The 126,813-nt window shown below is 41.3% G+C and overlaps 1 protein-coding gene across 1 annotated transcript; it reads right to left on the reverse strand.

The window, feature by feature from the left end:
* Window positions 1-22,590: 22,590 nt before the first annotated feature.
* On the reverse strand, window positions 22,591-90,048 carry LOC126484172 (2',5'-phosphodiesterase 12). The gene is made up of 8 exons (XM_050107580.1): window positions 89,154-90,048; window positions 49,010-49,149; window positions 40,309-40,471; window positions 27,229-27,361; window positions 26,993-27,145; window positions 24,845-24,965; window positions 24,504-24,655; window positions 22,591-22,741 (listed from the first exon to the last, which is right to left on the reverse strand). Exons 1-8 carry the CDS (start codon window positions 89,921-89,923, stop codon window positions 22,628-22,630), a joined length of 1,746 nt encoding a protein of 581 aa, XP_049963537.1. The 5' UTR covers window positions 89,924-90,048; the 3' UTR covers window positions 22,591-22,627.
* Window positions 90,049-126,813: the final 36,765 nt, after the last annotated feature.

Genomic DNA, 126,813 nt, shown 5'->3' on the forward strand with positions numbered 1-126,813 from the left:
ATTTCTAAAGCTGGTGGTGGAGAGGAGGATCCAGATGGCTCAGGTAGCAGAGCAGCTATTTAAATCCAGAATGTTATTCCATAGGGTTGGTAGACATTTGGTTGGTAGCCCTACCGATATAAAAAGCTGTGCATTGATTGCAGCAGTGCTAGTATTTGATATGGCTGCTTTCACAGGTGGCCCGACCTCTTGTGGGGTAGAATTAGCCTGTGATAGGACTGGAATCGGAAGTGCTGGGGGGAGTGGGATTAGGCAGGTCTTGCACCTGGCTCTTCCGACAGGGACATGATCCCCGTAGCAACAGGTGGGATTGGAAAGTGGCGTAGGGATGGACTAGGATGTTGTGAAGTTTGGGTGGACGATGGAAGCCCACTTTAGGAGGGGCAGGAAGGACCTTGAGAAGGATGGACCTCTTTTCAAAGCACAATGATAGGTAATCATAGCCCTGGCGAAGAACATGGTTCAGTTGTTGGCAGTCTGGGTTGGTATTGGCTGACAAAGGGGCACTCCTTTATAGCTGTTATTTGGGGGTTGTAGGATGACTGGGGGGGAGGGGGGGTGAAGGGAAATGGCATGGGAGATCTATTTGTGGTATAGCGCCTGTCTGTGAAGGCTTTGGTGAGACCCACAGCATACTGTGGCAAGGGAGTTCTCGTCACTGCAAATATGCCATCCCTGGGTGGTCAGGCTGAATGGGAGGGAATTTTTGGTGTGGAAAGGATGACAGTTGTTGAAATGCATGTGCTGTTGGTGGTTGGTGGATTTAATGTTGACATAGGTGTGGACGGGGCCATCAGAGGAGAGGGTCAACGTCCAGGGTAGCGCACACTGGTAGGAGGACCAGATGAAGTGGATGGGAGAGAATGTGTTGAGGTTGTGTAGGAATGAAGATAGTGTTTCTTGGCCCTGAGTCCTGATCATGAAGATATCATCAATGAACCAGAACCAGACTAGGATTTTGGTAGGCTAGGAAGGTCTCCTCTAGACAGCCTGTAAATGGGTTGGCAGACGAGGGTGCCATGCGAGTGCCAATGGAGGAGAGGTTCTACGAATGGTCAATTACATTACAGTCTACTTTTGACCTAGTGTATGTTGCCACTACCTGAAGGGCAACTGGTCATGTACAACAAATTAATGTAAATTATGCCTCCCCCCTCCCCTCCCCCAGATATAATGATTTCCATAAAAGATCCACTTCTGTTCAGAGTAGACATTAAACATAGCTCAGTTACCTCTCTCAATAGTTCAGAATAAACCATCTCAGTGATTTTTGTGTGTATGTGTGGGGGGGGGGGGGGGGTTTCTGATATGATAGCCAGTAAAGAGAAAGTAAGAAAGTACTTCCACGAAATAAATTTATCACATACTAGCTGTGCCCCTTGGTGTTACCCACAGATAAACATATATAACAAACCATCCACACATATGTACCATCACAAAAGTTATCTTTTGAAGGTATTGAGGTACAAACCATTTGCAGCCCGGCACACGACACGACATTGGGAGGGAAGGTGGTACCATACACCGAGACGAGACGAGACGAGACGAGACAATGGGAGAAGCTGACAGAATACGTCGTTCACAAGTCACTCATTTACTTACGGAAAAATTCTTTATGCGGCAAAATAGCAGATTAAAAAAAGAGTCAGGAAAGGGAGTCAATAATTTTATGACATTTTCCAACATGCCTACCACGGAAAAAATAGTAACTGTCTTGGCGTGTGTGTGTGTGTGTGTGTGTGTGTGTGTGTGTGTGATAATAATAGCAAGCCTTATTAAAAGCCTACCACATTCTCCATTTACAGATTTGATGTGTCTCTGGCATACAGCATTTAAATGAAAATAGTAACTGTCTTGGCGTGTGTGTGTGTGTGTGTGTGTGTGTGTGTGTGTGAGTGTGTGTGTGTCATAATAATAGCAAGCCTTATTAAAAGCCTACCACGTTCTCCATTTACAGATTTGATGTGTCTCTGGCATACAGCATTTAAATGACACTGTCATTGGGTGTCTTTAAGCATCTCAGAAGCTATAAGATACGCCCGAGGCTCAGCAGCTCATTTGCAATGGCCTTGTATGGAAGTATTGTGTAATATAGAACATATTAAACGTTAAAAGCATTTTCACAAATAAGATGCAGTTTAAAAGTCAAAGAGGAAATAGCGTTTTCTAAGAGTACTTGTTGTTCCACATTTCACATCAGTATTGTTCAGATATAGCTAACACTTGGTTCAAGAATCATGAAAGAAGGTTGTATACCTGGAAGAATCCTGGAGATACTAAAAGGTATCAGATAGATTACATAATGGTAAGACAGAGATTTAGGAACCAGGTTTTAAATTGTAAGACATTTCCAGGGGCAGATGTGGATTCTGACCACAATCTATTGGTTATGAACTGCAGATTGAAACTGAAGAAACTGCATAAAGGCGGGAATTTAAGGAGATGGGACCTGGATAAACTGAAAGAACCAGAGGTTGTACAGAGTTTCAGGGACAGCATAAGGGAACAATTGACAGGAATGGGGGAAAGAAATACAGTAGAAGAAGAATGGGTAGCTCTGAGGGATGAAGTAGTAAAGGCAGCAGAGGATCAAGTAGGTAAAAAGACGAGGGCTAATAGAAATCCTTGGGTAACAGAAGAAATATTGAATTTAATTGATGAAAGGAATACAAACGTCTCAAAATTGAGATCGACAGGAAGTGCAAAATGGCTAAGCAGGGATGGCTAGAGGACAAATGTAAGGATGTAGAGGCTTGTCTCACTAGGGGTAAGATAGATACTGCCTACAGGAAAATTAAAGAGACCTTTGGAGAGAAAATAACCACTTGCATGAATATCAAGTGCTCAGATGGCAACCCAGTTCTAAGCAAAGAAGGGAAGGCAGAAAGGTGGAAGGAGTATATAGAGGGTTTATACAAGGGCCATGTACTTGAGGACAATATTATGGAAATGGAAGAGGATGTAGATGAAGATGAAATGGGAGATAAGATACTGCGTGAAGAGTTTGACAGAGCACTGAAAGACCTGAGGCGAAACAAGGCCCCGGGAGTAGACAACATTCCATTAGAACTACTCATGGGCTTGGGAGAGCCAGTCATGACAAAACTCTACCATCTGGTGAGCAAGATGTATGAGACAGGCGAAATACCCACAGACTTCAAGAAGAATATAATAATTCCAATCCCAAAGAAAGCAGGTGTTGACAGATGTGAAAATTACCGAACTATCAGTTTAATAAGTCACAGCTGCAAAATACTAACGCGAATTCTTTACAGACGAATGGAAAAACTGGTAGAAGCGGACCTCGGGGAAGATCAGTTTGGATTCCGTAGAAATTTGGAACACATGAGGCAATACTAACCTTACGACTTATCTTAGAAGAAAGATTAAGAAAAGGCAAACCTACGTTTCTAGCATTTGTAGACTTAGAGAAAGCTTTTGACAACGTTAACTGGAATACTCTCTTTCAAATTCTGAAGGTGGCAGGGGTAAAATACAGGGAGCGAAAGGCTATTTACAATTTGTACAGAAACCAGATGGCAGTTATAAGAGTCGAGGGGCATGAAAGGGAAGCAGTGGTTGGGAAAGGAGTGAGACAGGGTTGTAGCCTCTCCCCGGTGTTATTCAATCTGTATATTGAGCAAGCAGTAAAGGAAACAAAAGAAAAATTCGGAGTAGGTATTAAAATTCATGGAGAAGAAGTAAAAACTTTGAGGTTCGCCGATGACATTGTAATTCTGTCAGAGACAGCAAAGGACTTGGAAGAGCAGTTGAACGGAATGGACAGTGTCTTGAAAGGAGGATATAAGATGAACATCAACAAAAGCAAAACGAGGATAATGGAATGTAGTCAAATTAAATCGGGTGATGCTGAGGGGATTAGATTAGGAAATGAGACACTTAAAGTAGTAAAGGAGTTTTGCTATTTAGGGAGTAAAATAACTGATGATGGTCGAGGTAGAGAGGATATAAAATGTAGACTGGCAATGACAAGCAAATCGTTTCTGAAGGAGAGAAATTTGTTAACATCGAGTATAGATTTAAGTGTCAGGAAGTCGTTTCTGAAAGTATTTGTATGGATTGTAGCCATGTATGGAAGTGAAACATGGACGATAACCAGTTTGGACAAGAAGAGAATAGAAGCTTTCGAAATGTGGTGCTACAGAAGAATGCTGAAGATAAGGTGGGTAGATCACGTAACTAATGAGGAGGTATTGAATAGGATTGGGGAGAAGAGAAGTTTGTGGCACAACTTGACTAGAAGAAGGGATCGGTTGGTAGGACATGTTTTGAGGCATCAAGGGATCACAAATTTAGCATTGGAGGGCAGTGTGGAGGGTAAAAATCGTAGAGGGAGACCAAGAGATCAATACACTAAGCAGATTCAGAAGGATGTAGGTTGCAGTAGGTACTGGGAGATGAAGAAGCTTGCACAGGATAGAGTAGCATGGAGAGCTGCATCAAACCAGTCTCAGGACTGAAGACCACAACAACAACATTGTTCAGATAAATAAATGTTTTATAGTGCACAATTTTTTAAAAAAAGAAGAAGAAGAGCTAATTCTGTTCAAAAAATTTTCCAAATCCAATTAGCAATTTCAGCGTGAAGGAGTAACAAACATACTCACACATAAACTTTCGTATTTATAGTATATACGGGATTCCTTGCAGACGTGGATAACGGGGCCAATATAGACCATGCCAAATGTGTAAAGAGGTTCCATTCTGGAAGCTCCCAAGCCACTTTTTCAAATTCCTTGATTACAAAATGGCAACTGACTAGCACAAGAAACAAACCAAACCAAGTTTGTTGCTTGATGAAATTGTTCAGGTAAACATTGCTTTTACAATGATGCTGCATGACAGGACAGTCTCTCCAGAAGAAAAATTAATTATATGTGTTGTGCATCGAGATTTAAAATGCCCATCCTTCTTGGCTGAAAAAGAGAGTACCTGTCAGCTCGTTCCTCAAGATCAGTGTGAATGAGCTTTCTGTAGGCATACTCTGCTAATGCTATGTTCATTACCCATTCGACAGCCTAGTGACAAAATGATTCCATCACCCTCCATTTTCATGGTAAATTGAATATTTGGATAAAGAGAGTTTAAAAGATGAATCAAAAAATTACTAACACTCGATGCCTTGGAGAGATACATCAAAGGTTTTACATACATCCAAAAAGTGGAGAGTATCTGTGATTGATAGTTCACCATCCTGTACCCATAGCATTGCACTCTGTCTGTTTGTAAAATGTTGGCGACAAATGAGCTGTGAGTAATTAATAAGTACTGTTATTATAGACACTGTAAATAACGGTGATACATTTTGTCTTCCTCCACACAGTGAACTGCAAGTAATGGAAATTGACTATGAAAATCCTACATTTGTGATAGGAGTAGCTTTACTGCATGAAATGCTCAACAGAATTTTACACCTTACTATGGTATTTATAACTATCCAAACTCTATAGAGAACCTGTCTTCTGCAGTGGGCTTTTTTGAAATTTGGTTTGCCACATCAATGTGGGTTCCAAAACATTTTTGATTATTTGTGTTTCCCCCTTCATACTACTGTTCCATTCTTCGCATGAATAGATGACTGTGATATTATTTGCTTTTCAGTGGTCACAGATCTTAAATTTCAGTTATGTAGTTTATTTTTCTACATGTAGATTTGATATAATATAGGAAGTTAATGAATGTCATTATGTTTGAGGAATAACTTCAGTATAAAAAAGGCAAGTAACTTTGTAAAAACAGTTAACTTGTAAGCAGTCAGGATGGCTGGCCAGTACTTACCTTCAGCACTGCCCAGACATGCACTGAATGAATGCTAAGTAGAATAATCATTAATATTAAAAAGTCCTTCATTTACAAATTGACATGCAGGTTGTTTGTGTATTAAATAATTTATAATCAACTTTAAATAAAGTTCTGTTATAAATGTGTATTGTTACCATGAATTTATTGAAATTCTAACAGATCTTAAATTCCACACATGAAAACAATGGAAAATCCAGGATGGAATGTAACAGTATTCTGAAAAGGAAAGTTGCTACTCACCATATAGAGGAGATGCTTAGTCACAGATAGGCACCACAAAAAGACTGTCACAAATATAGCTTTTGGTCAGTAAGGCCTTCATCAAAACTAGATGACGCAGGCACACACACACACACACACACACACACACACACACACACATACAAACTCAACTCTCATACACGACTGTAGTCTCAGGCAAACTCCAGCCCCGAAAGTGAACCTAATGATGTTAGGAATTGTGTAGTAAAAAGTGTGATGGTCTTACAGCATCATAATGCAGCATTGTCCAATTCCACAAGAACTTATGTCCAAAAATCTTTTGCCAGGCTGAAAAGGCCTTGGATCATTTTATCTTTCTATTAAAACAAGTCTTGTGTGTATCACTGTATGAGACAAATAGGTCCCATCTGTTGCTACTTGCACAATGTATTGGCTATTGAACAATGTGCCTTCTGAGTACACTGCACAATGTTTTCGTATTGCTATGTGCACTTTTTGTATCGTGTGTCCTCATTCTACTTATCCTGCTTTTGTAAATCATACTCATTGAAATGAGATGAGTTTGGTATTCCCATACTTTCTTCCATATGTACCTCTACCTGCAGAATAGAGCAGCATTTTAAAGAAAGCCTGGGTGTGGGTGTTCTGCAATCAAAAGGCTGTCCACAAACACTGAGGAATGAGTCAGGAATGTGTCGTTCAGACCAAGGAGTAATTCATTACGCTGCTGATGTGTTCACTCCAGAATCTTCAGACCAACTTCAAATGCAGCGTATTCCTTTGTGGAATGAAAAATGTAGTAAAGGAAATCATTGCAGAAGTTCCTCAATTTTGTGAACAGTCTCAATATACAAATACACACAAGCACATATTGTACCAACCAAATTCAAATACAGATATGAAGTCCACATACTTGAGCTGGCAGTTACTACAGCATGTAAACCATGTTGGCAGACCTCAATACACCACAAAACTAACTTCCTCCAAATTTCCCCCATTTGCCTGGATGCAGTGCTGAAGGCATTGTGGGAAGGCTTCTATGATCCATGATATCCTGCGGAATGGTGGTTATTTCACAGTGAATGGTAGTTTATTTTTGTCAGTTGTCTGCAAACAATTGGCAAAAGTCCTTGTCTTCTCATAAACCCAGAGGAAATAATCTGGAGCTGTTAAATCAGATTTCCATCACATCACTGAAGCAGGATACCACATGGTTTGAAAATATTTATTAGAGTATAGCTATACTTTGGCATGTTGTGTAAGCCATTGTACCATCCTGCTGAAACCATATTTTGTTCAGCAACCCTCTAGTGTGCCATTTTAAAATGAGGAACCTGCACACCATAATACAACTGTGGATTTTCCTGAGATTAATAGCAGAAGTATTGCTTACTAACATGTCCAGTCATGAAAACGTCTGTTGGATCAGACATTAGCAGTTGTTGGCGAAATAGTGGTTCTCCGTTAAGCATTGCAAGAAAGTCAGTGCAGTTGATAAGTCTGCTTTGCCTATCCATGTCTCAATTCTTGAACCATCTCTAGTTTATTTCACCAGCAAGTGCTGCAGTGGACAGTGCAAATTTTGTGAATGTCTAGGATTGTGTTCCAGTGACAAACGCACTCGTTTCAGGTTCTCATAAGTTCAAACATTTCTTCCCCACCGTGGTGACTGTTAGTTGAAGAAACTTACAATTGTTTCTCCACTGTCTAACTCACCTGAGAGTACTGTGCCTCTTGGGTACAGCCAAATGGCAAGATATAGCCAAACTGCAATTATTATTATGTCACAGTGTCTGCTGAGATTTCGTCATGGAACCAGTTCAGATAAAGGCTTTTACCACTGAATTCCCAACAGCAGACTACTACTCAATGGCATACTACTTACATCAGGCTGTTCCAGCTCGTCGGCTCCGTTGTGAGCCGCGGAGCGCTCCCTGCTCCAGGGAGCTGTGTCGCTCGCTGTGACCATTCAAGTGGGACGGCACGTGGCTCGGCTGGCTGAGGCAGGCGGCAAGGTGAGCGTTTTGATGTGCCAGCCGCATCTTACAACATCGACAACCTCATACTCTGAGCTGCTAAGACGTGGTGACATGCTACACCAGGAAATTTCCCATGTCCAGGAAATAAATAAGAAACAACTGTTTTACAAGAAATTGCATACTAAATTTATTGGGCCTCTGTAGCTTGACATTTTCTTTTCATTACAAGATCGGAAATATCAGGCGTCAAAGTGTTCCCAGCGTTAATGAGGAGAATGGCCTTCAGTGTTGCATCCTGAAGAAACGATCGTTCCTTACTTTTTGCTCTTTTCGTTGCTCAGAAAAGCTGCTCACAACAATACGTAGATCCAAACAAGCACATGATCTGAGCAGCATTGTTGTGAAGCTTGGGAAACGTTTTTTTCCTGTAATGAACGATACCATCGTGACAAGTCCAACGTGTTGCAGTACCTCTCTTTCAACAAAGTTGAATTTTGCAAATCAATAATCTGCAACTGAAGTGATGATGAAAAGTCATCGGGGAATCTGCAAAAGGAGTGCTGAACACTTCAAGTTCCATTTCCAAACTAGTGAGGTCTCGGAAACGTCATTCAAACGACCTGATGAGCTGCTTTAACTTTGCTTGGTAATCGCCGAAAGTAGTAGCTTCAGGTAGTTTAAAGAAGCAAGACGATTGAAGAACGTTAAATGTCCATTATTCATCTGCCTCTCAAATAAACGTAACTTTTCCATGAACGCTTTTATCTGGTCGTGCATGTCAACGATTAGCTGCCCTTTGCCCTTCAATGACAGATTTAAATTATTCAAATGCATAGTTATGTCAGCTAGGAACGCCAGGTCTGTTATCCATTTTATCTTTCAGACAATGCATTTCTTCCCCTTTCATTTCGAGAAAAAGGGATATTTCCTCACGAATGGCAGAGAAAACATCAAGAACTTTTCCCCGACTCAGCCAACAAACTGTACTGTGGTAAGGTATATCCCGACACTCCGCTTCCATATCTTTCAGGAATCCTTTGAATTGGCGATGATTCATACCGTGACGCCGCACAAAATTCACTCACTTCACGACATTTTTCATTACGCCACCTAGCTCTACTGTTTCAGCACACAGTGCCTCTTGGTGAATAAAACATTCAAGAGTCAAAATGTCTTTTCCGAATTCGTCCCTGAGTTTATTTTTCAAACGAGAAGCAAAACCTTGGTGACCCCCGATCATTTGTGGTGCACGGTCTGTCGCTACAGAATGGAGCTTATCCCACGGCAAATTCATATTGTCCACTGATTCACAAACAGCTTCAAAAATGTCACGTCCTGTTGCGATGTAATCGAGTGGTAACACCTCCAAGAGTTCTTCACTTACTTGCAGCTCCATGTCGACACCACGCACAAAGACTGCAAGCTGAGCACAGTCCGATATGTCGGTGCTTTCGTCATGCGCTAGCGAAACTGCAACAAAGCTCTCCGTCTTTTTGCTGAGTTGTGTCTCTAAATCCGCTGCCATGTCCAGGATTGGACGAGACATTGTTTGCTTCGACAGGCAAACCCCTTCAATTGCCTGCACCTCACTTGGAAACAAACATTCTGCAACTGCTACCATGCACGATTTTACGAGTGACCCCATCGAAAACGGCTTGCCACTCGTTGCAATGATGTGAGCCACCCTGTAGCTTGCTCGAATTTCAGATTCAGTAGTGTTTTCTCCGCTCCAATTCACCTGAAAATTATAAATGCATTACAGAAAACGAACTATGTTGTATGTTTTGATACCCTCCGTATCACGAAACCGTTCTTAAACTTTGTCTCCTGGTATGTCGTTCTTAAGCCTGGCTACCAGTTCTCTGCGTGCAAGGCCTTCTACCTGATCGTAGTGCGCTGGGTGAAGACGTGTATAATGTCGTCGTATATTGTACCTCTTTGCAGAATTAAATACTTTATGACATGCAAGGCCCAGCGGACGACCATCCTTCTCAATGAATAGAAAGGTATCCTGCTATAGAGGTACAGGGCTCCCGCGGCTAGTCATAGCTGTCATTGGATTATTGCGTCAGTTGCGGCTGCATGCGGCCAGGGGGCAGTGAGTTCGCTTTCCCCCTCCACGCGGGCTCCGAGCTGCCGCAGTGAGTGCTCCGGCTCCCTGGAGCTCAGTTGGAACAGCCTGACTTACATAATTCCCTCCTTCCTCCTATTCAGTGGCATACGCATGAACAGCATACAGTACACATTCTGCCAGGTTTACCAACTGAAATTGGTAGATACAATATGTACCATCTTGTATTAGTGGAACAAAAATTGTTTGTTTGCTTTTCCCCTCCAACCAAGAAGTGGCAAGAATCCAGGATCATGAAGCCTACATTAGATTGGGACATCACGAGATAGAATTTCAAATTCCAAAGAGTTATGAAGCATGATAGATGGAATAAAACAATTCAGAGTTTTACTTCTTGAAGAGGAATATGTCCAATGAAGTGCGTGATTGCATTCTATGTCACAAGCATAACTTAGGAGAAGGCATATTGTTATTACGTTGTTTGCAGCAGAAACCCATTTTTGGTGGAATTTTTTTTATATGAATGCTCACTGAAAACTCAAAAGATTTTTAAATAAAACAAATGTTATTAACATTCTATATCTTTATTCTTCGTGTTTACACATTTGCAGCCCTCTGCTGCTAGAAGGCTCTGAATTGCAGCACATAACATTACTGTGTTGGTGCATGAGAAACAGTGTGCTGTAATCGAGTTTCCAATTTGAAGCATTTGTGCATACATGGAGCATGCCAATGCCAAATCCCATGAGTGCTCTGACATTGGCAACAATTCGATGACATAGGTTCACTGTCGCTGATCATCTCCTTACAGTCCCAACTTGGCCCCGTACAATTTTCATCTGTTTCCAAAACTTAAAGAACACCTTCGAGGACTACTTTAATTTGATAGTGATGAAGTGGTGCAAGCAGAGGTGACATGGCTCAGTCAACAAATTCAAAAATTCTACAGTGACTGTGTCAACAAACTGGTCTCTTGTTAGGACAGATGTGTTTATCACAAGGGTGACTGTTATTGTTGTGGTTTTCAGTCCAAAGACTGTTTTGGTGCAGCTCTCTGTGCTACTTTATTGTGTGCAAACCTCTTCATCAGGGTGACTATGTTGAGAAATAAATATGTAGACATGAAGATGTAGAATGTTAATAATAGTTCTTTTTTATGTGCTCTAAGAGTTTTCACATGAAGAATTCAGTTACATTACTTTTCAGCACCTGATATATTGGTAGTCAAAAAGTTTTTGCATTTGGTCATTTTCATGTAACTTGTATGCTATAAAAGTATACCTTACAAGTCAACATCAAATTGAATATTTATCAAAAATATGTCTTTCTTGGTACAATTTGTTATAATTAGATGTCACTTAATAACATAGCAGCAATTAAAATCTCCTGGAAATGCTAATATCAAAGACAGTCTTTAATAGAACAATCCACTGTACTGAAATACTTTAATGGATAGAGGTATGAAATAGTGAACTCAATATCAAGATATAATAGGTTTGGATCCCACTTACTGTAATTTTTTTAACGCACCTGCAAATTTTCTGAAAGATTTTGAGACTTTCTTATTAATTTAATACAAATATGTCTTTTCATATTCGATGTTATGTACATGCAAAAGTACTTTCTGTCAGGAATGAGTTCGTTTGTTTTCATAAACATACCAAGCAATTGCACACTGCGTTTTATACCCCTGCCTGATTCAATCATAACTCAGTATTTATTTATTCATTCATTCAAAAAACTTTCCAGGTTGTGAAGTATACAATTCTTTGTGGATTAGATTGTGATGGGGGTTATGTTAAGCTGGGTTGGATGGGTAGAGGGGGAGAGGGATTGGGGGTGGGTGGCAGTGACTTGTAAGGATGCACCCTGTTCGCCAGCAAGGAATGCAGTGAGGGAGGGGTGGCAGATTCATGGGACAGCCCACATGAAGTATCTTTTACCTTGCAGTTACAAACAGGCCAGATGTTATCGAAGGCAACAGTATAGAGATGGAGATTAGTGGTTATGGAAGTTAATCAGTCAGGAGGACAAAGAGAATGTTTCTGCTAGAAGAGCAGTTGTTAACATCTCCCTTAGACAATGAACTGCAATCATTTAGTTCCAGAATGATGAACATAGAGGAATTGTCGGCAAAGTTTAAACAGATCGTAAATCATGCTCTGGACAAGTGTGTCTCTAGTAAGTGAATTAAGGAAGGAAAAGACCCACCATGATTTAATAATAAAATCTGGAAAATCCTGAGAAAGCAAAGGCTGTTGCACTCTCAATTCAAAAGAGGACGAGCAAGTGACAACTAACAAAGATAGTAGAGATTCATGAGTCTGTGAGAAGACTTATGCGCGAAGCATAAAAAACTACCACCGTCATTACCTTGGCTAAAGATCTGGTGGAGAACCAGAAAAAATTCTGGTTCTATCTAAAATAGTTAAGCTTGTCTAATGGTTCCATCCTGTCACTAGTTGACCAGTCTGGTTTGGCAGTAGAAGATAGCAAAAAAGGAAGGCTGAAGTTTTAAATTCCATATTTAAGGAGAATCGTACAAATATACCATTGTTTGACTATCACATAGAATCCTGTTTAGATGACATAGTAATGAGCATGCCTGGCATACAGAAATAACTGAAAGAGTTGAAAAAAATAAGTTGCCAGGTACCGATGGAATCCCATTTGGGTTTTACAGAGAGTACTCTATGTCATTGGCCCTTTACTTAGTTCGCACTTACCGCAAATCTCTCAACCAGTGCAAAGTGGCAAGCAAATGGAAAAAAGTGCCAGTGACTCTTGAGTATGAGAAGGGTGAAACAACAGACCAACAAAATTACTGACTAATATATGATATATATATATCGTATATGTCTGGTTATCAAGGTTGAATATGTTAGTGTAAGAATAATGATGATGAGACTGAAAGGGAAAAAGAAAGACTTAGTTATCATCCAGGTCTATATGCCGACAAGTAATCATTCAGATGAAGAGGTAGAAGAATGTTATGATACAATAGAAAACTTAGCAGAGAGAGAGAAAAGAAATGCATGTATTGTTATAATGGGTGATTGGAATGCCGTAGTTGGCGAAGGACATAAGGAAAAGTTCTGGGAAAATTTGGACTGGGAGAAAGAAGTGAGAGAGGGCAAAGATTGTTGGAATACTGCAATGAAAATTTCATGGTAGTTGGAAATACTCTATTTGATAACCACAAAAGACAATGATATACTTGGATATCTCAATTTGACAACAAAGGATATCAAATTGATTACATAATGATACAACAAAGATACTGAAATTGCCTAAAGAGTGTCAAAAGCTATCCAGGGGCAGATATTCATTCAGTTCATATATTGGTAATATCTGAGGTTCTAGTTAAATTGAAAATAACCTGGAAAGGACAGAAGAGGGAGCACATTAACTTTGAGAAACTGAAAGACAAAGGCAATTGTGAAAAATTAAAAATCATGATGAAGGTACAGGAAACGGAATGCACAGAAGGAAGATGTGATCGTTTTAAAAATGGGATCAAAAAGGCAGCTAAGGAAATGCTTGGAGTCAAGGAGAGGAAAAAAGTAAAGAAAGTATGGGTAACAGCAGATATGATAACTAAGATGGACGATCACAAGAAATGGAAAACTGTAAACACAGAAGAAGGGAAGTGAAACTACAGGAGGTTAAAAAGGGAGACAGAAAAAGCAAAGGAGAAATGGCTGACAGAAAAGTGACAAGATAGAGAAATTAGAGAAAGAAGGAAAGTATGGTTTGATGTACAAAGAAGCAATGGATTTGATTCAGGGAAAAAGAGAAACAACAATGGACTAAAGGAAGTAGAGGCAGCAGATAGTAAAATGGTGAGTGAACCCCAAGAAATATTGAGAAGATGGGAAGAATATATAGGATGACTATACGCTGCAGACAGCCGACCAAGTGATGAAGATCGTGGGATAGAAGAAGAAGATAAAGTTGCAGATAATGACAAAGGAGATGCAATAATAACTAGTGAGATTGAAGACTCTATGAAGGAGATGAAAAACAGAAAGAGGACACTCAACAGAAGGCTACATGGAAAGCTGAATTGCATAATAGGTGACAAACAATTTTGTTTCAGGTGAGGACTGGGAACTAGGGATGCCATTGGGCTACTGAGAGTGATAGGGGAGAGATATATGGAGAAGAAAAGGAAGGTGTATGTTGTGTTGATTGATCTTGAGAAGGTTTTTGACTGTGTCAGATGGGACAAACTGATGCAAATCTTAAGGAAACATGGAGTAGACAGCTAATTAGAATTTTATATTTGAAGCAGGGAGGAAGAGTAAGAATAGGAGGTGTGATGAGTGAAGAAATTGAACTGGGAAGATGTGTAAGACAAGGTTGTTGTTTATCACCAACACTGTTCAATATACACTCCTGGAAATTGAAATAAGAACACCGTGAATTCATTGTCCCAGGAAGGGGAAACTTTATTGACACATTCCTGGGGTCAGATACATCACATGATCACACTGACAGAACCACAGGCACATAGACACAGGCAACAGAGCATGCACAATGTCGGCACTAGTACAGTGTATATCCACCTTTCGCAGCAATGCAGGCTGCTATTCTCCCATGGAGACGATCGTAGAGATGCTGGATGTAGTCCTGTGGAACGGCTTGCCATGCCATTTCCACCTGGCACCTCAGTTGGATCAGCGTTCGTGCTGGACGTGCAGACCGCGTGAGACGACGCTTCATCCAGTCCCAAACATGCTCAATGGGGGACAGATCCGGAGATCTTGCTGGCCAGGGTAGTTGACTTACACCTTCTAGAGCACGTTGGGTGGCACGGGATACATGCGGACGTGCATTGTCCTGTTGGAACAGCAAGTTCCCTTGCCGGTCTAGGAACGGTAGAACGATGGGTTCGATGACGGTTTGGATGTACCGTGCACTATTCAGTGTCCCCTCGACGATCACCAGTGGTGTACGGCCAGTGTAGGAGATCGCTCCCCACACCATGATGCCGGGTGTTGGCCCTGTGTGCCTCGGTCGTATGCAGTCCTGATTGTGGCGCTCACCTGCACGGCGCCAAACACGCATACGACCATCATTGGCACCAAGGCAGAAGCGACTCTCATCGCTGAAGACGACACGTCCCCATTCGTCCCTCCATTCACGCCTGTCGCGACACCACTGTAGGCGGGCTGCACGATGTTGGGGCGTGAGCGGAAGACGGCCTAACGGTGTGCGGGACCGTAGCCCAGCTTCATGGAGACGGTTGCGAATGGTCCTCGCCGATACCCCAGGAGCAACAGTGTCCCTAATTTGCTGGGGAGTGGCGGTGCGGTCCCCTACGGCACTGCGTAGGATCCTACGGTCTTGGCGTGCATCCGTGCGTTGCTGCGGTCCGGTCCCAGGTCGACGGGCACGTGCACCTTCCGCCGACCACTGGCGACAACATCGATGTACTGTGGAGGCCTCACGCCCCACGTGTTGAGCAATTCGGCGGTACGTCCACCCGGCCTCCCGCATGCCCACTATACGCCCTCGCTCAAAGTCCGTCAACTGCACATACGGTTCACGTCCACGCTGTCGCGGCATGCTACCAGCGTTAAAGACTGCGATGGAGCTCCGTATGCCACGGCAAACTGGCTGACACTGACGGCGGCGGTGCACAAATGCTGCGCAGCTAGCGCCATTCGACGACCAACACCGCGGTTCCTGGTGTGTCCGCTGTGCCGTGCATGTGATCATTGCTTGTACAGCCCTCTCGCAGTGTCCGGAGCAAGTATGGTGGGTCTGACACACCGGTGTCAATGTGTTCTTTTTTCCATTTCCAGGAGTGTATATCTGGAGGAAATTATTAGTGAAAGTTTTGACGGAAGGAGAGGAGTTTGTATAGGGGGCCAGAGAGTGACATGGTTGTGATGGCAGAGAGTGCAAGAGAGATGGAACAAATGTTAGATGATCTAAACACAAAATTAGAAGAATATGGAATGAAGATTAACAAGAAGAAAATGAAAAGCATGGTAATTGGAGGAAAGGGGAGAAAATTCCATATGAAAATAGGGGAAGAGGAAATAGAGCAAGTAAATAACTTCAATTACTTGGGAAGTGCAATAATGGATTATATGTATTGCTCAACAGAAATTATGAAAAGAATTGCAATGGCAAAAGAAGGATTCAAGAGGAGACAGAAATTACTGTGTGGACCACTAAACAAAGATCTGAGGAAAAGACTTGCCAAATGCTACATCTGGAGCGTTGCACTATATGGTGCGGAGACCTGGACATTGAGGAAGGAAGATTAAAGAAGATTGGAGGCACTAGAGATGTGGATATGGAGAAGAATGGAAAAAGTGAAGTGGGAAGACTGAGTAAGGAATGAAGAAGTATTAAGAAGAGTTGGAGAAGACAGAAACATTCTGAAAGTCATCAAAAAGAGGAAACGGAACTGGATTGGACATTGTTTGAGGAGGGACTGTTTATTGAAGGAAGAAATAGAAGGAATGGTGGAGGGAAAGAGAAAAAAGAAGATGTCAAATGCTGGACAATATCAAAGGAGGCAAATGTTCAGAAATGAAAAGACTGGCTATGGACTGACAAAAGTGGAAGAGGCTTAACCCATGACAAGACCTGTCGTAAGGCAGAATACCATACACATGCAATATGCTTAACATCAGTTTGCTGCAGAATTCTAGAGCATATCCTGAGTTAGAATATAATAAATTTCCTACAGACTGAAATCCTCAAGTCCACGAATCAGCATGGCTTTAGAAAGCATCGCTCGAGTGAAACCCAGCTTGCTCTTTTCTCACATGATGCACTGTGAACTATGATGGGCAACAGGCAGATTCCATATTTCTAGATTTCCGAAACGCATTCAACATGGTACCCCACAGCAGATTGTTAACAAGGTACGTGCATATGAAATAGCCTCCCAGATGTGTGACTGGCTCGAAGACTTCTTAAGTAAAGAACCCAGTACATTGTCCTCAACAGCAAGTGTTCATTGGAGACAGGGGTAACATCAGGAGCGCCCCAGGGAAGTGTGATAGGACTGTTGCTATTTTCTTATACTTAAATGATCTGGTAGACAGGGTGGGCAGCAATCTGTAGTTGCTGGCTGATGATGCTGTGGTGTACAGGAAGGTGCCAAAGATAAGTGACCTAGACAAAATTTCTAGTTGGTGTGATTAATGGCAGCTGGCTCTTAATGTAGAAAAATGTTGAGTTAATGCAGACTAGTATGAAAAACAAACCCATGACATTTGCATACAGCATTGGTAATGTGCTAAATGGTCAACTAGTTCATTTGTAGAGGCGACCACATATAGGATGCTAGTGTGACCTATTCTTTAATACCATTTGAGTGTTTGGGATCTGCATCAGGTCGGATTGAAAGAAGACATCAAAGCAATTCAGAGGCAAGCTGCTAGATTTTTTTGTTGGTAGGTTCAATCAGCATGCAAGTATTACAGATATACTTCGGGAGCAGAGAAGAAGACATTCATTTCGAAGAACACTACTCATAAAGTTTAGAGAACCGGCATTTGAACCCGACTGCAGAATGATCTTACTGCCGCCAACATACATTTCGTGTAGAAACCATGAAGATAAGATACAGGAAATTACGGCTCACAGGGAGGCATATAAACAGTCTTTTTTCCCCTCACTCTGTCTGCCACCGGAACAGGAAAGGAAACAACTATTTGTGGTACAGGTCACCCTCCGCCACACACTGTATGATGGCTTGCAGAGGATGTATGTAGATGTAGAGGCATGTGATGCACATGTCAGAGACGATGTGGAGTGATGCATGCTGAAGATGACATGAGGTAGTGAATTGAGAGAGGACAGGATAGAGGAAGGGGAAACTGTGGTGAAAGGTGTGTGGACAGTGGGTTACCAGAGATTGAGGCCTGGATTACTATGGAGTGGAAGGTGTGTTGTAAGGATAACTCTCATCTGCACAGTTCAGAGAAACGGATGGTGGTGAAGTAGCCACTTAAATTGAATATGTTGTGCTCAGATGAGTGTTTTGCCACCAGTTTGTCAGTTTTGTTCTTTGCAACAGTTTGATGGTGGCCATTCATCCTGGTGGGCAGCTGGTTGGTAGTCTTACGTAAATAGCTGTGCATTGTTTGCAGCTATACGACAAGGCTGCTTTCACTGGTGGCCAGTCCTCTGATAAGAGTAGGATATAGGCTGAAGTAGAAAGAGCTGTGTGGATTGTTTTTAATGAGCACTCATTTTTGTTTACTATGATTTGCAAGACAGATCTAGGCAACAACTTCCGTTGGAAAGAGCTGCAGTAGCAAACCATGATGGGAAGCACGTTCCATTTGATACACCAATTTGTTTCTAAGTGTGCACCAACCATGAATGAAACTAATTTTGGTATGCTTTGTGAGAAGAAACTATGTCGATGCCTTTTATCAGTGAATAAACTTGTCTCAGGCTTGTGGAAAAAAAGGTTTTAGATTTTCAACAAAAAATCTGTGCACTCATATTAAACATTTAACTCCAGTATGCATGTTGTTGAAAAAACACCTGAATGCATATGCAGGGCCTGCAAGGCCCTGTCCTTATTTTAAATAGTTATCTTTATATACCCATCTTTTGGAGTTGAACAATTTGTTTGAAATTTACTGGCGTATTGAAATGTTACTACATTATATTAAAAGAATCTGATGGACCCGAGTAATATTTTGTTAATCCATTGATGCCCAATTTATTTTTAATTAACATATATTCTTAATTTTTGGAAAACTCTATCCTGACAAACTAATTTATGGAGTTATGAGGAAATTTTGTTCACTTAGGACCTAAATGTGAAATTTTGGGTCAACATTACACTTCCCACAATATGCTCTAGGCTTTCCTTTACAGGTCTCAAACTGATATCTTCTTTACTTTTCACACTTCTGGATGATGTGCCATTTCTGGTCATATCATATGTCTGGTTCATTAGTTCTGGGAAACGAGATGAGTTTTGTTGGTCTTCCTGTAGTTGATGTCATTTCACGACTTTTCTTCTGGTATGTTCTGGCAGTCTGTCTTCTGAATTCTTTCACTTCAGAAGAAGTTCCTTCATTGCACCTCTTGAAAGCCATGTATGTGTTTACAACAGTCACATCTTACATCCTCGTAAAAAGACACCATTACCACTTTTTTACCATGCTCTGCGACTCTGTGTTTCTCTGTTAGCCAGTTGTGAAGTACAACATATCCAATGAAATTCTTGTGTGTGTTCAATGCATATGGTTGTGGAACACTGAGCTTTTCTTTTTGAAGTGAATTCCAGTGTTGCACTTTGACAGAAGGGAGCACAAGGTCAAAATTAATTGCTAGTGCAACACACTTGTCCTCCAATTTTGTGACTAAAATTTCCTTCTCTCTATCAAATCTGAACTCAAAATGACCCTTCCCTTTCTTTTTCTTTACATTATGAGGTAATAACGGCACTTTGTTCAGTTTTCCTCTTATTAAGACTAGTAAACTAATTGTTAAAAAATACTTTGTAATGGCATCATCCTGGTCTTCCCACAATGTAGAAAGAAGTTGTAACGGTAACCATCAGTATCACATAAGGCCCATAGTTTATATCCAAAGTGTGTGGGCTTGATTCAAACTGCTTTATAAGGTGATGTCCTTAACATATCACAATCATTTCATCAGCTGCTAGATTTTCCTGAAAGACACCCCGTCTCTGACAATGTTGTACCAGAGCCTCTGCGAATGACTTTCAAGATTTGTGTCACTTTTATTTTTGGCCTTTTAATTATCATTGAAATGTAATGCAGATTTCCATTCAAGGTACCTGTTACAACACATTGAATCTTTCACCATTTGGCCACTAAGATCATCATTCTCAGACCAATAATCTCTTCCACTGGACAATTTACGATATCCAGCAAAGATCAAAAATCCAACAACAAATACACGAATTTCAACAGGTACAACTGATGCAAAACTAAACAAGACGTGATGGCAGCAATAACCGCATTGGGGAGGGGGGAAACTAACTTTTAAACCAACCATGTACATGGTGAAAGACCCGCAGATATGGTAAGGTTAAAATTTATTAAAAAATGAAACAGTGATAACGATATAATAAAAGACCGACTATAAGCGTCAGCAAAGACATGAGTTATGAATATGCAGTAAAGCGCAGACAATTTACCATACAACAGCATTCACTTTTTTTGTAGATGATTTTGTTTCACACTCTCGTATGTAGAAGTTTTGTTATGCTGTACTGCTGGGAGTACAACAGCCTACGAGTCTTTTGCATTGTATGTGTTTCTGAATAAGATGACTTAATAACAGTATTAAACAATGGAAAATCCAGGATGGAATGTAACAAAACCAGAGACAGAAAGTTGCTACTCACCATATAGCGGAGATGGGTGAGTCGCAATAGGCACAACAAAAAGATTCACACAATTTGAGTGAGGTCTCAGTTCTCTGAGACTGCAAATGTGTGAGTGTGTGTGTGTGTGTGTGTGTGTGTGTGTGTGTGTGTGTGTGTGTGTACTGCTGACAAAGGCCTTAATGGCCGAAAGCTATGATTGTGTGAATCTTTTTGTTGTGTATCGCGACTCAGCATCTCCGCTATATGGTGAGTAGCAACTTCCCTTCTCTGGTATTAAAATAACAGTATTAAATATTTTAACTAAAGTGAAATAGAAAAAAATTAAGAAGAATTCCTTCATATTTTATATCATCTTGAGAGGACTGGTGCTCCCTGGAGTCGGCTGCCTGCATCTACAATTGAAGTTGAGGAAAAGAACTCAACGGTCATTTTTTTGTAAACTTAACAGAACGAGAAGCTTTCAGAAGATGAGAAATATAATTAAATTATGCATAGTGATTGACACAGCATAAGAAACGACACAAGGCAAAGTAAATGAACAATAATACAATTTCATACACGCAGAACATTTCATAACAATGCAATTTTACTAATATTCTCTTTTCATTGCAAGCGAAAAGACAATTCCCAATCAATTTCTTTCATTCTTTCCTTTAATTTTTGTTTATTGTAATACAACATGACAATAGAACACAGAACCACAATACCATGCAAGAATAAAGCATGTGATTGCAAAAAGCTCAAAAGTATACAGACATCTCTAATAAGCAAAGGACAGGTCTATTCTCTTTACTCTTGTACTACTTGCTGCTGCTGCTGCTGCTGCTGCTAATACTTCCACATCCTCTACTACAGTTACTGTTTAATTAATAACTGCTCCTAAAAAATGTAAAAGTCAATATGTAATAGAGAAGCACTGACAGTTTTTCGGTAAATATTTTGAATTATTCAAAAACAATTTAGCTCATACCTGATAAGAGGGGTGCTATAGGGAGAGTGGGAGACTACTGGAAAGGAGTTTGAAATCAAATCATGAATTACAGGAAAATTTAAAAAGTAAGAATTTCAAGCACCTCTGGGGTCCTGTATATGCACTGTAGAATTAAGTATCACTTCTATTATGATAAAGGAGATTCTGTGTGGAAACAACATGACTGCAAGCCGCTATTGCTGACCTATCACCATACCATCTTGAAATTTTCCACATTGTGCCATTTGAGCACAGGATCTCCCATCTGTGTGAGTACTGTTAACAACCAGATGCAGGGAGAACAAATTTACTGTCTGCTGTAGCAGGAAACGCCACAATCTTACTTTAAAATTTTACTTCTAAAATTGTTTAATGCTAAAAGGAATGTACAGGATAACAAGTGGGCTAGTTATGAAAGCAAATATAAAGCTTTCTACGTCTTCCATAAATATTCCCGACCACATAAGCAATTACATATCATTTTGTTTGAGGTCATACTTATTTTAGAATGTGACTGCAACATTGTACTTGTAACCAGAAAGTACTCAGCAGATCTATTAAAGTACTCAGTAAGTGTTTAAGAGTGTGTTCACTTGAAGCCATTCCCATTACTACACATACCAAGCAATGCCAGAGAACTCTTAAGAGAGCTTAGCATCAACATTTAAAAAGACTTGCTGGTTGCAGCAAGACATAGTACTGGAATTATTTTCTTGCTGTGTCACTCACATATGGTATAGAACTGGTAAAGGTATAGATCAGATCTTGACAAATGAAGTTAATAAAAGTGTAAACTGACGCATTCCATGCTCTCTGTGTGATCCACAGAACATAAGACTAATTAATTTGTCCCCAGTCACATCAATTAATATAATAAGTGAAGGTTTCCACTTCATGTGTAATGTAGGCATGCTCGTTCCCAAGTGCCGACCCCTAACAATCTGCCCTTTGTTAAAGTCACTTGTGTCAATGGTTTTGCCAATTTGAATCTCTCATAGCCAGTAGAATAATTACCCACTTGTCTCTGCTCTGCTTATATACTTTTCTTGCTGCATCATGTGCCTGAATGTGTTGCCATTCAGTCTTGTGATGGCCAGTGGTTGTAACATTTTCTCTACATTATTATCTGTGAGAAAATGGTCATGTTTCAGAGAATGAAATAAGAATACAGTACTCCTTATAATAATTCATTGTGTGCTTTATTTTCTCATTAATCAACTCTCTTTCCATTTCAAATCAGCTACTAGTGCCAAGTGATCTGAAGGAAAGACAACGTTTGGTAAAGCAGTGTGCTGTTTTAGTTCCTCTTCAGTAGGTAAAGGAACAACCTGGAAACAGAAAATAAACCATATTGAATATAAAATTTTAGATTTTTGATACATATCTGCTTACATACAGAAGAAAAACACACAAAAAATTATGATTGGACATCTCACCACAAGATAAATGATGGGTGAGGATGAGCATAATCTTGTCCACTGCCAGCACACGCGCACACACACACACACACACACACACACACAGACACACAGAGAGAGAGAGAGAGAGAGAGAGAGAGAGAGAGAGAGAGAGAAAGAAATCCTTGAGAACCAGGAATTACCCATGTATCGTATATAACCTTGAAAAACTGGGAAATTCAAACGAAGTACTGGAATTTAAAACATTCTACTCTACTGTAATAAACAATAAAGTCAATATTTTTGTATGCTGTTTGAATTCATTTTGTTTAAAAATGTGCAATGAAGAGCAGAAAAGTTTGGAGCAAATCATTTACAAAGCCTTGATGAGTCTGATAGAGACAATAACAAACACAAACACACACACAAATTTCAAGCTTTCACAAGCCACGGTTGCTTCAACAGGAAAGAGGGAAGGAGAGGGAAAGACGAAAGGATGTGGGTTTAGGGGAGAGGGTAAGGAGTAATTCCAATCCCGGGAGCGGAAAGACTTACCTTAAGGGGAAAAAGGGACAGGTATACACTCGCGCACACACATACACACATCCATCCGCACATATACAGACACAAGCAGACATATGTAAAGGCAAACTCTTTGCCTTTACATATTTAAATCAATTAGGTAACTGACAGGTTTGGAATACAAGTGCTGAAAATCACACTGTGGTGCACCCTTACCACAAAAAGCAATAACCCTCTTATGAGGCGTCAGCATTCAATTCATGTGTATTTCCTCACACAACTTTTGTAGTAATTCATCACAATTAACCCAGTTTTGACAGAAAGTTTAAAATACTTTACTTCTGTCTTGCAATGTGTAACACATCACAGTGTCAACTCTCTCATTGTCTTGTGTTTTAATGTAAAATCAATATCTATTATTGCCCACCTCATCATTATTCTGTAAGTAAAACATCAATGCTACTCTCAAGTCACTGCTTTACATCAAAAGGTTACTGCTGTATATAGTTTTAATGAAAGCCAGCTCAAGTCATGCACAAATACATTCCACTAAGAACAAAATGAAACTTATTGTAACTTTAGTGCAAAATATCTTATGGACTTTATACTTTAAAATTTTCAAAAAAGTTTTTATTGTTTTAATGACATCTTCTACCAGATCCTTTAACTGTTTTAAATTTTTCAGTTAAACTTCCTAAAATTAACTGATTAACAACAATACATGCAACTTTTCACAACATCTCTTTAAAACGTGTGGTTTAAGTCAACAACAACTAACAAAATAGTAACTCTTCTTCTTCTTCTTCTTCTTCTTCTTCTGTCATAATGTAACCCTTCCTTCCTCTGCTGGTAGCATACGTAATTGAAAATGTGTTGGTATTGCTATGACAGTGCCGAAAGATATTTTCAGGTTCTGGACCCTAGTTGCACATCAGTAAACCTTTAAAAATACGTTGTTACTGAAAGTAAAAAAAGATTATCAAAATTTTATTTTATTTTAAGTTCATTTGTTGTGGTCATAAAGAATGCTGACACCTCCCTCCCTCCCCCCCCCCCCCTTCCCCCAAACCCTCTCCATTGATACTGCTACAGTTCGTTAATAAATAAAAGTAACATCAAATTATATCCATTAGTTTAAGTTACATACCTGTGTCACCTGTAAGTTACATACCTGTGTCACCTGTAAGTTATCTGTCTGGAAGAATATATAATCTAAACATCCAGCGAATCCTTCAGTGTAGTTTGTGAAATCTGGTGTCCCACATGCACTTGCAATATTGAATTTGTGCGATAAACAAACACCTTTCACAGTCTCTGCTTCATCTGTACAAATGAGTGGAATAGCTAACAATACAAGAGTGCACTGTATAGATGAAAGCACTCAGCACACACAAGTTCATTTAAGTCTCAAGGCAATTGTCTTTAAAGATATTACATATTTTCTTATTACAAAAGAGATTCATTAACCACTTAAGTTAAAATTACAAGATACGTCAAAGAAATATCACTTACTGCTTGACCAGTCGAGAGCATCTTCCGTAACCACCTGCTGCGTCATAAGTTGATAGACTCCACATTCTGGTGTGCTGTTGAAGTCGCCACACAAGAGAAGTGTCGCCTCTTTGTCTGGAAGCTACAAGAATAATTTAATCTACAGCATTTTTGGACCAGATTCACAGTTTTGAAACATTATTTTGTGTGACAGACAATGAGGCATACTAGGACTGTACATTAAATTTCTTTGCTCTACATATATTTGGGTAACATTATTCTATACACAGTACGCAAAAGAACTTGCCCCCCTTCTAACAGTCGTGTACCGCAAGTCTCTAGAGGAACGGAAGGTTCCAAATGATTGGAAAAGAGCACAGGTAGTTCCAGTTTTCAAGAAGGGTCGTCGAGCAGATGCGCAAAACAATAGGCCTATATCTTTGGCATCGATCTGTTGTAGAATTTTAGAACATATTTTTTGCTCACGTATCATGTCATTTCTGGAAAACCAGAATCTACTCTGTGGAATCAACATGGATTCCGGAAACAGCGATCGTGTGAGACCTAACTCGCTTTATTTATTCACGAGACCCAGAAAATATTAGATACAGGCTCCCAGGTAGAGGTCAGTTTCCTTGACTTCCGGAAGGCGTTCGATACAGTTCCGCACTGTCGCCTGATAAACAAAGTAAGAGCCTACGGAATATCAAACCGGCTGTGTGACAGGATTGAAGAGTTTTTAGCAAACAGAACACAGCATGTTGTTTCAATGGAGAGATGTCTACAGATATTAAAGTAACCTCTGGTGTGCCACAGGGGAGTGTTATGGGACCATTGCTTTTCACAACATATATAAATGACCTAGTAGATAGTGTCGTGAGGTTCCATGCGGCTTTTCACGGACGGTGCAGTAGTATACAGAGAAGTTGCAGCATTAGAAAATTGCAGCAAAATGCAGGAAGATCTGCAGCGGATAGGCATTTGGCGCAAGGAGTGGCAACTGGCCCTTAACATACACAAATGTATCGCGAATACATAGAAGAAGGATCCTTTATTGTATGATTATATGATAGCAGAACAAACACTGGTAGCAGTTACTTCTGTAAAATATCTGGGAGTATGCGTACGGAACAATTTGAAGTGGAATGATCATATAAAATTAATTGTTGGTAAGGTGGGTGCCAGGTTGAGATTCACTGGGAGAGTCCTTAGAAAATGTAGTACATCAACAAAGGAGGTGGCTTACAGAACACTTGTTCGACCTATACTTGAGTATTGCTCATCAGTGTGGGATCCGTACCAGGTCACGTTGACAGAGGATATAGAGAAGATCCAAAGAAGAGCGGCACATTTCGTCACAGGGTTATTTGGTAAGCCTGATAGCGTTACGGATATATGTAGCAAACTCAAGTGGCAAACTCTGCAAGAGAGGAGCTCTGCATCGCGGTGTAGCTTGCTGACCAGGTTTCGAGAGGGTGCATTTCTGGATGAGGTATCGAATATATTGCTTCCCCCTACTTATACCTCCCGAGGAGATCACGAATGTAAAATTAGAGAGATTCAAGCACGCACAGAGGCTTTCCGGCAATCGTTCTTCCCACGAACCATACGCGACTGGAACAGGAAAGGGAGGTAATGACAGTGCCACGTAAAGTGCCCTCCGCCACACCCCGTTGGGTGGCTTGCAGAGTATAAATGTAGCTGTAGATACTATTCCACAGAAGTAGAGAATGGGATTCACAATAGCCAGATTTCTGGTTTTACTGTCCTCAACTCACCTCCACCCAGTAATGCAGCCAATGGCTCATGACTGCCACAGCACTACAGGGTGTGCATGCGGTATATTGTATGACCATATAGTCTCTGTACATTTTCACGTCTGTATCAGTTCCAGTTTCGTAGATTGTTACACAACCAAATACTGGGAATATTATAATATTCATATAATTCATCTTTTCAGTGGTGCAATAATTAAACTGGGGTAGTAATCCTGGCTTATCTTTTTTATACACTGAAATGTGTACAAATGTTTGCTGAACTCCCTACGACTGACTTACAATGGAAAACCGCTCTCAACCTGTACAGTATAATTTTTCTTTTTTTACTAATTGATTTACAGTGAAAAACCACTCTCGGCCTATACAGTATAATTTTTCTTTTTTTACTTACCGATCTTCCTACACTTAGTAAAATATCTTGAAGATATAGAATTATCATTCCAGCCTGCAGAAGTCGTATGTGATCAGCATCTGGATGGAAATATAGATGGGTGTTGCCAACAACTAAACATCTTTGTGAATTAACACAATCCAGCACAGTCACCTTAAATAGTAAAGAATGCAGGTTACACTTCAACATAAAATCAAAATCCAGAAAAAGCAATAAAACAGGTGTGAGATTTTTACCTGCAATGAAGTTGTTCTTGCCTGTAGCCTAGTAATCAGAGGTTCATTTGTTCTAATTTTTTGCCACAAATCCGAAAATAAAGGATTTTCAGGCAGTTCTTCAGAAAGAATCAAATTATGAGTATCTAATAACCTGTAACGAGACAAAATGATAGCACAATAAATACCCATTATACCTAGAATGGTTAACACTGAATGTTAACTTTCAAAACTGTCGGTAAACAATACTAATAATTGATGGAGGCTCTGAGTGTTGTCTCTACTATTACTCTTCTAGATTAATGTGGTGAAATGTTATCATGCCAGACTCTTGAATCTCACTTTTGTAAATCAAGTACAGCCTTTAATGAACTTATCATTCTTACACTTTAACACCAGAATGTTTTGTTACGGATATTGATAATTACACAAGTTTATTTTTGAAAGAGAGCGTAGATAAGCAGAACGAATTAATGCCAGTCATTCAATTGCAAATTACAGGTGTCAATACACAGGTAGATAATGTAGAAAGAAATTTCAAAGAGAAAATAGCGAACTCTCATATTATAAGCGTAATTAGATTGGAGGAACAATTTAGAGTAATTATAGATCGAAAGGTTACCGAGAAAATAACATCCGGAAACGTATCACCTATTCCTTCTTCCAAACTTAGTGATACCAGGAAGGGTATGGATGACCTGTGGAGAGAATTTAAGCTTATCCAAGATAAAGAAGAAAAAAGGGTAACTTCACTTAATGTTGTATTAACTAGTGAAGTGGTGACCCATTTGCAATGCAGAGCTAATTCAGGGTTATCTAGACAATTCCCTAAATTTAAGCGGACGGAGATGTACATATGACCCATTTCTTAAAAAGATTTAACCAAGCTTTACCAAAAAACTGGGAAGATTCCAAGAAGATGGAATTTGCTTTGGGGTATCTTCTAGGGGAAGCCTCAGAATAGGGAACAGTAAATACTGAGAATTTTTCCTCTTGGGGAGACTTTCAAAAGAAATTTAAAGAGAAGTACTGGTCAGCCAGTGCTCAAGAAAAGTTAATATCAGGTCTATAGGAACCAAAATATTATAATAATACTTGGCGTACTATAAGGAAATATTTCAATTGGCATTTAACACAAGCAAAGTATTTGATAAGCCAATGGAAGAAGAAGGCTTCCTCTTTCATTCCTTAACCCCATTCCATATTAACCTACTAGATTTCCTTCTCTTCCTTTTCCTACTATCAAATTCCAGTCACCCATGACTATTAAATTTTCATCTCCCTTCACTATCTGAATTATTTCTTTTATCTCACCATGCATTTCATCAAACTCTTCGTCATCTGCGGAGCTAGTTGGCATATAAACTTGAAGTACTGTGGTAGGCATGGACTTCGTATCTATCTTGGTCACAATACTGTGCTACTACAGTAGTACAAGTGTATACGCCATGTAGCTCTGCAGATGATGAAGAAATTGATGAAATGTATGATGAGATAAAAGAAATTATTCAGGTAGTGAAGGGAGATGAAAATTTAATAGTCATGGGTGACTGGAATTCGATAGTAGGAAAAGGGAGAGAAGGAAATGTAGTAGGTGAATAAGGATTGGGGGTAAGAAATAAAAGAGGAAGCCGTCTGGTAGAATTTTGCGCAGAGCATAACTTAATCATAGCTAACACTTGGTTCAAGAATCATGAAAGAAGGTTGTATACATGGAAGAATCCTGGAGATACTAGAAGGTATCAGATAGATTATATAATGGTAAGACAGAGATTCAGGAACCAGGTTTTAAATTTTAAGACATTTCCGGGGGCAGATGTGGACTCTGACCACAATCTATTGGTTATGAACTGTACATTAAAACTGAAGAAACTGCAAAAAGGTGGGAATTTAAGAAGATGGGACCTGGATAAACTGACTAAACCAGAGGTTGTACAGAGCTTCAGGGAGAGCATAAGGGAACAATTGCCAGGAATGGGGGAAATAAATACAGTAGAAGAAGAATGGGTAGCTCTGAGGGATGAAGTAGTGAAGGCAGCAGAGGATCAAGTAGGTAAAAAGACGAGGGCTAGTAGAAATCCTTGGATAACAGAAGAGATACTGAATTTAATTGATGAAAGGAAGAAATACAAAAACGCAGTAAATGAAGCAGGCAAAAAGGAATACAAACGTCTCAAAAATGAGATCGACAGGAAGTGCAAAATGGCTAAGCAGGGTTGGCTAGAGGGCAAATGTAAGGATGTAGAGGCGCATATCACTAGGGGTAAGAAAGATACTGCCTACAGGAAAATTAAAGAGACCTTTGGAGAAAAAAGAACTACTTGCATGAATATCAAGAGCTCAGATGGAAACCCAGTTCCAAGCAAAGAAGGGAAAGCAGAAAGGTGGAAGGAGCATATAGAGGGTCTATACAAGGGCGATGTTCTTGAGGACAATATTATGGAAATGGAAGAGGAGGTAGATGAAGATGAAATGGATGATATGATACTGCGTGAAGAGTTTGACAGAGCACTGAAAGACCTAAGACGAAACGAGGCCCCGGGAGTAAACAACATTCCAATAGAACTACTGACGGCCTTGGGAGATCCAGTCCTGACAAAACTCTACCATCTGGTGAGCAAGATGTATAAGACAGGCAAAATACCCTCATATTTCAACAAGAATATAATAAATCCAATCCCAAAGAAAGCAGGTGTTGCCAGATGTGAAAATTACGGAACTATCAGTTTAATAAGTAACAGCTGCAAAATACTAACACGAATTCTTTACAGACAAATGGAAAAACTGGTAGAAGCCGACCTCGGGGAAGATCAGTTTGGATTCTGTAGAAATATTGGAACTTGTGAGACAATACTGACCTTACAACTTATCCTAGAAGAAAGATTAAGGAAAGGCAAACCTACGTTTCTAGCATTTGTAGACTTAGAGAAGCTTTTGACAATGTTGACTGGAATACTCTCTTTCAAATTCTAAAGGTGGCAGGGGTAAAATACAGAGCGAAAGGCTATTTACAATTTGTACAGGAACCAGATGGCAGTTATAAGAGTCGAGGGGCATGAAAGGGAAGCAGTAGTTGGGAAGGGAGTGAGACAGGGTTGTAGCCTCTCCTCGATGTTATTCAATCTGTATATTGAGCAAACAGGAAAGGAAACAAAAGAAAAATTCGGAGTAGGTATTAAAATCCATGGAGAAAAAATAAAAACTTTGAGGTTAGGGGATGACATTGTAATTCTGTCAGAGACAGCAAAGGACTTGGAAGAGCAGTAGAACAGAATGAACAGTGTCTTGAAAGGAGTATATCAGATGAACATCAAAAAAAGCAAAAACGAGGGTAATGGAATGTAGTCGAATTAAGTCGGGTGATGCTGAGGGAATTACATTAGGAAATGAGATGCTTAAAGTAGTAAAGGAGTTTTGCTATTTGGGGAGCAAAATAACTGATGATGATCAAAGTATAGACGATATAAAATGTAGACTGGCAATGGCAAGGAAAGTGTTTCTGAAGAAGAGAAATTTGTTAACATCGAGTATGGATTTGTGTCAGGAAGTCGTTTCTGAAAGCATTTGTATGGAGTGTAGCCATGTATGGAAGTGAAACATGGACGATAAATAGTTTAGACAAGAAGAGAATAGAAGCTTTCGAAATGTGGTGCTACAGAAGAATGCTGAAGATTAGATGGGTAGACTAATGAGGGGGGTATTGAATAGAATTGGGGAAAAGAGGAGTTTGTGGCACACCTTGACAAGAAGAAGGGACCGGGTGGTAGGACATGTTTTGAGGCATCAAGGGATCACAAATTTAGCATTGGAGGGCAGCGTGGAGGGAGACCAACAGATGAATACACTAAGCAGATTCAGAAGGATGTAGGTTGCAGTAAGTACTGGGACATGAAGAAGCTTGCACAGGATAGGGTAGCATGGAGAGCTGCATCAAACCAGTCTCACGACTGAAGACCACAACAACAACAGCAACATGCTGTTTGTAGTAGCTTACGTGCATTCCTACTTTTTTATTCATTAACAGGGTGTATACGGCCCGGGAGATCCGGGAAAAACCCGGGAAATTTTTCATCCGGGACAAATCCGGGAATTTTTTAGAATTCCAGGATTTTTCATTGTTTTTGATTTTAGTTAAAGTTTTGTAGGTTTGACGTGTAAGATCTGATACGCTGACAAAGAACTTTGGTCCACTACTGCTGAATAATACTGCAGCAATGAAACATAAATCAGAGAATAGTACCAAAATAAAAGTTTAGTTGCATAGAAAATTTACACAATGCACAGACCAGAGTGCCGGCACCGAAAAGTGTAAGAGGCTTTAGATCGAAGATTATGCAGTACGTCTGTAACAACTAACGTGCATTTGATGTGTGTGACGTCACAATTGTTTACATTGCTAACAGACCATCAGAAAATATTACAAATAGTGGCTTGAGATGCATTACTTTCAAAGTAAATTTCCACGCAAGATGATTTATGTTACGTATGAGAATGTGCAGTGAATTTCTTAAATCACAGGGCATTATAACTCTCATTCAAAACTTAACACTTTGAGGCTCAGCCACTTGAAAAATGTCGGGCCCAGAAGATAAGTCATTTATGCCACTATTTAAAATTTTACCGGCACATTTGTATTTGATATGATTCAAGTTAGTTTTCATATTTAATGTTGTTCTTTCATAGATAAAAAATTATGCAATCGGTGGCAAAAAGTGTAATTGACCTTCAAAAAAATGTGCATAATGTGTTACTGAGCAATGTCGCAAATCTCTTCATGCCAGAACACTTCGACTTTTCTACGCAACTGATAATCATTTTGGCACGATTTTAATTGCCAAATTAGAGCCTGTTAGTAGGCCTAAGGACTTCCTTTCATTGTAGGACTAATAATAGTGGATGCCAATAGACGATGCAATTCTCGTTCGTACATACACTTCTACTTATGAGTTAACCGGTGTAGAAACGCACTTTGCCAAGTTGAGCGAGCTCAGCCTACCTTCGTAACGTACACGCCGCGGCCTGTCTTTCTCGTAGGCCTCGTGCTCCGAATAACTGCCGTCATTCGCTAGCGAGATCACGTGCCATGAGCTATGACCGGCTGACGAAAGTGCATTGCTCAACGCAATCTCAATACAGTTTCAGAAGCTATCGTGCTGTAATTTGTGGAATTTATGTATATACTTTCGCAATATGAAAATAAACTCTGTGCATATTGTCTCGCATCAAACAACTTTCCAGACGCATTGTTTTTCCTGGATTTCGTTTCCTAAAGTGCTGGGACGTCCTCCGCCGGTATAAGACCTTTACGATTCAAAGGACTGATAGGTTTTTCAGCTCCGAGGGAAAGTATACTGCTACTTAACATGGATGTATTTTCACCCGCTTTATACGTAATTTCATCCGGGAGAAAGTGTGTTTTTAACCGTGAAATCCGGGAAAAATACGGGAAATTTTTTTTCTTGTCCATGTAGACACCCTGATTAATAAACCTACCCCTATTTGATTTTGTATTTATAACTCTGTATTCACCTGACCAGAAGTCTTGTTCATCCTGCCACCAAACTTCACTAATTCCCATTATATCTAACTTTAACCTATCCATTTCCCTTTTTAAATTTTCTAACCTACCTGCCCGATTAACGGATCTGACATTCCACGCTCCGATCCGTGAAATGCCAGTTTTCTTTCTCCTGATACCGATGTCCTCTTGAGTAGTCCCCACCCGGAGATCTGAATGGGGGACTATTTTACCTCCAGAATATTTTACCCAAGAGGACGCCATCGTCTTTTAACCATACAGTAAAGCTGCACGCCCTCGGGAAAAATTACGGCTATAGTTTCCCCTTGCTTTCAGCCGTTCGCAGTACCAGCACAGCAAGGCCGTTTTGGTTAGTGTTACAAGGCCAGATCAGTCAATCATCCAGACGGTTGCCCCTGCAACTACTGAAAAGGCTGCTGCCCCTCTTCAGGAACCACACGTTTGTCTGGCCTCTCAACAGATACCCCTCCGTTGTGGTTGCACCTACGGTACGGCTATCTGTATCGCTGAGGCACGCAAGCCTCCCCACTAACGAAAGGGGGGGAAGACATAGTATCTTTTGAAAATAAAGAAGTTGATAAGTCAAGGAGGACTCTAGGGAGTAAATGATATATTAAAGAATGAATGCGAAGTTTAAGATATAAATCTATCTTTACCAGAAGATACTTAATGGTATACATATAAATGTATACTACGCTAATGAACCGTGAGCCCTACTCAGAAAGGGCAAGAGGCGGGGGGGGGGGGGGGGGGGGGGGGGGGCGTAACTGGCATTCACTAAGTATAAAGGGCAGGCGTATCTACGTGGAGATGGGACGATCTGTGGCCTAAACAACTGGGATGTTTTGTAAGGGGCATACCCACCAGAATGGGAAGAGGAAGTGCTCTCAAAAGGTCAATCCACAAGCAATAAATAGGTGCTGATCCTAGGAGAAGGGAACAGTATCGTGACAAACAGTCACAAATTTTATACGGATTATTCTGGGAAGTGTGAATTCTATGGACGACTAGCATTATTATGTTTCGTGGAAATAAATGAGTGTCAAAAGAACACTTTCATTTCATTCAGAGTTCCTCCAAGCTACAAATAATCAAAATAGTACATACTAGGAAAAAAGGTAATACAAAAGATAGGAATAGAAAATAGATTACTCATGTGTCATAAACACCTGAAGTTTACGATTGGGGGAAAAAAAGGGGGCGGGAATAAAGGAAATAAAGAAAAGAAAGAGTGTCCTCACAATTCCTAAGTATTAGTAATGCTAACTAAAACCACGAGTAAATGCTTATGTCTTATTAACTAAGTAAAATAAGAAAATAGTAGATGAACAATAAGCAAAAGATCGTTCAAGAGAGAACAGAGAATTGTTATTGAAAGGAAAGATATGTATATAAACATATGTAAGAAATGTATACTGTTAAGATATGAAATATTACGAGTGATATTATGTCCATAACGATTATGTATAAAAAAATTGCATGTTCAATCTGGGGGCGGGGGAGATATGTAGTGATTTGAGAATTTCTGTGTAAATTCTAGAAACACTCAGCTTGCTACCTTCTCGAACACACGATATTCTGGATATGAGTGTGGGATGGTAGAATCCTACCTACTGCGTGTCACATGTTTGTGTGTGCAGGTTTAAAATCAGTCGCGGGCAGAAAGTAGACGTGGCAGACGAACGGCACCGAGTACCTGTCGAGCAATCCATAGATGTTTTAGTAAGTATGTAAGGAAGAACCACGGAGTTTACATGCAGCTCTGTGCTTATTGGGTCATTGACTATTGTTATTAAAACAAAAACAGATTAAAAAGAAATCTTTAAAACTCTTGACATAACCTTGCTATAGGCCAGACTTATTTTCTGATTTATGTTAAGAAGTTTTGGTATCAAAGCCAATTTTCTTTTAACTGTAATTTAATTTGTTTCTGACGTTCGACTGTACGAGGGACTTACCAGAAGTTATATATTTATGTTGAAAGTGAGAGTTTTATTGTGTATGGAAGTCAAATACATCGTTAATTGAAGAAAAGCAATGTATGTATGTCTACTTTGAAATAAGTAGAAAGAGTTTAAAAATTCTTGTACCTAGCGTTATTCGACGGAGAAGAAGTCAAGAGGGTTTCCAGCAGCCGGCTATCCAGTAAAGAAGAGTGGCTGCAAATTCCAGGTAAGTCACCTCGTAAAGAAGTGAAAGATGGTTTGGGGGAATAAACTGAAATGACCCAGATCCACACTTTAAGTCAGAAATGTTAGAGTGTCTGCAACTCAGCACTTCCTCTATTGGTTAATAGCAATCTATCCTTTTCATAATATTGTTGAGCACAATGGGGTGGTCATAAACAGTCTGAAAAGTTTGCAAGGGTTGCAGGGTAGGTTGTGCTGAGAAATAATTGTTAAGAAATAAATTCTGTATGTTGTGCTGTTGGAGTCATCAGCTTAGAAATCAACCAAGCAGGCCATTGCACATGCAAATTCAAATTCAAGCACTCCATCAGATACAACTAGTGTCGGTTGTTCTCATAGCGTAGGTGATAGCACCTGAGATTACTCAGCCTTTGGCTCAGTTTTAATCCTTACTACCATCCCACATCCAATTTTTGTATTGCTCTTTTGTTCGGTTTTAGGAAACCGAACGGAGAACACATTTGCTTGGCCACAGAGTCTCTGCTGGGTCGCTTGAATTTGAGCATGCAACAGCCTGATTGGCTAACTTCAATGCTAGTTTGCTCAGAAATAGCAGTACAGCCTGCCCTGTAACCCCCATGCAAGCTTCTCAGACTGTTTCTGACCACCCTGTACACAGGGTAACAAAAATTTACAGCACACATTGCAGGACACATTCCTCACATGCAGATGAAGAAACAATTTTATATGAATATGGGTCTGGAAATGCTTTGTTTCCACATTACAACTTATTTTCTCCAACTCACTGATCGTGGGAAACACACAAGAACAGAATGTTAGAATCACGGGGGAACAGAATGTTAGAATCATGGGGAACATGCATTCTTCATGACATCTGGTTACGTTGTGCATCACCACTGTTTTGTCCTACATGTCGCTGTTGCCATGCGACATACATCATTGCTTGTTTACAGGTAAAATCAATTCTTCCAGTAATCAGTATGACCATTGCAAGCACACAGATTACTATGCAGAGTTAATCACACACCTGGCTCGTGCAATGGCAGTGCACATAAATGCAGAGATGGCAGATGCCCATTTGATGTATGGATTAGCTGATGGCAATGGTGCTCACACTCAACATTTTTTCCAGGATAGATTTCCAGAATGAAGGTGCCCTAACAGACAAATGTTTGAAGCCATTGACCATCAACTTAGGGTACATGGGGCATTTAAACCTGATACTCGCACCTGGGGCAGGCCTAGATGTACAAGGGCACCACAATGGGAGACTGCAATTCTTCATGCAGTTGACAATGACCCTAGTGTCAGTATAAGTCACACAGCTGCAACACTGAATGTTGACGACATGACTGACTGGCGAGTGTTACACGAGAACCAGCCGTACCCATATCATTTACAGTGTGTGTGGGCACTATGAGCAGCTGATTTTCCTGCACAAATACTCTTCTGCAAATGGTTTAATCAACCAACAAAGTGTCAACCATAATTTTAGTGCAACGGTGTTGTTCAAAGATGAGGCATAGTTTTAATGAGATCAGATTGTAAATTTTCAGAATGGGCATGTGTGAGCAAAGTTATCATAATTTTGTAGAGAATGTTCTACCTGACGTGTTACCAGATGTACCTTTAGATGTGCAACAAAACACATACTTCATCCACGATGGAGCACCTCCTCATTTTAGTGTTAATGTCCGTTGGTTTCTAAATGACAGTTTTGGTGACAGATGGATAAGTAAACTGCTTGGTCTCCACGCTCTCTGGATCTAGACTCATTGAAATTTTATTTGTGGGGGCATTTGAAAGCTCTCGTGTATGGAATCCCAGTACAAGATGTTCAGAGTCTCCGTGCTTGTATAATGCATGGCTGCGAAACCATACACAATACTTCAGGGATACATAAGCGAATCTGAGTTGCATTACAACGGGTGGCTGATGCATGTATCAATGCCCAAGGAGGGCATATTGAACACCTCCTGTGAGAATGAGTTATGTGGTATGCTGGTACATTTTGTTTGTGTGTTTTTCCCATGATTGATGAGTTGCAGAAAATGATTTGTCACATAGAAACAAAGCATTTCCAGACCCATATTCACATAACATAATTTGTTCATCTACCTATACATTTATATTATTATCTATGTGTGAGGAATGTACCTTGCAATTTGTACCATACCTTTTTGTTACACCCAGTATAGTTTTAGTTAGTTTAGTTTTAGTTATGTCATGTTCTGTAGATCATTTTCCCGATAATTTTATCGATATGATGTGGACCAAGTCAGATTACAAGATATTATATATATATATATATATATATATATATATATATATATATATATATATATATATATATATGAATAGTGTTAATATTAATATTACTGAAATTTTTAGTTCTACAAATGCAACTACATTTAGAGGTACTTTTTTTTTACCAGTTCTGAAACAGAAACTCATCCATAGAATAGAAGGAGGTGTCCAAAACATATGATTTTAAGCAGATTAAGATATTAACATATCATTTAAAGGGGAACACTACAACATATATCTATGTCTGTGAATAACTGAAAAATACATGGCAGTGGACAACTTTCATGGAACCCTACATAAAGGCGTCTTCCCATTTCATTTCCAGGTGGAGAAGAGGCAGAAATAATGCTTGTATGTCTCTGTGTGCGCATACCTGCACAAGTGAGCCTCAACTAATATGTAATAGGTCCTCCAGCACGTCTACATTAATGAGTGTTTCATTTTAATGAATATTTTCCCCCAGAGTGTTTCAAGGTTTTTCTTCTGCAAGATAAGGTCCCACATCCTCAAAATCCAAACAATGAAGACCCTGGAAAGTTCCACTGTTGCTGAAAAATATAGGACTGGTAGTGCTGACCACTCCATGGCTTAGGAATTTTGTGTTCACTAAAGATGCTTGTTACAGCTGGGTGCACGTAAAAGGCAGCAGCATGATATATTCTGCACAGCAACAGACAGAATATCTTGCGGAGTTGCCAGTGTACTTCCTATTTCTGTCCCACACCTCACAATCCACCATTGCCTGCCTAGGTAACTACGAGGGTCACTCCAAAAGAAATGCACACTATTTTTTTTTTTAATCCATCTTTTATTCTACATGTTTGAAAGTTTTATAGTGTGTAGATACATCCTTTAGGAACAATATTTTCATTTCTCCGCATAATTTCCATCCCTCTCAACTGCCTTACACCATCTTGGAACCAGCGCCTGTATACCCGCACGGTAAAATTCTGGACCAACCTGTTGGAGCCACTGTTTGGCAACGTGCACAAGGGAGTCATTATCTTCAAACCTTGTTCCACGAAGAGAGTCTTTCACTTTCCCAAAGCGATGATAGTCACATGGAGCCAGGTCAGGACGGTAAGGCGAGTGTTTCAGTGTTGTCCATCAGAGTTTTGTGATCGCTTCCATGGTTTTTTGACTGACATGTGGCCACGCATTATCATACAACAGCAAAACATCCTGCTTTTGCCGATGTGGTCGAACACGACTCAGTCGAGCTTGAAGTTTCTTCAGTGTTGTCACATGTGGTGGTTCCACTTGGCATGATGTCCACAAGCAAGAGTCCTTCGGAATCGAAAAACAAAGTAGCCATAACTCCCCCCCCCCCCCCCAGGTGAATTTGCATGATGCCACTCCACTGATTGCCTCTTCGTCTCTGCTGAAAAATGATGGAGCCATGTTTCATCACCTGTCACAATTCATCCAAGAAATTCATCTCCACCATTCTCGTACTGTTCCAAAAGTTCGCTGCATACTGTTTTCTTGTTTCTTTGTGAGCCACTGTCAACATCCTGGGAACCCACCTGGCACAAACCTTTTTTTAACACCAACACTTTCAGTATTCTGCGAACACTCCCTTCCCCTATCCCAACGTAGTGTGACAATTCGTTCACTGTGATGCGTCTGTCAGCAGTCACCAATTTGTTAACTCTCTGCACATTGTCCGGAGTGTGTACAGTACAAGGCCTGCTGCTGCGAGGACAATCCTCAATATTGCCTTGCCCACCGACTAACTGTACTGCGATCGACAGCAGCATCTCCATACACCTTTTTTCAACCTCTGGTGGATGTTCCCCACTGTCTCGTTTTCACAGCACAGGAATTCTATGACAGCATTTTGCTTCTGACGAACGTCAAGTGTAGCAGTAATCTTGAAGACATGCTGTGACGGTGCTACTCACGGGAACAGGTTGAACTAAGTTTGAAATCAAGTGGGAAGGATGTATCTACACACTCTAAAACTTTCACACATCCAGAATGAAAACTGTATTCTTTCAAAAATAGTGTGCATTTCTTTTGGAGTGACCCTCGTAGCAATACACAGGTGACCGCTACAATCAGCCACTGTTCCTGCTGCTGATTCTGCTTAGGAGAATATATAAGCTCAGAAAACTGTCACAGTCACTTCTTAATGTAATATTTGTCATGTATGTTCTATATCACCTGTAATGAACATTATAATGGCTGGCTATATAACCTTACAATACCTAAAATAACATGAAAATCAATGCTAAACGTGTTGCACGCACCCTGAAGCACAGGCTACAAACGGACATGGCGGAATGACATTACTGGTTGAAGCGTCATGAGGTACACTGCTCCTTGCCACTGCACACATGTGCGCACTGTTTTAAGGCTGGTCATGATACTCTAGTTACCTATGACTTGGCACCACCTACAGTGAACATGTAACCTACGGAATGTTGCTTCTGTGTAAGTTAAGGAAAGCAAACAAATAACTCCTAGTGTTTTCATCCAATATGAATGGAATGAGATATTACATACCAAAATCATGCTAATCAGCAGCCAAATAGGGAATGAACTGAGGTGTAATGTTAATGGGCAAAATCAAGATCAAACCAAAAATTTAGTCAATACAGATGCATCCACATGGATCTTGAAGCTACTGTCAATCTAATGATATGTGGTACAGTTTCAAGTGCAATTTGTTGTGTAACTATGTTAGTAAGAACTTTGAATGTTAAACAAGAAGATAAATTCACCTAATAAGTGAAACAGTAGTGGTATTTTTGAACTATGAAAATCAAATAACTGTGCATATAATCACTAAACATGAGAAATATTATTTCTAGTTTTATGAACTATGCATTCTTCTTTCCAGGAGGAAGGAGGGTTTCACTGCAGAATGTTGAAAATAGAGAGAAGGTTACCTAGACCAAGTTAAATACTGGTCAAAATGTCAATATGTCTCCCTGCAATTTTAACCATTTTTCTGTTGCAGAGAACAGTATTTACAAGATATAAAATATTTTCTATATACACGATAAAACATTATGATGCTGCCCATCATGAGAACTACCTCTAAAGATGTTGACAATCTTTAATATTAGCTATGAAATCACGAATTAAATGAAGACTTACTTGTATTTGGAAGAATGAAAGAAGCATGCAAGACCTTCAGACACAGTTTTTCCTTTTTTCTCAAACACCCCATCATATCCTTCAGAAGAAAGAACTGGGAGAAGGTCATAATTGAAGACCTTCGAATCAACCTCCTGAAGGCAGATTAAATCTGCATTATAACCTTCAACCCAAAACAAATATACGTTAATTGAATAAATTACTCAAAGCTTGAAAAAACAACAATGCATAAACAACATTATTTATTCTGGCATTCTGAATGCACGTTCCACTGATTCTACCATGAGGGAAAACCTCGGGGATGAAGAGTAAGTAAAGGCACACGTTATGATAGAGATGCACCTATGGCCAACTGTTTCTGTTAACTATCTGACTTTACTGACAGGTAACTTAATGGTATTCATCAAGGGTACAAGTCATGCTATTTTGCAACATATAAAACTTAAAAAGTTATCTCCGTCCCTTGTGGCTGAACAAGTGGTCCAGCACAACAATGGATCCATTTATATTCCCTCCCATCACCCACCCATGGTTCTCAAAGCTGGACAGGAGTTTATTGCACACCAGAATATCTTAAAACCTCACAAGCCCTGGTCTATATCTCTCACACATCTGTGTTCTAGACCTGGCCTCTTCAACTCTACTGTTTCTTTCCCTTGCAGTATTCTGCAATACACTTTGTAAGTAAGAAATACACATTCAGACAATCAGAACATACCGTAACTACTTAGAGCTTAAAGTTTAGTACTGAAAACTAGGAAATTAAATAGAAAGACGACTACCACAAAACATCTTGTTGATGACAAAATCATCAGAGGTGGAGCAAAGGCTCAGATAGGGTAAAGATAGAGAAGGAAATTAGTTGTGTCTTTCAAGTAACCATCCAGGAATTTGTGTTAAGTGATTTAGGGAAACCACAGAAGACTTACACCTTAATGGCTGAATAGCAATTTGAGCTGCTATCCTCCAGAATGCAAGTCTAACATCTTAATAAAATGCCCCTTCACTCAACAGAAAATAAATAGTTCTGTGTGCAGTTGTGTATGTATTCATAATAAACTGACACAAAAATTTTGGTAAACATTTTTGGAATACAGTGATCAATTGTTATATTTAGATTAAAGTTCAGTCTTGATCACGTTATGTCTGTTTTAATGGGTAACCGGTTTCGGTTTTATCTATAAAACCATCATCAGACCTGTGAATAAATTTAAGAAATACTAGATACCAATCTTTAAATGAATGAAAAAGTCTAATGAGGTCAAAATTTTTAACAAAATAAAATAAAATTAGTTATACCCATTGGCTCCCTTGGGTTGGTAGGTGGAGCTCTCCTTGCTGCTGTGCAGTCAACTGATGGTTATGAGTGCTGAGCACGAGCTTAAATATGCAGAGGCTCCGCCTACTTCCTGTCACACTACTTCATAACTGCCAATCAGCGTTCATAATATGACGCCATCGTCAAAGTATAAAAGTAGGAAATACACTAATAACATAAAATTGATTCATTTAAATATCTGATTAACAGATAATAATTGTGTCTACAACTTATTTATATTTTAGATAAAAACAGTAAATTATGATGTGTGGTAGCTGTGCCCTCTATGGACAACCTTAATATTATTACACTGCCAGTTATATCAAAGATGTAAAATCCTTGGCGTTGTGGTATGTATCGATTATCACAATTGCATCTTTGTTGGATGCTGCAGAATCGTCTTGTTTAATTGTAGTTTTTATGGCAATGTTCTTTATAGCATTAAGTTAGCAGCCAATGGTACGTTCCACATTCTGAATAACTGATGAGACTGCTGATGCAGCATATTTTACATATATTGCTTTTGCCATGGGTATAACTAATCTTATATTTTTTAAAAAACAAAAGAGTAGATGCTTTTATTATAAAATTTCGTCAAAAAGGTCGTAATAATATTTTTCGCGAAAATCTAATTGTTCATTGAGCAGCATTGATGATTTGGTTTTCAAATGAGCATATATCTCGATTTCTTCTAGGATATTCATAAGTAAGCCTTTATTTGCATAATGAAGAACTTGTAAATTCTGTTGTACTGTCCCCTCAGCATGATTATTGAATGTTATATGATGACCAAAAACAGACTTTGTTCGTGAGGTACCTGACGTATGTTCTTTATACCTTACTGCAAAATTTCGACCTGTTTGGCCGATATATATTTTCTCACAGTCTCTACATTGGATCTTGTACACTCCTGATCTGGTAGATTTTCCATTATCTTTATTTACGGTATGTCTTAATTTTTGTTGTAAAGTATTGTCAGTTGTAAATGCTATTGTTATTCCAGAATTTTTGAATAAGTTAGTGATTCTATCGGATATGTTTCCCATATATGTCATCTTCGTATATTTTGGATTACTTATTAGTGGAGTACTTTGTGATTGTTGTACTTTATTAAAAATGATATCTACCTGTCGTGTGTCGAAAGAGTTGGTTTTTGCAATTTGTTTTAAGATGGTCATTTCCTTTTTGATCTCATTAGCTTCTAGCGGTAATTTTAGTATTCGGTGTATCATAGACTTAAAGAATGCTTTTTTATACTTGTCAGGATGACATGATGTAGCATTAATAATAACATCAGTGGTTGTAGGTTTCCTGTATATGGTGAATAAATGTTTCCCGTTGTTATTAGTTATAGTGAGATCTAGGTAGTTAATAGATTTTCGATTTTCATGCTCAACTGTAAATTGTAACTTCGGATGCATAGAGTTTAATTTTATAGCAAGTTTCTCAATTTCGTCTTTTGAACCATTATAAAGTAATAATGTATCGTCTACATATCGCTTGTAATATATGATTTTATTTGCGATATCAGGGTTATTTTTCAGGAATTGCGTCTCAATGTGGTTTACGAAAATGTCTGCTACTGTCCCAGCCAAAGAATTTCCCATTGCTAAGCCATCTTTCTGACAATAGATTTTAGTATTAAATGAGAAATAATTGTAATCTAAAGTGCATTCAAGTAGTTCTATAAGTTCGATTATTTCGTCTTTAGTCATATTTTTGTATTGTATTAAGTTATCCCTAATTATATTAATCGTCTCAGTAATTGGTATATTTGTATATAAATTTTTAATATCTAATGAGGCGAAATTTGCACTAGTTGGAATGTCTATATTGTGGATTTGTTGTGTTAGTTCATAACTGTTTTGATACTGAAGTTGCTGTCATATGTATAGAATGCTTTCAAAATTGTATTAAGTTTCATATTTAGTTTATATGAAGGACTACTTCTGTAGTTGACAATAGGTCGTATAGATTTCTCTTTTTTATGCAGTTTAATTTGTGATCTTAATTTAGGTATTTGGGGATTCATATTTTTCATCATATTTTTTTCCTCAGGGGTCAAGAGGTGATTATTTTCATCGACTAGTTTCTTAATCTTTAATTGGAACTTTGGAGTGGGGTCTTTAGTTACTTCAACGATCCCATTTTCATTAAAAAATGAGAGTGTTTTAAATATATAATCGTCTTCTTTAATAATTACAAGGGTATTTCCTTTATCGGCCTTTACCACAATTGCTTTCTCTGCTAGTAGTTTATTATTGATATTTTTAAGTGTTTTATCTTCAGTTTTTCTATGTAGTTTATTTTTCTCTTTTAAAATTAAGTCCTTCGTTTTTAGGGCTATCTTACATGCTTCAGGTTTATTTATTTTCGATATTTTGCTTGTTGCTATAACATCAGCAATTATGTGTTTAACGTTGGTATTATTTAGTGGGGGAGTTAAGTTATATTTTAAGCCTTTGTCAAGTAGTGACATTTCGGACTTTGTGAACTGAATATCTGTAAGATTCATTGTCCTTGGATAAAATTGATGTATATAGTTGACCTTTTCTGAAAGCTTATTTTGTTGTTTAGCTATGAGTAAATCAATTTTTCTCTGATGTCTTTGGGCAATCGCTTTCCGTAAAAAGTCTATTTTCTCATCAATGCTGCTTAGTAAAATAGAAAAAAATCAAAGGTGAGAGTTCATTACTTAGCAATAAATGCAGACTATACATTTCAACATTTAAAAAATCTTTTATCTTAAAAGCTTCTCTAATTTCAGATTTAATCCATAAAATACTACTCTTTTGTTGTACATATGTTACATTACTAGATTTGGATTGAATATTGATTTTAGCATATTTTGGTATATGTTCCATGAGGCAAGTTTTATTAAATTTAATTTTCATACCAAGTTTCATAATTTTGGTTCTAATATTTCTAAACTTTTTGTAACTTCCAATTGCCTGACTAGACAAACTTTTCACAATTTTGGTAAACATTTTTGGAATACAGTGATCAATTGTTATATTTAGATTAAAGTTCAGTCTTGATCACGTTATGTCTGTTTTAATGGGTAACCGGTTTCGGTTTTATCTATAAAACCATCATCAGACCCATTGGCTCCCTTGGGTTGGTAGGTGGAGCTCTCCTTGCTGCTGTGCAGTCAACTGATCAGTTGACTGCACAGCAGCAAGGAGAGCTCCACCTACCAACCCAAGGGAGCCAATGGGTCTGATGATGGTTTTATAGATAAAACCGAAACCGGTTACCCATTAAAACAGACATAACGTGATCAAGACTGAACTTTAATCTAAATATAACAATTGATCACTGTATTCCAAAAATGTTTACCAAAATTGTGAAAAGTTTGTCTAGTCAGGCAATTGGAAGTTACAAAAAGTTTAGAAATATTAGAACCAAAATTATGAAACTTGGTATGAAAATTAAATTTAATAAAACTTGCCTCATGGAACATATCATACCAAAATATGCTAAAATCAATATTCAATCCAAATCTAGTAATGTAACATATGTACAACAAAAGAGTAGTATTTTATGGATTAAATCTGAAATTAGAGAAGCTTTTAAGATAAAAGATTTTTTAAATGTTGAAATGTATAGTCTGCATTTATTGCTAAGTAATGAACTCTCACCTTTGATTTTTTCTATTTTACTAAGCAGCATTGATGAGAAAATAGACTTTTTACGGAAAGCGATTGCCCAAAGACATCAGAGAAAAATTGATTTACTCATAGCTAAACAACAAAATAAGCTTTCAGAAAAGGTCAACTATATACATCAATTTTATCCAAGGACAATGAATCTTACAGATATTCAGTTCACAAAGTCCGAAATGTCACTACTTGACAAAGGCTTAAAATATAACTTAACTCCCCCACTAAATAATACCAACGTTAAACACATAATTGCTGATGTTATAGCAACAAGCAAAATATCGAAAATAAATAAACCTGAAGCATGTAAGATAGCCCTAAAAACGAAGGACTTAATTTTAAAAGAGAAAAATAAACTACATAGAAAAACTGAAGATAAAACACTTAAAAATATCAATAATAAACTACTAGCAGAGAAAGCAATTGTGGTAAAGGCCGATAAAGGAAATACCCTTGTAATTATTAAAGAAGACGATTATATATTTAAAACACTCTCATTTTTTAATGAAAATGGGATCGTTGAAGTAACTAAAGACCCCACTCCAAAGTTCCAATTAAAGATTAAGAAACTAGTCGATGAAAATAATCACCTCTTGACCCCTGAGGAAAAAAATATGATGAAAAATATGAATCCCCAAATACCTAAATTAAGATCACAAATTAAACTGCATAAAAAAGAGAAATCTATACGACCTATTGTCAACTACAGAAGTAGTCCTTCATATAAACTAAATATGAAACTTAATACAATTTTGAAAGCATTCTATACATATGACAGCAACTTCAGTATCAAAACAGTTATGAACTAACACAACAAATCCACAATATAGACATTCCAACTAGTGCAAATTTCGCCTCATTAGATATTAAAAATTTATATACAAATATACCAATTACTGAGACGATTAATATAATTAGGGATAACTTAATACAATACAAAAATATGACTAAAGACGAAATAATCGAACTTATAGAACTACTTGAATGCACTTTAGATTACAATTATTTCTCATTTAATACTAAAATCTATTGTCAGAAAGATGGCTTAGCAATGGGAAATTCTTTGGCTGGGACAGTAGCAGACATTTTCGTAAACCACATTGAGACGCAATTCCTGAAAAATAACCCTGATATCGCAAATAAAATCATATATTACAAGCGATATGTAGACGATACATTATTACTTTATAATGGTTCAAAAGACGAAATTGAGAAACTTGCTATAAAATTAAACTCTATGCATCCGAAGTTACAATTTACAGTTGAGCATGAAAATCGAAAATCTATTAACTACCTAGATCTCACTATAACTAATAACAACGGGAAACATTTATTCACCATATACAGGAAACCTACAACCACTGATGTTATTATTAATGCTACATCATGTCATCCTGACAAGTATAAAAAAGCATTCTTTAAGTCTATGATACACCGAATACTAAAATTACCGCTAGAAGCTAATGAGATCAAAAAGGAAATGACCATCTTAAAACAAATTGCAAAAACCAACTCTTTCGACACACGACAGGTAGATATCATTTTTAATAAAGTACAACAATCACAAAGTACTCCACTAATAAGTAATCCAAAATATACGAAGATGACATATATGGGAAACATATCCGATAGAATCACTAACTTATTCAAAAATTCTGGAATAACAATAGCATTTACAACTGACAATACTTTACAACAAAAATTAAGACATACCGTAAATAAAGATAATGGAAAATCTACCAGATCAGGAGTGTACAAGATCCAATGTAGAGACTGTGAGAAAATATATATCGGCCAAACAGGTCGAAATTTTGCAGTAAGGTATAAAGAACATACGTCAGGTACCTCACGAACAAAGTCTGTTTTTGGTCATCATATAACATTCAATAATCATGCTGAGGGGACAGTACAACAGAATTTACAAGTTCTTCATTATGCAAATAAAGGCTTACTTATGAATATCCTAGAAGAAATCGAGATATATGCTCATTTGAAAACCAAATCATCAATGCTGCTCAATGAACAATTAGATTTTCGCGAAAAATATTATTACGACCTTTTTGACGAAATTTTATAATAAAAGCATCTACTCTTTTGTTTTTTAAAAAATATAAGATTAGTTATACCCATGGCAAAAGCAATATATGTAAAATATGCTGCATCAGCAGTCTCATCAGTTATTCAGAATGTGGAACGTACCATTGGCTGCTAACTTAATGCTATAAAGAACATTGCCATAAAAACTACAATTAAACAAGACGATTCTGCAGCATCCAACAAAGATGCAATTGTGATAATCGATACATACCACAACGCCAAGGATTTTACATCTTTGATATAACTGGCAGTGTAATAATATTAAGGTTGTCCATAGAGGGCACAGCTACCACACATCATAATTTACTGTTTTTATCTAAAATATAAATAAGTTGTAGACACAATTATTATCTGTTAATCAGATATTTAAATGAATCAATTTTATGTTATTAGTGTATTTCCTACTTTTATACTTTGACGATGGCGTCATATTATGAACGCTGATTGGCAGTTATGAAGTAGTGTGACAGGAAGTAGGCGGAGCCTCTGCATATTTAAGCTCGTGCTCAGCACTCATAACCATCAGTTGACTGCACAGCAGCAAGGAGAGCTCCACCTACCAACCCAAGGGAGCCAATGGGTATAACTAATTTTATTTTATTTTGTTAAAAATTTTGACCTCATTAGACTTTTTCATTCATTTAAAGATTGGTATCTAGTATTTCTTAAATTTATTCACAGGTCTGATGATGGTTTTATAGATAAAACCGAAACCGGTTACCCATTAAAACAGACATAACGTGATCAAGACTGAACTTTAATCTAAAAATGACACAAAAAGTTTGTGTCACAAAACGAATGTGTTAAAATATAAACTTCATTTATTTAGTGGCACACATTCATATCCACAGCCATATTAGTAATTTATATATAGTAAACTACTGATACGAGTCTGCAATAAGTGAATTTTTACGAACAATAGTATTCAGATCACTTGACATACTTTCATTTATTTTGATGCTTCACCTATTTCCATAACAGGATTGGAACTTACAACTCGTAAAACAAAATTTGGTGTCAATAACAATAAAATCTATTTTTAAGCTAAGCGCCAAGTGCCAAGTGTTACCATCCCACTTAGGCATAGTTTAGATAATAACTGAGCTTTGTATTACAAGGTTTAATTTTTGTTCTGATGATGGCAGTAGCCATAATAAATGAAAGTATATTAGACAATCTAGACAGCATTTTTAATTTGGGGAAGGGGGTGAGGTAATGGTTACTCAGCATTTTTAACCACCAGACTGTAGCTCAACGTCCTAGGTTAAATCCCAACCAATCCACAAAGGAACATGAAATGAAGGAATATGCCACAGTTCATAATAATCCATTGGGTGGATGGAAACATTAAACTTTATGCCCCCTCCAGGTACCATTTGGGAGAGGTAAGGGCATATCCCAGCACTGAGTTACATCCTCGTTCTTCCTTCCATTCCACACTCATGCACTTCACCACGGACATAATACAAACCCCATACAGAGTAGTTCAAACCCCTTGGCACCTCATAACAAATATGAAATTTATTCAGTCTGTTTTCAGTACAACGTCCAAGTTAAGCATTTTGCAGAAGTAAACTTGCTACGTGAAATCAATCAGTAAATATAAAGTTAATTAAGGTCTTACCTAGAATCTCTTTCACAAACAGTTGTTTTCTGTAGTCCACATTCAATGCATATGTCGGACAGTACGGAAACAGCTGCAGCCGAGCCGTGTCAGAATCAGCATACAAGTCAGCAAGAATGTTGTAGGACACGACTCTAAAACTGCAACAAAAACAACATATATTCAGGAATATATTTATATTATTATCTATTTTTTGAAACTGGGTAATTTACATTTTTATGTTGGTGACCTCAGGCTCCCCTCTCCCTACCTCCCCCCCCCCCCCCCCACACACACACACACACACACACACACACACACACACAAACAACACCCCCTCTCCCACTTCTTACGTCTTCATCTACATCTACACTCTGCAAGCCACCTTCCTTATGGTGTGTGGTGGACTGCCCCTTCCCTCATTTCCATTTCCATTCGTGAATGTTAGGGAGAAACAATGATTGTTGGTAAGCCTCTGCGTGCGCTCAAATCTCTCTAAATTTACCACATAAGTCTTTTGCAAGGTTTATGCACAAGCAAGCAATATTCTAGTTGCCTTTTCTAGAAATGTACACACTCAGAATATTAACAGTAAACCACACCATGATGACTAATGCTTCTCTTGCAAACTCGCTATTGAAGTTGGCCGAGCATCCCTGTGGTGCTTTTGTGCTTACTAAATGAATCTGTGACACAATGCGAGCTCTTCTTTGGATCTTCTCTATTTCCTGTATCAGTCATATCTGGTATGGATGACAGACTGATGAGAAATATTCAAGTATAGGTCAAACAAGGGTTTTATGAGCCACCTTCTATATCAGTTGACTACACTTTCTGAGGGTTCTTCCAATTAATCTCAGTACTACATCTGCCTTACCAGCGATTAGCTTTATGTTCCCATTCTAATTTAAATTACACTGTATGCATACTTCTTTGATGTTTTATGCAAACAACTGCTTCCAGTGATTGTTCTGCAATCATGTAATCATACATTAATGGGTCTTTCTGCCTATTTATACACAGTTCATAACATTTGTTTATGTTGAGGGTCAACTGCCAATCAGTGCACTAAGTGACAATCTTCTGCAGATCTTCCTGGTTGGTTGGTTGTTTTGGGGAAGGAGACCAGACAGCGAGGTCATCGGTCTTATCGGATTAGGGAAGGACGGGGAAGGATGTCGGCCGTGCCCTTTGAAAGGGACCATCCCGGCATTTGCCAGGAGCGATTTAGGGAAATCACGCAAATCTTCCAGCATTATGCTAAAATTTTCTAACATTATGACTTCTCTGTATATATCAGCATCATCCGCAAAAAGGCTCGTGGAACTTCTTATGCTATTCACTATCGACTAGACACTACACGTGCTACATGGGGAGAGCATGTATATCTCGATTAAAGAACCGGAATAAAATTTCTTGAGTTGGTTCATCAAACAAACTTTACTTTTGTTCTCCAAGTTAATTACAAATTGACTAATGTATAACACTGAAGTTGTAACGTACCTCTTGGGACAACCTGTACGTATACTGCGAAAAGTAATGGTCCTGTAACATTCTCTTGGGGTAAGCCAGAAGTTAGTTTAGGGTCTGAAGACTTATCTACTTTGAGAATGACATGTTATTTTCTATTTGCTAGAAACTCTTCAATCCAATCACATAGCTGGTCTGCTATTCTGTAGGTTCATGTTTTGTTCATTAGGTGGCATGTGGAACTGTATCAAACAGCTTCTGGATGTAAAGAGAGATGGCATCAACCTTGGCATCAGCATCTACAGCCTTGTGGGTCTTGTTGACAAACAAAGCTGGATTTCAACTGTATCAATAGTATATCATAAAGTCCAGTAACAATTCTCTGTTGAGCAATTCCAATTAGTTTTCCATCACATGGTCATTTAATTCTACATCTGTCATTTTGACAATCATGCAACGATTTAAATGAGGAACCACAATATGATCTTTCTCAGTGAAACTCATTTTGCAAATTACATTTAGTACTTCCGCTTTCTCTCTATTATCCTCCACATCCTCCAGTTCAGTGCAAAAACAACTAGGGTCATACGTGCCCACAACAGAACTGTAGAACACGAAGACAAAAAAAGGAGTTAAAAACGACTATATGTTATGTCCAATAGACAGAAAGAAAGAGAGCTAAAATCAGGAACTTGGAGAAAGATCTATAAAGTACACCATAGAGAAACAGAGGTCCTGAACTAAAGATCAAACTGTAACAACAACGACGCTGTACTATTGTACATATAAGTGAATTTTTTTTTTCCATCTGATTTTTCGATAAACTAGTGTAATTGATGTTCTGATTTCATATCTTTTTTTTGTTTCATGTCATTGTGTTAAGAAAACTGTAAACAAGTTTCAATGTGAATATTAATGTTTATGTCAAATGTCAAGCAATATTGTAATAGAATTGAAATGTAACAAATGTTGAAACTGTTGTAAGATGTTTAAAATTGTAATTGTGTGTCTGGTCCATACGTAGGCAATGTGTTAGGATGTGTAGAATGCAAAACCTCGGTTGAATACCCGGCCAGTCAGGGAGCGGTAAAAGGTGGATGGCAGGCTAGCGCGGGAAAATGCATGCGGGCACTACACGGCACAACGGGCTCAGCAGTAGTAGTTGGAGTTTGGCACTGGTTTGAGCAACACCTTCTGGAGCGAGGAGGCTCTCCTGGAAGACGTAGTTTCACTGAGCCTCGGGTATGCTGTTCCAATGCCCACACAACATGGCAAAATTCCATAGGCACTAAATGGAAAAGTATTGCGACGCTAAGAAGAATTAAAGTGCCGATACGTCAAGAGCCATATCTGTGGTTGTATGTGTGCTCTGTGCCTCGCCATCTCGCCGCTCGGCAACCGCCGCATCGATACAAGCAGGTTGAAACTTTTAGTACTGTATTCGTATGGACCAGAGAGTGAACTATTCAATAATAACTTAAAATTTACCAGAACTTTCCCCTCATTTAATTATCCTCACAACTAACCTAGACAGCATCCTTTCCAAATGTTGCGCAATCCGAGTGTCCGAAATGAAAAAATTGAATTTTGTGTTAATAATAATTACTTGCAGACCTAGCTATGTTAAAATGGTGTTTAAAGAACTGTTTTGTTAATGAACCAGTAAATGAATAACGAAGGTCTAAAGAAGTTGAAAGATAACTTTAATATTGATATAGTAATGAAGTTTAATTATTTCGAGACAGATAAAAAGGTATTTAAATGAGCAGTAAATAAGATGAAAAGAGTAGTAACTCATTTACTGGAAATCTTGAACGCATGATAATTTCAGTAATCAAATTTTTTAATATAGTGATCATAACAGTTTCAAGGTTCCCCCCCCCCCCCCCCCCCCCTTCTTTTTATTCATTTGAATTCTGAAATGTTCTAAATTGGTTTGACCAACAAAAGTTAAAGTCAATATAAAAGTCAAAATTTATCAGTGTTTTATCTTTATCAAAATTGACATTTTGTGTGTGGCTCGAAAGTGCTATTTCTAGGGTAGCCTATGCCCGATTTTAATCATATCAATAGACAGTACGAAGGTTTGTAGTATACATTATAGTGTAGTGTTATGTATTCATGGTTTTTCCATATCGGTACAGAACGTGAAACTATCAGCTCAATAGGTTTTCTGGTTCTAAAATTCTACTATATTATGCAGTGTTACTACTTGTTGTTTTGCATGAATATCTACCAACTTGTACAGGGAAGAAACTCAGTTAATGCCTAATTCGGCTGGCGACCGTATTATCATCAAATTGGTAGCATCTTCAGTGTTGCTTTTGGTCCATACTGACGTGTAATTGCATTTCGAACTTGCTTGAGGGATCATTGTTATTACAGAGTGAGTGTAAGTCTGATTTGCCAACATTCAGGTAAACGCGGTCGATATCTATACGAAAATCCTTTCTCATAAGGTGAAGCTCGTTCACTTACCATAGTACAGGCTTTAAGGAGTATTGTGTGCCCCACGCGCACATTACAAAACGTCCTTCGCCATATTGCTACGATAGATAAAAAGTAAAGCACAGTTGACAGTGTGAGCAACATTTGTTAAAATGGCTGATGATTCAGACAGCAAACACAAATGAGAACATAAGTGGTTAAGAAAAGGGCATTCCATCAGGAAATGACAAAACATCAGGAAATGACAAACCATCAGAGTTTGAGGACAATGAGCACAAAGTGGTGCAGGAACGTCACTTAACAAATGGCAATGGCTAAACAGATAGTGCCCAATAAGCAATCTAGCTAAAATGATCTCCTCACGGCAAGAGGGCCGAGAGGTGGTCATCCATGCTCCTGGAAGAGTCTTAATTCTCTGGAGCTTGTTCCCATGAAAGGAGGACCAGTGGCGATGCCAAAGTGACACCACCTGTTGTCAGACAGCAACACAGAAATCATTGGAGGGAATGGAAGAACTAGTGGGTCGAGGTACAAGGACTGCAGCCTTGGCAGCAGTATCAGCAGCCTCATTTTCCATCAGACTGACGTTACCAGAAACCCACACGAACATCGTAATGGCTCCATCAAGAGTGAGCGACAGCTTTCGTGGCCCCGTTGCACAAAGGTATAGACAGTGTACAGCACACTGAGGCTCTGAAGGTCACGGAGAGTCGGAGCAGATGACACAATTGAAAAGCCTGTGCCACCAGATACACTGAATGGCCTGATACAGGGCAAAGTGCTCTGCTGTAAATACTGAGCAATGTTCAATAAGCCAATACCAAAAATCATCGGAGCCAGTGACAGAGGAGAAAGTGCTTGCCCACAAGAGAGGGGTTCTGCAACATCTGAATGAGAACACTGTCCGACCCTGGGGCGGAGGATTCGGATGAAGTGAGAGCACGGTCTAGCTCCTCCATAGTAAAGGTGGCATTGCCTGAACCTCCTCCGGTCATTTCCGATGGAGGAAGGGAGAGTGATGGTGGAGCTCAAAATCTCCATAAAATAGAGGGCCAATGTATTGGAGATAACAATAGCATTCACTATGACAGCATCTGCTACTGCCAAGCCAGAAACTGGGGAACAGACCTTGGTCCCAAAGAACTGTTGGAAATTGGCCCATATGATGGAACTAGCAAAGGAAATCCAACTAGCTTTTTTGCTATCCTGAAGAATGGAATGACACTGTGCATGCAACTGTTTATAACGAATTCAGTTTGCCATCATAGGATGACAGTTAAAAATGTGGAGAGCACATCTCTGCATGCAAACTGTGTCACGGTACACCTCAGTCCACCAAGAGACTGGGACATGGCATGATAAAGAGGAAGTGCAAGGAATGGAACTTTCTGCAGTGGTAAGGATGACATTTGAAAGATATTCTACCTGGTCATCACAAGTGGGGAAATGTTGTTCATCGAAGATCACCAGGGAGGAGTAAAGCCTTCAATCAGCCTTAGAAAACTGCCATTTGGGTGTGCACATAGGTGGGGTAGGAGTCAGCAAATGGATGTTCATAGGGAATGGTCACTCAAGTATGTGTCAGAGAGAACTCACCACTTGAGATGATGGGCAAGTTGCACAGTGAGAACAAGAGGTCCAAATGGGAATAGGTGTGCATGGAGTCTGAAAGGAATGTAGATGCTACCCTGTTAAGGCAGACGAAGTTAAGTTGATTGATGTCATCCAAGACGGCACCTCTTGGACAGGTTCTGGGAGAACGCCAAAGGAGATGGTGTTGTGCATTAAATTCACTGAGCAGCAAAAAGGGGAGGGGGGGGGGAGTTGCCCAATAAGCTGGATGAAGTCTGCCCTGGTGACACCGAGTGACGGAAGAAGGTGAATGATACAATTGGAAAAGTGCAAGTGAGGAAGGAAACTGAGGACTGCAACAGCTTGAAGCTGTGTAGTCAGGGAGATGGGTTGACTATGATCATCATCCCAGATGAGCAGCATGACTCCCCCATGAGATGGAATGCCGTCCTCAGCGGGAGGTGGGGTGTGTGAGGGGGGGGGGGGGGGGGGGGGCATGTCAAAGAGGACTGGGAAGAGGTCCGAGAACTCAAAGCGTCATGAGGAAGCAATTTTGTTTCCTAGAGGCAGAGAACAAGCGCACGCTGCAATTCCAAGAGCAGCCACAAGTCCTCTTTGTTAGATCAAAGAGTGTCATGACTAGGAAAGAGGAGGAGGGAGAAAATGAAGGGGATGTCACCTCAGCGACTGCCGAGTGCCAGCCTTTGAAGACTCACTGCTGCAGGGCGCAGAGGCTGTACAATCCTGCTCCACGAGATCTACAGAGGCATCGACATTCTCCTTCTGTCGTTTTGCAGAGTCCAGGGCAGAACAATGGTTGGTGGTGCGCACCACCAACATGGAGGTCAGCCAGGCAAGGGTATCACGTGGAGACAACTTCGAAGAGGGTCTCTGAATCAGTGAAGGAGAAGACCATTTCCCTTTGTTTGGTTTCTTGAAGCCTTTACAGTTTGCAGAGGGAGACTCAAATGTTTGTTGGCTGGAGGGACATAAGAAGTCTTGTTGGCAGTATTTCTTCTGTCCTTTCCGGCCTGCCGGTTGTGTAGCAGGTGACTTTGCGCCATGAGGTGTAACAACCATGGTGCTGAATTTGAGGTTGCATGTCTATTTGGACATGTCCTTCATGGAGCAAGATGTAGCAAGAACAGTACTGCAAGTGCCAGATGGTAGAATGGAGGGTTTCTTATTAGCCAACAACTTGCAAGTGACTGGGTAAGGCGCCTTTTTCCATCAACCGGATCTCCTCGATGGCCCGCTCATTGAGATACATGTGATAATCTTGAGAAGAGACGGCGTGGTCACCATTGCAATCGATAGAGTGGGGAGGAGGAGGTGGGAAATCGCCCTCGTAAGCATCCCTACCACAGGTTACAATTTGGCCGGGTGTCGACTTTCAAGTGTGGTTGTAACAATGCCATTGGTAGCAGCGCACCAGGTTCGGAATGTATGGTTGGACTGTGGTAACTTGATAGCCTGCTTTGATCTTTGATGGAAGCATCATTAGTGTGTGTGGGCACTAAGGATGCATCTACCTTTCCCATCATCCAATGGACTGCAATGACATTCTGATCAGAGAGGTACGTTTGGATTTCTGTTTCGGTCAGGCCATCGAACAGGCTAGTGTAAATAACACCACGGGAAGAATTCAGTGATCAATGGACCTCAACACGAAAAACTCAAAGTGCCATTGCGTAAACAAGAGCAGGATTTCACAGGGCTGGCAACTGTATCAACACCTTTCTGAATAATAAACAGATTTATTGTAGCAAAGGACTGATCATCTTCAGTACATGAAACCATGAGGAAAAGTGGTGCAGCTGGGAGGGTCTCTGAAACATTAGCCTCATTCTCTTTACATTTACTAGATGTTGACTTTTTTTTTTTTTGTTGGGGTTTAAGGGCGCTCAACTACTGAGGTCATTAGCACCCAGTCACAGTTGTTAGAGCACATGGAATCTAGTAAAACTCAAGGGGAGGGGGGGACACCAGAAAGGCCTGACAAAGATGCAGATAAAATAAGTAAAAAAGTTAGATGTCTTTGGACAAGCCAGTCAAAGTTATAAAACGCAGAACACGAGCAGCTGCTCGAGCGTCATCAGCTAAAATATCCGGTAAAGTAGATGGCAGGGACAGGACAACACGAGATTGACTAAAACGGGGACACGACAATAAAACATGGCGCACTGTTAATGCCTGACCACAAGGGCACTGCGGGGCTGGGTCACCGGAGAGCAGATAGCGGTGGCTAAACCGGCAATGGCCAATCCGCAACCTGGTCAGAAGGACCTCTTCTCGCCGAGATGGTCGGGAGGAGGTTGTCCACGCAGTTGGGAGCGGTTTTACTGCCCGGAGCTTGTTTCCTTGGAGGGATGACCAAGCATCCCACCACAACGACACGAGCCTCTTACAAACAACCCCACGAACGTCAGATGACGGGACACAATGGGAGGCTGGTCGAGGCAGGAGGACTGCAGCCTTGGCTGCAGCATCTGCAGCCTCATTCCCAGGCACTCCTACATGTCCGGGAACCCACAGAAAGGTGACAGGAGAACCATTATCAGCAAAAGAATGGAGGGACTGCTGTATCCGTTGAACCAAGGGATGGATCAGATAGGGAGCTCCAAGGCTCTGAAGAGCACTGAGTGAGGCAGAGCAGAGTACATACGATGAATGGCGGTGGCGGCGGGCATACTGAACAGCCTGATGGAGAGCAAAAAGCTCAGCCGTAAAGCTGGAACATTGGTCGAGGAGCCGGTATTTAAAGGTGGCGGCCCCGACGACAAAGGCACAGCCGACACCGTCGTCAGTTTTGGAGCCATCGGTGTAAATAAAGGTGTGACCGGCAAGTCGAGCACGAAGTTCGACAAACCGTGAGCAATACACTGCAGCCGGAGTACCCTCCTTCGGGAGTGAGCTGAGGTCGAGATAAATATGAACCGGAGCCTGGAGCCAAGGTGGTGTCGGGCTCTCACCCTCTCTGACGGTGGTAGGGAGGGCAAAATCCAATTGTCGAAGCAGGCGACGGAAGCGGACTCCGGGGGGGGCAGCAGGGCACACACATACAACCCGTACTGACGGTCGAGAGTATCGGCAAAGGAGGACTAGTAAGAGGGGTGGTCGGGCATAGACAACAGCCGGCAGGCATACCGACACAGCAGTACGTCGCGTCGGTACGTCAATGGTTATTCGGCAGCTTCAGCATAAAGACTCTCGACAGGACTAGTGTAGAAGGCTACGGTCGCAAGACGTAACCGCCGATGGTGGATGGAGTTGAGACGGCGTAAGAGCGATGGCCTAGCAGACGAGTAGACGAAGCTCCCATAATCCAGCTTCGATCGGACTACGGACCGATACAAGCGAAGCAGGACAGTGCGATCCGCTCCCCAAGATGAACCACTAAGAACTCTGAGGACATTTAGGGAACGTGTACAACGGGCTGCCAAATAAGAGACATGCGGAGACCAACAAAGTTTCCTGTCCAACGTGAGCCCTAGAAACTTAGTTGTTTCCACGAATGGGAGAACAACGGGACCGAGATGTAAGGATGGCGGAAGGAATGCTTTATATCGCCAAAAGATGATACAAACCGTCTTCTCTTCAGAGAACCGGAAGCCATTTGCCACGCTCCATGAGCATAGGCTGTCTAGACAACACTGAAGGCAGCGCTCCAGGAGGCATGTTCTCTGGCCACTGCAGTAGATCGCGAAGTCATCGACAAAGAGAGAGCCTGAGACATTAGGTGGAATGCAATCCATAATTGGATTGATCGCGATGGCAAAAAGGGCTACGCTCAAGACGGAGCCCTGAGGCACTCCGTTCTCCTGGAGGAAGACGTCAGACAATACGGAACCCACACGTACCCTAAACTTTCGATCCATTAAAAAGGAATCAATAAAAAGGGGCAGGCGACCGCGTAGGCCCCACCTGTGCATAGTGCGGAGGATACCTCCTCTCCAGCAGGTATCATAAGCCTTCTCCAAATCGAAGAACACGGCTACCGTTTGGCGCCTTCGCAAAAAGTTGTTCATGATTAATGTCGACAAGGTCACAAGGTGGTCAACAGCGGAGCGGCGGCGACGAAAGCCGCATTGGACATTGGTAAGTAGCCGTCGAGATTCAAGAATCCAGACTAACCGAGCATGAACCATGCGCTCCATCACCTTACAGACACAGCTTGTAAGAGAAATGGGGCAGTAACTAGAAGGAAGGTGTCTATCCTTCCCGGGTTTGGGTATAGGAACAACGACAGCATCACGCCAACGCATGGGGACCTGACCTTCGGTCCAGACGCGATTGTAGGTACGAAGAAGGAAGCTTTTGCCCGCCGGAGAAAGGTGTGCCAGCATCTGAACGTGAATGGCATCTGGCCCCGGAGCAGGACTGGGACAGTGCAAGCGCACGTTCGAGTTCCCGCGTAGTAAAGGGGGCATTATAAGTTTCCAGATTCAGCGAGTGGAAGGAAGGTCGCCGAGCCTCTTCTGCCTCTTTCCTGGGAAGGAAGGCAAGGTGGTAATGGGCGGAGCTTGAAACCTCCGCGAAAAACCGGCCGAAGGCGTTGGAGACAGCCACAGGATCAACGAGGACTTCATTACCTGAGGTCAGGCCAGGTGCCGAGGAGTGGGCCTTAATGCCCGACAGCCGGCGCAGGCCACCCCATACGACAGAAGAGGGAGTAAAACTGTTAAAGGAGCTGGTGAAAGAGGCCCAACAAGCTTTTTTGCTGTCTTTGATGACTCTACGGCATTGCGCTCGGAGTCGTTTGTATCCAATACAATTCGCCAACGTAGGATGGCGGCAAAAGGTGCGTAAAGCACGTCGTCGAGCACGGATAGCGTCTCTACAAGCCTCGTTCCACCAGGGGACGGAAACGCGACGTGAAGAAGAGGTAGTACGAGGAATGGAACGTTCAGCAGCATTGATGATAACAGCCGTGAGGTATTCGACCTGACTGTCACAACTGAGAAAATCGTGGTCCGGAAAAGTCGCCAGGGAAGAGTAAAGTCCCCAGTCAGCTTTCGGTATGTTCCAGCTCGAAGGACGTGGGGATGGGGTGTGGTGCAGGAGACGAACGACACAGGGGAAGTGGTCACTCGAATAGGTGTCAGAAAGGACATACCACTCGAACCGACGAGCAAGAGTGGTAGAACAGATCGAGAGGTCCAAGTGGGAGTAGGTATGAGTAGAGTCCGAGAGGAAAGTCGGTGGTGGTGGTGGTGGTTGTTGGGATGTTTAAGGGGGACTAAACAGCGAAGGTCATCAGTCCCCCATTCCAAAATCAGGCGAGCCGTAAATCTACGGAGCGGGTAAAAACCAAAGGGGGAGGAGACGTCCCCCCAGGCGCTAAAAGAACACAAATGCAGCAACAAACACTACAGACAAGAACAGGACAGAGGAACACCAGACAGAAAGAAACAGAAGAAAGGAGGATCGCCGGAGACTGGATGACTGACCACGAAAAAAAAAAAAAAAAAAGGGAAAGAGTCAACCATCTGACGGCACACCAGAACAGCAACAGACACAAGGACAAAAGACACAGAAAGGGAAAGGCGCAGGACTTCCCTAAATCGAACCATAAAAAGGACTACTACGGATAAAATGTAAAACATTGTCAGCCATGGAGGCATCGTCGGATAAAACCAAAGCCAAAGTGCCCGGAAGATTAAGAGATTGCCGGAGTGTGCGCAGTCGAGGACACTCCAGCAAAATGTGGCTGACCGTCAGCCGGGACCCACACCGACACAAGGGGGGATCCTCCTGATGCAACAGATGGCCGTGCATCAGGTATGTATGGCCGATGCACAGCCGACACAGGACGACCGAGTCCCTGCGAGAAGCCCGCAGGGAGGAACGCCACACATCGGTCGTCCCCTTGACAGCCCGCAGTTTATTCGGGGCTGTCATCCCACGCCACTCAGCAGCCCACATCCCAATCAGCTTACGGCGCAACACCAGCTGCTGGTCGCGAGCCGTAAGGCCGATCTCCAAAGCCGGGGCGTCGATCGCCCCTTTGGCCAGCCTGTCTACACGTTCGTTCCCTGGGATGCCAACATGACCGGGCGTCCAAACCAGGACCACCGAACGACCAGAACGGGCAATGGCGGAAACAGACTCCTGAATGGAGGACACCAGAGGAGAGGAGGGATAGCAGCGGTCGATGGCCTGAAGGCTGCTCAGGGAGTCACTGCAGATCACGATGGACCTACCTGAGCAGAAACGCATATGCTCAAGAGCGCGCAAGATGGCCACCAGCTCGGCAGTAAAAATACTGCAGCCAGCCGGCAAGGAGCGTTGCTCAACATGGGCAGAGTGAGCAAAGGCGTAGGCAGTGCGACCATCAACCAGGGAACCATCAGTGTAGACAGGCTCACAGCCCGGAAATGATTCGAGGAGCGCAAGAAAACGGCGACGGAGGGCCACAGGCGGAACCGAGTCCTTAGGTCCCTGTGCCAAATCCAGACGGACGGACGGCCGGGACAAACACCAGGGAGGCGTAGGTGTACGGACCCGGAAGGGAGGCAGAAGAGGGAATGACCCCAGTTCTGACAGCAGGGACTGGACACGGACAGCCACGGAAAGCCCAGATCTAGGTCGCCGTTCGGGCAGATGGAGGACCATAGCAGGGAAAAGCAGGCGACGATTGGGATGGCCTGGCGAGCAATGCACGTGGACAGCATAGTCGGCGAGCAGACGATGGCGGCGAACCCGCAGTGGGGGAACCCCGGCCTCCACCAGTAGACTATCCACGGGACTAGTGCGAAAAGCGCCAGTTGCAAGCCGAACCCCACAGTGGTGTATGGGGTCTAACAACTTCAACACTGAGGGGGACGCAGACCCATAGGCCAGGCTCCCATAATCAAGCCGGGACTGCACAAGGGCTCTGTACAATCGCAGCAGCGTGCAGCGATCTGCACCCCAAGACGTGTGGCTAAGGCAGCGGAGGGCGTTGAGGTGCCGCCAGCATTTTTGCTTCAGCTGAGTAACATGAGGAACCCATGTGAGCCGGGCATCAAACACGAGTCCCAAGAAGCGGCAAGTGTCCACCACTTCAAGCAGGTGGCCGTCGAGGTAAAGTTCAGGATGAGGGTGGACCGTCCGATGCCTGCAGAAGTGCATAACTCGAGTCTTGGGTGCAGAGAACTGAAAACCGCGAGTCAGAGCCCATGAAGCTGCCTTGCGAATGGCGACTTGCAGCCTGCGGTCGGCGACTCCCGTAGTCGTGGAGCTAAATGAGATGCAGAAGTCGTCGGCATACAAAGAAGGAGACACCGACGACCCCACTGCTGCAGCCAGACCATTAATGGCCACCAGAAATAAGGACACACTCAACACCGAGCCCTGCGGGACCCCATTTTCCTATGTATAAGAAGAACTAGAGGCGGCACCGACTTGCACCCGGAAAGAGCGGTGCAATAGAAAGGTTTGAAGAAAAGCCGGGAGCCGACCACGAAGACCCCACTCATACAACGTGGCGAGGATGTGATGCCTCCATGTGGTGTCATACGCCTTCCACAGATCGAAAAATACAGCAACGAGATGCTGACGTCGGGCAAAGGCCGTACGAATAGCAGATTCCAGCCGCACCAAATTGTCCGTGGCAGACCGGCCCCGACGGAAGCCACCCTGGGATGGAGCGAGGAGACCGCGCGACTCAAGGATCCAACACAAACGCCGCCCCACCATACGTTCGAGCAATTTGCACAAAACGTTGGTGAGGGTAATGGGACGATAGCCGTCCACCGCCAGTGGGTCCGCACCGGGCTTCAAGATGGGGACAATAACACCCTCTCGCCATTGCGACGGGAACACGCCTTCGCTCCAAATGCGGTTAAATACCGCGAGAATGTGACTTTGGCAGTCCCAGGAGAGATGCTTCAGCATCTGCGCGTGGATGCAGTCCGGTCCTGGTGCTGTATGAGGGCAATCGGCGAGGGCAGCGAGGAATTCCCTCTTGCTGAAAGGAGCATTGTATTTTTCAGAACGACGCGTGTGAAATGAGAACTGCGTCCGCTCGGCTCGCTCCTTTAGAGAGCGAAAGGCGGGGGGATAAGATGCAGTCGCAGAGCTCTGAGCAAAGTGCGCGGCAAGCCGTTCAGCAATGGCGGCAGCGTCCGTGCAGACAGCGCCGTCCAAGGAGAGCCCAGGGACACCCATAGGGGTCTGGTATCCATAAATCCGCCAGATCCGGGACCACACGAGTGAGGGGGAGACATGGGAGCCCATAGAGGAGACATACCTCTCCCAGCACTCCTGCTTACGCCGTGCAATAAGACGACGGGCGAAGGCACGGAGCCTCTTAAAGGCGATGAGGGTCTCCAGAGACGGGTGCCGCCTATGACGCTGAAGAGCCCGCCTACGGTCGCGAATAGCCTCAGCAATCTCCAGCGACCACCAGGGGACAGCCTTCCGCCGAGGGAGGCCAGAAGAACGGGGGATGGAAGCCTCGGCCGCTGAAATGATGGACGTGGTTAAAACACGGACCACCTCGTCAATGTCACCCTGTAGGGGAGACTCAATGGTTGCCGCAGAAGTAAAACCTGGCCAGTCAGCCCTGTGGAGAGCCCAGCGGGGCAGGCGCCCAGAAGAATGACACTGGGGCAGCGACAAATAGATGGGAAAATGGTCACTACCACACAGGTCAGGATGCACTCTCCAGTGGAGGGATGGGACAAGTCCAGGGCTGCAAATAGAGAGATCGATGGCCGAAAACGAGCCATGGGCAACACTGAAATGCGTGGGAGCACCGGTATTCAAGAGGCTAAGGTTGAGCTGAGCCAAATCATGCTCCACGGCCCGACTGCGGTCATCGGAGACAGTCCCACCCCATAGAGGGTTGTGGGCATTGAAATCGCCCAGAAGCAGCAAAGGTGGCGGGAGTTGAGCCAGCAGTGCAGCCAAGACATGTCGAGGGAGCTCCCCATCCGGAGGAATGTAAACAGAGCAAACAGTAATAGCCGGCGAGAGCTCAACCCTGACAGCGACTGCCTCTAAAGGCGTCTGAAGGGGTACTGGCGAGCTACAAACAGAGTGGTGAACAAAAAGACAAACCCCACCCGACGCTCGTTGACAGGTAGCGCGGTTCTTATAGTATCCCCGATAACCGCGAAGGGCGGGGGTCCGCAGTGCCGAAAACCAAGTTTCCTGCAGAGCAATGCAGAGAACAGGGGAATGACTCAGAAGCATCCGGAGCTCAGGCAGGTGGCAGAAATAACCACCGCAGTTCCACTGGAGAATGGAAGCAGGAAGGGACTGGGAGGGCGTGAATGCGACTAAGAGGCAGACAGCGCCTCAGAGCCAACTGCCGCCACTGGGGGAGAGGCAGCTGAGTCCATAGGAGAGGCTCCCAAGGGTTCCGTGAGGGCGAGATCCGCGGCAGAGGCGAGGATCTCCACCTCATCCCCGGAGCCAGGACTATGTACAGCAGGCGGTGCTGAAACCGCCGGAACGTCCTCCTTCTTGGACACATGCCGTTCCTTCTTCTCACGTCGGCCCTTAGGGTGAGAGGGCTGGGAGAGCTTCTCTGAAGGAGCGTCGGAGGCTGACGACGACGCAGAAGCCCTACGACCAGCAAGTGGTGGAACCTTCAGCCACTGGCTGACATCCGGCTGGGAAGGAGAAGAAACGGAGGAAGGGAGAACCCCGAGGGACCCCTTCCGCGAGAGAGGAACCGGCGGAGGCAACGCCGGCGGAGAAGGAGGGGGAGGGATCGAGCCTCCCGGTTGTGGAGCAGATGTCACTCCCGAAGTAAGCGTGGGGGGAGCGACAGAAGAGGGTTTGCCCCAACTGCTATGGGGGCAACAGAGGAAGGCTTGCCCCCAGGCACGAGGGGGGCAGACAGAGATACATGGCCCCGAGGGCCCACTGAAGGCGGCACAGATGAAGCGACAACCGTCGCTCGCGTGGGCGACGATAACGTGGCTGCAGCATAAGATGTTCGAAGGGAAGCAGGATACAACCTTTCATATTTCTGTTTAGCCTCTCGATAAGTAAGCCGGTCCAGGGTCTTAAATTCCATTATCTTCCGCTCCTTATGAAGAACGGGGCAATCCGGCGAGCATGGAGAGTGGTGCTCCCCACAGTTGACACATACAGGCGGAGGCGCACATGGAGAATCAGGATGAGAGGGGCGTCCGCAATCTCGACATGTAGCGCTGGATGGGCAACGGGAGGACATATGCCCAAACTTCCAGCACTGGAAGCACCGCATTGGGGGAGGCACGTATGGCTTGACGTCGCAACGGTAAACCATCACCTTGACCTTCTCGGGCAAGACATCACCCTCGAAGGCCAAGATAAAGGCACCGGTGGCCACCCTGTTTGTCTTGGGTCCTCGATGGACACGACGGACAAAATGCACACCACGTCGTTCCAAGTCGGCTCTCAGCTCGTCATCGGATTGCAACAAGATGTCACGATGGTAAATAATCCCCTGGACCATATTTAAGCTACTGTGTGGAGTGACGGTAACAGGGACGTCACCCAGCTTATCACACAAGAGCAATGCTCGTGACTGGGCTGGGGAGGACGTCTTGAGGAGGATGGACCCATTCCTCATTTTTGACAACCCTGCCACTTCCCCAAACTTATCCTCCAGGTGTTCCACAAAAAACATAGGCTTCGTCGGAAGAAAGGAGTCACCATCAGTCCTGCTGCAGACAAGGTATTGCGGTACGTAAGGCTCCCGCTTGGCACTAGATCGGCGTCCCTCCCATGGCGCAGCCAACGAGGGGAACGTCTGAGGGTCATATTGCGCAGCATCGAAGTCGACTCTACCTCGCTTAGAGACGCTGGTGGCCGTGCGACCACCAGCTTGGTGTGATTTATTGCGCTTCATTGCGCCACATCCGCCCAGATGCCACCTACTCCGAACGAGGGCTCTCCCCAAGGGCGCCACCCAGCCAAAGCAACGGGTACCTGGCCGATATCCCGTTGCCCGGAGTCCCCGTGCCCCAGACAAGATGGGCACATACTCCTTGGCATGCATGGGGAGGAAACAGCTCTGGCATCTGTAGTGCGATCCCTGCGTGGTCAGGGGGCTACCACCAAGAGGGTACATGACGACCCCACCACAACGGACTGGCTACCGTGCTGGATTTTAGGTGTTGGAAGGGTCCACAGCTGTCGTAGGCGCTAAGAAGAAGAGTGCGCACAAGACGAGAAGGAGACAACCCAGAGGATGTTGGGCGTAGTCCCCCCCACACGACAATAGGTAACATGCAAGATGGTGGAGCATGATGGACCAATAGAAAAACACCACGTAAGGTGTCCTTCCCCAAATGGCACGCACTGACGACGGAAATTTGGAAGAAAAAAGGAGGTCAAACCCAAGAGGGGACCATCACAGAAGGCCGAAACGTTTGAGACTCCTTTTAGTCGCCTCTTACGACAGGCAGGAATACCGCGGGCCTATTCTAACCCCCGAACCCGCAGGGGGGAGGAAAGTCGGGGCGCCAGTATTGAGGCAGACAAGATTGAGATGGTTGAAGACATCCGCCAAGAGTGAGCCTCTTTGACAGGATGCAGGAGAGCCCCAAAGGGGATGATGGGCATTGAAGTCGCCAAACAATAAAAACGGCGGGGGAAGCTGAACAAGCAGGTGCATTATGTCAGCCCGACTAACTGCGGATGACGATGGAGTGTAGATGGTACAAACTGAAAAAGTAAAAGCAGAAAGAGTAGTACGGACAGCTATTGCTTGGAGTGGGGTGGTCAATGGGATGGAATGGTAATAGACATCGTCCCGAACAAGCAACATGACCCCACCATGAGCTGGGATACCGTCCACAGGGGTGAGGTCATACCGCTCCGAGGTATAGTGGGTAAAGGCAATACGGTCAGTCGGGCACAACTTGGTTTCCTGGAGACCAAGGACGAGCAGACAGTGCAGGCGGAGGAGCAGTTGTAATTCCTCCCGATTAGATCGAATACCTCTTATGTTCCAATGTAACAAGGACATCGCTAGTCAAAAAAGAGGGGGAACGAGATGGGGGAAGAGCTGGTCACCTCGACGGCCACGGAGGGCCAGATTTCGAGGGAACAACGCTACAACTGGTGGGAGGCGGATCCTGTTCCATCGAGTCGTCGCCAGCTGCGGCCGCTGTCCCTGGTTGTGTAGGAGGGGCAGCATCATTTGCCGACGAGAGGCCAGCTGAGCGCCTGGCAGCAGAGCGTCCCGGCGAAACTGAGGACGGCCGGGAGCAGCGACTCACGGATGAAGCGTCAGACGAAACGCGCCAGGGTGGAGAGGGGGATAGAGACTACTTCTTGGAGGCCTTCTTGGAAGTCCGAGGAGGCACAGGGATGGTGGGCTGGACCCGAAGAAGGTCCTCACACGCGGGGTTCGTTTTGGAACGCCGGAGCTCGGAATCTGGGGTCCGGAACGTTTCCCCGATGGACGCCTGAGAAGAGGATCGCTTCTCAGGCGGCGGCGGCGGCGGCGGCGAGGGAGGGGGGGGGGGGGGGGGGAGGGGTTGAAGCGTGGCCCCTGGGGCAGAGGGGGCGGGGGCCACGGGGGAGGAGGATTTGGAAGGGAGGGATTTGGGAGGCGGAGGCATAGACCCTGGATGGGGGGAGGAGGCGGAGGGAGGACAGGATAGGGGTGAGGATACCGTGGAAGGAGTGGACACAACTGAGGCAAACGAAGTGGTCAACGTCACGGGATGGAGGTGGTCATACTTCTTCCTGGCCTCAGAATAAGAGAGACGATCCAAAGTTTTGAGATCTTGAATCTTCTTCTCCTTCTGATACGCGGGGCAGTCTAAGGATCTAGGCGAGTGAATGTCAGAACAATTAACGCACCGAGGTGGTGGGGTGCATGTATGTTCCTCACGAAGAGGACGTCCACAATCGCCACAAAGGGGCTCAGCCTCACACCATGACGACATGTGCCCAAAGCCTTGGCCGACATGGGGAGGGTGCAGCTCAGGTATCGGCAGTACGATCCCTGTGTTGTCAGGGGGCTACAACCTAGAGGGTACATGACGACCCCACCACAACGGGCTGGCTACCGTGCTGGATTTTTGGTGCCATGGAAAGTCCATCATGATCGTAGGTGCAGATGGGGACGCACTACGGGCGTAACTTGTACAACCCATCAGGCGTTTAGGCCCAATTTGAGGAACAGTGGGTATGGTTACAACGCCGTTACAATGCTGAGTGCCAAGGTCTTAGTGCACTGAGGACCAGTGGTACACCACGTAAGGCGTCCTTCCCCAAAAGGCTCGTACTTCTGTAGAATTTTGAAAAATGGAGGTCAAACCCCAAGGGGGACCATCACATGGAAGGCCGAAACGGTTGAAACTCCTTTTAGTCACCTCTTACGACAGGCAGGAATACCTCGGACCTATTCTTACCCCGGACCCGCAGGGGGGTTGATGTTGACTGTGAAGAAGATCATTGGCTCACCGCGAGAAAATCCCGCACGATTGCCTGTGTCTCTGATGGTGTGCTTCTTCCAACTGCCCCCCTCCCAACACACCCAATTTATGTGATTGTTCACAGGTGAGGTCACAACTCCCAAACACCTGACAGAAGGCAACTGGGAAGGTCGCAGCTCAGGCAATCACCCTGCCCAGTGCTAGTGGGTACATGAGAACACTATCTGTCAACCCGGGACTGGGAATTACACATTACCCAGTCACTTGTTACACATCAGACACATGGGCCAGCCTTCAGGAGCACACAGGGAGAAAGAAAAAAAAGATGAACCTCAAATTCTGAAGTGGAGGAAGGATAGGAGAAGGGGAACAAAGAAAGAAAAGAGGAACAAAAAACAGTAGAAAGACCGTTCTGATGTCAGCTACTGAAAATGCAGAACACATTTCAAAAACATTCCAGACTGTTTTCCAAGGGAGGGGGGAAAAAATAGCAAGAGGATAGACAGGCAACACAGAAGGGAAGAAATGCTACAAAGGCCAGGGCCCCATGGTAGCCAAGCACGCACAAACCTCTCAAAGAGGTGAGCCCCTAGGGGCCAATGTCATTATGGTCACAAGTGTTTGGACAGATGGTTTCAATCCATTTACTGATTTAACATGAGAGCAAAACTTTTTAAGACTTTCTATTGAGTCAGTAGACAGAATTTTACTTCAAATTCTATGAACGTGTCACACACTGCTCTCCTTACGCTAATTTTGGCGTCATTCAGTTTTTGTCTGTGAGGCTTTGGTTACATTTAAATTTGCAGTGAAGTTCTCTTTGTTTTTGTAGCAGCTTTCTAACATGGCTGTAGAACCACAGCAGGTCTTTCCTATCCCTCACAATGTTCTTCGTCACATACCTGTCTACAATGCGTTGGACAATATCCTTTAACTTTGTCCATTAATGGTCAAGATTGTAAGTGCTGGAGATCAGATTTTTTGTTGTCCACTAATAACTTACTGCAAGAGTTTTATTTTTGTCTCTTTAATTAGAAAGTTTGCCACAGGCATAAAATCAATATGGTATCATTTGCTGATGACATGAACAGGAATTAAGTCAGAAGATATTTAAATCTTTCCCAGTGTACATATCGTTCCACAAAATTTCAGGAGAACTGCCGGATGTTTGTAACTTCCTGCCACAATATTTCAGAGCTGAGTCTTCTGGCCATCTTCAGGTGATACTGGCAAAAACGCACTGAGCTCTGGTATTCAAGGCCCCAACGGCACATGTGTGGTGGATTCACCTGGTGTTGTATGAATGCTACTTAAGCGCATTCGATTCTGCTGCGCCGCTCGATCTCCGTGGTGAAAACTCACCGCATCGATGTCAATTCAATTGTCTTCCTGCGGTTCCATCACAGAATTACGCCAGCTACGGAGGACACAAAGTTTTTCAATGGCTGGATTCCATGCCTCAGCCATTTTTAAACCAACAGCATTTTGGCAATATGTTGATGATACTTTTATAGTTTGGCCTCGTGGTTTGGATCGTCTGCAAGAGTACAACATCTGAACTGCATACACGAAAACATAAAATTTACTATGGATTTGGAGGAGGGTTGCCTGCCGTTTTTAGACATCTTGGTGCAACGTACGAGCGATGGTACACTTGGTCATTCAGTATACAGAAGGCCCACTCACAGAGACCTTTTCTTCCAAGCCACTAGTTGCCACCATCGGGCACAAACGATGGGTGTTTTGAAGACATTGATTCACCGAGCCCACGTCATCTCTGAAACCGATAGTTTGCAAACAGAAAGGAGCATCTGCAGACTGTATTTCTGAAGAATGGGTATTCGTCCCAGCAAGTGGAGAGAGCGCTACAGATCTGTAAACGATAGAGCAAAGAAGAGGAAGAGGCCTTTAAAACGACTGCCTATTTACTATAAATTGGTAATATTTCAGAATACTAAGAAAATCTAAAGTGAAAGCAATCTTTCACCCTCCTGCAAATATTTCGTCACTGTTGGGATCTGTCAAAGACAACCTAGAACTGCACAAGGCAGGTGATTACAGTACGAATCCTTGGATATCACCTGAGATATTGAATTAACTGATGAAAGGAGGAATATAAAGATGCACTAAATGAAGCAAGCAAAAGGGAAATTAGACTAAAAAATGAGGGTGACGTCGTGGCACAGCGGTAAGCGCTCGGGTTCGTAATCCGAAGGTCACCGGATCGAATCTCGCGCCTTGCAACCTTTTTTTTTGTATTTGTTTTTTGTAATTCAAATACACACACACACACACACACACATATATATATATATATATATATATATATATATATATATATATATATATATATATATATATATATATATGAGTTACAAAAAATAAATACAAAAAAAAGGTTGCACGGTGACCTTCGACGTTGTGGAAAATTATTAATCATAGAGAGTATTTCACCGCAACGGTTTCTTTTAACTGTCGATTTTCTCAACAACGGCTGAGAAGTGCATCTTGGTTCTTTGCCACATTACACCTCTGGCCATGAGCTTTTATTATGCGCAGTATGAATCGAATCTGAATTTCACAGTTGGCGGCCTCCCCTTGTAAGACAAATATAAGTTCTACAGAAGCATGTATTACTAGGAGAAAGACACACACTACCAACAGGAAAAGTAAAGAGAGCTTTGTACAAAAGAGAAGCAGCTGAATGAATATCAGGTGGTCAGATGGAAAACAAGTACTAAGCTAAGAAGGGAAAATTGAAAGGTGGAAGGAATACATAGCTACAGGCTATAACAGGGAAATTAGGGTGGGAGAATTTGACAGAGCACTGAAAGACCTAAGCTGGGAGAAGGCACCTGGAAGTGACGACATTCTTCCAGAACCGCTGATAGCCTTGAAAAAGCCAGGCATGACAAAACTATTCCACCTGGTGTGCAAGATACATGGGACAGGGAAAATACCCTCAGATTTCAAGAAGAATATAATCCCAACTCTAAAGAAAGCAGGTGCTGAGAGATGTGAGTATTGCCATACTTTTAGTTTAATAAGTCAAGGTTGCACAATACTGATGTACATTATTTACAGGATAATGGAAAAACTGGTGGAAGCCAACCTAGTGGGAAGAGCAATTTGGATTCTACAGAAATGTAGGAACATGTGAGGCAATATTGACCCTACGACATAGCTTAAAAGATACATTAAAGAAAGCCAAACCTACACTGATAGCTTTTATAGCCTTAGATAATGCTTTTGACAATACTGACTGGTATACCCTCTTTGAAATTCCGCAGGTAACAAGGATAAAATACAGGAAGCGAAAAGCTATTTACAACTTATATAGGAACCAGACAGCAGTTATAAGAGCTGAAGAGCATGAAAGCAAATCAATAGTTGAGAAGAGAGAGAGAGTCAGGTTTGTAGCATATCACTGATGTCATTCAATCTGTACTCTGAGCAAGTAATAAATGAAGCAACAGAAACATTTGGAAAAGGAATTTAAATTAGGGAAATTAATTATGAACTTTGAGGTTAGCCAATGACACTGCAATTCTGTCACAGACATCAAATGTCTTGCAAGTGCAGATGAATGGAAAGGGCACTGTCTTGGAAGGAGGACATAACATGAACATTAACAAAACAAAACATGGGTAAGGGAGCAAAGCTGAATTAAATCATACAACACTGAGGAAATCAGATTCGGAAATGAGACACTAAAAGTATGTAACACACAAGTTTTGCTATTTGGATAGTAAAATAATGGATAATGGCCAAATTAGAGGGGGTATAAAATGTACTCTGACAATGGCAAGAAAAGCATTTGTGAAGAAGAGAAATGTATTAATACTGAATAAAAATTTAAGCGTCTGGAATGCAGCCTGGTACAGGAGTGAAATGAGGATGATATGCAGCCCAGACAACAAGAAAACAGAAGCTTTTGTAATGTGGAGCCACAGAACAGTGCTGAAGATTAGACGGCTACATTGTGTAACTAATGGAGAGGTACTGGAAAGAATTGGGAAGAAAAGTAATTTGTTGCACAACCTGACTAGAAGAGTGGATTGGTTGTACGACATATTCTGAGACATCAAGGGATCACCAATTTAGTACTGGAGAAAATGTGGTAGGTAAACCAGAGGGAGACCAAGAGACAAGAACAGTAAGCAGGTTCAAATGGATTTGAGTTGCAGTAGTTATTCAGAGATAAAGAGACTTGTACAGAACAGAGTACCATGGAGAGCTGCATCAAACGAGTCTTCATACTGAAGACCATAGCAACAAAAACAACATAGAAACAAACCCAATTGGGGCAAGAAACCAGGCAAAATATAATACCTCTGTTACGAGCGGCTGGAGACCATAGATCCCTTATACCAAAAGACTCTGCAGGTATCCCTGAACAACCTTTGAAAGTCAGACAGTGGAATTCTGGTTCATCCTGTATAAGGGGAACAAACTTGAGTGCAATAAGAGAAAGAAGAAGTAGTGAAGCTGGGACGGAAGGTAAGATATTATGTGAAGAATCTGACAGAGTATGAACACAGTCTCTAAAGTAGATGAGATTCCTTCAGAGTTATTTAGATCCTTGGGAGAGCCAGCCATGACGATTATTCCACTTTGTGTGCAAGATATATGGGTCATTCCATGAAAACTTAAAACAAAGATTGAATTTTTTTCTGTAAGTGAAGGTTGGCATGTATTAAATTTGAAGTAAAATAGACCTAACTCTGAGAAATTGTACAAACAACAAGTGGCAACATTGTTACATCTTTATTATTGTTATATTACTGCAAGGTGACAATGATTATTGAAAGAACTGTCTGGGCAGTTCCATTTAAGGAGGATTTCTTATAGATAAGTCTGAATAATTCTGAAAATTAATCTTTTATTTACTTACATATAGACTCATGGCTACATTTGCATGTAATTTGTCACTGTTACTCCATATTATACATAATATTGGAACTTTAATTATGATGGTTTGAGTGTCCCATTTCATCACAGAAAAAGTGGATTTTTTTTTATTACATTCAAACAATTAATATTTATTCAATGCTGTTTTGTATTATAAATGAACTTCATGTGATAAACATCCAACAGCAACCTAATCTCAAATAACACAAAACCCTAACACTGGAGAAAGCTTTTAATAACTGTCCCATTCAGTCACAGACCAGTATATGTGGATCACTGAGCTCAGCGTATCTTTTGTTTGTTTGGTTGGTTGGTTGGTTTCCAATATGAGAAGATGGGTAAATCTGCAGCACAAAGAGAGAGAGAGAGAGAGAGAGAGAGAGAGAGAGAGAGAGAGAGAGAGAGAGAGAGAGAGAGAGAGAGAGAGAGAGAGAAAATATTGAAGAATATCAGGGAGACAAAGAGAAGTACGGGCAAAAAAAAACTAAGCCCACAAAGAGACAGAAAACTAGCACTAAACATGAAGCAGCAGTTTTAGGGGAGAAGGGGGAAATTCTAAAGAGAGAGTACAGAAAAAAACTAAAAGAGAAGAAGATACAGCCTGCAGGACTTCGGTCACCCTTTCATGTTGCACCTTCTTAACCACCTCTCAAAGTAAAGCAATGTCTGTCAAAAAGGCATTGAAGTCACTTACAGTAAGTCCAAGCATGATTCGCTGTTTGATCACAAAACTCGCTAATGCTCATTGTCTCTCTATAACCCCAGAAACAAAACAAAAACAGAAACTGGGTCAGATTTAGTCACGCAATTAAATCAAAGGGATGATATATGACTGCAAGTTCCTGGGAACAATGAGAGCGAATGAAGAAAAAGAAAAATTTCAGAAGAGATTTATGTACACCACTATTTAAGGGGCATATCAAATATTTAAAAAGGAAAACCCTGATAAGGAAGTGGGGAAATCAAAATTCTTTTCACTGCGAACAAACTTTGTCCTTCTAATCAGTGACACAGCTGCTTGTGACACTATCATGAGAACGTCAATTGACTCTTGACTGCTCTAGGTGGGAATAAAAAGGATATTCCTAAATCATCATCAGAACTGATCACTACATTAGTCTGCAATACTGAAAATGAAATCTGCATGTCAAACAAATGTGAAAGTTGTGATATGAGAAATCTGCTCAGTCAGCTTAATTCCTTAAGAGATGATACAAATGACTCACCATGGTTTGTTTGGAAAACTGTTAACGGAAAAATTGAGGTTCTGAAGGAACATACTGTCTCAAACATTTGAAGAACTTGCTGAAGAAATACCTCAGTTCTTAAAACACTGCTTCTTGCTGAAAACTCAGGGTACATATTTTCAAACAAAGAAAGGTGCTGTAGATGGTAAAGAAATCTTAGTACAGATTTTTGCCAAAAATTATACTGCCAGATTTTAAAATGGACCTCAATCTGCATACTGGAACTCTCAACAGATTGCAATCTTGACAGCAGTTGCCTGGATAAGCCCTATAATGGCAAAAAGTTGTGTTTGTGACAAATATCACCATGATAAATATGCTGTAACACATTCCGTCTAAAAGTCTGTGATTTCTGTGTTCAGGGAAACTTACCCAGAGGCATCAACAATAAACATTTATTCAGATGGTGCAGCAAGTGTTATTCTCTCTAATTTAACTCACCTTCAGGAAAATTTCAAAGTTCTGTTAAGATGGAACTTACTAGCTGCAGGTCATGGAAAGGAAAGTGTCAGTGGTGTTGGTGGGGAGCGGAAGAGATTAGTATGCTATTCAGCATTAGGTATAAAACACCTGGTTGCTGGTGCAGAGTATTTTTAATGGTGTGCCAAAATCATCAGAGATGATATTTTGTTCTAAGGATCAAGTGCATCAACAGAAGCCACAATTTGATGCCAGTGTTACGCTCTATTACCAAACCAACAATAATGCTGCAGCTGCACTTCGAGAATATCACCAGCTGAAAGCGTTACGGAAATGCGCTCTTTCTCCACCTGCTGTGTGGAGCATGATGAAGTAGTTTGAATCAACTGGAGAACTGGGCATTGCTCTGAGAGGAAGCCGATGTCCGGTTGCACCACAGGTCATTGATGAATCACTGTTGCTACGGCAGGCAAAGCTCCGCACAATTCTTGATGGTCAGGCAGTGCGTGTGCTGTTTCATGACAGTTGAACATCCTGTGGTCCAATGTACACAAGGTCCTGACACTCTCAAATTGCCAATCATCAGGCAGTACGCATGCTGTATCACGGCAGTTGAACATCCTGTGGTCCACTGTACAGAAGGTCTTTTGAACCATTCTCAAATGGTATCTGTACAAGATCCATATCATACAGCAGCTTGCACCGCAGGACGCACAATGACGTGTTGACTTTGCTCTCTCGCAAGAATTTAAGTTGACAAGGGCTGGCCCTGGACCACCCAATGGGCAGACGAAGCTCATTTTTCTCTAATGGATGAGGTGAACACACAGAATTGCCAAGTGTGGGGATCTTCACCATGAATGAAGCTCCTCTATATAGTGAAGGTGTCAATGTATGGTGCGGCTTCATGGCTATGTACATCATTGGCCCATTCCTTTTTGAACAGGATGGCACTCAAGGACCAAACACGTGCAGTGTGGCTGGCCAGTGTTACTGTGATACGCTTCACCAGCATGTCATAACCACCCTGCAGGAGAGGGACACATTGAACTCGACAGTTTTCATGTGAGATAGGGGCCCACTACACACCACTCATGAAGTTCACCAGCTTCTCCGAAACACATTTGGAAATGATCGAGTTATCAGCCTATTGTTTCCAAATGCTTGGCCGGCACGATCATCTGATCTCAATCCTGTGATTTCTGATCATGGGGCTACCAGAAGGACATGGTTTACCAGGGGGACATACACACGTGCTAATCTAAAGCACAGCATATCAAGAGAGGTAGCCAGCATATCTATGGACATACTTCGTTCTACTGTGCAGAATGCAATCCTGCACTTTCAGACTCTTCTAGACACTGATGGGTGCCATATTGACCGTAGCAGTAATGGTACCAGTATGTCATAGTTTGATGTATCGTAGCTGCCTATTAAAAGTGTTTCAGCTGAACTGATTCTGCATTATTTCTCTTCCCCATGTCCTTGACATTAACAGTACCAAGTTTGGTTCTCGTACAGAAATTTGTTTCCGTGTTATAACGTGTTAAATAGGAAAAGTTTAATTGTAACCATATGGTACATTCAAATGTTGAAGTAGTTGCTTCTGCAGCGGTGAAGATTATAGCAAAAAGACAACTAAAATTTTCATAGGACAAATCTTACAATTTGACAACACCAAATGTGAGATCAGTTTTATGAGAAAACGCAACTCTGATTTCAAATTTGCATTCAAAAGCAAACATATGTCATGGGTTCCAATTTCTGACAATGAAAGTACTTCCAGTTCACAATATTGATAATAGGCAGAGATTTCCATTTCCTGGTGTAGACATCACTCATATATCATAATGTGAGTTCTGATAAAGAATGTTGATGCTGTAACACTAGCAAAGTAGTTTTTAAGTTCTCATTTGGTAACTGACCCTTTCCGTCACATGTGTAAAAAGTAAGTAAAAAGCAATGGGTTCCATGTAATTCTCCATACTCTTACAATAATACTTGATATGTGGCTATTAATTACTGAAATCATGAGACAGCACATTTGTATAGTTCACAGTACTTGAGGGATGTACTAACTCAGATGAAACTTTCATTTTGTACTAGTCCCTTTCCATCACTGGAGAATTACTTCATATTTTTACTTCAGTTAACAAAATTTTTACCTTTTATGCTTTTTGTTTTAACCTTAGGATTGGTCCATATAAGACAGGTAAAATACCCTTCGACTTCAAGAAGAATGTAATAATTCCAATTCCAAAGAAGGCAGGACTGCCTTGTGTGAGTACTACAGAACCATCAGTTTAACAAGTCACAGTGAAAAAATTTTAGGGTCAACCAAAAGTTGTGGTTCCTCCCATCTGCTTTGACCCATGACATAACTGTGTTGTGTCGTGTGATGTTACGGTGGCAAAATGTTTTTGAATCAGTTTGTGTTTGTAGCATGTTGTAGTTTTTGGTGGTACACTCGTGTCCAATGTCATGTTTCAAAGCTGTTTGTTAAGTAGCTTAGTCAGTCATTTGACACAGTTAGTGTGAGATCATCATTGGAAGAGTTACTTTAATCGTGCATATTATGGGTGATCGATTCATACTTGTGTTTGCTATTATTAGGCCTAATGCCATATGTTCCTTATGGTCAGAAATTTAATAGTGTTTTTCCTTTTTGGTCAATAATGGATATCACAAATTTAAGAGCAGGTGTTGCAGTTGGTGAAGATACATTGTCTACGGGCAAGTTCCTACTGTTATTTGGACAGGTTCGGTAACAGATTTGATGATTTGAGTGTGTTGGTTTTTGGTACTGTAGGCTTTGTTTTAGATACCATGTATGTCAACTGAAACAGTGGTGTCAGGTTCTGAAGTTGTGTGTGGGTTCATGGTACTGAGGGCTTCATTTGAGATTTATAGGTCGAGTGAAATTTGAGGTACCGGGTTTTCGAGTTGTGTATGAGTTCCTGGCATCAAATGCTTCATTTGAGCTACTATATAGGTCAAGTGAAATTTACAGTACCAACTGTTTCTGTTGCTCCCTTTTCTGATTGTAAACTGAGAATTGTGTGCGCTTGGTTTTTGAGTTAATATTTGTTTTTGGATGGTGTCATTGTTGTGTATTTAGTCTGTCTCTACCCAAAACCCCTTACTTCCCACAGTTGTCCTGTTAGTTTCATTGGGTCAATGGAGGCGTCTGATCCCACCTGTCGACTTTGACCCATGACATAAGGGTGTTGTGGTGTGTGACGTCATGACGGCGCGGAGTTTCATTTATAAGTTTGTTGTGTTTGTAGATGTCATCTTGTTGTGGTTGGTGGTGTCCTCTGGTGGTCCGTGTGTGGTCCGCATGTTATGTGGTGTATTAGGTTCATTTGGGTGCCAGTGCTTGATGTGTGCATTTATCGGTCATGACTGTTATAGAAAAACGGAAATTGGTTTCAGTGAGTTAAGAATTAAGTTTCCGTTATGTTTATGTTATTGCAGTGTCGTTTGACGTTATCGGTTTGCTGTTTGTCACGCGGTAAGCCGTTTAACTCAATTTGTGGCTTCTTTTGTTAGGTATGGATATGACTTCTAAATTTAATAGTGCACGTCTGTGGGCTGAAATGGGGCACGACATGTTGTCCGTCATTAAGTTTCTGCAACTTTTTGCACTTGTGGTGGAGATAGTGAAATACGGTGTATGCAAGCAGAATATGCAGTTGGCCAGAGTTCCTGCATCTTGGACCAAAGACTGTTGGTGGATTTTAGTTTTTGGGGGCAGGGTAAAGTTTGGGGGAGGGGGGGTTGGTAGGTTGTGGGTGGGTTGGGAGTTTGTTTTGTTAGTCTATTTTTTGGATCTATTGTTCGCGTATTATGATGTTTGGTGGGGTTTTTAAGTGCTGTTGGGTCAGTGTTATTTCTACATGTGTTGGTGGATGATGTTTTGGTATCGGCACTTGTGGATGATTTATGTATCTTAGGGGAAGCACTAGATTTCAATTTTTTTGGTATTGTCAGTTGTATTTGAGCTATATAGGTCATGGGAACTGTCAGATTCCAATGTGTTGTCATAGCTATACGTATTTTGGTATCACGAGCTGCTGTTGACCTGTATAGGTCAAGGGAAGTGTCCAATTCCAATGTTTCATAGCTGTGTTTTGGTATCGTGAGCTGCTGTTGACCTATATAGGTCAAGGGAAGTTGGTTAGTTGGTTTAAATGAGGAGAAAAGGGACCAAACTATGAGGTCATCAGTCCCTTGTTCCTAATAAAACAATGCCACAAGAGTGAGAATAAAACAGACGAGACATATAACACAAAATGGAAAGAAAGACCGCAAGAACGAAGGAAAGGCAACAAACACTACATGAACAAAAGAGGACAGGAAAACAACAGGGAATAGCTAGAAGAGAGTAAAACAAGGAAGCAGATTACAGAAGCTGGCAGACCACGAAAATAAAAAGGAAAAGCCAGCCACCCTGCAACACATTAAAAGCTCCACTCTAAAAGCACTACGGTGGAGGACACACAGGGAAAAAAAGGACACGTGCTAAGACTCAGATCGAAAAAACCTACCCTCACGGATGAAATTTAAAACCAAATCAACTGATGATGTGTTGTCTGCTAAAATCAATGATAACGAGTCCGGCAACCAAAGATGAAGTCACACAGCAGCCAAAGAAGGACACAGCAGAAGAATATGGGCCAATGTCAACCTGGCACCACACCGACAATGAGGTGGGCCTTCACGGCACAGGAGGTAGCTGTGGGTCGCTCAGGCATGGCCAATGCAGAGCTGGCAGAGAACCACGGAGTCCCTGCGAGTGACCCTCATTGAGGACTTCCACACATTCATGGTCCCCTTAATGGCTCGCAGTTTCTTGTGCGTATTGAGATTTTGCCATTCCATCTCCCAAAGCTGAAAAACCTTGCGGTGTAATAACGAACACAGGTCAGTTGCGGGCATGCCCATCTCCAGAACATGTTTCTGTGTAGCCTGTTTGACCAGCCTGTCAGCAAGTTCATTTCTTGGGATTCTGACATGACCAGGGGTCCAGACAAACGAACACCACTGAACGACTGGATCGTTCCAGGGCACAGATGGCCTCCTGGATGGACGCTACCAAAGGATGATGAGGGTAGCACTCGTCGATAGTTTTCAGGCTGCTCAAGGAGCCAGTACATAAAATAAAAGCCTCCCCAGGGCATGAACGGAGATACTGAAGTGCATGAGAAATGGCCACCAGCTCTGCAGTGAATACACTGCAGCCATCAGGTAAAGAATGCTGTTCAATATGGCTGATGTGAATTTAGGCAAAGCCAACGTGAACATCAGCCACAAAGTCATCTGTGTAAATCACCTGAGAGCCCCGGAACACGTCAAGAACCAAGAGGAAGTGACAGCGGAGAGCCACAGGGTTAATGGAATCCTTAGGGCCATGTAAAAGGTCCAGACAAAGCTGCGTCCGAGGCGTACACCATGGAGGCGTACATGAACAGACCACAAGTAGAAGTGGTAAAGGGAAGGACTCCAGGTCGGAGGGAAGGGACCACATGCGAACCAAAATTGTTAACCTAGACCTGGGCCATCAATGCGGACTGGTGAGCAGTTGTGCAGGTCTGATTTGGAATAGAGGGATCCCAGCCTCCACCAGTATGCTGGTCACCGGACCCATCCTAAAAGCTCCTGTCGCTAGTCAAACCCCGTAGTGGTGCACAGGTTCATGTAAATGGAATGCTGAGGGCACTGCCGAACCATAAACCACACTCCCATATTCAATTCGGGATTGGACAAGGGCTCTGTAAAGCCGCAGCAGCATAGAGCAATCTGCACCCCAATTGGTGTTGCTCAGGCAATGGAGGGCATTGAGGTGCTGCCAGCAATTCTGCTTAAGCTGATGAAGATGAGGGAGCCAAGTCAATCGAGCGTCGAAAACCAGTCCTAGGAATTGATACGTCTCCACTACAGAGAGTGGATCGTCATTAAGGTAAAGTGTGGGTTCTGGATGAACAGTAGTGCATAACGTATGACTTTGCAGCTGAAAACTGGAAATCGTGGGCTAGAGCTCATGACTGCGCCTTATGGATGGCTCCCTGTAGGCAACACTAGAGTAGCACCAGTACTGGAGCAGCAGTATGAAATGCTGAAGGCCTCTGCATACAGAGAAGGTGAGATGGAGGGCCCCGACAGCTGCTGCTAGACCGTTAATGGCCACTAAAAATAGAGATACACTCAATACAGAGCCCTGCAGGACTCCATTTTCCTGGTTACGGATGGAACTATGGGAGGCACCAACTTGGAGACAGAAATGTCGGAGCGACAGGAAGTTTGGGTAAAAATCGAGAGTGGGCCCCAGAGACCCCACTCATACAATGTTGCAAGGATATGATGTCACCAGGTCATGCCGTATGCTTTACATAAGTCAAAAACCAGGTATTACCATCTGGAAAAGGCTGTTCAGATGGCAGACTCGAGGGACACAAGATTATCAGTGGTAGAGCGACCCTGACAGAAGCCGCCCTGACATGGAGCCAGTAGGCCACATGACTCCAGGACCCAACCCCATTGCCAACGTACCATACGTTCCAGCAGCTTACGAAGAATGCTGGTGAGACCGACGGGCCGATAGCTATCCACATCAAGCGATTTTTTTACCGGGTTTGAGCACTGGAATGATGGTGCTCTCCCACCACTGTGATGGAAAGATGCCATCGCACCAGATCTGGTTGAAGATGACGAGAAGATGTCACTTGTAGTCATGTGAGAGATGTTTAATTATCTGGCTGTGGATCCGATCAGGCCCAGGAGTTGTGTCGCGGCAATGTGCAAGGGCACTGAGGAGCTCCCACTCTGTAAATGGAGTGTTATAGGATTCACTGTGGCGTGTAGTGAATGAGAGGACATTCCCTTCCAGTCACCGTTTGAGAGTGTGAAAGGCTGGGGGGTAATTCTCCCAAGCAGATGCTCAAGCAAAGTGCTTGGCCATCATGTTTACGTTGGTAGATAATACGCCATTTAGGGTAACACCAGGAACACCTGTTGGGATCTGGTACCTGAAAAGACGTTTGATCTTTGCCCAGACTTGGGAAGGTGATGTATGGCACTCAATGGTCAAGACCTATCTCCCCCCAACACTCCTGCTTCCGTCATTTGATAAGTTGGCGAACGTCGGCACGGAGCAATTTAAAGGCTATGAGGTGCTCCAGGGAAGGGTGCCACTTAAGCCGCTATAGAGCTCGCTGACACTTCGTAATTGCTTTAGCGACTCCCAGCGACCACCAAGGGACTGCCTTACACCTCGAGCACCCTAAAGAGCGAGTCTTGCATTTTCTGCCGCAGAAACAATTGTTGTAGTCACCTGCTCAACCATCACCTCAATGTTACCGTGTGGGGGAGATTCAACAGTAACAGCAGAGGTGAAAGTTTCCCAGTTCGCCTTGTTTAAAGCTCATCATCTGGGTAGGCATCCATGGGCCTGATGCTGGGGCAGTGACAGGAAGTGGTCACTACCACACAGGTCGTCATGTGCTCTCCATTGGATAGATGGGAGAAGTCCTGGGCTGCAAACTGATAAATCAATGGCCGAGTAACTACCTCTAGCCAAAGCGAAATGTGTGGCGGCCCCAGTATTTAAGAGGCATAAGTCGAACTGAGACAGTAAAAAAAGTTTCGAAAAGTTTCGACATCTCTGCCTCAGCCAGTAAGAATGTTAAAATCTCCCAAAAGTAGGAAAGGTTTAGGGAGTTGATCAATCAGTGCAGCTAATACATTCAAGGGTACTGCGTCATCTGGAGGAATATATACATTGCATACAGTTATTTCCTGTGTCGCCCTTATTCTGACAGCCACAGCTTCAAGAGGGGTTTGAAGAGGCACAAGTTCACTACAGTCTGAGTTTAGGACATAAACTCAAACTCCACCTTACACTCAATTATAGTCACTATGGTTCCTGTAATCTCTCTTATAGCTGTGGAGGACAGGGGTCCACATTGCTGGGAACCAGGTTTCCTGGAGGGCAATGCAGATAGCATGTGTAAAGCTTAACATGCTGCCGTAGCTCAGCCAGGCAGTGAAAAAAACTGCCGCAATTCCTCTGGAGAATGACTTCATCGTGAGACTGGGAAACCAAGGAACATTCAATGAGGCAGTTTACGCCTCCGAGTCACCTGCTGCCACTGACTTATTGCCTGAGCACTCTATACCCATTGTGTCTGAGGGTCCGGCGAGATACAGGTCCTCAGTGGACATGAAAATCTCCACCCCATTCCCAGACGCAGAGCTTGTAGGTAGCGGTGGTGTGGGTGCCACCACAATTTCCTTGGTCTTAGGGGTTTTCTTTTTGGATTTCTCTCACTGCTTCTTGGGTTTCCCTGGCTGGGAGGACTTAACTGGCTCAGTCTCCGGAACTGAGGATGAGCATGAAGCCCTATGGCCAGCTGCTTTTGGGCTCTTCAGCCAGTGGCAGGTGTCATCTTTCCCACTAGGAGAAATCTGGGAAGGGAGTGACCCAAGGGACCCCTTCCTAGAGAGAAGCCAAACAAGACTTATGCTTTTTCGGCTTAGAAGTGGGGATGGATGTCCCCGATGGTGGGGGGTGGGGGGGGGGGGGGCTGCTACTCCTGAAGTAGGTGGTGCAGGAGCAACAGGGAGGGAAACGCCCCCCAACATCAAAGGGCCAGGTGTAGTCTTCTGGCTCTGAGAGGTGACGGGTTGGCAGAGTTGATAGTGCCAGAACTGTTGTAGCGGCAGCATAAGACAATGTCATACGCACAGGATGAAGGTGTTAAAATTTTCTCTTACTCTCAGTGTCAGTCAGTCGGTCCAGGCTCTTGTACTCCATGATTTTCCTTTCTTTCTGGAGAATCCTGCAGTCTGGTAAGCAAGGCGACTGGTGCTGTCCACAGTTGACACAGATGGGAGGCGAGGCACATGGAGTATTGGGATATGATGGGTGTCCGTAATCTCGATATGTGACGCTGGAAGTACAGGGGGAAGACATATGGCCGAACTTCCAGCACTTAAAGCACCGCATCGGGGGAGGGATGTCACAGCGGCAGACCATCACCTTGACCGTCTCGGGCAATGTATCACACTCGAAGGCCAAACGGTGGACACGCCGGACAAAATGTACACCTCGCCACTCTAAATTAGTGTGCAGCTCATCGTCAGACTGCAAAAGAAGGTCCCTGTTAAATATGATACCTTGGACCATATTTATGCTCTTATGGGGCGTGAAGGTTACAGAAACATCCCCCGCTTGTCACAAGCAAGTAATGCCCATGACGGGGCAGAGGATGCTGTTTTGATCAAGACTGACCCAGATCTACTTTTGGACAAGCCCTCCACCTCCCAAAACTTGTCCTCTAAATTCTCAATAAAAAATACTGAAGCATCATTGTCATGAAACATTCCCCATCAGCTCTCGAACATACAAGATACCGGAGCGAATAAGATCCGCTGTAATCCTTAGCCTGACGGTCCTCCCGTGGTGTGGCCGGGGAGGGGAACAATTTGGGGTCGTACTTCTGTGCGTTGAACTGAGCTCGTGAATGCTTAGAGACTGCTGGTGTTTCACCACCAGCAAGAGATGATGGACTACGCTTCATCACGTGTCATCCACCCTGATGCCACCCATTCCAACCAGGGGCCCTCACCACGGGTGCCACCAAGTTGCAGCAAAGGCCACCTGGCAGGACGGCCATTGCCGGCAGTCCCAATGCCCCAGGGGGATGGGCATCAACCCCTTGGCATACATGGGGAGTTAACAAGGCAAGCATCAGCAGAGCAATCCCTGTGTGGTCAGGCGGCCACAACCAACAGGGTACATGGCGGCCCCACAACGGACTGGTTACCGTGCTGGATATCAGGTACAAAGAAGTCCATGGTCATCGTCGACGCAGAAAGCGACACTGCATAGTGCATGGTGGAAAATGCACCCAGGAAGGTGTCCTTGCCAGAGCGCTGCAGCATGGGTGGGACTGCAATGTGACGACAAGAAAGTGAGCTAAAGCTCTCAATGCACGATGGACACAATGCACTGTGTAAGGCGGCCTTCCCAATTGGCTCACTCTTCAGGCAAATTTTGAAGAATGGAGGTCAAACCCTACAAGGGACCATCACATAAAGGCCGAAATGTGTGAAACTCCTTTTAGTAGCCTCTTACGACAGGCAGGAATACCTTGGGCCTATTCTAACCCCAGGTCCCTCAGGGGGGTCAAGGGAAGTGTCCAATTCAAAATTTTGTTGTTATAGGTGTTGGTTTTGTGGTATCGATAGTTGCAGTGTGATCATAATTTTTGGAGTTGTTGGTTTTTATTTCGTGGTATCGACAATTGCCGTTTCAGCTACGTAGGTGAAGGAAAGTGACAGATTCCTGTTGATATTATAAGTGTAGAAGAATTTGGGAATTTTGTAGTGTTTTTATGTCATCATTTTGTGTGGTTTGGGATCGTGGTGTGCATCTGTATGTGTTTATATTTAATTTGTCCCCACCCAAAATCCCCAATTTCCCGTGCTTTGGTGGGAGATTTGTTTGTTGGTTTTATAGGTATTTTTGTGTTTATGTAATGACATCGTAGGCACCATATTGGAGATGTAGAGAATGGTCGTTTCCACCATATTGGTGATGTCATGGGTCAAAGCAGACGTGTGGAATTGGATGCTTCTGTAATCCCGCTTCATTTATTGCTGGAATTAAAAGTATTTCACATGTTTTTTTGTGTATGTTCATGTGTGTAATGAAGTGTCATCATGGTCTGTCACAGTGTGTACACTTGAAATTGGGGTGTCTGCTACGATAATGAAATCACAGGTCAAAGAAGATGGGTGGAATCATAACTTTTGGGTAACCTCAAATACTGACAAATTATATATGCAGGAATGGAAAAACTGGTAGAGGCTGACTCCGAGGAAAGTAAATTTGGGTTCTAGATAACTGTAGAAACACGCAAGGTAATACTGACCCTATGACTTATCTTAAGCAATAGGTTTAAGATATGCAAACCAGCATTTATAGCATTTGAAGACTTAGAGCAAGCTTTTGACAATGTGGAGTGGATTACGATCTTTGAAATTTGAAGGTAGCAGGTATAAAATACAGGGACTAAAAGGTTACTTACAACTTGCAATGAAAGTAGACTGCAGTTACAAAGGCTGAAGGATATGAAAAAAAAAAAGCCAAAGATGAGAAGGGTTTGTAGGTTTACCCTGGATGTTATTCCATCTGTAATTTCAGTAAGCTGTGAAGGAAACTAAGGAGAAATTTCAAAATGGAATTAAAAGGGGTCAATGGAGGTGTCAGATCCCACCCGTCGGCTTTGACCTGTGACGTAAGGGTATTGTGGTGTGTGACATCACGACGGCGCAGAGTTGAGTTTATGAGTGTGTTGTGTTTGTAGATGTCATTTTGTTGCAATCGGTGGTGTCCTCTTGTGGTGTGTTTATGGTTCGCGTGTTATGTGGTGTATTGGGTTCATTTTGGTGTTGCTGCTTGATCAGTTCAGGCATTGTTTATGACTGTTCTTTGACAGAAATTGGTTTCAGAGTTAAGTTTTTGTTGTGTCTAATTTATTGTAGTGCTGTTTGCTGTATGCTGCATGATGAGTCATTTAATTTAATTTGTGGCTGCTTTTGTTAGGCATGGATATGACAGATAATATGATAGTGTTCGGCTGCAGGTGGAAATGGGGAACAATATATTGTCCCTGATAAAATTCTTACAGTTATTGAACTGTTGGCTGAAGTGCAGCGTGTGTCAGCAGAACATGCGGTTGGATAGAGTTCCAGTGTCTCTGACTGGGGACAGCTACATGTGGCGGTGCCATAGGAAGAACCTTTGGCACTCCATAAGGTGTGGTGCCTGGAGCGAGAGTTCTAGGTTGGGCATGAGAGAGATAGTGTTGATGACGTATTAACCTCCCATACAGTGAGTGAGAGGACGGTTTTTGATTTGTTTCCATTTTATAAGGAAGTTTGTTCTGAATATATTAAGTACAGGGGTAAGTTGGGTGGGCCTGGGTTGGTGGTGGAGGTTGACGAGCCGCAGTTTGGGAAGAGGAAGTGGTAAGTCTCCAGTTGGTATATGGGTGTGGGGGGCTGTTGTATCTGGGATTGGTTTTTCAGAGGTGTTTTTAGGGTTTTGGGGAGGAGCACAAAAAGGGAATTGGTGGGATTAATTGAGGAGTTTATAGAGGAGGGTAGCACAATAGTTTCCGATGCTTTTACATCTTATAGGGGCTTGGGCCAGACGGGGTATAATCATTTAGTTGTTAACCATAGCTTAAATTCAAGAATTATGAGACTGGGGCATGTACAAATACGATAGAGGGATTTGGGGGGGGGGGGGGGGGTTAAGTCAGTTATTGGGAGGGGGAAGAGGTGCTCTTCTAACCTTCAGTCTCTTTTAGATGAGTATTGTTGATGGAAGAGTGTCCCTAGGGACTATTGCATTTTTCACATTTTTAAGAGGTATTAGCAAAATGTATAGGCTGAAGGTGGGGGAGGGGTATAGTTGTTGGTAATGTTAGTGGAGGTAGGTGGGTGGGGGGTGGTGGCTGTTTTATGATTATGTTGTGGAGAATCTGTTTTGTTGATTTTGGGGGGAGGGTGGAGGTTGTGTGTGTGTGTGTGTGTGTGTGTGTGTGTGTGTGTGTGTGTGTGTGTGTGTGTGAGAGAGAGAGAGAGAGAGAGAGAGAGAGAGAGAGAGAGAGAGAGAGAGGGGTGGGGGGGCTGTGTTGTATGATTGTGGTGTCTGACCTAGTGTGTAGCGCCAGAGTTCTTTTGTGGTAAGCAGTCATCTTTTTTTCTTTTTGGTGTATTTTTCGTGTGTTATGATGTTTGGTGGGGTATTTCTATGTTGTTTGGTCGGTCGGTGGTATTTACTGCATGTGTAGGTGGTTGAAGTTGTGGTATTTGCACTTAGGGTTGATTTAGATACTTTTGGGGAAGTACTTGTTTAAATTTTTTTGGTATCGTTAGTTGTTTTTGAGCTTTATAGGTGATGAAAAGTTTCTGATTTCAATATGTTGTCTAAGCTATGTGTGTTTTGGTATTGTGAGCTGATGTTGACCTATATAGGTGAAGGAAAGTGACCCATTCCATTGCACCGTCGCAGCTATGTGTGTTAGGTAGCGAGAGCTGCTGTTGACCTATATAGGTGAAGGGAAGTGACCGATTCCATTGCATCGTTGGTTTTGGTACTGTGAGCCACTGTTGACCTATATAAGTGAAGGGAAGAGTCCGATTCCAAAGCGCGGTGGTCGTTATGTTGGTATCGCGAGCTGCTGTTAACCTATATAGGTCGAGGAAATGTTTGTTTCCAATGCGCGGTCGTAGCTATCTGTGTTTTTGGTATTGTGAGCTGCTGTTGACATATATATGTTACGGGAGTGTTCGATTCCAATTTGGTTTAGGTGTTGGTTCTGTGGGCTTTGAACAGCAGTGAAACAGTATGGATAGGATCTTTAAAAGGGATAACAAGATGAACACAAATAAAAGAAAAATGGGGGTAATGAAACATAGTCAAATTAAATCAGGCAATGCTAAGAGAATCAGATTAGGAAACGAGATACTTAGAGATATGGATGAGTTCTGTTATTCATGCAGCAAAATAACTGACAATGGCCAAAGTGGATAAGATATAAATCACAGACTGGCTACAGCAAGAAAATAGATTATGAGAAAGATGAATTTCTTAACATGTAATACAAATTAAAGTACTACTTAGTCTTTTCTGGAGGTATTTGGAATGCAGCCTTGTACAGAAGGAAAACATGGAAAATAAGCAGTTCTGACAAGAAGGTAATAGGCTCTTCTAAAATGTGATGTTATAGAAGAATGTTTAGGATTACATGGGCAGATCAAATAACACGCAACATGTAATTTATGGCATAATTTAACTATACAAAGGGTTCACTTGATAACACACATCATGAGGCATCGATGAATTGTCAAATTGGTATGGGTGTGTGAATGATGGTTTATTCCTTGAATATTGTTACTCCAAAGTCCTGTATGATGCTGTGTTTTCACAGTGAAGTTTGTTGTTACAGTATGTTTATATAGTTTTAGGATTCCATTACTAATAGATTGGTGTGTGTTTACTAGGTAACAAGAGGTCCACTTTGGCTGCATTGCAGCTAAATTGACGTTAATGAGTCCAGGAGAACTTCCATATTTTCGTGTTGCTGGTTTCTTTGAGAATACTTTAGCGGATAATTAACATCATGAAGTGTAGTTCAGATACAGGGGTCAATTGAAGATCTAGAATTTTTTAAAGAATTCGTCAAACAAGTAGTCAATGGAGTTTTGTTTAATTTATTGGATTTGTTTCCTATTTAAAGGGCAGATGGGGCTGTTTATTCGGTTTGTCCAAAAGCCACAAAATTTACGCGTGGTTCCCCATTGCTTACATATTGGTTTTTAGAAACATTTATTTTTTTTACGATGACATTACGGTCTGTTGCCTATTCATTATGGTTGTATGAACGACTTGTTGGACGCTAGTTTGATATATACAAATTGTCTATGTTTGCTATTTGAATGACATACCAAGTCAAAGCCGAGCCCCAATAATGATTGTTTTGATTGCTTGTATAAACGAGATGTGACGAGTTGATAGTGTTAACGATGCGATGAAAAACTTATTGTAGACAACCAAGAGATAAAACATAGGCATATGTTACACATAGGAGATCCTATTGTCACTCCTTTTTTACTCTCACATTGTTTCATCAAGCTTCATTACGATACCTGTCTGTTTCCAGTCGTGTAGACGTGAAAACATGGCGGTTCTCAAAGGGACATCGACCTGGTCCAGCTTCAACGACATTCTTCGACATTTCTTCTGCTACAGGACCTTCCACATCACCGTTGCTCGGAACACAAGAGAACTTCAAAAAGCTCCCAATGTCTTTAACTGTTGGCGTGTAATAATAACCACTCCCGACCTGTACACACTCAGAGCACGTTGATGTCGCACATCTGTACCATGTAAACTTGCTACTTTCCTCTCTAGCAAACAGCATTTTAAACTTCGCAGGATAAACAGGAAAACCTGCCATAATACTGGCAGGTAATTTCACTATATCAACAGACGGTGCATTCATAATAACAACATAATCGACACCAGCAACATGTAAAGTAAGATTTTTCGAACATTTAAGAAGATCCGCACATCTAGTGTCTGGCGGTACAAGAGCACTATTTTTGAGAATTTCAACACGTACATTTGAAGACGTATCTTCTGTTTCCTTTTTCTTTTTCTTCGCTTTTTTCTGTAGAGCTTTCTCTACATTTGCAGAAACTCTGTTTGTCAAATCCTTAACACTCTCTGACACTTGCCGACTAAAATTGAACTGACGATTCACTCCTAAGTCTGCATTTTGGAAATGAAATGTAACATGGAATTGGTCAGCTCCTTCCTCGTGCCTGAAATAAGCAGCAGGCATCTTGCAGAGAGAACGTAGAGAAATTTTTGGCAATGTTATTTTACGAGCCACCAACCAACCTCTACGCATCATCACATAACCTACATAGCACAAAGTTGTAATTACACTGCAGACTACACAGCAGTTCTTGAAGGTTCCCCTTCCTCTTTGAACTAACCAACGACGTTACCTACTTGGAACCAGCTCATTGCTTGGAACCACAGTGATAGTGATGGGCTAAACTGTGATTTTCCGATATCAGTGATTTCTGTGAATGCTACTTTTCAGTATCTGTTATTCTTAACTGTGATTTGTCGCAGTTAAGAGTCCCAGGAACCTTGGTCGTGTATCCCTCCGCCACTGCTATTTCTGCGATTTCTGCTACTTCTGCGACTTCTGTGACTCCTGCGATTTCTGCGACTTGCCACCGTATGAAAATGTTACATCTGTCCACACAGAAAATTGCATCTCAACAAACCTGTCATTGGTAAATATGTTTTACGTTTGTTCTTCCGTTGGCTTTAATTTTGTATTAAAGAAACAACTGTGAAAATATTAATAGTGTAATTAATATGTAAGTAGCCATACAGTAGCGTAATAGTTCGTGTTTACAAAATGAATTCTAACATATTGTTATGTTCACAGGTACGCGAACTACATTTCAGTCACTCAGTAAAGTGACAACTAAAAATATCATTGCCTATACATAGAAGGGTTCCCACACAGCCAGCCAGCATAGGCCTGTTATTTTAGACATCGGTGTCAGTATACCCCTGATACGGTCCTTCCCTCGACCTAGATGGAATTTCCAAAAAGCTGACTGGGAGAAGTATTCAGCGGACCTTGATAAATGCATCCGGTTTATACCGTCACTACCTAAATGCTACGATCGTTTCAGGAAAGCTATAATTACCACAGCTAAAAAAAACATCCCTAGGGGGTTTCGAAAAGAATACATCCCAGGATGGGATGCAAAATGCCATCAGCTATATGAGGATTTTACTAGTAGTGGTGACCAAGAAATAGCTGATGACCTCCTCCACAATCTAGATTCTGCAAGAAGACAACGATGGACTGAAGCAACTGAAAGAATGAATTTCACTCAATCAAGTAGGAAGGTATGGAGTTTGTTACGTAAACTCGGAGGTAGGACAAGACCAGCCCAGAAAAATCCAACCATAACACCAGAGAAAATTGCAAATAACATTGTCGAAATGTCAAGAGCTCCAAGAGGCAAACCACACACCAGGATGATTAAGTGCGAACTCAGAACACTAAAAAAGAATACTCCAAATATATCAGAGCTTTCCAGACCATTCACTGAGGATGATGTCATTACTGCCCTCAAGGATATGAAACCCGGCAAAGCCCCAGGTTTTGACAACATACATCCAGAATTTCTAACCTACGCTGGAAAGAACATAGTCAAACGGCTGGCAAATTTCTTTTCGAACATTTTGACTACAAACCATCTCCCTAGAGAATTCAAAAAGGCAAGAATAATAGCTTTGCTGAAACCAGGGAAACCAGCAGACCAACCGCTAAGCTACAGACCAATAGCACTTCTTAGCTGTACATACAAACTTCTCGAACGACTTGTCCATAATCGAATTAGTGGCATTATTATGGAGAACTTACCTATAGAACAGGCAGGCTTCAGACCTGGCCGTAGTTGCTGTGACCAAGTTCTGGCATTAACATCCTACATAGAGGCTGGCTTTCAACAGAAATTGAAAACAAGTGCTGTATTTCTAGACTTAACATCTGCATATGATACTGTTTGGAGAGATGGAATAATTTACAAACTCTTAAGAGTGATTCCCTGCCAGATTCTAACATCCTTAATACATAACATGCTGAGTAATAGAACCTTCCAGGTCACCCTAAACGGAAAGACAAGCAAAACAAAACTTATTAACAACGGGCTTCCGCAAGGCTCCGTATTGGCCCCTCTTCTGTTTAACCATTATATAGCAGATCTCCCAAACACAAAGTCAAGAAAATTTTGCTGTGCGGATGACATAGCACTGGCTACCAGAGACAAGTATCTCTTCAATACAGAGGAAGTTCTTAATAATGACGTTGAAATACTATACAATTATTTCAAGAATTGGAGACTCAAGCCAAACCCTAACAAAACTGAAGTATCTACATTCCATCTTAATAACAAAATGGCATGTGAAATTATTAACATAAAACTCGGAAACACCAACCTCAAACATAATAAGTTTCCAAAGTACTTAGGTATAACATTGGATCGCACTCTTTCTTACCGAAAACATCTGGAGAACACCACTGCAAAAATTGGAACATGGAATAACATCATCCAAAAACTTAGCGGTACTACTTGGGGAGCTAACGCAAAAACATTATGCATCTCATCTATCGCCTTAGTGTTGTCTGTGGCTGAGTAATGCGCTCCAGTCTGGATTAATAGCTGTCACACCAAACTTATTGACAGGCAATTAAATAACACAATGAGGTTGATTTCTGGAACTGTTAAATCAACGCCCACGTACTGGTTACCGGTGCTATGTAATATCCTGCCCCCGGACCTGCGTAGAAAAGCGGCCCTACTGCACGAATTCAGAAAGATTGAGACAAAACCAGAACTACCAATTAAAGAAGAATTCCCACAACTGCGACACACTCGATTGAAATCAAGAAAGCCACCCATATGCACAGCTGAGCAGCTTCAAAATAATAACTATGACCACATGAAACAATGGAGACTAGATTGGAACCAAAAGACATATGACCAACTACAGACCTGGTTTGAGAGCTATAACTGCAACATCTCTGGAATGGAACTAATACAGAAAACATGGTCCGCATTAAATCGAATACGTACTGGACATGGCAGGTGTGCGGATTCACTACACAAATGGGGAAGAGCGATGTCACCAGAATGCGACTGCGGTGCCCCTAGACAGACGATCCAACACATCCATGGTGAATGCTCCTTGCGAGAATATGCAGGGAACTGGTCCGACTTCCTGGAGGCATCCCCATCAGCGCTAGAATGGATCTCAAACCTCGATATAACCTTTTAACTGACCAATATAAACATAAATTATATTTATGATTGTTATAAGATTTTAATGTCTAACATTTGATGTATTAATGTTGCATGTATAGCCATACGCTAAATAAATAAATAAATAATCATTGTCAACAGATCTGGAGAAATTGCCACTGCGTCTTTAGACCGTTTTCGTCAGACGAGAGGTTAGTTTCTAAGTGTTTCGATGGACTTAATTACTTCAGTGAGATCGTTCTTGCAAATGTGAAATATACCCCATTGAGTGGCTTTCGTTAGAGCAAATTTTAGCAATCTACTCTGTCAATTATATTGCTTGTAATTAGTGACAGCAAAAATTGTTTAATAATCCTTGTGATTTTGCAGACACAGTTCTGACTCTGATTACTGGTTGCTGTACGTATCTATCCACATCAAGGCTGTTGAGAGAGACTCGTGAAGATTCAAGACAGCTTGCAGTTTAAAAGTGACATAATTGTGAAATAAGTGTGCAGGTGAGTGATTAAACTGCGTTTTATTGAAGTTGTTGTGCGATTTTAAAGGAATAATAAATGTTAAATACAGTGAGTGAATAATGAAAATCTCATTTTCCACATGCTTAAGCCATCCTATACCCGTAATTTTCCGCCACTTATTTACTGGTAAACACTAGTTGGAGAGTGACATCATGCCCCCCCCCCCCTCCCTTTCTCCACAATCTTGGTGTGGCACTGACCTGTAACATATCCCAAAGTCTACAATATGCATTTTGAGACTGTTGATATGAAAGTGGGAAGTACAGATCTTCCATTTAAATCAGGAATAGCTTAAGTGCATTACTTGAAAGTAACACAGGAAAAGCTTACTTATGTAGGTGGTAGTAGTGTCGGCAAAAAGTTCTTGTGTGTGAAGTTGCCATGTAGAACACCAGGTGTAAAACTTTTATCCCGAGTCTTGAACTGTGTCGGAACAAAAGTGAGGCATTCATATGACCCAATAATACTGTTTTCATTTCACTACACGTATACAGATGTCTGAGTTCCTCTGTGTTAACATTGCAAAGTCCTGTAGGCATGTGGAGTATTAAGCAAAACTGTCATATTGGAAGCAGAATCAAACACATTTGTTACGTTACTTGATATTTTCAGGAGAAAAAGGCAATGTTGCTTCTTATTAATATAATACTTTCAGAGTCACAGCTGTGTTTGACCAACCATAACTGATGCTGAATGTGCATGTCGTCATATAATGCGAAGGGCTTATTTCAATAGTGGTACTAGTCCATTACCTCCACTTTTCTGTCTATAATGCTTCTGAAATTAATGATCCAAACAAACATAAATAAAGGTTCATCTCTAGCAAGAAGCCATATGCTTGAATATTTCTGGTATGTCAACTGCAGATTTTCAAGCGCTCATTTAACTGTACGACGCTGTATCTCAAAATGAACAAAAATGGACTTGTACCACTAATGAAATAAGTCCTTCATATGCACACACAGCACACCGATCTCGCGAGGCACAAGGCTCTCATAACGAAGTACGTACGTCGGTCAACAGATGGCACTAGGAAAAGAATGTTAACTGCGCTTTTTAGTTGCTACTTGCGACTCGTAGTTCCGATTTGTCACAGAAATCGCAGTTTCTCGGTAGTGAATAGCGTAGTATGAACTTTGCTCAACAGATGGCACTGCTAACTGCGCTTTTTAGTTGCTACTTGCGACTTGTCACGGAAATCGCAGTTAGACTCGATATCGTACCGCAGAGATGGACGTAGTACGAACTTTGGCCAACAGATGGCACTGTTAACTGCGCTTTTTAGTTGCTACTTGCGACTCTAGTCGCGACTTCTCACCATGGAGATAGAATAATTTTTACCTCCATGCTTGTCACGGAAATCGCAGTTGGACTCGACTGCGAATCGCAGAGACGAGCGTAGTACAAACTTTGGCCAACAGATGCCACTGTTAACCGCGCTTTTTAGTTGCTACTTGCGACTCTTAGTTGCGACTTGTCACTGAAATCGCAGAAAGCAGTGCTAAATTCGACCAATAGATTGCTCACGTCTTTGAATGTGAAATACTACTTGCGACTGCTAACTGTGACTGAAATCGCAGTTAGATTCTGTAAAGTTGTTATTGTGATATCTGTGACTTCTCAGTCACTGTGATTTCTAACAGATATGCGATTTCCTGCCCACCACTACATAGTCAGCTTGGAACTATCACCACAGTCTAACATAACAGTCGCGACACTTCGTCTCGATTTTGTTGCCTACTGCGCCAGCAACGCCCCAAGCGGCCAATAAATTAAACTGGGAGTTCGGCGCGATCATGAAAGCGAATAGTGGTTGTTTATTTTGATTTCTGCAATGGGTTTTACAAGTGGGAGCGTTTGTAGCGCAATAAAATGCAGCAACAACAGGACAAAGACACCACAACTGTCTTTTTTTAGGTTTCCTAAGGATCCTGAGAGGTATATACCATCACGTTACTTTTATTTTATTTATTTATTTATCCCTGTAAATCTCTTTTTCAGTACATATATTGTGCACAGGTTATTGGACAGAAAACCTTTTTAGCTATTGGTTTTTCAAACGTCAAAAATACATTATTTTAATTTTTATGGCAAATTGGATCTATACAGTTAATAATTACAAATTTTTGAAATACTGTATATTTATAACTTATTTCCTACATTATTATTATTTTTATTGTTATTATTATTATTTATTTTATGGCCTTCATTGGACCACTCTGGTCAAAAATACAAAGTTGTAAACAAGTTGTTACACAGGGATACCATTTGGCTCAACAATAACTTTATATGATATTTAGGTAATGTAATTATTAGAGTCTATTCTTATATGAAAGGTGTTTTGCTCTTCTGTCTGTCCAATATTTCTTCATTCTTTCAGATATTTTCTTTCTTTCTTCATCTGAGACCACTCCTCCTGTACTCCTTTTATTGATTTTCATTTGAAGTCTGGTTTGCGGGTCTTGCAGTATTCTGGTTTTCTCTGTCTTGTTTTTTAGGTCATCTACTGTAATTTGGAGTTCTTTTATATCTTCCTTAATTTCTGTGATCCATTTAATGTCGCTCTTGCTATTCCACAATTTTTTAATAATTTTTTTACTAATTCTGTTTTCTGGAGTTCTCATCAGATATCCAAAGAATGAGATGCATTTCTTCCTGATCGTGCTCATGACTGGTTCTATTTTCTTATATACTGTTTCATTTGATGCTATTCTCCAATGTCCATATATTTTATACAGTTTATTTATACATGTCCTAATTATTCTTCTTTCTATTTTTAGTATTCTGTCAGTTTCTGCTGTATTAGTTGTTTTGAAGATAGTTTCAGCTGCATACGTTATTTCTGGTTGTGTAACTGTTTTATAGTGTTTTAATTTTGCATCTATAGATAGGCTTTTTTTGTTGTATGTAGTTTTGGTAACGTAATTTGCGTAGTTCAGGTCTTTTATTCTATTCTGCTATGATGGCTTCTCATTTTGATTGTATGTTATTACTTCGCCTAAATATTTAAATTTATCAACAATTTTGATTTCCTGTCCTCCTATTGTAATTTTGTTTGCAAGTGGATCAGTTAGCATAATCTCCGTTTTTTCAAATGATATTCTAAGGCCTACTTTCTCTGCTATTTCTAGTAGTGATTTCACTTGTTGCCTGGCTTCTTGAACGGTGTTGGCTAGGAGAGCAAGATCATCAGCGAATCCCAAGCAGTTTAAGCTAGTTCATCTTTTGCACTTCCAATTCTTATCATCTTTGAATTGTCCTTATACCATTCTCTCATTATGTATTCCAGTGTGCAGTTGAACAGTAATGATGATAGGCAGTCACCTTGTCTTAAGCCTGTTTTTATGAGGAATAGTTCCGAAATTTCTCCTCTAAACTTCACTTTTGATTTGGTGTTGGTAAGAGTGAGTTGTATTACTTTAATTAGTTTTGGATGGGGTCCTAGATTCCTTAAAATTTTTAATACTGAGGGTCTGTGGAGACAGTCATATGCCTTCTTAAAATCTACAATGATTTCCTACAATTAAATATACAAATCACATTTTTTTCTTGCATGAGATACTGTGAGCTTGAATAGTAGCAGTTTTTCAGAAGGTAGGTTGTCACAGACTTTATAAAGCTTTGTAGTTGAGGAAGAGATTTTATATGTCTTTGTAATCTGTTGTAAAGTTTTGTTCCTGCATGATATACACCTTTTTGGCATAATGTGGTGTTACAATGATTAACATGTATGTCACTGTCTGACCTGGTACTGCAATCATGGACACTATTGTTCCTTTTCTGAGTATGCTTTTTTTGACATGCATGACTACTCCCAGTATATAAATGCAGGGAAGGGGTAGGATCTTTAGATCTTTAAAGAAAGTTTTGCATGGTTTTCTGCTGCTGACTTGTTTCATTATTCTTATAATTGCCTTTTGTTTCCTGAAAACTGTTATGACCTGGTGTACATTTCCCCAGACACTGATACCGTACTTAAGTACTGAATGTACACGAACAAAGTATACAGCCCTAACTGTTTCAGCACTAGTATTGTTGCAGAGAATTCTTACTACATAGCTCATTTTTGCTAGTTTTGAATTTAGGGATGTGATACGAGTGCTCCATTTAAGATTTTCCTGGATATGAATCCCAAGAAATTAATTTCATTGACAGCACTAATGTTTTGGTTATCTATGCATATTACAGGTTGTGCTGGATTTTTATTTTGATCAGTGAGTAAATTCATGAGTACTATTTTTTGGGGATTAACTATTAGCCTGTGTCTGGTAAACCATTCAGACACTCCTTTTGTAATATATTTTCCAGATGCAAAAAGATTTTCTTCTTTATTCCCTTAAATCAACAGACTGGTGTCATCTGCAAACAGTTCTGGTTCAAAATCCCTAATGTGTGATGGGAAATTATTAATGTAGACCAAAAAAAAGAAAGGGACCTAAAATGAAGCCCTGTGGAACACAATGACTTAGTACACATAGTTCTGAAACGTGTACCTGGAGTTCATTTCCTTCCATCTACTTAATTTCAGTTACCTGAGAGCGATATTCCAAAAATGATTTAATCCACTGATTTGGCACACCTCTTACACCATACCATTCAAGCTTCCTCAGGAGTATAGAATGATCAATCACATCAAAAGCTTTTGTTAGGTCCAAGAATAAACTGTATCATCAGGATTCACTTGCAAGCTACATATGTATTAATGATTAATGTTTCGTTTTAGGAGCAGAAAATGGCTAGTTAATAGCGGACGAGGAGACCTTATGAAAATACACCCAGTTTACCTGTATAATAATATTAGATTTTGTTCGTTACATTCCAAACAAAACCAGTTCATGAAGGCAGACAATAATAAACTCGTGTGGAATGCAGTACCCACACAGTTTGACATCCCAAATAAGCCACCTCAACTGATGACGAAGAGGAAACTGCCACAAAGATTCGACAATCCATCCAAAGCTGTAAAATAGTCCTATGACACAGTCAGTTCAACTCTCCATGTATCAATGCCAGATTCGTGTGAATCGTCAACACAGACCTGCTTTGACGATGAAGTGGTTAGTTAAGTGCAGTTATTCGTAACTTAGAAAAGTGTAATGTTTGGTATGTATTTCATTCACTTCTGTTGTTAGTTGCTTAATTTTACTTGGTTCCTTCATGTGATAACATTATTTTGTTAGCACCTTGTTCACTAACATATTGTTTGAAAATCATTCAAATATTTGGTTTTGCGTGAAATGTAATGTAATCAGCTCATTATAATGTTTTCAACATATTTCTCCCACTATTTGGCAGTTGCTTGTCCCACTTAGAGTAATGTAAAGATGAAGGTCGTACCTGTGGCAACAGGTGACAATCACAAACACAGTAGGCCTACAGAACGATAAATGAGCTGTCGATCGCTTATGCATGTAGAGGTACATGTCTGTGCTTCTTACGTGTGAATCTGTGTGGTTATATTCTTTTGATATCAACGAGGTAAGCTGCAATTCTATCCAACGTCACAAGTGTTTCTTCACGAATGTGTTGTAGTTTGCCACTCGATTCATGGTTTTTGTACATACTTGCACTTATTTTAGAATCATTTTTAGACACGTATATGTCTTCTGATACTACACAAACACTTGGAGGCAAGAAAATAACTCAAATATTTCGTAAATTACGTAGGAAATGGATGCCAAACAAACATTATGCTTATGACGCTTCTGACGTTCACCTTACCCGCCGCTTGGAGCGCTAGTGTCGCTCTATCTGTCAAACGCTTACAACTTTTACAGCAGTGAGTGTCACGACTGTTATGTTAGACTGTGCTATCACTTCAATTGTTTTTAACTTTGATACAATCTAGTTGGTGCAAACGCAACCATGTGTCTGGGCAAATATCTTGGCATGTAGTATGCCCGCGCGCCACAGACGCAAATTACTATTGCCGTGAACTTTGGATACAATTTTATAGCAAGAACAGCACTTTTAGGAACAAAGAAATTCACACAACACAAAACCAAGCACCACCATAGGAGAGAACAGGAAACACACAGTTCTGATTTATTTGCTGTAACACTGCTCCAAAATCCAACTGTTGTCCACTAAACAACTTTTAAATAAGAAATAAGAGGTCAAAACACATTAGTTACCAATCCTATCTTGGTACACATGGCTTTAATTTTTTTTATTTTGTAGGTTTTGTAAACATGTCACCAAGTTAATTTTCAGAACATACATATTCCACATTGATATCCTCATTTAGTCAGTTTGTAACGCCGGAAATGCATATACTCCTATTTCCATCTATTGTACTATTATTTTTTTCCTTGTTTTGTTACCTCAAGATATGACATTTCTGTCTCTGTATATATTGTAATTGTTTTACTGTTTGTATATATATATTTATGCACTCATGTCGATGTATAATTGGTTTGTTTCGTAAATATTATTTGTATTTTTACGCTGGGTCTTGCCTAGGGAAAACTGCTATCGAACGATTACGTCGATAGGTCGTGTGACGAATCAAAGTGTGTAGGATCTTTGGTAGTGTTAACTCTGCCGCGTGGAGCGCGGGCAGAACAGTGGGAGTCTGGCGGGAGTAGCGAGTGGAGCAGGTGTTGTGTGACGCTCCCGCGAGTTGCCGCGCTTTCGGGGTTTGGCAGCATGTAATTGCGCTCGACTCGCGATGATAGTTTCTGACATGGTGTCGCGGACGGGAAGCATTAGCTGGCGCACATCAAGAGCCCGTTTCGCCTGGTGACCGTGTCGAGAAGAAGGCGCGCCAACATCCAGCTTCTGCAACAGCGACGGCCGACAATGAGTGACTGTCGCCACCTCCTCGATCGACGGCTTCAAACCTTCAATCAACCAACAAGGAAGACTAAAAGCACGTAAAGTTTCAGAACTGTATGGCAGACCTCAGCTTTTCAAGTTGTTCCATTTGCCTCGCAAAATTACAGCAACTTAGCTTGAACCTTTGTTGCTCATTGTCCCAATTGCATTGCCAAGCAGGGTCCCTTCCTTTTCCGAAATGAACCCGAGTGTCGTTGAAATTCAAACGCCAGCATTAAAATAATATAATTAGATTTCACTGCTTTAATTTCAAAGTTCAGTAGCTGGCTACAAAATTTAGGTTACACGAGCACAAATTTAGAGTGCGAGTTTTGTTAGCATATTTTAGCTTACCTGTGACTGCAGCTCAGCTTGGTACGTACTAAATTTTACTATTGTTAATAGTTCAGAATCATTTAATTCAAGTTCAAAGTCAAATCTCTTGTTTCTAAATTGCGTAGAGTCAAGTTGCTTTTGAAATGATTGTTGAGGTAGTCCAAGACTAACCGTATTTTACTGGATTTCGATGTGCTTCAGAAAGAAAGCTCACTATTAACTTCAGTCACTAAATTAACTTTCGATTTTCCGGTTTTATTAATTCTTTTGCTAAATTAAGTCAGAGTGTAGCGAAATTTATTACTTCTGACAAACTTTCAGTTTTCACACTACACGTGTCAACCTTCAGTTGCCACGCTTCTAGTGTTAATTATATGTGTAATAACCTTTCTTTTTCAGTTACTATAGTAATTGTCCTTAGGACTGGCGACCGTGATTTCCCTCAAATCTCAAATATCTAATTACCGCTAGTTAATTGTTAACGTAACGGCCGCACATTTACTTTCTTTACTATCTTTACCCCTTTTCAAAATTAATTTCCACCAGTTTCATTTGCATTTTTCCTTTCATTTAGATGTAACCCTTTCCTCCCTCTTTACCGATAGATTAACTTCGGTGACGATTGCTTTTCCCAGATTTCCATTAGGTACACGCGGTTTAATTTTTCACTGTCTTTAAGATGTTGAAGTGAGGGGGGAGGTTACACGTGGCGACCGTGACAGGACAATCTTCAAATTTGAGGTTGTTCTGGACGCGAATTTTGCATTGTACAAATCTCGTAACAAAGTACTGGTTACGAAATGGTCGATACGTCAGCGAGAATATTAGTGTGAGGAATCCTAATTAGATTTGAGATTTGGCATTTATATTGAAAATTATTAAATTATTAAATGAGTGAAGGCAACAATTACCAAAATTTGGTAGACTTGGATACGGAACAATCGGTCGAACAGTGGGAAACGCGCACCGCGGTACCCATTGTTCAGGGGCAGGCGGCGAACATGAAAGACGCGACCGCCGAAACGCAACAAAGAGCAGAAATGGAATTCCAGACTTTAGAAAATGTTTCGGAATCGGAAGTGATTAAAGAGGAAGCCGCTACGGAAGTAAAACCGGTAGTTTCCGGGAATGTAACTGATTTATTGAATGTTTTGATTAACGAAATCAAGAGTCAATCGGCCAAGCAGGAAGCTCAGTCTGAAAAATTTGAACGGATGCTAGACAATCAGAACAAAGCTATTAACGTTGTTAACAACAATGTTGGAGTTGTTAACACAAAAGTTGATAAAATCAAAGAAGATATTGTTGTAATTAATACCGAAATCGGTAATCTTAAACAGGAAATGATAGGCGTTCAGGCGGAAATTGCGAGCATAAATACTCGTTTTTATTCCGAAATTAGCAGAATCGAGAAAAGTGTAGGAGAATCAGTTGCTCCGATCATCGAGAATAAGGTGACGGAACAAATTCAATTAGTGAAAAAAGAGGATCAAAAGAAGGTGGAAACTTTAAAGGCTTTAGTATCCGAAGTAGATACCAAAGTGACGAAGCAGGCTAATACCTGCGAAGAGAAAAAAAGGGAAGTAGAAACGCTTGCGACAACCACTTGCCAAGTAATTGCGAGAGTGTCGGAATTAGAAAAGAAGCTTGACGAAAAACAGAGCTATGTGCCAATCTATGCACATAGTTCGGAATTGTTGACGAAAGAGGAGCGGTTCGACCCCTTCAAAAAAGGCGGTATACACGCGACGGATTTCATTAAGAATTGTGAAAGAGTTTTACCCAGATCATGGACTAATGAGAGAAAAATTAATGCGATTATTGATGTGTTGGCTGGTGATGCCAAGCGTTGGGGCTTAAAGCTCAACATTACGGACCTGACTTTTGACGAATTTAAAAATTTGTTTCTGGCTGAATACTGGTCAGAGCAAAAACAGCAAAGTGTCTGGCGCGAATTTGTCGTATCGAGGCCTTTCGATGCGAATTCGCGCGGTTCGATGAAGGAGTTTTGTGAGGGCTGGATCCGCAAGTTGGAATACTTGCGTGATCGCCGCACGGAATCCGAAATAGTCTGGGAACTCTACAAAAAGCTTCCAGATGATACAAAACGCTACGTAGGGAGCAATCACAGGACAATCAATGATTTCCTGGGAAGAGTTGAGGACGAGGACTATTGGCGCAATAATCGCGACAGTGGTAGAGGCCGTGGTAACAACAACGGGTACCACAGCAACGATAACCATGGGAATAATGCATACCGCAACCATGGCAGCAATAACAATAATGGTTCGGATCGTAATAACAATCGGTACAATGCAAATAATAACAGGAATGACGGAAACCAGTATCATACTAACGTGATACGGGCTTCACAGAATAGTAATAACGCCAGAGGGTGTGATCAGCCGCCTCAGCAGCATCCGGGGACCGTATCTGCTGGGACGAGACAGGGAAACCATTAGCCGCGCCGGTGAGGGGCCGACCGGGCGTGGAGAAATTTTGGCGGCCCAATAGCAGGAGAAAACCCAGGTGTCGTCGGTATGAAAATTCCGTGTGGAATAATCGACGGCGGGAGAGTGTGCCAGTGTTAAGAGAAAGGAGTGCGCCCACAAGTAGTAGATCAGCTGTATACACGGCAGTAGAAGGTACATTCACTGTCAGTGAGAACAATTTAAGTAGTGTTCCGGAAATCGATTATAAAGGGGCAGCTGTAATACCCACAGCAGAACTGGAGATTGAGTTTAAGAATGATTCGCAATTGTTGAGAGAAGATCAGATGTCGGATAAAACGTCCGTCATCGAGCGAGGGGATGCAGAGAGGGATGAGGTCTGGTTAAGGCAGTTCGGTCGCTTATACGACGAACTAAGAGATTATAGCGGTCTGTATGAGAGAAGTGTTTATGGGGAGCGCGTGCAGTATTTGCCGCGTCTCGTCCCACAGGAAGATAGTATTTGTGAAGTGATTGAAAGTTCTGGCCCTAACCGGCAGACTTTACCAGAAATAGTTGATGTTAATGGGGAGCACGAGCAAGATTCGTCGTGTTTCGTCCCGCAGGAGTTAGATGTTGAAGTAGTAACGGAAAGTTCTGGCCCTAACCGGCAGACTTTACCGAAAGTTATAGTGATAGAAGTAGCCGACCCATCCGACGCAAACCTCCAGTTTAAACGTTGCGAGAGTATTAAGGAGAAAGATTACGAAAATTTTAGTGATAGCCGGACACGATTGGTAGAAAACCACGTAGATTACAGTGTGTATGAGGTTAGAGCTGACGTTATACGGTCAGACGATAGCAGTGTGGGTTGCGCAGATCCAGAGGAAGTAATTGCAGATACTACTGGGCACATGTCTCCAGGTAGATTGGCAGATGAGATCAATCTGATTAAAGAGGAATCAACGAAGGTGACAATTAGTGAAGTGATAGCAAAGCAGCACTCACTAGTTGACGAGTTACAGGAAAAGGTTTCGGTATTGGAGGCGAAGCTACAGACTAAGCCTCAGGACAGACGTGTTGAAATTAAAACTGTATGTGAACAGAGGCTGAAAAAGCCGCCATATAAACCGGATTTAGGATCAAAGCCGGATGGTTTTTTCTGGAATGACCTGGATATAGACGAGGATTTACTGTGGGAAAATAAAGAAACAGTCGAGGACAAGTGTAGACAGATAGTAGTGTCTGTTAATATGCACGACCTACAACTAAACGTGTTGATTGACACCGGTGCAGAATTGAGTGCTGTATCTGGGAAAATATTTGAGTTACTGAAAGACAGACCTGGCATCGTAGTTATGCCAGTAACAGGAGTGAAAATTATCGGTGCTACTGGGAAGGCCAGTAAACCGGTCACAAAACAGATTTTTGTCAACTTCGAGATATGTGGGGCACGATTTGAACAAGAGTTTGTCGTCGTGCCAGACTTAACTACGGAAGTAATTATCGGGTTAGATTGGCTGTTAAAGTACCGTGCAGTGATTAACTGCGAAAGCAAAACGTTGACATGTACGTCCCAAGATAAAACAATAGTAGTTAGTTTTGACGAGGCAGGAGACGGTGTGCATAGGCAATACCAGCCTATACACATTGTTAACTGGCCGAATGGTATTGACGTAGGTATGAATTTGAACTACTGTAATGTGAGGAATCTCGGCATTGACAATAGTGTAGAAAGTGAATTGGAAAGTATTGTAGACGGTGTGTCAAACGTAACACACGAACAAAGACGAGGCCTGTATGAAGTAATAATGAGGAATAAGAGTGTGTTTTCAGACAAACCGGGTCTTGTGGAAGGATATAAATGCAAGTTGCATGTAATTCCGCACGAACCATTCTTCGTGAGACCGTATGCTATACCGCTGTCCAAAAAGGAAGCAGTGCAACGGGAGATAGATAAGATGATCGAATGGGGAGTGATTGAAAGAAGTACAAGTCCATACAATAACGGTTTGGTCATTGTAGCAAAACGGGATGGTAGTGTGCGTATTGTGATTGACGCACGCACGTTGAATAGGGTCGTTCAACGTGAAACAGACAGACCAGAGAGTATGGAGGAGATTTTGCAACGTTTTCATGACGTTAAGTTCATGACTAGCCTCGATCTGACAGCTAGTTACTGGCAAATAGAACTCGAAGAAGAATCTAGGCCATACACCGCCTTCTTGTTTGCGGGCAGGTGTTATCAGTATAGAGTACTGCCGTTTGGACTTAATATATCTGTGTCCGTGTTCATCAGGGCCCTAGATAAAGTGCTAGGACCGGCTTTGAGTTCAAGATTAACTGTATATGTTGACGACCTATTGTTGGCCAATGCCACTTGGCATGACCATTGTGACCTGTTAGATGAAGTTTTTAGAGCATTGCGCCGTGGCGGAATGACTCTAAAGCTAAAGAAATGCGAATTTGTGAAGCAGGAACTGAAATTTTTAGGGCATGTAATTACCACTGCTGGTATTACGAAAGACCCAGAGAAACTAGAGGCAATAAAGAATTGTCCTCCACCCAAGTCTAGGAAACAGTTAAAAAGTTTTCTAGGGCTCACAGGATTTTACCGTAAATTTGTAAAAGGACAAGTGTTTAATGATGAAAATTTGAATAACCTCTTGCGCAAAAATGTTCCGTTTGTGTGGACTGACGGGTGTCAGACCGCTTTCGAGAGATTAAAAGACGAGTTGTTAAGATCTAACATACTATTTCATCCTGATTTATCGCTACCCTTCCATCTGGGAACGGATTCGTCGAATTACGGGGTGGGGGTAGAACTGTTCCAAGAAGTTGGTAAAGGAGAGGATAAGGAACACCGGACGATAGCGTTCGCGAGTCGAACTTTATCAAAAAGTGAGCGAAACTACACGATTTCTGAGAAAGAGTGTCTCGCTATCGTGTGGGGATTCAAGAAGTTCAAGGGTTACCTATGGGACCGTAAGGTGATTATTCATATGGACCATAAGGCGCTCACTTATCTGAAGGATTGTAAACTACTTCACGAAAGACTGACTAGGTGGTCGCTGTATTTACAGCAATTTAACTATGACATCTGTTACGTAAAAGGGACCGACAATTGCGTAGCGGATGCGCTGTCGCGGTTGCCCGAGTCTAATCAAGGTCTATTGAAAGATGAGGCAGATGGAGTGGTCAAATTGTACTATTTTAAAGAAGTTGAGGGACGTAAATTAATAATGAACATTTGTAAGAATCTACGTCGTCATCGGAACGAGGATGGTTGTTTAAATATGGTGAAAACCCGATATGATGAAAAGAGTCCAGAAGGAGAGAAATTAAGGAAGTATTACAAGATATACGATCGTATCTTGTACATACGTAAGGGTGAAGATAGTAATATTTGGCGGGTATGCTGGCCCAGCAGATACGTCACGGAAATAATAGACTACTACCATTTGGCGTATGGTCACTGTGGACCAAAGAAATGTACGGAAAAGCTGAGTGAAGTAGTGCATTTCAACAACATGTTAAAACGAGTTACTGACAGAGTGAAAACTTGCGATTTATGTCAGAAGGTGAAGGTTACCAACTGTACGAGTCGTGGTCCTATGCAAAGTATAAGGCCTAACGACACCTTTGAGTTACTGTGCGTGGACTTGTACAGACCTTTGCCCAAGTCATCAGGAAACTTTGCTTACATTTTAGTAGTGCTAGAAGCTTTTTCCAAGTTCATCAAACTATACCCGATTAGGAAAGCTACAGCCAAAGCAGTCTATAGCAAGCTTGTGAACGATTATTTTGTTCATATTGGTAAGCCCAAGGCGATTCTATCAGACAATGGGGCACAATTTACTTCTAAGTTGTGGAATGAAGGCTTGGAAAGTAATGGGGTCGAGGTGATCCATATTTCAGCTTATTGTCCGGCTGGGAATCCCGCTGAGAGGTATATGCGCGAGCTAGGCCGACTGTGCCGTACCTATTGCCATCACAACCATAGGGCATGGGGCAAATATGTAGCAGTATTTGAGAGAATTATGAACACCTTGAGACATGAATCGACGGGATTTTCTCCAGAGGAAATCCTGTTGGATGACAGAAGTAAAAGTTTAGTGGAAGAGATAATCAAATTCCCTCCACGGATTGACATTAGTATTGGTGTGAAAAAAGATCGTTTGCGAGAAGTAATGAAGCTTAAAGCCGATGCTCGCATACGTCGTCATGACGCTAAAGCGCGTTTTGCTAAGTTTGCGATCGGAGACTTAGTACTTGTAAAAGCTCATGAGAAATCGAGCGAGATTGACAATGAAATCTCTAAATTTAAGTTTGTTTATAATGGACCATATAAAGTCATTGGTATACCTCACACAAATGCTTATTGCTTAGAGTATCCAAGCTCTGGAAAGCTATTAGGTATACGAAATATAGTAGATTTGAAATTGTACCAACCTAGGATCGATTAATACCACACAATGGGTAATTTGTACAATATGTAAATATAGAGTGTAAGATTTAAGGTTTGCTAGATTGCCATGCTTTTGACTGACCAAGAGGACATTAAAGAAGTTGTAATTAATAAGTAATTAATTTTGACTAAATGATTTAAGAGAGAGTGATTATTTATCAATTGAAAAATCCAAGCTGCTAATTTAAGTTTTCAGCTGAGTCACAGTAGATTAAGCAATGTAAATATGATTTTGTAACTAGCTGTAAGATTTCATGAATATGTGTTTTACTAGTCATTGCCGATGTACTTAGACGCTGTTTTAAGTTTCAGGCTAGTACATGCGTGTGATGATGGACAGTGTTGAGTTATCCACTGTGATAGTATTAAGGGACTCCTTGAGATTACTCGGGAGTGAGTTTTTCCTAAAGAATTCAGTGAAACGGACGTTCTGGAAACGCCGTCACAAGGGCGAGTGAGATCAAGCGTGCCGCACACGCGGGCGCAACAATACTGGCGAGGCGAGCCGCTGTCGGCTCTTGTGCCGCTGTTGGCTCTTGTGCCGCTGTCGGCATTCTTTGTACTTGCGAGTACGAAAGGCGGAATAGTTTTTCTTCCCGGACAGCTGATGTGAAAGAATTCTGCTGTCAATATTTATGTTTTTTTCGATCTACTGAATATTATTTTCTTGTTTAGCGTTAAGTGGAATCTCATGACGAGATATTAATTATGTAAAGGTTATGTAAAAATGTGTATTCTATGTAATTAATTATTAATTTGCGTATTTTGATCTACCTGTTTTTATGACCATGTACTCTGATTAATTTTGCAAATAGTATTCCATTTCTCATAGTGTTACGAATTTTAATGATTTTGGAATAGCTAAACCATTTTCTATATCTTCTATGAATTTTAATATGTTGTCAACCTGTTTTATTTTGTGCAAGATGACAGAGTGGAATAAGATTAGGAGTGTCCCCACTCAATTATTATGGTCTAAAAATTGATTTATGATTAATTAGACGAATGCTAAATTTTGTTGATGTTTTGAGCATATGCATTTCCACTGTTTCTTTTTTGGGACATTTTCTGAGTCTGTTTACGTTACACGAACATCCTCAGACAATGTGGGGCACGTGTAACGCCGGAAATGCATATACTCCTATTTCCATCTATTGTACTATTATTTTTTTCCTTGTTTTGTTACCTCAAGATATGACATTTCTGTCTCTGTATATATTGTAATTGTTTTACTGTTTGTATATATATATTTATGCACTCATGTCGATGTATAATTGGTTTGTTTCGTAAATATTATTTGTATTTTTACGCTGGGTCTTGCCTAGGGAAAACTGCTATCGAACGATTACGTCGATAGGTCGTGTGACGAATCAAAGTGTGTAGGATCTTTGGTAGTGTTAACTCTGCCGCGTGGAGCGCGGGCAGAACAGTGGGAGTCCGGCGGGAGTAGCGAGTGGAGCAGGTGTTGTGTGACGCTCCCGCGAGTTGCCGCGCTTTCGGGGTTTGGCAGCATGTAATTGCGCTCGACTCGCGATGATAGTTTCTGACATGGTGTCGCGGACGGGAAGCATTAGCTGGCGCACATCAAGAGCCCGTTTCGCCTGGTGACCGTGTCGAGAAGAAGGCGCGCCAACATCCAGCTTCTGCAACAACGACGGCCGACAATGAGTGACTGTCGCCACCTCCTCGATCGACGGCTTCAAACCTTCAATCAACCAACAAGGAAGACTAAAAGCACGTAAAGTTTCAGAACTGTATGGCAGACCTCAGCTTTTCAAATTGTTCCATTTGCCTCGCAAAATTACAGCAACTTAGCTTGAACCTTTGTTGCTCATTGTCCCAATTGCATTGCCAAGCAGGGTCCCTTCCTTTTCCGAAATGAACCCGAGTGTCGTTGAAATTCAAACGCCAGCATTAAAATAATATAATTAGATTTCACTGCTTTAATTTCAAAGTTCAGTAGCTGGCTACAATATTTAGGTTACACGAGCACAAATTTAGAGTGCGAGTTTTGTTAGCATATTTTAGCTTACCTGTGACTGCAGCTCAGCTTGGTACGTACTAAATTTTACTATTGTTAATAGTTCAGAATCATTTAATTCAAGTTCAAAGTCAAATCTCTTGTTTCTAAATTGCGTAGAGTCAAGTTGCTTTTGAAATGATTGTTGAGGTAGTCCAAGACTAACCGTATTTTACTGGATTTCGATGTGCTTCAGAAAGAAAGCTCACTATTAACTTCAGTCACTAAATTAACTTTCGATTTTCCGGTTTTATTAATTCTTTTGCTAAATTAAGTCAGAGTGTAGCGAAATTTATTACTTCTGACAAACTTTCAGTTTTCACACTACACGTGTCAACCTTCAGTTGCCACGCTTCTAGTGTTAATTATATGTGTAATAACCTTTCTTTTTCAGTTACTATAGTAATTGTCCTTAGGACTGGCGACCGTGATTTCCCCCAAATCTCAAATATCTAATTACCGCTAGTTAATTGTTAACGTAACGGCCGCACATTTACTTTCTTTACTATCTTTACCCCTTTTCAAAATTAATTTCCACCAGTTTCATTTGCATTTTTCCTTTCATTTAGATGTAACCCTTTCCTCCCTCTTTACCGATAGATTAACTTCGGTGACGATTGCTTTTCCCAGATTTCCATTAGGTACACGCGGTTTAATTTTTCACTGTCTTTAAGATGTTGAAGTGAGGGGGGAGGTTACAAGTTCCGACGCAAAATAATATTCTATTTCACTGTGCTTAGAGCGTTTGTGGAACTCTGCATTTTTCACTAAATTTATGGCGCTCGCATTGTCAGTGATCAATACAGGAGTGTTTCTTTTTCCACTAATCTCCAACAGCAGACTATTAAGCCATGCTAATTCCTTGGCTCCGTCACTTGCGGCAAAGAACTCTACTTCAGTGGTGGACAGTGCAGCTGATTTCTACAGCTGAGATGTCTATGATACAGTTGTGTCACCAGTCATTGAAACAAAATCATTTGTTGATCGTTTTGTTTCAGTGTTGCCAGCAGAACTGCCAGATGAAGTATAGCAGAAACGTAAGTCTGAAGTACCATGCAGATATGTGAAAATGTGTTTTAGAGCGTTCCAGTCAGGAGAAGTGGGCTTAGACACAGATAGAGCCACTTTTGAAACGGCATAAGTGAGATCTGGACGAGTACAGCATGCCAGGCTCATAAATGATCCCACTGACGAACAAGAAGGAACGTTGTTGTCAAGAGTATTGCTATATTCATTGTCTAATTTTTCACTATTACGGGGAGGTTTTAATGGTTTCGAATCAGCCATGTTAAAAAGGATGTAGAATTTTCTGTATGTATACAGGGAGCGAAAGGCTATTTACAAATTGTACAGATACCAGATGGCAGTTATAAGAGTCGAGGGATATGAAAAGGAAGCAGTGGTTGGGAAGGGAGTAAGACAGGGTTGTAGCCTCTCCCCGATGTTGTTCAATCTGTATATTGAGCAAGCAGTAAAGGAAACAAAAGAAAAATTCGGAGTAGGTATTAAAATCCATGGAGAAGAAATAAAAACTTTGAGGTTCGCTGATGACATTGTAATTCTGTCAGAGACAGCAAAGGACTTGGAAGAGCAGTTGAATGGAATGGACAGTGTCTTGAAAGGAGGGTATAAGATGAACATCAACAAAAGCAAAACGAAGATAATGGAATGTAGTCTAATTAAGTCGGGTGATGCTGAGGGAATTAGATTAGGAAATGAGACACTTAAAGTAGTTTTGCTATTTGGGGAGCAAAATAACTGATGATGGTCGAAGTAGAGAGGATATAAAATGTAGACTGGCAATGGCAAGGAAAGCTTTTCTGAAGAAGAAAAATTTGTTAACATCGAGTATAGATTTAAGTGTCAGGAAGTCATTTCTGAAAGCATTTGTATGGAGTGTAGCCATGTATGGAAGTGAAACATGGACGATAAATAGTTTGGACAAGAAGAGAATAGAAGCATTCGAAATGTGGTGCTACAGAAGAATGCTGAAGATTAGATGGGTAGATCACATAACTAATGAGGAAGTATTGAATAGGATTGGGGAGAAGTTTGTGGCACAACTTGACCAGAAGACGGGATCGGTTGGTAGGACATGTTCTGAGGCATCAAGGGATCACCAATTTAGTATTGGAGGGCAGTGTGGAGGGTAAAAATCGTAGAGGGAGACCAAGAGATGAATACACTAAGCAGATTCAGAAGGATGTAGATTGCGGTAGGTACTGGGAGATGAAGAAGCTTGCACAGGATAGAGTAGCATGGAGAGCTGCACCAACCCAGTCTCAGGACTGATGACCACAACAACAACATGCTCGCTGTAAAATAAACGAGCCAGACTTTCGTTACTGAATTTGCATACTTAAAAATGAGACTAAAGATCCCACTGTTATTTTGAATTCTTACTGAAACATATCTAAAAATGAATTCGCTGCACTTTGTGTTGTTCCCTGCAAACGCACTCTCCCTAAATTTTAAGAAAACACAGTATATACAGTTCCATACAGTAAATGGCATAACACCATTGATAAATATAGACTTTGAACAGAAATCTGTTGCTAAGACAGAATATTCAAAATTTCTGGGTGTGTGCATCGATGAGAAACTGAACTGAAAGAAACACATCAATGATCTGCTGAAACAGTTAGGATCAGCAACCTATGCTATTAGGGTTATTGGAAATTTTAATGACAAACATGTCAGTAAATTAGCCTATTATATCTATTTTCATTCACTGCTTTCATATGGCATCATATATTGGGGTAATTCAACACTGAGACAAAAAGTATTCATTGCACAAAAGTGTGTAATGAGGATAATAGCAGGAGCCCACCTAAGGTCAGCTTGCAGACATTTATTTAAGGAATTTGGGATATTCACATTACCTTTGCAAAACATATATTCAGTTATGAAATTTGTTATTAATAAACCCATACCAGTTTAAAAATAGCACATAAAGGGCTGTATTATGCTGCCACAAATTAAAAGAATTTCTGAATGACAACTCCTTCTACTAGACAAATGAATTTTTAGATATGAATTACTAACTGAAAAATATTGATTATTTTGTTTAAAGAAAACTTATGTTAATGTGTCATGTTCTGCATCATTACGAAATGTCATATTCATGATCTATGGAACAATTATTAATTTATGTATGCACGCAAGTATGTTCCTGTGATAAGTCCATCATTGACATAAATAGCAATCAGCAATTTTACTGTTTTGCTTCGTCAAAAGTAAATGCAAGGATCTGGTGTCGAACTAATGAAGCCAACTTTTTTCATGAATGAATAAATTTATTATTGCTTAAATCCATACAATGATTTCTTGATGCGACAAACACGACCTTTCCCATCCTCGAAACCTTCTGCCGAGTCGTGTATATTTGTGTATCCAAGTCACCACATAAAAATGCAGTTCTAACGTCGAATTGACCAAGTTTCAAATGTTCTTCTGTTGCATTCGCTACCACAGCACGAATAGCTTCATAACGAGCAACTGGACTAAAAGTCTCACATGTTGAAACACACTGCACATCGATCAATCGATCCATCAGGTTTATATTTGATACGAAGTACCCATCGACTATCGATAAGACTTTTCCATTAGGCAGTTCAACCAGGTATCATTTTCTTCAAATGCCTTAATTTCCCTTTCATCGCATTAAACCATTTATTGGAATTACTACTTTCCATAGCTTTTGTTGAAGTTTGTTGGTGCAAGCTCTTTGTGGATTGCTTTTGTTAGGCGAACTAATGCATTTGCTTCTTGAGATTGGTGAGACTCGTATCCTAATTTGTAGTCACTAAATTTTACTGGGGGACGTATTTCACGAACTGGACGTTGATTTGGTAACTCATTCGTATATTCTTGATCACTAGTTTCAATCTGTTCAACAGTAGATTCGCTTTTCTCTCCTGTTTCTTCAGCTATGGCATTAAATTCCAACTCAGTCAGTTTAATATAGCTTTTTGGTTGAAAATCAACATTGCGTGATTTGATCACACGATGTTTTGATAGAATCCACACTTTGTAACCATCTTCGTCACTCACGTAGCCAATGAAATGGCCAGGTATAGCCTTATCATCAAACTTAGAACGAAATTTCTTTGACGAACAAAAAAAGCATTTTGATCCAAAAATACATAGATAGCTAAAACTGTTAAACACTTTGCCAGTCCACAATTTGAAAGGTGTTTTACCTTCAACACTTGACTTACCAGTACGATTAAGTAGAAAAACAGCTGTGCCACATGCAAGAGTCCAGAATGATTTAGTTAACTTGCTAGATGTTAGCAATGAGCGAGCTAATTCAACTATATGTTGATTTGCTTGTTCAGCAACACCATTTTAGTCAGGAGTGTCTAGACACATAAGACGAAACTCAATACCGCGTTCTAAAAATGGTTCAAATGGCTCTAAGCACTATGGGACTTAACATCTGAGGTCATCAGTCCCCTAGATTTAGAACTACTTAAATCTAACTAACCTAAGGACGTCACACACATCCATGCCCAATGAAGGATTCGAACCTAGCAGCAGAGCGGTTTCAGACTGAAGTGCCTCGAGCCACTCGACCACAGCGGCCTGCTACCGCGGTCTCATAGCACTGCTGCTGCCATGTTACAATTAAACTCTCCTCCACCGCCACACTGAAATGCTTTTACTTTATGACCAACAGCATCAAACTCCTTCATAAATATTTTCAAATTGTCAGCCAATTCAGATTTATTTCGCATGAAATATATCCAAACGAAACGAGAATAATCATCTATGAAAATCACATAGTAACAAAAACCATTTATAGAGTTAACAGACATGGGTCCATTAACGTTTGCATTGATCAACTCACTGACGGTTTGTGGACGATCTCTGCAATGGCTAAATGGTTTGTGGTGGGATTTGCCCAGTACACATCCATCACAAAACGACGTATTATCAGGGCACTTAAGTGATATACCGAAACGAGAGAGCACATCTCGTACATAACGTTTATCTTGATGACCAAGTCTCTCATAGCAGGTTTGATTATTGTCACGGTCGTCAGTTGTAGTGGTTAATAAAAAAGAAAAAGAGAAGAAAAGAAAAGGTTGAAAATGTGGGAAGAAATGGTGAATAAAAAGGGGATTTTAAAATCATTAATGACCGTGAAAAAGGGAAAGAATGAAATGCAAATCGGACTTCATATTACAGAAAAGCTATCGGACTTCGTGATTCGGAAAAGCTATTGTTGGGGTGGTCCTTGTGGCGTTTCTGAGCAAAGGTCAAACCAATTTCCACTACAAAATTATTTGAAAGAGAACAGAGAATAACAAAATGTGATTAACAGGGGGAAATGGCGTATATAAGAGTTCATTCATTACCAAGTTAATATGTCTTCTCTCGTGCGCCTTCTGCATGAAAAAGTCGTAGCTGCTCCAAAATCTTGCAGTAAATTTCATCGTCTAGGAATTACTAATGTATACGAATTAAAACCATCTTGATATTGAATGCAATGTATTTTACGGCTGCTTCCATCCTCCAAATTTCATACAAGCTTCCACAATACAATAAGTCTGCACATCAATAAGTTTTTACGTCTTAATCAGACCAAGACTAACGAATAAGTTTTGACGTCTGAATAATACCAAGACTAGCGAATAAGTGAAGTTAAGCTTCCACTCTCAAGAGACAAGAGCAGGTAGAAAACAAAAAGAGTTGCCTTTTTTGTACCTTCATTTTCTTATAAATATTTTCTCTGCCGTCGAGCGCTCATACAGCTGCGACGGTATAGTTTATATCTGAGGGAACGAGTGTAGCGCGCCGAAATTCAAAGTCCCGCTACAGGGTCCATTAACATTTGCATTGATCAACTTACTGACAGTTTGTGGACGATCTCTGCAATGGCTAAATGGTTTGTGGTGGGATTTGCCCAGTACACATCCATCACAAAACGATGTGGTATCAGGGCACTTAAATGATATACCGAAACGAGAGAGAGCGCATCTCGTACAAAATGTTTATCTTAATGACCGAGTCTCTCATGCCAAAATTGTAATTTTACTTCTGAAGTTGCTGAGTTAATCATTACTTCTGAATCCCGTTTATCTTGATGACCGAGTCTCTCATGCCAAAATTGTATTTTTTCTTCTGAAGTTGCTGAGTTAATAATTACTTCTGAATCCAGAGGACAAATTAGCATGTTCATAATGTATACTGAACCAACTAGTCTTCCTGTGGCGACTATTTCACGATGTCGCCGAATGATAACAACTTTGTTATCGCAAGTCACATTACATCCACTTTGAGCAGCTTGACAGGCAGAGAAGAGTTGGTGTCTGACATCAGATATGCACCAGATATTTTCAAGCAAAGCAGGTGTCCACCTTTTGTTTGTGAATATTTCATTGTCAATACTACACAGATCCATGTGCAAAAATAACTTCTTTGCCAGTTGACTGTACACTTTGTGGAAACAGAAACTTTTAAATTGTAGCGAAGTGCTATTTATTTGGTGAAATATGATGTATCATGCTAGAGTCCGAAACATAAGAATCTGCACTATCAAAACTAACAAGAAACAACAAGCTAGTGGTTAGAAATGTATTTGGTTAGCTGCTCACTTTTAAACTGGAACTCGAATTATTACTGTTGTTAAGCTGTCGCTTTTGCTTCTTCTGTGATCATGCGCTTGCGGCAGTTTGCGATAATATGTGCAGATTTCCTGCAATACGGCCATGTACGACTTTCAGTCTCCTTTGACTCACTCCCCTTTGCTGCAAAATTCTTCTGTTTTTGATATTGGTCATCCGATTTTGATTTTGCATAGAAATCACCAGCTGCCTCTGTAACTAGCTAATTCTCAATCGAACGCAAATTCTCAATAAGAAGCTTTGTGCCCCCCCCCCCCCAATGAACCATGGACCTTGCCGTTGGTGGGGAAGCTTGAGTGCCTCAGCAATACAGATAGCCGTACTATAGGTGCAACCACAACGGAGGGGTATCTGTTGAGATGCCAGACAAACGTGTGGTTCCTGAAGAGGGGCAACAGCCTTTTCAGTAGTTGCAGGGGCAACAGCCTTTTCAGTAGTTGCAGGGGCAACAGTCTGGATGATTGATTGATCTGGCCTTGTAACACTAACCAAAACGGCCTTGCTGTGCTGGTACTGCGAACGGCTGAAAGCAAGGGGAAACTACAGCTGCAATTTTTCCTGAAGGCTTGCAGCTTTACTGTATGGTTAAATGATGATGGCACCCTCTTGGATAAAATATTCCGGAGGTAAAATAGTCCCCCATTCAGATCTCCGGGTGGGGACTACTCAGGAGGACATGGTTATGAGGAGACAGAAAAGTGGCGTTCTACGGGTCGGAGTGTGGAATGTCAGATCCCTTAACCGGGCTGGTAGGTTAGTAAATTTAAAAAGGGAAATGAATAGCTTAAAGTTAGATATTGAGGGAATATAAGATGAACATCAACAAAAGCAAAACGAGGATAATGGAATGTAGTCGAATTAAGTCGGGTGATGCTGAGGGAATTAGATTAGGAAATGAGACACTTAAAGTAGTAAAGGAGTTTTGCTATTTGGGGAGCAAAATAACTGATGATGGTCGAAGTATAGAGGATATAAAATGTAGACTGGCAATGGTAAGGAAAGCGTTTCTGAAGGAGAGAAATTTGTTAACATCGAGTATAGATTTAAGTGTCAGGAAGTCGTTTGTGAAAGTATTTGTATATAGTGTAGCCATGTTTGGAAGTGAAACGTGAACGATAAATAGTTTAGACAAGAAGAGAATAGAAGCTTTCGAAATGTGGTGCTACAGAAGAATGCTGAAATGAGATGGGTAGATGACATAAATAATGAGGAGGTATTGAATAGAATTGGGGAGAAGAGGAGTTTGTGGCGCAACTTGACTACAAGAAGGGATCGGTTTGTAGGACATGTTCTGAGGCATCTAGGGATCACCAATTTAGTATTGGAGGGCGGCGTGGAGGGTAAAATTCGTAGAGGGAGACCAAGAGATGAATAGACTAAGAAGATTCAGATGGCTGTAAGCTGCATTATGTACTGGGAGATGAAGAATCTTGCACAGGATAGAGTGGCATGGAGATCTGCATCAAACCAGTCTTCGAACTGAAGACCCCAACAACAACAACAATGTAACTTCCTGGCAGATTAAAACTGTGTGCCAGACCGAGACTCGAATCGGTCCGGCACTCAGTTTTAATCTGCCAGGAAGTTTCATATCAGAGCACACTCCGCTGCAGAGTGAAAATCTCCTTCTGGAAACAACAAGAATGTTTTGAAAATACGACGGTGGAGCAGCGAAAGGGGCAAAGTTACATTTGGATTAATTTTGTTCAGTTCACTGCACAAGTCATCGAAAATGTTTGCCAGTAGCGTCGTGTATTTTGTTACAGACATAATATTATTTTTTGATGTTTCAAGGAAACAATCGAATACTGTGTATAGCGGCTGCAATGAAAATTGTTCATATACTGACGTAAAGATGTCTCAAATTTCTTTTGTGTCAGTCTTCTTTCTTACATGAATAGCAGGTTCCTTATCAAACGCCCTTCCAATTATACGAACTGCCCCAACATTGTCCTGTTGCCAGCGCCGATATGCGTCGGATGGTTCGTCTCCTTCTCCTAATGATGGACACTGACGTGTACCATCTATAATCGAATAAAGAGAATGTTCCTTTAAACAAAGTTTAATCTGCCATTTCCATGTTTTCCACCGATCTCCTGTTGACAACTTGAGAATGTTTGTACAGCTACTGTTATCACTCAATTGAAGCACTGTGTCTGTCACTCCACATATTTTTCAGTCTCTCGACTATCCTAGTAAATGGAAAAAACAGTCTAGCGGATGAATACTGTAATTCTCACAACCTGAAGCGTACAAGTCTGGGCCCATAACCTGTTGTGATGAACCTAGGATATATAATTTTATAGCAGGAACACAACACTTTTAGCAACAAAGAAATTCACACAACACAAAACCAAGCACCACCGTAGGCGAGGACCAGACACACACAGTTCTGATTCATTTACTTTATCAATTACTAGACTAGCAACATTATTGGTATCACTGAAGCCGACACTTAATCATAGTAATATGGCGGTGAACACAAAGGACTTGTAAACAGCTGTTTATTAACTGATAAAACACTCGTAAGAAATGGGAATAATCTGATACAACCACGTTACCTTTAGAGTTTTGACGTAATGGTCAATACATGTGTCGTGTTTGGCTGTATTTTTTCGTACAGCCGACGGAGATAACTAGGAAAGAAACACGTATCCAATCTTGGGAGCGATGATCTCGTTGTTTGGTCCGTTCCACTAAATCAACCAAACATCAATCCAATCATAACTAGAAACATCTTTCGTATTCTTGCACTGAACGTAAGCCTAAATAATTACATCACAGTTTGCCTTATCCGAAATACCGGCAGTATTTAAATAATTTACTTCTATTTTAGGGGGTTTAATAATTTGGTATTAACAGACACAGCTTAATCATGTGCCTTTAACGAGTTTTGATCAACTTCGGCTTTTCTACGAATGGTATGCTTGTTATGAAAGTGCTCCTACAAGTAGAATTTGCTATTTGTCGTTGATAACAAATATCTTTTCCATTTGAGTGTTCTTAAGAAAACTACAGTTTGCTTTAAACGTGCATGCACGTAAATTGATTCTATTCTCATAACATGATTCTACATTGAATGTGTTAGACTCAATTAGTACGCAAATGTTTGATCAACTCTAGAAATTCTTTAAGCCACCTCGTAAAGCTTACGATGCCACCTCCTATTTTCGTTTCAGAAAAGCGTGTTAGTATCACACACAAACTTCTTGATGCCACCACCTTACCTCCTTAGAGGCTACGTCTTTGCAAATCTAGTCTAGTAATGTATGTCTCTGTAACGTGCAAACAAGTGTCTTTATTTACGTATGCGTCTAAGGCGCGTGCTTTTTTTCTGTTCAACATTCCACACAAGCTTACATTTCTACAGTGCAACTTTGCATGAGGATTTGTGCAAGTGTAGTTTTCTTGAAATGTTGTCCAAGCGTAATTTTTTTGAAATGGGGGCCATGCACAATTACAGATTTCATCCCAGGTTAGGTGAGAATCTCTTGCACTTTGTAACAGACCACAGTTAATAGGGACGTGGGGTTCATGTGTGTTTTGTTGTGCAGTACGCTAAGGATATATTCGAGAACAGGGCCATTCCACAAAGTCCAACGGGATAACGGAGCCACAAGAAGCAAACAGAGTGAAGGCGAGAGCAACAGAAATAATGGGAGCTGTTTCGGACACCAGTTCCACCCGTGAGTGCAGAAGCAGCAAGCAGCTCTAACATCAGGCCCTCAGTACCACCTTGTTTTAATGCTACAAGGGTGGATCAATCCCTTTTACTGAATATGATGGTCGTGTAAAATGTATATTGTGTAACAAGGTATTAAACTTTTTAAATAAATTCAATTCAAAATTTCATTATGCAGTAAATCATGCAAGGGTGTACGTCAAACATGTCGAGGAAGAACGAAAGATAGTAATCCTTGAATTGAAAGCTGGCTTTTCACATGAAGTAAAGGGCGACTCTCATTGGCCATCATGTCATGTCATGTCCCATCCCATCAAAACAGTCTGCAATGAATTTCAAATGCTGGCATCCACACTGGCCATCCTATCATGTCAAGTCATGGCACAGCAACATTAAGGTTTCTCTGGAGGAAAGTTCTGATGAGTGACGTCATCCGTAGGGTTGCTTATCACGTGACTCACAATCTCATTACCGCCTCATACATGGTGATGCGCAGATCTTCATATTTCGTTTCGTCGTGTTTTTCAAGGCTGATATCAGTTGTCTATTGTTTGTTATTTGCTATAAATTGTTTCGTTTCGTTACTTATTTTGTTGACATATATAATAAATGACGACAGATTAATTGAAGCAGTGAGACTGCAGTCTGAATTGAATGACATGAGCATACTACATTACTTGCCCTCTACTATATTCATAAAATTTTTTTTAAGATACTTGTACCATATTTAATATTTTACACTGAAGTAGATTGCAACACACCTGGAACATGAGGAGAAAAAAGTACTGTTGGTAGAATCAGATTCATCAGCATATGGAATTTATATGTATGTTGTCAGGGATTTGTAGTGCTACATAAAAAGTTGTTTGCTTAAACATACATTTGTGGCAGGCTTATTTATTTTTGAATGGCTCTCTGTATGTGAAACAGTTTTGCAAGTATCAGTGGTCAATATTTACGTGGTTTCACGAGGTAACCCCAGTACAAATAAGGCACTCGAACTAGTAAAAGCCAAATATAACAGGTAAAGAAAATCTATATATCTTGAAGGGAAAGGTGTTGAGGCAGCCAGGACGATTGCACAAAAATTTGCACTGGACTATCAACTAAACTTAACTTTAAACAAACCAAATATTCACAGGATGTTATGGTAGCTCGTAAAACTATCTTCCTTTTAGTAATTCTGGGTGTAAGTTGATGTAAAAAATGAAAAACTGATGCTTTCACTTTCCAAACTATAATATACCGGTTCCTCTTCCTTAAGTTCCTTGTATAATGTGTGAAACTCACCTTTTGTACTGCATAATTACATTTTTTCGGATCCACGCAATTTGTTTGTATTATTTTGCACTCCTGTCTCCTTTCTCTAACATACAAGCAATCCCTGCAAGCTGCAAATCATTTGCATCCAATAAATGTCATTTTCATACGAATGTGGACTCCAGCATCCTCATATATAAGCTGCAGAGTTGTGAAGGCGCACTTCACGTGTCAAAAAAATTGAAAATCATCTTGCGAAAATAGTAATTCCCGCGAAAAGAACAGTTGAGGAGACCAATACGAGTTGAGTTCATTTGACATGAATTGACTTGGCGTGCCATGACGTGATGGACAGTGTGAATAGACTGTGATGTGACGGTGCCACAATGTGATGGTGCCGTGGTGGACAGTGTGAATCGACCTTAACTTACCACTTAAAAATACATCTTGTTTGTTTGATGGTGGCAGTAGAAGGAATGAGACAAGATTGCTTCGCTTCAACAATTACTATTTCAGCTCTGAGGGCTTGTGATACTGATATAATTTTACAGAAAATTTCATATTATTTGCAAGACGTTGATCATCATGGAAGAGACTCTTCCATTAGAATTATCTATAATATTTCTCATCAGATAGTTGTGCACTTATAGCTGTTTGCTGAATATTAATTTATTAAAGATTGCCTTGTAATAGCTGTGGAAGAGATGTGTCCACAACTGGTTCCTCAGCGACAGTCTGTATCACTTTCTCGAGCCACTGTAACGCCCCAAGTCGAAAAATTAGCAGAAGATTTGGAGGCTCAGCTGACAACGAATACTGAAGACAGTGTTGCATTTCCTTCGTCTTTGGATTACGCTCTTGACTTGTCAGACACAGCAACACTGGCAGTTTTCACTAGGACAGGAAACAGAATGCTGGAGTTTCACGAAGAAATGTTAGATCTCATCCCATTGAGGGTCACAACAATAGGTGAAGGCATGTTCAATGCATTCTAAGTAGTTGTGGAGAAGCTTGGTCTGCTGTGGGAATTACTAACTTCCATAGCAACAGCTGATGCTCCAGTTATGAGTGGCGAAATCGGTGGAGTCCAGAAACAAACGAAGAATCATAATTGCCTGTTTATCCCTATACATTGCCTGAGTCATCAACAACATTTGTTTCTCAAAAGGGTAAAACTGAATACCGTAATGAGCTATTCAAGTAAAAGAATTCAATCATCGCTTGTTCAAAGCGTTTCTGGATGATGTCGGTTGTGAATATGGAGATTTACCTTATCACTGTGAGGTTCTCTGGCTTAGCCATGTTAAAGTTCTGGAGCGCTTCATGGGACTGTGCCAAGAAATATTATTATTCATGGAAATGAAGGAAGAAAGTGTTGCTGAACAGATGATAGATGGATTTGTGATTTAGCCCTTTTAACTGATGTGACAAGGCGTCTTCACGACTTATGTGTATCACTTCAAGAGAAGGATATTCTCATCATCCGTTTGTGTGAAAAAATAAAGGCATTCAAGATGAAACTGTCGTTCTGGGAAAGGCAGATAGAGGCTAGAAATATCTCTTACTTTCCAAAACTGTCAGTATTAACAAACATTGCCTTTTCTGCAGATTTTTGAAAATATACAGGTGTTTTAAGAAAATTGCATACTGAATTTGTAAAAGTATTTACTGATGTTTTGCGCTTGGAAGCAGGTGAATTTTTGCTTCTCTGTACTGTGTGGACATCTGTAAGCCACCCTCTCTAAATGCAAATCATAGATCCTCGATTCAGAACTAAAAGATAGATCACAGAGCAGAAAGATATTAAGTGACTTTTACAAGCATTTGACACAGAAGTGTTATCCAAAACTTCATAGACTTCCAGCACTGACGCTTGGTCTGTTCGGATCAACACACAATTGTGAGCAGTTCTTTTCCCTAATGAAACTGTAAGATATGACTAAGTTTCTCCATATCAGATTATCATCCGAAATTTGTCTTGAGACTGAGGTGCACTGAATAAATAATTCCAAACACAGAAACTCTTATGCAAAGAAAAGTAAAGAATTGTAGAAAGCAGCAATAGAAAACTGATCTGGATTAATTTAGTATATTTTCTATGTTATTCAGTTTTCTAGTTTTGCCTTCCAGTTTGCCTCCATCCATTAACTTTTGTGATTAGGGTGTATTTACATTTATTTTGTTCTTTATTTACTACCAATGTTTTCTTGAATTCGAAAATCTGTTTGGCATTAAGACCAATTGCTCACCAGAATACTGATTTACTTGTTACTAAACAGTTTAAAGTTCTGTCTTCTGTTTACGAATCCACAGTCTACCATGAAAGGAGAATATGCCAATTTTGGCTGCACCGCTTGGTTGTCACTATTAAGCAAGCAGTCAACTGCTCTGCGCTATCATTCACGGAGCTCCAACAGAGCCAGAGCAAAGAGTAGTGATGAAAAATATTATTTTAAAGACAAGAAAACAATTTTTTTGCTTTATAATTACACCCTGGATATGAAAAAAACAGATTTACTGAAAGAAAACACAGAAGTTACACAAAAGCCAAGAATAATGGTATTGACAGCAGAGTCATGGAGCAGCACATAAGCATAAACCCCAAGGAATTTATTCTTTTCTCTTAACACTTCCTCCAAAAGAAAAAATCATGAAATTAGTGCTTTGCTTTCTGCAACTGACTAGTCCATGACACTGCACCACCTGAGTACTTGTCCCGTTATCACATGCGAAATCTGCATCAGTGTAAATCTTTAATTCTTCTTTTTCATTATATACAACTCCAAAATTTAAGGTCCCTTTCAAATACCGGAAAATGCGCTTTACTCTATTCCAGTCTTCAGTGGTTGGTTTCTCCATAGCTCGAGCAGCTTTATTGACTGCAAAAGTGATGTCTGGACGAGTTACTGTTGAAAGGTACATGAGACAACCAATTGCTTCACGGTAGGGTACAGAAGACGAAACATCTTCGTTTTGACTATTGTCCTCACGTCCAATAGGAGTTGAGATTGTATTGCATTCTGCCATTCAAAATCATTGCAAAATTTCTTCTGTGTATTTCTCTTGACTTATCATTATTGCTCCATCTTCATATTGCTTTATTTTTATGTCAACAAAATTGTCAAGACTGGCAGTTGTTATTTCGAATTCATGTTGTAAAACATCCATAAAAACAGCAATTTCTTTCTTGTTACTGCCGACAATCAGGCCATCATCAACGTAGATTGCCACATAAAGGCTATTTCCATTTTGTTTACGATAAAATAGGTATGGATCTGCATCATTGTTTGAAAAACCAGCTTTTTTCATGAACTCAACAAAACGTTTGTTCCAGCAACGTGGCGCTTGCTTCAACCCATAAAGACTCTTTTTTAAGAAACGCACTCGACCTGTACCATCTTCGAAACCTTCTGGTTGTTCCATATACACTTCATCTTCAAGTATTCCATTCAAAAAAGCTGTCTGTACATCGAATTCTTCTAGCAGCATTTTCTTTGAAGCAGCTACAGTCAACAGAGTTCGTATGGTGTCATAACGTGCCACAGGACTAAAGGTGTCGTCATAATCAATTCCTGCTTTCTGAATACAGCCTTTTGCAACCAATCTGGCTTTAAAGCGAGTACCTCCATTGAATGCGACCTTTCGCCGTAGAACCCAGCGGTTTTGCAATACTTAGGCATTCTTTGGACAGTCAACCAGCACTCAGTTACTGTTTTTCTTTAGTGATTGAAGTTCTTCACTGATAGCTTGCATCCATTCTTCCTTCTCATTTGAATCCAATATTTCTGAAAAACAGTTTGGATCTTTGAGGAGGTAACTTCTGTTGCCATACAAAATTCACCACTTTCCATCCAGGTTGGTTTTATTTGTTGTCTTTTATTCTTCTGTTTGTGTTCATTAGAAGATTCAGCAGCTTCTGCTTTTAGAAATTCTGTTAATCATTTATTTTCATCAGATTCACTTGACTCTTGACTTTCTCTAGGATCGAGAGTGCCAGTTTTTTTTTTTTGAGTTTGACTTCCTCCAGAAATGTACAGTCTAGGAGATTTACGTTGGTCATCTTCCTGAGGGACTTCAAATTCAATATGATCACTATGTAAGTCACAAACAATTTCTGGCTTAAATTTCACAACATGACTCAACTCCACTTTTCTTTTAGATGGAATCCAAACTCTAAACACATCCTTGTCATTAACATATCCAACAAGTCGTCCAAAAAATGCCTTATCATCAAACTTGGAACGGAATTGTTTGTTAATGTGAACATAGCAGCCTATGCCAAAAATTCTGAGATGATCAAGTCGTCCTACTGGTCGATTAAACCATAGTTCATAAGGGGTTTTGTTTTCAACTGAAGATTTTCCAGTACGATTTATTAGGTAGACTGCTGTGTTACATGCCTCTGCCCACAACCCTTTAGGTAATTTACTCGGATTTAGCATTGACCGGGCAGCTTCAACAATGGTCCTGTTTTCCCATTCAGCCACACCATTTTGTTCAGGAGTGTAAGGAGGAGGAATCAGAAGCTCTATTCCCCTGTCTGGAAGCAGTTCACTGACATTCTTACTGTTAAATTCATTGCCACCATCACATCTAAGTTGTTTGACAACATGTCCATGAGTTCGTGCTTCATTTAAAAACTGCTTAAGCACAGTACACACTTCACTTTAGTGTCTTAAAAAGAAAATTCGACGAAATTTACTAAAATCGTCTTTGGAACATACATAATAATGCTTACCTCCAAAAGATTTCGTGCTCATTGGTCCATTGACATCTGCGTAGATTAATTCACCAGTACTGGTAGAGTGTATTGCTCGTGTTTTGAATGGCAGCCTATGCATCTTTCCAACTGCACAGCCATCACAAAATTCACTCTTGGCATCTTCCACATTAATGTTCATTCCTTTTAAAATATTCTTCACATGCTGTTTATTTTGATGACCAAACCTTTCATGGTACACTTGCAATGTTTCGGATGAAGTCATTAAGTTCACATGATTCATTTTTGCATTTCTAACAACACACATGTTCAACACATAAAGTCAATTTTTCACATAACCTGTCATAACAATATTGCCATTGACTTGTTTTCGAACACAGACATTACTATAACTTAAATTAGTACTGTAGCCTCTGCAGGCAATGGCTCTCACAGAGAACAGATTAGCACTTGCATCAGGCATATACAAGATATTGTCCATTCTAGCATTGTTTCGTCGATTTTTGACGTAAACTGTTCCTTGACTGTACGCACACATTTTGACATCTTGTTTTCCCAATGAAATTACTTGAGGATCATCAAATTCACTATACAAAGCAAAATACTGTTTGTTGGGAGTGATAGGATTTGTAGCGCCACTGTCGCAATACCATTTATTTGGGTCACTGTGATTACTGGTACACACACCCATAGCATATGAAGTAAATGCAGCGTGTTCACTTTCTCGCTTCTTCTCTTTTCTTTTATTGCTGTCACGAGTGTTCTGTGGACACTCTGTTGCCCAGTGGCCTAAATGTTTGCATATGTTACACGGAAACTTCTGTTTTAATTGTGACTTCGTCATCTTTAAAAGCTGATTACTTGTTTGCCGTTTTCTTGTTTTAGAAACGACGAAAGCTGCACTTCCATTAATGTCTTGTTCAAGCAGTTCAGCAGTAAAGAGTTTTTCAACTAATAAATTCAAGCTTTGCTTTTCTGTCGGTATCGTATCCCAGAGATCCTTAAAACTGTCGTAGTCTTTTCCAAGTGTAGACAAAATTCGACCATTTAAGATTCTTTCAGATA

Source organism: Schistocerca serialis, chromosome 6 (genome assembly GCF_023864345.2).
Source record: "Schistocerca serialis cubense isolate TAMUIC-IGC-003099 chromosome 6, iqSchSeri2.2, whole genome shotgun sequence".
Classification (NCBI taxonomy): Eukaryota; Metazoa; Arthropoda; class Insecta; order Orthoptera; family Acrididae; genus Schistocerca; species Schistocerca serialis.

Excerpts from the sequence above, each read along its gene's own strand:
- LOC126484172 (XM_050107580.1), bottom strand. The coding sequence starts at position 89,923 with ATGATGCGTAGAGGTTGGTTGGTGGCTCGTAAAATAACATTGCCAAAA. Across the intron at positions 49,150-89,153 it reads ACACGACTGGAAACAGACAG|TTTTAGAGTCGTGTCCTACA; the intron begins GTATCGTAATGA and ends TTTTTGTTGCAG. Across the intron at positions 27,362-40,308 it reads TTTCATTCTTCCAAATACAA|GTTATTAGATACTCATAATT; the intron begins GTAAGTCTTCAT and ends GTCTCGTTACAG.